This window comes from Magnolia sinica, chromosome 1, assembly GCF_029962835.1.
Source record: "Magnolia sinica isolate HGM2019 chromosome 1, MsV1, whole genome shotgun sequence".
NCBI classification, from domain to species: Eukaryota; Viridiplantae; Streptophyta; class Magnoliopsida; order Magnoliales; family Magnoliaceae; genus Magnolia; species Magnolia sinica.
The window spans coordinates 141440781-141548863 of NC_080573.1; the positions used below are offsets into that span (position 1 = coordinate 141440781).

Here is a 108083-nt window from a genome sequence, read left to right on the forward strand (position 1 = left end):
CGACCCCGATCCAGCTAAGTGGGTGCAACCCTGACCATGGGGCCCACCTAGATGTATTCGTTGTATATCCACGCCGTCCATCCATTTGCTAGCTTATTTTAGGGCATGATCTAAAAACCGAAGCATATATAAATCTCAAGTGGACCATACAGAAAGTCCCACAATTAAAAGTTTACGAGGGCCATGAATGATTTGAATCAAGCTGTTATTTGTGTTTTACCTTCATCCAGGTCTGCCTGACCTTATTAACAGATTAGATGACAAATAAACATCTTATTACCTTATAAAGTTTTTTAATGACATCTGTTCAATTAATTTAATTAACATTGTTTCCTATAGTGTGATTTACATCACATTTGTATTTGAAATTAAGCCAGCAAAATAGGTTAATGGTTTGAGTACATAATGCCTACATCGAGCTATGCACCAAAGTCAGGGTCTCACAAGGAGGCAGATTGCATCCTACCCTCATGAGTCTCTACCCATGAACGGGCAATTCTGTGAGCAAGCTCACCTTGATTTATCTATTTATCCATGTTATCCATACCTTCTCTCAAATCATTTTAAGGAATATGGACAAAATTGAGGCAATCCAAATGCTCAAATGGGCCACACCAAATAATAAGCTTGGCTATATTAAATGCACAAAGCATGAAATGTAAATTGCATTAAATATAAAAGTCATTTGTGGTGTGGTTCGCTTGAGCGTTAGATTCATGCCTTTAAATAATATAAGAAAAGAGATGAACAACATAAATAAACAGGTACATCACGGTGGGCTTGCCCACAGAACTGGCCGTTCGTGGTTAGGGGGTAGAACAGAAGATGTTTTACCTTCATCCAGGTCTACTTGACCTTATTAACAGATTAGATGACAAATAGACATCTTATTACCTTATAAAGTTTTTTAATGACATCTGTTCAATTAATTTAATTACTATTGTTTTCTATAGTGTGATTTACATCACATTTGTATTTGAAATTAAGCCAGCAAAATAGATGAATGGTTTGAGTACATAATGCCTATATCGGGTTGTGAACCAAAGTCAGGGTCTCACACGGAGGCAGATTGCATCCTACCCTCGCGAGTCTCTACCCATGAACGGGCAATTCTGTGAGCAAGCTCACCCTGATTTATCTATTTATCCATGTTGTTCATACCTTCTCTCAAATCATTTTAAGGAATATAGACAAAATTGAGGCAATCCAATGCTCAAATGGGCCACACCAAATAATAAGCTTGGCTATATTAAATGCACAAAACATGAAATGTAAATTGCATTAAATATACAAGTCAGTTGTGGTGTGGTTCGCTTGAGCGTTGGATTCATGCCTTAAAATGATATGAGAAGAGAGATGGATAACATAAATAAACAGATACATCACAATGGGCTTGCTCACAAAACTGGCCGTTCATGGTTAGGGAGTAGAACAGAATCTACATCCCCGACACCCACCTTGGTTGATGAGGGTAGTAGCTAGTCCTATCCTCATCCTTCAACCATAGCTCAATGGTGGTCCATAAGCATTTCAACACCGAGGTCATTAATTTTAGTGCCCCATGGATAGATATAAGGTGTGTGAGAGTACTAGGAATTTTTTATTTTTATTTTTTTAATTAAGTTAATCCACGTGCTTTCCAAGGCTTATTTGCTTTTCCAATTATATTAATAAATGAAATAGGCAGTGATAGCGATTTAAAATTTTACAAGGTAAAATTGTGTTAATTATAAATGTATGTACATCTTTCTTACTAGATATGTATTTGATTTTAGTTTCCTGTAAAATAAAAAAATAATAATAACATTAGTCTGCTTATCCTATCAATAAATTCGGAAAAACAGAGTCTAGACAAGGTCTCTATAAGGTCCACTGTCATGTAGGGGTTTAATCCATGCAGTCCATTTATTTTTTTCACATCATTTTAGTGTATGATCTAAAAAATGAAGTAAATACAAGGTTTAAGTGGATCACAAGGTGGTGATTGAACTCCTATCATTAAAAATATCCCAAGGGCTACAAAGGTTTTGGAACAAGTTGAAATTTGGTTTTGCCTCCATCCAGCCAGGTCTATGTGACCTTATGAACAGTGGGCTTTAGGAAAGTTTCAACGGTGGGTGTATGAACGTGTACCATTCCAAAGACGCAAGCCATTCATATTGTCGTGGCCCACACCCGTGCATAAAATGTTGACATCCGTTGACAATGCAACTACACTATGGGCCCACCAAATAAATGGTCCCGATATTTCCTACCGCCTACATTGGGAATAGAGTTTGACAGGAGTGATGCGAGTAGTCGTAGCATTTTCATATGAGATTTTTTTGGTAAGCTTTGCTGCTCAACTTGTGATACACGTACCAACTCATGCACATGTATGAGATTCAAGCAACTCGCCAGGCTCAACTCCACCACTGTTGAATGTCCTATCTGACGATCGAGCCACTTCTCTAATTGGGCGGGCCACGCATGTACCGTAAAACATATCCCTGCCTTTGGGTATCATGGCTAGCCCAAAGCTTGTAAGCCGTTGGATCACACCCAAAGTGAGCCTCAGTATGCTACATGAGAGCTACAAATGAAAATGGGTTTTTAACCCCAAGTAAACTCCAGGTTTGATGGATCTCTAAAATAGACTCTCCTTCTTAAAACCTTACTTTTGTGACTTTTGAACAATTTTTGGCATTTTTTGTGAAGAAAATGTTCATGCCATTGAGCCTTAAGCCTGTAAAGGTTATTGCGTTCAGAGAAGATTTGTAGGGTCCATGATATGATATAAACCATTGAACTGGTCTTTAATTTGGAGCCATCAAATATGTTCGGAAGGTCCCACGAATTTGGATAGAGGGAAAACACAAAATTTAGCTTGATTCAAAGCCTCCATGACTCTTAAGAAATCATCAACGACAATCTATATATGCGCGTGGTATGATCCACTCGTGAGCTAGATATGTCTCTTTTTTCTTTTTCTTTTTTCCTATTTTGTTGCTCATGCATTAACTTTAAAAGTCAAAATGGACAGACAATGTTGATTAGATATATACCTCATGGTGTACCTCACAGACAAACAACCCAACACATTCTAATAAGGCCCCGCGAACACAGTAAACCCCAATATGCTATTTTTGACTTTGGGAGGGAAAAAAGTACGATCTTTATGGAAATTCTCTCAGTAGGTCCCAAGGACAGTTCGGACAACCTTCTATGGCAATCTAACTCTAGCTACTGCCCTCCAGCCAGCCTATTCACACTCGAACGTTCTCTCATATATACGAAGTCATATCCTTCGAAAAAATTACCATTAGACTACTCTAGCTAATCACTGGTCAACATGATTATCCTATCATCATAACAAGTAAGAATATAAATAATTGTAGTTTTGGTTTAATTAATCCTATTAAAAATAATGTAAAAAATATAAAAACATGGTGACATCTTCATTCAACATTGATGGAAGTCATTGAAGCAACAACCGTTGTCTTGATGGTGATCGTTATAATGTACATTACAATCATCACTTTAACAGTAGCTCATTCATACAAAGAAGGATCGCTAAATTGTTGATACAAAGATCATTAATGTCCTGCACAAACAACAAAACGACCGTTGAGTCGCTGAACAATGTGGATTGAGAAGATGCATGCCTCATGTGTTTACATTTTGGCGCTTGTCCAGTAGGATCCCCCATTTTGTACAAAATCATGGTCAGGATTAGTTATTATTGAGAATCCCTGTAGATCCTCCTCCATTGGCTCACGGGATCCTCCTTGATTGTATGAAATGTCACACAAATTTGTTTTGATTATTGCCCTTTATTGTAGATACCATAGCCGTGTAATCAGATTGTACAATTGTACAATATTATAAATAGATATACTCATCCACGTAAAATGGTGTGGTGATTTGCAAACCCTTTCATGGTATCAAAACCCTTCACGAGTTCAACCTCCCATCGATCCCCATGGCTACCGATTCCTCCAAGTCTTTCCTTTCCTTCAACACCATGATTCATATGGTGACCATTAAACTCTCTTCCTCAAACTATCTTCTTTGGTGCAATCAGCTTATTCTGCTTCTTGACTGTCAGGGACTTCTTAATTATGTTGATGGGTCCATCGTTGCTCCACCCACAAACTCCACCTCTGCTACTGAGTCTTCTACAAAAACCCAAAAATACCTGGATTGGAAACTTCAAGATTAGGGCATCCTCAGCTTGCTTCTTTCCTCCCTCACCAAAGAATTATGGCAGAAGTGCTCGGTCTCACCACTGTTAGAGATGTCTGGCTTGCCTTAGAAAACTCTTTCAGCCATCGTTTCAAAACATGTGAACTCCATCTCAAAGATAAGTTGCAACTAATCAAACGAGGAAACCGCAGCGTCTCCGAATACTCTCACTCATTCAAGGCGTTATGTGATCAGCTCTCGGCGATGAGTTGTTCGATTGATGATATAGACAAATCTCATTGGTTTCTTCGGGGGTTAGATGCTAATTACTCCACCTTTTCTACTGCCCAGATGTTGCTCACACCCCTTCCCCTCTTCACCGATTTGGTTTTTAAGGCTGAAAGCTTTGCCATTTTCCAAAATTTTCTTTAGCAATCTCCTGTTGTCCCTATTGCGTTCACTGCCACCCATGGTTCCTCTTATAACTCTCGCGGTGGTGGTCATTTTAAATAGTTTCGTGGCCGTGGAGTACACCATGGAAACAGTGGACGTAAAATGGTGTGGTGATTTGCAAACCCTTTCAGTTATAAATACGGGTACCCCTCAAAAGAAAATTGATTAATAAAAAATGTGAATTATGTACATCTGATGCCAATTTGCTCTATATTTGTCTTGTTAGTAGTTCGGTTAATCTCATACCCTAAGGGGCCATTTGGATACCACTAAATAACTTGCTTTTTAACTTTTGTTAATTAATTAGGTTACTCTTTTAAAAAAAAAAAAAAAAACTTAATTTGGATATGTAATATCACAATAAAAGTAACTTATGTGCCAAAAACTACTTATCTTAATAATTAATTATTTTTAGCTTTTTAACTCATAATGTTTATACTTCTCTCGGTCTATGTGAAAAGAGGCTCTCTCTCACATATCCATATAAAAAAAGGCCTCAAGTGGTGGACTATCCGTATTGAAGGTGGAGCTTACATAATGGATGAGTCCACATAATAGATGGGCGCCACATGATGGATGACTCCATATTGATGTAGGGCCACATATGGATGGTCCACATTAAAGGTTAATTTATAATGATAAAAAGGCCACATCCAAAGCAGGCTGGTATAATGGATGAGCCACTTCAAAGGTGGGGCCTACATGAACCATCCATATCAAAGGTAGGCTCCACATGATGGGCAGTGGACATTGAAGTTAGGCCCCATGTGAAAGATGACCCATATTGAAGTGACCCCACATGATGGATGATTCAATCAAAGGTCGGCCCCTAATGATGAATGACCCACATCCAAGGCAAGCCTTGCATGATGGGCAACCTACATTGAAGGTGCGTGGGGCCCACATGATAGATAATCCACATCAAATGTGGGCTCCACATGATGTTCAATTAATAATGGCGGGCCACACATGATGGATGATCCACAATAAGATGAGCCCCACATGATGGACGGTCCATATCAAAGTTTAGCCCTAATGATGAGTGGCTCATATCCAAGGCGGGCCCTGCATGACGGACAACCGATATCAGAGGTGGGGCCCACATGATGGATGGTCTATATCAAAGGTGGGCTCCACATGATGAGTGGTGTGGATATTGAAGGTGGGCCCCACATGATTGGCAGTAATATTGATAGTGGACCCTGCATAATGAATGTTGCACATTAAAGGTTGAGCCAAAATGATGAATGGCCCCCATTTTAGGTGAACCCCATATGATGGACAGTCCATACCAAAGGCAGGGCCTACACAATGAAAGATCCACATCAAAGGTTGGCCCGACATGATGGATAGTGGATGTGAGGAATAATTACAATGAAGTTGGAAACTAAACATGCTTTTGTATTTTTTGGTTGATAAGTATGTTGGCATTACCAAACACACTTATTGGCTAAGTATAAATCAAGATTGGCTACTTATGGCGTAAATAGTTTATCCAAATTAACTTAGGCTCCAAGCGTCCCAAGCGTCCCTAAATAGCTAGAGCAAGACTATTGTGATGATGATTTAATTTTGTGGATGATTGATTCAAAGGAGTCTGGCGGGAAGTCGAATTCACCTATCAACCTGAGAACTTCTTCATCAATGTTGTGGATATGCCCCATAAGAACATGGCGCTTGTGCCTGTCCTTAACGACTACGCATTCATTTTTTCGCATATGAACGATGGATTAGATGCTGGTCGGCATTTTGTTGCTGTTGTCCATGTTCATCGATCAAACGTCCCGTGAGTCCGTCTTGGTGCCAAGGCAACAATACTAGACTATGAATGAATTTAATTTCTCCAGGCTACCTGCAATTAGATGGTTGAAACATAAAATAGGAATTGATCGACAGTTAAAACTTCCTCTTGTCTTGGGTCATTCCATTGGTATGATTTTTGGGCCCACAAGCCATCGACGGTGGGGTCCACTGGATGAGCTGCCCTGCCCAATTTATGTGGTTCATGCATGCGTGATAAGAGTTGTGCTGCTCTATTGAAGAGGCCCCAATATCCTAAAATCATTCCATTCATAAGAGCTTTGAGAAGGGAACAAAAACTTCTACAGCCGTTTGATCATATGGTGGGCCACCATCAATAAGAAACTCCTTGATTATCACCATCTGATCATGATTTGATGGTCATCTAGAGGTGCATGTATATGCTTATTCTGGGTCATTAATTCCTCATTAAGTAATGATAAGAAAATTGCATCAGAAGGTTTAGAAGGTGATGGATATTGTATTGGCAAACATAAAGAACATGGATGGGCTTTTATAAGATTATATATGAACACAAAACACTGAAATTACAACAGAAGAAGTTTTAAAAAAGAAAAAAGAAAAAAGAAAAAAGAAGCTCAGTTCATGTTACTGAGAACTCGTCATCCAATTCGTCTTCCTCTTCTTTTGTTGGATTATGTTGTTTGATTATCAAGACAGAAGCTGTAACCGAAAAATCAGATGCAGCGAGAGTGTCACCAACAGGTCCTAGCTCTGGACATTCTACCCATTCGCCCATCCCAGCCGTTAATGCGGACCCATCCTTCCCACCACGTCCCACAATGAAGAGGGAGTAGAGCCCCTCCAATGCTCGTAGGGTAGCTACCGTCTCCGCACCGTTAACCACATACTTCTCTACATACCCCGCTCGCCCATCAGCCACATTTCTCTCATAGAAGTTGGCAAAGCACTCATCGTCAATACTCATCTCCTTCTCTAGTTCTTGAATGTCAGTCAGGATTCGACCACTAGTCCCAACGGTCGAGCTTTCCGCCCCTGCTTCAGTCAGGAACCTGATGACCGTGAGCTTCACCCCAGGGTGGTCTGCCAACCGGCTCGCATAGGCCAGGGCTTCGCGGTCGTCGCATCCACCAATGAATATGACAGCTACTTGGTGCGTTGCGGAAGCTGCTGATAAATGGTTGTTCCCACCAAGACCCCGGTCTACAAGTATCCCCACCGAGCATGGGGCACGTCGAAGCACCTGTGTTTACCATGGAAAGAACTAGGATTATGTGATTCATGTGTCTTATACTGTGGGATGATCGGATCGATCAACTATACCATCAATACCTCTGATATCCCTTACCAACTACAATATACATTCCATATTATCTCAAATTTCTCAACTGCACAAATAGTGAGAGATCCTCTCAACTAGTATAGACCCAAGGCCAACCATGGTGGACCCATCATGTACTGATTCTAACCATCGAATTCTGGTTTAGGATGGTCCAGATATAGTTTACCAGGGAGGTCAAATTGATGTGGACCGTCCATCAATATGGAGCCCACCTTTGACTGGAAGAGTTACCTACACGGTGGTAACGTACCCTTTTGTTGACATGCCTGAACTTATGGTGTGTTGCCTCCAAAGATCCATCAATCCTCTGTTTTTTGTGAAAGGGCAATATGATGAGCATGGCAAGTGCATCTGCAGCCGCGTTGCACACGTCTTCGTGCATGTTCTCGAACAGCGACACGGCGAGGAGTCGTCGCACAGTCAGCCCCTCACCACCTTGCTGCACATAAGCTTCGATAGCGTTCGTGATATCCTCCCTCATCTTGACAACCGACTCGTCCGTCACGGCCACCGCGTCTAAGCCTTCCCCATGTGTGAGGGTGGCTGCAGTACGGTGGGTGAGCTGTACCAAGTCCATGGCGTATATCATGAGAGGCGACAACTCAGGCTCTCCTCCTCGGGAAGCCTCAATGATGTTGATAGCCGCAGGGATGTTGTGGATCCCATGGAGGCAAACCATGATCCGGAGCTCCGTCATTGAATCATGCAACTGCAGCGTCATTACCTGGTTCGCAGCCTTCTTCCTCGCCCGGTGGATGATGTTCTTCACAACTAGAGGTATGTAGGTGACCGTGAATAAGATGGAGAAGTATCTCACCGGGAAGGCGGAAAGGCTTAGGTTCCCCTCCTGCAATTTAATAACAGGAAAAAAAGAAAAAAAAAAGAAAAAAAAAAAAAAAAAGAAGCTAGAGGTTATTAGTTAGATTGAAATCAAAATCTATCTATTCCTCCTCTATCATGATTTCGAAGACTTATACCTTCTTCCCAACAGCGGCAGCGTAAATGTGTAAATGACCCTTGATGTTGAGGAGCAATCCAATAGCTATGGCCTCCGGCAATTGGAAGTTGAACAAGTTAGCAGCAATGACAGTTCCTGAGACTTTCCCGATTGTCCCAATGGCTGCCACATAAAGAAACTGAAGAAAAACCTTGCCAAAATTGACACGAGCATCCCATATCTTGAATAATGACGAAGCTGTTTCCAATCCAATCCAACAGAAGAAAAGTGGGGAAACCAGCAAACTGAGGATGATGTTTATCTTATGCACCATTTGTCTCGAAAGTCTTCCTTCTCTAGGGAAGATGAGTCCAACAAGGAAAGCGCTCATAACAGCATTGTAGCCTACAGTGACGGGCATGACACTTAAGACGAAGACGATCAGGAACACAAGAAAAATGTGTGAAGGCTTCATTGGCCGTCCTTCTGGGTTCTTTTTATTTACCCATTTCGTTAGCTTTGGTATGACCTTTATTATAAATACTGCTTCTGCTACCAACAACAGGGTCATGTATATGGGTGTAGCGTAAATAAACTCCGGATTAGTTATACTTGGATCTTCTTGGACTCTCATTAAAGGATCGAATACGGACAAGATCACCATAAGCAGCATCGTTACCATGTCATTCATGATACCCGCACTCACAACGATCCTACCCACCTCAGTCTTTCCGATCTTAAGCTCCGTTATAAGGCGAGTCAGTATCGGAGAGGCAGTGTTTGTTCCCATCACTATGTTTACGATATTCTTGTCGAATCGATTCCCCTCTTTTAATAGTTTCGAATCGCTTTTATCTATGATACTTCTCATGGTCACAGTCACAATCAAGTTGGAGAGGATACCAGCGTAAGCGATAATAGCCGCACGGTTGGGCCACCTGAAGATGGACACTGGGTCCATCTCAATGCCTACCGACAGCATATAGGCCATCATTCCCGCTTCGCCCGACGTCCGAAGCAGCCGTCCCAATTTTCCTATTACGCTTTCTCTATCAGAATGTTTAAATATCCTATCTTTCCTAACTTCGTAATACCCCATGCCTACTCCAACCTGCCAACACCACATTTCTATCAATGTTACTCTTCACAACTCACAAACAAAAACTAGTATTAATTCCGGACGTCCCCACGCCGTCCATGTGGTTTTGTCACCTCAGCTAAATAAATAATAATTTGACGCAGCTTAGGAATGGGAATAGTGGCGTCCACCGTTGAAACCCGTGATGTTCATTTGGGAAGCGGATTGGCTGCTGTAGGTACGTGTCGTGCGAAGACGAGCGCTGACGCTTATCCAGCTCTGAGTTGTACGAACGGTTCAAAGGAGATCAAAGTTACATGGCCCCTACAATGACGTATTTATTATATCCACACCGTTCATCCATTTTTCGAGATCATTTTAGAGTATTATCCAAAAAATGAATCATATCCAAAGATCAAATCGACCACACCATAAATAGCAGCGGAGATAATGATTCTCACAATTAAAAAATTCGTATGGCCCACCATTACGTTTATTTCCCATCCAATATGTTAATAAGGTCAAGGAGACCTGGATGAAGGGGAAAAACAAATTTCATATTGATCCAAAACTTCTGTGACCCACAAAAGGGTTTCAATGGTAGACGTTCAATCCCCCACTGCTTTTTTCAGTGTGGTCCATTTGATTGTTAGATATGTCTTATTTTTCATCTCAAGCCTTAATATGAGCTCGAAAAATGGATGGAGGGTTTGGATATAACACATACCTTATGATGGGACCCACAGAACTTGCCGACGTCAATACACCAGCTATATAGGTGGTGTGTGGTACACCAGCCAATCCGCTTCCGTTCATTTGCCAGTTCAACCTCATCACGGGCACACAAATATCATCTTGTTCCAATCTTTTTATGTAGGTTTTTAATAGTTTTTTGTTCAATCCCCAATACTATATCATGTGGTGTGGTCTACTTAATCAAAATGAATCAGGGAGTGGATAAAACACATAGACAAATCAACCATGGTCTTGATGACCAGCACAGTTGGGCAATCCGTTGGTTATTCTGAATTTGACAATGAAAAAAACTATTATATGAGTTGGACCCAATTCAGGAATCCTTAGTTTTTATAAAAGCTAAGGATGGAGTATAAAAGCTTTAGAATTTTCAAAAAAGCAATTTACGTAATAGAACCCATCCGACTTCAATTGATTGATAGAATGGTTCGATCGATCAAAAATGATCGATTTTTATCCAATGACCAAATTTCAAAATTCATAACTTGTTTCGACTAATCGAACTCAAGATTCAATCAATTGAGAGGATCCTCGAGCAATCCCGACCAATCAAACTCATTTAGTCATGACATTTCTACATCCATGCCTATACTGCACACATACCATTTCAATTTGATTATGATATCTTATATTGTGCTATGTATTGTTGTGTTCACTCACTAGTCTAGCCAGCTAACGTTATGGATTAACAACCATATAGAGACGGATCTTGTTGGATGACCTAATTCAGTACCAAAAAATGAAGCCAGGTTGGTGGATGAAACTCAAGACTAATAGCCATATTTGGCAGAAGATAGGCTTGTTGTATTAGACTAATGACCGTATTTGAATTTTTTTTAGTAGTTTTAGTTTCCATTTATTGTAATTGTTGCTAATTTGATTATATTTAAAAATATTTGTAGTTATAACTTTGTCAGACAAATGCTTGATTATTTTAATTGAATAAAGTCCCAAATGGGTGGACTTAGACCGGTTTTAAGACTTTAATTTCTGGATAAGAATATTATGAATGGAGTATTATTAAATAGAGTGAAACAATTGGGTGTATGAGTGATACTGTGATGACAATCTATAATACATGTAGTTGTGCCTATTAATAATTATACGATGGGTGGATTTGTGTACACTATGAATTTGTGTATACTTAGTGTCTGAGTCATAGGCCATAACTTGGATCTAAAGGTGCATACTCTCTATCTGAAGTGCGAGGCATGACATAAACTGAATCGTGTTAAACAATTAACCAATACTCACAAACCCACTACTCTATGCTTGTTGGAGTTGGACACAATGACTTCCAACACTCGCCGTCATTGTCAAGTCTTAATTACATACGACATCCCCAAGATCTGCTTGAATAACTAAAACATATATGCTGGCATTTAGTATTTTGGTATATCTATGGTCACTTATTCAAACAACATAAACTCAACCTTTAATTTTTCTTACGACCTTTAAAATGAAATGGTAGCACATCTCTACATGTTTTCATTCAAATATGAATCATCAAATTCGATGACAGTACGATTGAACTAACATTGTCAACTCGTGATAAAAGCATGATAATCAACTTATTCTCCAAAGTTCGTAAATAATAAAGTCAAATATACAATTTCACATATATATCACAACTCAATATTTAACTTTTGTTGCAAACAATGCTACAATGTTTTTTTTTTTTTTTTTTTCTTTCCTATTACATGCTTCTCAAATCAAGACTAGAATTAAAAATCCAATATTGAGCCATATGTAAATGGGTCCCCTCCCAATCAACATTAAAATAGCCCACATATTTTGTCAATACACTCTACTTCTAATATATGATTTTGTTGATGGTTGTTGTCACATATTTGAAGATCTGCTCTATTGTATTTATATGTGGTGTCCTCAGGTCTTACATGAACTAATTGATGACTTCAATTGGACATGCCAAATTTAGATGATTAATAATTAATATACTAGCCTATCAACCATTTCTCAATGCACTTGCATCCATGAGTAGCTATCTATCATCCTTATCTTTTGAGCCTTACCAGTGGGGTCGCAATTGGTTTTGTTTCACAATAAACCAAATGTACAACTAGGCTAATATTGAGGTTCTTTCAAAGGATGAAAATTGATTGCACTCTTACCTAAAAAGTATTGAAGGTCTTTAAAGTCATTTATCTTAAAATTTTCATTTATATATTTCTTCACAAAAGTGCATGTATTAGTAAAATGAAAAATAAAATCACTTGAAGAAAGTATTCTCTAACCTTTATAACCAAGCTTTAGATGCTTGTTTTAGATTATGGAGTGCCTTTTTGGGTTTGCATGCATGCCTCGGCTTCATATGATCATAAAATTCCACAGGTTGATTAATATATATTGCTTTATCAATTTACCATTTAAGAATAATTTTTTTTCCACATCCATCTATATGCATACAATAATCTGCTGCCACCAAAGCCATAATAAAGTATACACTTAAGATTTTAGTTATAGCATTAAACTTTTTCATTATAATTTTCTCCATAGCTTTAAGATTTAGCAATCAAATCGTATCTTGTAAAGCTCCACTTTGATAGTAACATTTTACTTTATCTTGTATATCCACTTGTAATTAATAACTTTCTTTTCTTTAATTAGTAAGTTAGATAAGTTTAATGTTATTTTTTAGTGCAATCATCTTTTCATCTATGACTTATTGCTAATTAATTCCCTCCACCTGATTACATAACTATTAAGAAAACTCTAGCATAGTGGCATTACCTTAATTGAGTATAATTCTGCTATAAAAAATGACTTCTACAGTCTTTGTCACATTCTTCCTCCAATTTGCAAGCATTTTTTGGTTAAAGTGGACTCATGCCACATCAATGTCATTGATCAAAGAAATTTACAGGATTTCGGGAGGGTCCCAACAAAAAGACTACGGACCTCTCCTATCATATAGCTCCTTAAAAGATTAAAGTAAAAACAAAATTAATTGGATCTAGATGGACCTCTGTGCAGACGAAGAAAAGAAAAACCGAGATCTCCTGGTCTTGAGCTCCTTAAAGAACCTAGGCCTGATTTGTCCAAGACAAGCGCTCCTCGGACACTACATGGAAGGTCAGAAATGGTTCGAAAAAATCTGTCTAGGCAACCTTCACTGGCCATTCGAGCTAGCTCATTTGCAACTGTATTTCCTTCTCGGAAAATTTGATTAAAGATTGTTTATATCCCAAAGGCTTTGGCCTATAAAAATAGTTTCATGGCTACGCTTCTTGTTTTCTATAGTTTCTACATCATCAAAACTTCAGGAGTAAGCGCCCGATGTAATTAACACTATTGACCCCCACCAATGTTTAAAAAAAAAAAAAAAAAAATCGCCAAGGGGGAGAATTAACACAAAGTGAAAGAGAGAGGAAAAGAAAAAAAAGAAAAAAAAAATTTGTATGATCTACCCACTAACAAGACTTTGATATCATGTAGAAATCAACATTAATTGGGAGGTATGGAGAGATCATTGGCATCAAAGTAATTAAGGAAGAAATAAGAGAAGAGTCTGCAGAGGTGTTTCACAAAGTGAAAGTATTACAGAAAAAATTCTGCAGAGGTGGTTAAGAACCTCCTATTATATTTATATTAATAGCTATTATTCCCTTATTGTAGCTCAATATAAATTCCCAACAAGGGACCTACTTGTAGCCCAACAAGCACCCTACCTAAACCAAATCACATTACATGCATGTGTTTGCTAGTACTAGTTGGAGTTGGAGGATGAATGCCAACGGTTAGCAAGGTCCCTAGAGCTTTTAAATGGAATGTGGGACAGCTGATCATTGGTTGGGATTGTATATCCATTTCATACTATTCACTAATCTAATAAACCTAATCAGCTGGTTCATAGAATTAAAAATGGACAGTCAAAATTGAGGAAATAAAATGTAGCATGAATCATCATATTGAAGCATCTACTAGCTCATGAATCTCAAGAAGCAATTTCGTCAACAATCTACGGCCCGTAATAAAGGATGACCAACATTTCAATGGGTTAGGATCACCATCGTTAAGTTGGTATCATGGCCTAAGAAATGGACAGTCTAGATCGATGTCATGTAAATTGTGGGCCCCACCATGAAGATAAGACTAGCGAAAAAAAAGAAGAAAAAGAGCTGAGACAACCGACGGTCTGACTCAAGACAAAAGGCATGGCCCACCTAACGGGTGGATCGGGCTGAAGGGTGACCCTAGCCATGGGGCCTATTGTTTTAATGGTACAGATTTCCTGCACGACTGGCACGTTGGCCCTAACGGGTGGATCGGGCTGATTTTCGAGACGGGTCCTATTACTATTTGCATGTAGAGAGAGAAAGAGAGAGAGAGAGAGAGAGAGAGAGAGAGAGAGAGAGAGCATACAATGGATTCAGCGATGATACTGGGCTGGCCTAAAAACCTGAAGATAGCGCTTAAGATTCTGCCGCCGACGAGGATCAAAGCGAAGTCGGACACTAGCAGTGGCGTGGTTTTGTCGGGAGTACATGTTGAGTTACCCGTCTCGTTTCCACTAATTTTTTCCATTCTATCTTATTTCCTTTCTTCTTCTTCTTCTTCCTTGTCTCATCTAAAACCTCCTCATGCTATTCTCTCTCTCACACACACTCACCGAGACATAGGAAAAGGACTGCAGGTTTTAAGGAAACCTTGCCATCTTCTTCGTATTCTTCTTACATACTCATGCACCTATTTCCATACATGTGGCTCTCATATTCCCCTCCATCCAAACCGTTCAAAAAATGAAAGTAACTGTTTAAATGGATCACATAAATACTTTTACTAAATCCATGATTTTTATTTGCCAATTTATGAAGTCGCACCGGATGGTTTGGATGGTACACAGAAGATTGTCTGTGAATCATTTTTTTTCGATGATTCTATCACTCAAAATTTTGTTTTTCTATTGTACACACTGAGACTCGCTATTTTGACGGTTTGGATTTATTTATTTATGTCCGATGTGTGTGAAGGCGCAGTGCATGTGCATGGATTTGGTGCTCTGGATGAGTATATATTTTGTGGAGGAGAGGGTTTGGCGTTCTTTTTTTAAGGAACTGGTAATTAGTTTTGACGGAAGTTGCTGATTCCACACGCGCGATCACCACGTGGCGTGTAGCCCCGCACGCTCCAGCCAGCGGGTCGAGGACGTGGTGCAGATACTTACGCTACTCTTTTGCTAAACACCACGTGCGTGTGGTGACATGCCCTCTGCACGCAGCCGCACGTGCTACCATGGGACACGGTGTGCGGGATCCGAGCTTTCTGGACACGCTGCTTCAAGGTGAGAGACCGGATAAAGTGAGAACCCGGACTCAGCCCTTACCGTGGGCCACCTTGATGCATGTATTCTGTATTCACACCGTCTATCCGTTTTTCTATATCATTTTAATTCATTATTCTAAAAATAAAGTAGATTAAGTGAAACATTCAATCTTCTTTGGGGCAGTCATCTTTTATATATTTAATTCACTCGGCCTATCACATGCATTACTTGATTATAAGCCTCAGAACAAACCTTCAGCCAGATTCACAACTTAGGTGGACCTCACGAAACTACCAGAGCAATGGAGATGGGATACCGTCCATAGTAAAGAGGATTACCCACCAAAGGAAATCCCTGTGGCATGACGTGGCCCAAGCTCAATACCGTCCACAGAATAACAATACAAATGGCCCACTTCTCAGATTTCCAGGCAATTCATATGGACTATCCTATCATGGATACTTCATTCCCTTAAGTACCGGCAATTGAGCAATCTCAACTGTTGGATTGATTCCTACGTATTAACAGTTAGCCAATGACTAATCAACCAATCATATGACTAACGAATTCTGAAACTGATATTACTCCACCAAAAGTAATATCAATTTCACTATAAACAGCTCACATTGATTCATTTATACAAGAATCAGCTTAAAACAATTCAACCTTCCTATGAAATTGGGGATTTCATAACATAAATAGGATCTAATAGTCACAAAGGAATAGATAGAGTTGATGAAAGAAACTTATTGTTTTCTTTTTAACCTTGGTAGTGGCAAAAATGGGCTGGCGGAGCTCCTTTAAATGCCAGGTCTCTGCAGAAAGACAGGTTCCGTTCTCAGGATCCTTTAAATTAGAGCTAAATTAGGTCAAAGATGCCATGCCAAAGCCATTGAAGAAAAGAGTCAATCCATAAAATTTTCGCCTGTAGTAGAAAGGGGGAGAGAGAGAGAGACTTGTCTTCTTTTTTTCTTCTTTTTTCATTTCAGGTCATTGTAGTTGATCCGCAGCTTTCCGTGCTTTAATATTTCTCAAAAATTATAGCTATTTCTTGAAATCCATTTATCTTAATATGTAACATGACCTTTTCTTATATTTCAAAATAAATGTAAAAGTTGTAATCGGATTATGGCTTAAAATATGTTTACAAACAAATATACACATCCAAAAACCCCCCGTTATCTAAATACCTGTAGACAGGCATCCAAACGACCCCTAAAATTTTAAGAGTTATGTGATACTCAGGTAGGGTCTAAAGGTTGATTCCCAAGTGGGGGCGTGGCTAACAATGGGCTGTGTAACACCATGTTAACTTATATACACACACACACACACACCAGGGAAAAGGTACTATGCGCTCGACCTCACCAGTCCGTCCCATGAGGTCAAGCTGTGTGGGCCCCACCGTGATGCGTTTCGAAAATCTACCTCATCAGTCAGATGCACCATTCCATCGTGGGCCTAGATCTCAAAAATCAAGTCAATCCGTGACTTGTGTGGGCCACACCACATACAGAAGTGGGGAGGGGCCGTGCACCATTAAAACATTCATAATCATTTTTTGGGCCCACCGAGATGTGGTTTGCAAATCCAGCCCATCCATTATCTGTGTCCCACTTGGATGAGGATTCAGACCAAGTTTCAGCAGCATTCAAAACTCAGGTGGGCCCCACCAAGTGCTTTTATATGTTTTAACGGTGTCTTCACATGATTTTAGATGGTATGGCCCACCTGAGTTCCGTATGTGGATGATTTTTGGGATATCCAATAATTTAGAGGGACCCATCAAATGCACGGTGTTGATGGTCAACACGCATCACGGTGGGGCCCACACAATTCGACCTCACGGGAGCTTATCATGAGGTCGAGCGCATACCTTTTCCTACACACACACACACACACACATATATATATATATATATAAAATTATTAAAAAAATAAAGGGCCCAACAGTTGATAAGCAAGAAGTTATGAGTTGTATGCATGGCATCCATTATCTTTAGACACAGCCACTAAATGGTAGAGTTACAATTTTAACCGTCCAATAAATGTAAACTTGAACAAGTCGAGTGCCTGGTTGGAAAGCTTCGGCACTTGCATGCATGTGTCATGTTTGGTCATTATTGTGGTGGGACCTACCTGATTATAGGCTACGAGCTGTGCAATTTTGGATAAACCGATCCTTGATCCATGGCAAGGGCCGTGGACCCCAACCACACATGCCAACGTGGCATACTTGTAGTAGATCCAAGCTTTCCATTGGGTGGGACATACAGTTTAGATTTTTTTACTTAAAAATCGATCATGTTCACTCATCACATGGCCATGCATTTGAACTGGCCATGCAGTTGTCAAGTGTAACCCGCTTAAGAAGCGAAGGTGTAACTACTCCAAATTTTGTACACTGTAAAATTCCACAAAATTTTAAAATTCAAATCAATATTCAAATTTTTTTAAAAAAAACATTAAAGCCGTTGCAAAGAGTAAGAGATTCTCTCCATATCCCTTGATAGAGGAACCCTCCTCCCTTCTTAAGGAGGGACGTGCGCTCTCTCGGGATCTTCCAAAGAGAGAAAAGGTAAGGAAGAGAGGGATCAAGAGGAATATGGGCTCACAGGGTTAGTACTTTATTTAATATTATTTTATTTATTTATTTTTAATATTATAATAGAAATTATGTATGGGGCCTATATAACGAACAATGCAAATTTACTGTAAGTCCGACTCATCTTATATCAACAAGTGTGTATATGCATGGTGCACCTTACACATGTAAAATAAAGAATAAAAGTCTTATTTTGCTTTTATTTGAAATGCGTGGTGTGCTCACTGGTACATGTGGGGCTTGATCTATTCAATCCATTAGATTTTGAGAATCAAAATACGGCGAACCTTAAAAAATTAGGCAAAATCAATATTTGGGTAGGCTATACAATCCAAAATAGAATTTAGGGTATATTTGTTATTAGAAGATTTATTGAGCCCACGGAGACTTCCAATGAAGATAATAATTTTTTTGACCATTCAAATACAATTGGGTAAACCAATGAACATTTCGAGCCTTACCTAGATAGTTAGAAGGGCCCCAAATAAGGATGTTATAGGTTTAGAGGGTGAATGTTTTCTTTGAGATGTTGGCCCACTCGAACTTTCGTTTTGTCATATTTTTATAATTAAGTCTTGAATCAATACTACCAATTGAATAATAAACATTCGGGATGTGGCACACACATCATGTGTGGCTCACAAAAATAAAAAATAAAAAATAAAAAAGAGAAGAAAAGGTTAAAAGTCTTCCAACGCTCCAAACTTTGATTTGAATTGGGTTCGGATCTGAAATTTGATCCGAATCATGTGTCTCTGTATAGGGGCCACCGTGATACACATTTAACATTTGTACCATTCACTTATCCCTATATGGTATAAGGAACCTAGGACTGAAAATTCAGTTTGAATTAAAATCTAGGTGGCCCACAACTAAATAAACAGTAAAGATTGAACACCCATTAATGAGCCTTTGTGTGCGCACATAAATTGTGTATTAAGACAAAATTTGAGCCCACTTATCATATGAGTAGAAACCATCATATATATGTGCAGCTCAAATTTCCATAGCGGACCCACTTTTAAAATATATGTGTGTGTCATGTGTAAATAAGTAACGTTAGGTTCCGGCATATGAACCAAAATTGTTCCAAACGCAAGAATGGTCCATGTTTTTATTATTATTATTATGGTCGTGGCCCCAATATAGTGTATATGTTACATCTACTCCGTCCAATGTATTTGGAAGGTCATGTAAGGTCTGTGATGAAATTTTGTGATGGATCTGAGATTTGTGTGGTCCCCGTTGAAGTAAAATAGTGGCCCCATATGTTAGGTTCTTTTGATCACTGTGAACTCCACAAATCTTGTTTGGGGCCAAGATTTTTACCCAATGGTTACCATGAGGGTAACAATTATATGGACGGTTAAAATATTACATAAATACCTAGAGTGGATCCATTTCAAAAAGAGGAGAAATGAGAAAAAAAAAAAAAAAAAAAAACTTCCAATATTTGAAGGGTTCCAACACTTAAGTTGGGTAACACTTTAGGTTTTAGAATTGTGGACACCACATTGACATATATGTGAGATCTACACCATTCACTTGAATGGTCATCTTTTGTTAGGGCCCAAACTTAGAAATGAATTCAATCTAAAGATCAAGTGGGTCATGCTTGCTGGTTCAAAATTGTTAAAAATCATGCAGTAAAAGATAAAATGAAAGAAAAGTTAAAAATTTTATTTTTTCCTTATTCTTTTCAAAATAACTTTTGAGTCATAAATAATTTTTAGTTATGCTTTTAATCTTATTTACACTTATGTCATCACCAGTTTATAACCATAATGTTCAACATATTTACACTCATACCATAACCCTTGTTAAGAATACAATAAAAACATGTTTATTGTCATAAATTAAATTATACTTTAAATAATAATGCTCGGGCTATGTTTAAATTAAGTGCAAGTTTAGCAAAGTACCCAATATAGCCTTCACATATATACCAACTATTTATATGGTCTAATTAATTATTGCACTTCGTGATCATAAAAGTATCAAGCATGTGTGTTCATTGAGACATGTGAGTGGTCCCAACATGTTTCATCTCGTTATGATTAAAGTAGATTTGATGGGATTGCTCTAGTTGTTATGCTATGGTTATGTTAAATAAATGATTATTTTGAATTGCTATTAATGTGAATTGCTTTTGTATTAAGATGTTATATAATTGAAATCATGAAATCAGAGTTTCCTCTCATATGGAGAGATGTATGTAGCAACTTCTTAATGTTGATGCATTGATGATTATGCATTCATACTTTGCATTGCATAGCACTACTGTACTAATTTCTAGGGGACCATCCCTAAATGCCTACTACATATATAAGCTTGCCCAAGGGGCGAATGCGGGCCTTGCGGCCTACCCAATATGGTAGAAGCCCACTAAGCGCAAATGCGGGTTGACGGAGATCCAACCCAAGCAAGTATACGATTTTCCCACTTGATTCATCATCTACATCATTTATGATTACATTGCACAACATTCTTGCATTCATACTTGTTACCTCTCAATTTATAATTCTTGCCACGTGTAAAATGTATGGGCATGTCAAAATCGATTGTGCAGTTCAATTCCATCCAAACAACCTTGACCCCGAGCACTAAGATAGGCAGATACATCATAATTGAGCGTATATGATCAAGATTTGAGAAGAATGGTCACCTATTTAGCCACTCGCAAGATGTTATTTAAGATAATCAGACGATTATCGAAGGGTAGGGTTTCTCCTTCGAAAATAGGTTGCGCATGGTCTTCCGTACGAAATGACTTTTAAAACACAAAAGCAGAACGAACATAAATACTTATAGTTGGTTGTTGGGAGCAACTGCAAAGCACCTTTTCAAAAGAAGAATTGCTTGCAGTGAGATAAAACTAGTCCAACATATGGACATAGACTTGGATTACAACTATTGGATTACCGCTACTCCTATTATAGGGCTAAGCCAATAATTATGCTAAGGAACATAAAGGATAATTGATTGATAAGATAATTAGTTTAATTGATTTGGTTGGTGTGAGACCATTTGTTTCATTGAAATCAATTTTCTATTTATATATCTTATTGCGATAACCATCTAGATGCTTCTTCCCCACGTTCAATTGATAGCACTCGCTTCGGCACCACTTTGGACTTCCAGAGTCTTCTTGGACATCTGTCCCAGTAGCTGCTATAACACCATATTTCTCTCGACTGCATTCTCCCTTCGAGCCTCTCGGTCACGCTATGTCTACGAATGACGTGTATTACCCAATCAACGCCAGTTGCCACTTCCTCAAAATGCTCTCCACATATACTAGCAAATCTCTGTGCATTGTATAATTTTCATGCAATAACACGTATCCTATTTTTATTGGTTCTTCCTGGAATGGTAAAAAAATTGGGTGCAACAATACCCATTTTAACATTATTGCATTATTGGTTATTTTATATTGTGTTGTGCTATTTTAAATGTGACATACACAAACCATAATAAATTCACTCACTGGGCCTAGACAGCTGATGATTATTGATGGAAAAATCATATAGATGGAATTGAATTTGAAACTGTAAGTCAAGCACAAAAGAATTAGGCCGAGCCGATGGATAATCCACAATTGGCCGAAGAAGAAATACCTGGATCAAATTGACCATGAGTTGCAGGAAATGTAGGCCGAGGAGCTGAGAGAGGCCCGAGCTAAAAAAATTCTCAAAATAGTTGGATAAGTTGTAGGTGTTGGGGTTGAATCAATTACCCGAACCACCTTAGTTGGACCTGGAATTGTCGTCTTCTGACACTTTAGATCAAGTTGAGCTGGCTCGACTATTCTTATTAATGCGAAATAATGTTCGACTGTCTTTATTAGTGTTAGAGATGGGACGATCAATGCGACTGAAGTCGTTTTCCTTGATCGCGTCTTCCTCTAGACATAAGACACGGTTGATTAAGAAGCAGTTGATTTTTTTGTGCCTTCCTTCGTCATCTTCTTCTTCTCAGCCATGGGTTTCTCCACTTTGTATGAAGGAGAAAGTTGGATGGTGATAAATTCATGGGATCCACTAATCAAAGTTCTATAATAGTTTTCCCACCATGAGTGAAATGACTCTAGCTGTTTAGGATAATTGGTAAAGAGAAGAAGCATGAAAAAAGAACTTATATAATCAAACCCACCGCGGAAAGTCTGAAAGGTGATGATCGAGTCCGCAACTGGTCGATGAGTTGGAAGTTGGTTACGAGTTCAGTGAATAAATGAAAAGGGAATGCCTTGGACCAAATCAAATTGACGAGTAAGAAGATTAGGGTAGTATTGTTCGATTCCACCCTTGGCATCGTATATATTTTGCTTCCATATGGTAGGTCTTTGCATATCAAACAACTTTTCTAAGCTGCATCTCTAAGGCTTGTCATCTCAGTATCAGTCGGTCCGTAGTCTTCAATGAACCATGTCAGGCCGAATTCTTTATTTTTAAATGGACAGAAGGAATGATTGGACTTATCAAGGGTTTTAAAAAAAAAAGTGAAAAAAAAAACTCATACACTCGGCGAATGAATAGTTGATTTTGGGGCAGAGGATATTGCGGTGGCCGAAAGAGATGAATTCTACATTTGTTGGAGCAAATTTGATGAATTTTTGTCACGCCCCAGACTCGATAACCGGACTTACAAGGAACCCGATGGCCGGTTCTGGTCGCAACAGCCTCCGTAATACCCCATTCTCGGCTCCTGAGGTAGGTTCCGATCCTGGGATCCTACAAGGAGGATTTTCATAACAGTATAATCACTTCCAATAAGAGCATACCCAAGATCACAGCAAGTACATCTGAGAATAACAAAGGCACACATCACAAAATTTACTAAAAATTTGAACTTTTACAATCATCCAAAAGGTCCAAAAGGACATACATGAGAATAAAAGGAAAAGAGAGAGAAATTAGCAACACTGGAGTTCTCATTGCTCAACTCTACTCCACGCTCTGCTGCTACGGCGCCTACCTAGAGTCTCCTGCACGCATCAATCGTGCATAAGCTTATAGAAGCTTAGAGGGTGGCGTAAGTGTGTGACAGTTGTACACAAAAGAATAGTAGGAGGTATAAGGAGAGAAGCATGATCAATGAACATACCACTAGTCTTACTAAGGCTTACCATGAATGCGATGCAATAAGTAATGGGTGTCATACCAAGGCAATGTATGAAGGGGGGCTTGTACAGCCAATGCTAATGCGATGCAAGTAATGTCAGTGCTCATATCCAAACCATAAGTCAAGTACATTTTCAATCATAAGGAAATCACCGGGGTCCATTACACTGCTGAATGACTGCCGCTCTGCAGACCCCGCACAGTCAAACGAGCGTAAGAGACCTCACTACCCGCCTGTGGACAACCAATCACCAACAAGGCCTGAAGGTAGCGGACCCATTTACGAGCTGGTCAGACTCAGCCTAGCAATGCCTCCTCACACTAGGCAGGTAAGGCCACACCCCTATCCAACCGACTACACGATAGTGGGAGTCGCGGCCTAACGGTACAAGGCCCTCGTGCGCTCATGTATTCCACCCAGTCATGGCGTTGGAGCAGATCCTTGGTACCATAGAAGTTTTGAGAATTTCACCCATGGGCTTCCTATGCACCCGGTATGCTCAACTAATATTTTCGGTGTCCAGACATACGGCCATCCACGAATACCCCTGTGGAGGTAAGGCCCTGATGAAGTAAGGGCGGATATCCACAAGTTATGCAATGCCAGATGCATGAATCACACAATCACCCATGCATCAATTCCAAGCATTCATCTCTTGGGGAGATAGCAACATGTCCTACACAATGACACAGCCATGGCCAATCATACCTCAACCAAGCATGCATATGATGCGTATGGGAGTGGCCCATGAAGATGAATAGGGGTGGCGATGAGGTGAAGATGAACTCTCTACCTAACTATGAAGGGTCTAGGTACTTAACCAATTCCTCATAAGGAATACAACCTCTAGTGGGGGCCCATATACCTGGGGTAGCCCACGAGACTAAGGACCTAGAGTAAGGACCACGAGACTAATAGTATAGGTCTAAATAGATGAAACGGGCCTAGCAAGGGTCTATGGTGGGCCTTTAACCACCTATAGAAGCCCATGGGCCTACCTTAGGGCCACCAATGTGGACATCCAACCATAATTGGTCCCCAAGAGTTAGCCCATCTCTAATTGATCATGGATCAAGGCCCAAGGCCCACGCAACATCAGAAATAAGAAACGAGCAGCCATAATCATATCACAAATACTCATGTTGGGCTTCAGAAAGGCGGCCTAAGGCTTATCTACAACATGGGTCCAAGGGAAACACACATCGCCCAACCTATATATACCGCTATGGGCCCATAGGGGAAAGGTTAGGGCCCAACATAAAGGCCACTAATTCCATATATTGTGGTGGCCTAGTGGGCAGCCCATTGCTCAAACCACATGGGCAAATGTCATGCTCTTAGTCAAGTAAGTTGGGCCTACAACCCGGCCCAAGTATTAAAGTTGATTTGGTGGGCAACCAAGAGCCCATCTACTGGTGTAATCCGGCCTACTAACCCAACACAATAGTATGGTAAAAATGGCCCAAGAGTTCCATGGGCTTATCTGGAAAGTTCTATCCCAATTGGGCCTAAAGAGTTCAACAACCAGCTACATTCATGGACCCGATTAAATTCAACTGTGGTGAGCCTCAAAAGTGCATTTATCAAGCCCAATATTTAAGGAACCAAAGGTATAAATTATTCTCTCTAAGATCTTCACAATGTGGTGGGCCCCACTCCTCAAAATTTCAGCCCAAAGGCCAATCATAATTATAACAAGTTGCTGGATTTTTTTTAACCCAACAGGTTTATGGGCTTATTGGAGTCCAGTAATTGTTTCATTTGATTAGGACATCAGCCCAAGTGGTCCAGCTATCAAGTCAGAGGGCCCCACCACATAGGGTTACATCATACTACAGAAGAGAGTAGGTGGGCCACACTGCTAGACCAAAGTCCAGCAGGTAGCCCACATGGGGCGTCCCATATGGGCCTGGGTATTTAGCCCAAACTGACCCAAATTTGCAGGCCGCACCACAGTCATCTCGATTGTCCGTTGGGCCTAAAATTTTGCAGAGTGACACTTATATAGGTGGGTCACACCCCCACAAAATTTCAAAATTTTTGAACACTTAAAAATATTTTAATTTATTTAAATGAAACAGACTGTCCAGAAAATCGGACTGATCTGAACACCATATTGTAATGGGTCGGTCCAGCCACCACCATGGTATGTACAGGTGTCCATTGGACTCAAAATTTTGTAGGTGGGTCCTACCATGAGTGAACCACCTCTTTACAAAATTTTATAATTTTTGGATACTCATAAATATTTTAATTAAATTAGGAATTTCAATCTGTCCAAGAAGAGATGTTGCTGTCCATGCATTGTTTACCCAATAAGGTGGGCCCAACCTTCATCCAAGAGGGAGAAAATGAAGGTTTAGTATTTTCTTCATAAAATAAAGTAAGGTGGGGTCCATAAAAGTGACCCATCCCTAAGAGAAATCAAGCTGAAGTGTATGTTTTCCCTCCATACATGTGGGCTGGACAGCCCAACAAAGTGGACCGCCCACTCCTATGGGCCTCCTTTTTGGGTACCATTTCATGGGCCATCTGAGGTATGAACCATCACACCTCACGGTGGGGTCTACACCTTCTCATTACACCTCATAATTATAAAGAAAATAATGGCAATCATGATCTAAAAATCCATGCCAAAGATTGAACATAACAGTCCATGCAATAGTCCAGGTTTTTGGACAGCAATACATGGCTGGACACATCAGCCTATATCTCAATAATCTCAGCCATAAAAAGGGTGTGTGGCCTCCTTCAGTGGGCCCCACATAAGTCCAGATCATATACTAGGACTAGGACACTTGCATGTATTGATTAAGGTGTCCAATGATCATGGAGTTGGGTGGTAAGAGCATCCCACCTTGCTGGATTTTTATTTTTATTTATTTTGAGACATCCAAGGCCCACTATAAATGGGCCACACACACATTATCATCCATACATCAGAGAAAAGAGAAGAAAGAAAGAGAGTAATCCGGCCATGGGGGTAGGGCCCCGCCACTAGTGGGCCCTCCCAAGAGTGAATCATACCCATACAACTACATTAATGTACATGCAACATAAAATCACTACATGTATGATCTATAATTGCTATGGATGGTTGGGATGCCATCCCAACATGATCCTTAGGGTCTAGATGACCTTAAGATGGAGTGGATCATTAAATACATCATGATGGGGTCCATAGAGAATGGCCCCATCATGGATCATGACATGCATGTAGGATGGGCCAAAGGGCCACATCCATGGGATCAAATAGGATCCCCACCATGTATTGGTAGGTCCCATATGATCCATCTAGAAAGAAAAATAAGATCAAAGGGTAGAAAAGAAGATCAGCAATTATAATCACCCACCTTAATGGATCCCACTCCAAAGTTACATCAATCTTCTCTTTATGCTCCAAGGGACATGTTTCAATGAGTGAGATGGATTATTGAAGGTTAGATGGGAGGGAATTTGAGGGAGAAGGGGCTGGAGAAGAGGAAAAATGGGGCTGAAATTTTTTTCTAAGAAAGAAAGAAAGAGAGAAGAGAGTAGAGAGAAAATGAGAGGGAGAGTATGGAAATTTGCTAGAAAAGAGAGAGAGGAAAAGTAATCATCACTCTCTCTCCTAGATAAGAGAAAAATCATCATAGCCTATGGTGATATAAACTATGTTGCTAGGCTAGAGTAGGGATGGGTAGTGTGTGGGTGGTGGGTGGTGTAGGATTTGGGGGTTTAAGTAGTGTATGGGTAGTGTGTGTTGGAATTTGTACAAAAGAGGGTGGCCACCTTGAAAAATGTGCCCTCCACACTAGGTGGGTCACATGATCATGCTCAAAGGCTACAAATGAGATACACATAACTTATGATCCACACATCGGATGGACACACAAGACGCATTGTTGGAACCGCGGCGACGATGCGGTCACAATGGCATAGATCTCAACTCGATCCGAGTCAGGTCTTTACGACTAGGCTCACGGATGACCGCAAACACTATCCAAGGGTTACGGGTCGTCTGGATTCAACCGGTAGGATCGCGGGATCAAGATGGACGGAATGCATACTCACACACACATATGCACACCTGCGAACTCGGGTCGGGTCTCACAATTTTTCTCCAAAATATTCATAAAACCACATATGTATAAGCTAGATAGGCTTGCAAATGTGGTAAAAACCCTTCATAATTACTTCATATATGCTCAGTAAGTGTGGCTAAGCACGAAAGGGGTGAGAACAAGTTGACATCCTTGAGCGAGCGCCTCACCCATATGGATATATTCCTTGGTGATTTGAAAAGCATTCACACATAGTAGAAATTGGCAAATTCATATCAAAAGGAAAGCCGAGTGTTCTTGCTCATCAACTTCATCTCGAGATTTGCATTGTAGAGCCATGAAAGTGAAATAGCTTTGTTGGTCTTGTTCAGAAGGGTGAAAAGATGTTGATTCTTTAAAGTAAAACCCAAATAAACAGTCTCACCAAAGGGCAACAGGTGGGTAAAGGCACATACGTCCATGATTGTTGGACCATGGGGCTGCATCTAAATGAAATGTATTAGTTGACCAATTTCAGAAAGTTGAAACTGTTACAAGGAGGAAGGTATCAGCTGGATATCCATGCAAATAAGTTTTGATGCATTCACGGATTCCAATATGCTTTCATGTGTCGCCAGGTTGTGCTTCAACATGAGTGAACCATTCTGACCAACCATTTATCAATTTCAGATATGATCTTAGAGACTTAAAGGCATTAGAAGGATCTGAAAAATGATTAGATTGGACAAATAGAACTTCATCATGAAACTTTGGAAAACATGGTTTGATTTCATAAAGTTGTTCTTGAATAACCACAGGGTGAAAGGTTAGACCGAGTGTCAACATGCCTTGTTTGGTTCAATGGGAGTATTGAAAAGAAGGTCATTGACCACTCCTGACGACATAAAATCCAAATCTTTGATAAACGATTATAGTTGGAAGGCTCTAACGGAAGAGGAGGAAGATGCAACTATTATAATCAAAAGGAAGAAAACTGGAAAGGGAGTTTCAAAACAAGAGAGAAGAAGCAAAGGATGAATAAATGTAAGTACCGACTTAGAGTTGGGTTTATGAATCAGCTATGATATGTGCGCATTAGTGAAATGGCAATTATGACTCATCGTACGATACAATTCTATGCGACGTGTCGCATGGAAAGCCTAGAAGGAAGAGGCGAATGATATCTTTTGGTACGACCTTCGTTAAATAGAGTCAATGGGGAGACAACACATGGACCAATGACCGATTGCATTGCATTAGGCAACAGAATGATGTCACTTTCACTTTGTTCCTAAAGTCAAAGCAGCGTGGGGGGCAATATTATACCATATTTCTAGTCATTATAGAAAAGGCTAATAAGAGAGCGACGTGTGGCATCTCACGAGAAGTTTTTAACAGATATTAGCTTATCTAAAACTTTTATGCCCATAAAGAAGTTTTTAACAGATAATAGCCGTTGTTTCCTTTGGTGTGGTCGGCTTGAGATTTTGGATCTGCTTCAATTTTACGTCCCATGTCGAGCTGGAAAAACAAATGGACGGTGTAGATATATAACACATACATCATGGTTGGCCACGGTCACAGTCTGATCGATCTCGGTGGCTAACAAGGCACGCTCGCAAGATCAGGGACGTTTTTCGAGTGCTCCACACAGTGAATGTTGCCTAGCCCCACAGATGAAGATTGTCGTATCAGGATATACGTTGCGAACCAACGTCGGGCCAATTAGATCAACGGTCTAGATAATCTGAGCTAAATCAACGTCGGGCCAATTAGATCAGTGGGCTACATCCACTACAACATCTACTATCATCCCAAACAACATCTGAAGATGTCCTCCCTAATTTTTTAGGCAAAGCACATGAACGGCAGCGATTTACTTGAGCGGCTCCGCTCTTTCACATGTGTTGATGATTTTGACTTCCGCGGAGGATGCACTTCGACGTGCATTGGAGCGAGCATTTCTAAAAAAAGAGAAACTTTGATACTCCGGCATAATGTGATGGATGGTACGCACGCAGATAGAAATTACCTATAAATTGCACACGTGTCATATAAATAGTTCATTAAACTGTCCAAATCATGCTTTACGGTCTATATGCATCATGAATTAAATACTATACTTATTCGATTATCTACCTATCGAATTTTTGGACATTTATTTAATGGTTAAAATGGAAAAATATCCAATGGTCCTATTTCTACAAGAAAGTGTCCAAAATCAAAGGTTAGAATTCATAAAACAATATCAATTTTAAAATTTTAAAATTTAAACAATGATTTAGACAACTTAGTCGGTTTATTTTGATTAAGTATATTCCCTGTGTACAAGTTCTTAGTGCCTGTGTATCAGGCGTCCAACTCTGCCCGTGTATCAAATAACTTCCTTATTCAAAGAACTCACGGGAGACCAAATGCTATAAAATAAAATAGGGTGAGAGCGAGAGAGTTTCAAACGTTTCGCGGTGGAGGATGTTGGAGATCCAGTGCCTTCTTGGGTAGCCTTTGAAGGATTTCCAGCCTCCCGTCTGCGACCGTTCCAGGTTAAAAAAAGAAAAAAAGAGAGAAGAAAATTCATCTCAAATCTCGATCGATTCCTCCATTTTCTTTCAAGATCCACTCATTTGATATGCTTCCGCGTGGCATTTCAACCAATCTCCTGAAAATTAGATCCTGATTCGTCGAATTAGGATTCTTAGATCGAAATTTGGAGATTTTTTTTTTTAATTTACTCATGGGGATCGATCGGAGGATTTGAGGAAGGCGCAGAAAAGAGAAGGAAATTAGTTTTCCATTTTCTTTTATTTTTGTATTTGAATTTCTATTTCCTGTGGGAAAAGATGGGGGTGATGTCGAGGAAGGTTATGCCAATCTGTGGGAGCCTGTGTTTCTTCTGCCCTTCAATGCGTGCGAGATCAAGGCAGCCTGTGAAGCGGTACAAGAAACTTCTTAGGGAGATTTTTCCTCGATCACAGGTTAGATTTTCTATTAATTTACCATTATCAATCTGGTTTTGCTTATGCCCTTCTTTCCCTCACATATATGTCTTTTAATAGACGGTATAAAACAAAGAGACCTTTTTTCTTTTCTTTTTTTTAATTTTAAGATAACAATAACACCCAAAATCATTAAGCAAATATCACAATACCGATATTAAGACAGAAAAATCAAACATAAAATAAGGAGACCTTAATTATGTGATGAAGTTCGATTTGAAAAAAAAAATAAAATCAAATGGTTGCATCTTTTGCGATATATGATTGCTTTTATAGAGTAAGACTGATTGGCCTGTGCTTTCAGAAAAATAATAAGGCTTTTGGGATTTCTAATTTTTGTAGAATATCAGAAAAAAATCATGAAAAGATGATCACGTGGATACAAAAGAGTTCTTAATTTTCAATGCACTATGAAAGAACCCATTTTTCAAAATTTGAAAATTCTAATAAGTACTAAAAATTTCAAAATGACAATTTATTCTTCTCTACTCTTAAAAGTGGTTAAAAGCTAAATGTAGCTAACATTGCCTTTGATGCATGTGACTTAGCTGGGGAAGGGGGCTCACCACTGACGAGATTATGCCAGATAAATTTGAGGAAGACTTAATTTGAATAATAGATTAAGTTAGAGTTTAATATATGAAAATCTATTATAATATATATTAATACATGTATATAATTAATACATTTATATATTATATACAAAATAATTTGTTTTATATATATTACTGAAAAACGTATATATAAATTAAGTTCATATTAATAATAGATTATATAGTTAGTCTAATTATAGATTAGTCTGTAATGTATATATAAATATATTATATATATTATACATTTATTATACATTATACGTTAATGTAATATAGATAATGTATATATAATATATTATAAATATATATTATAGTAATTAATAAATTAACATATATAAATATATATTATAATTTGTATATTTATAATTTGTAATTATATTATATATATATATATAATTAATATAAATATACTATATTATAATATATTAATATATATAATGTATATAATATATTTATAATTTATAATATATATAATTAAGGTCTTCATCAACACGTATATACATTATATTAATATACTATTAATTATAAATTATATATAATAAATAATTATAATTATAATATATATTTATAATATAATTTATATATGACCTTAATTACTGAAATTAATTATAATGTATATAAAAATTAATATAAATATTTATATTAATTTATAAACATATTTATATATACATATATTTATAATACAAATAATATATATGTATTATAATTACATATAATTATAAATATATATTATAATATATAAATATATGTTATAATTATAATATTTTATATAATTATATATTTATAAATACTATATTTATATAATTATAATTATTATAATTAATAGTATATATTTATATGACCTTAATAGTATATATATATTAATATATATATATATATATACTAAATACATATACTATATTATACATATATGACCTTAATAATGTATACTATTAAGGTCATATAAATAGAGTCAATGGGGAGACAACACATGGACCAACGACCAATTGCATTGCATTAAGCAACAGAATGATGTCACTTTCATTTTTTTTTTTCTAAAGGCAAAGCGGCGTGGGAGGCAATATTATATCATATTTATGGCCATTATAGAAAAAACCAATAGGAGAGCGACTTGTGCCATCTCACGAGAAATACAAGGTGGATAAAAAGATCTTCAAGCTACTTATAGTACCTTTTGTAGAATCATAACTAACGCAAATTCAATTTTATATATCATTGGATGATCGACGAAGTAATACAGCCAAGTTATCCAAAGTTTAATGAGCAAAGAGAGAAATGCGGTTTTGACCATTATAGTAATGGAAGAAACATATATATGGAAGAACAAACTACAAGAAAAATTTATAAATAGCAAAAGAGATTAGTGGACTAGAACTTCCTAACAAATACTCATCCACAAATTTATCAATTTACTTTATCTAAGCTTATCCTATTAGTAGTTGTAATTCTTAACTATAGTCTTTACTTGTAATCTAAATCTATGCTCATACGCCCAATTTGTTCTCTATATAATATCATGCAGTTCTTTCAAGAGATACGTTCTTGCTTTGGATAACCGATTATGAGTTTTCCATTTTCTAATTGCACCAGTGTTTTGAAAAGTCTTTTCTTATGGAAGGTACAAAACAACCTATCTTCAAAGAAAGAATTCCACCATTTTAATCGTATGATTGTTATAAAATTATGTAAGTGGTTAAGTACGTGATGAATTTTTCCAGAATCTAGTCATATATGTTTATATTAGATGTATATGATTATTTTAGCGCTAGGGGTCGAAATTAATCGGTTTAAATCGAGTCGCTTTAGAAATCAAATAGAGCGCTAACCGATTGAATGCCATTAAAAACTTCTCATGCCCACGATAATGTTTATTTGCCATCTAACTATTAATAAGGTCACACTGACCTGGATGAGAGGAAAACACAAATATTAGCTTATCCAAAACTTTTGTGCCCATAAAGAAGTTTTTAACAGATAATCGCCGTTGTTTCCTTTGGTGTGGTCGGCCTGAGATTTGGATCTGCTTCAATTTTACGTCTCATGTCCTAAAATGAGCTGAAAAAATAGATGGACGGTGTAGATATACAACACATACATCATGGTTGGCCACGGTCATGGTCTGATCGATCTCGGTGGCCAACAAGGCATGTCTGCAAGATCAGGGACGTTTTTCGAGTGCTCCATACAGTGAATGCTGCCTAGCCCTACAAATGAATATTGCCGTATCAGGATATACATTGCGAACCAACGTCGGGCTAATTAGATCAACAGTCCAGATAATCCGAACTAGATCAACGTTGGGCCAATTAGATCAGTGGGCCACATCCACTATAACATCTATTATCATCCCAAACAACATTTAAAGACATCTTCCCTAATTGTTGAGGCAAAGCACATGAACGGCGATGATTTACTTGAGCGGCTCCGCTCTCTCACACATGTTGATGATTTTGACGTCCGCAGAGGATACACTTCGACGTCCATTGGAGCGAGCATTTCTCAAAAGAGAGAAACTTTGATACTTCGGCATGGTGTGATGGATGGTACGCACGCAGATAGAAATTACCTATAAATTGCACACGTGTCATATAAATTGTTCATTAAACTGTCCAAATCATGCTTTACAGTCTATATGCATCATGAACAAAATACTATACTTATTCGATTATCTACCTATTAGATTTTTGGACATTTATTTAACGGTTAAAATGGAAAAATATCCAATGGTCCTATTTCTATAAGAAAGTGTTCAAAATCAGAGGTTAAAATTCATAAAACAATATCAATTCTGAAAATTTAAAATTCAAACAATGATTTAGACAACTTAGTCAGTTTATTTTGATTAAGTATATTCCCTGTGTACAATTCTTAGTACCTGTGTATCAGGCGTCCAACTCTGCCCGTGTATCAAATAACTTCCCTATTCAAAGAACCCGAGGGAGACTGAACACTATAAAAGAAAAGAGGGTGAGAGCGAGAGAGCTTCAAACATTTCGCAGTGGAGGATGTTGGAGATCCAGTGCCTTCTTGCGTAGCCTTTGAAGGATTTTCAGCCTCCCGTTTGTGACCGTTCCAGGTTAAAAAAAAGAAAAAGAGAGAGAGAAGAAAATTCATCTCAAATCTCGATCGATTCCTCCATTTTCTTTCAAGGTCCACTCCTTTGATCTATTTCCGTGCGGCATTTCAACCAATCTCCTGAAAATTAGATCCTAATTCATCGAATTAGGGTTCGTAGATCGAAATTTGGGGATTATTTTTTAATTTTTTTAAATTTACTCATTGGGATCGGTCGGAGGATTCGAGGAAGGCGTAGAGAAGAGAAGGAAATTAGTTTTTCATTTTCTTTTATTTTTGTATTTGGTTTTCTATTTTCTGTTGAGAAAGATGGGGGTAATGTCGAGGAGGGTTATGCCGATCCGTGGGAGCCTGTGCTTCTTCTGCCCTTCAATGCGTGCGAGATCAAGGCAGCCTGCAAAGCGGTACAAGAAGCTTCTTAGGAAGATTTTTCCTTGATCACAGGTTAGATTTTCTAGTAATTTACCATTATCAATCTAGTTTTACTTTTGCCCTTCTTTCCTTCACATATATGTCTTTTAATAGACGGTATAAAACAAGGAGACATTTAAAAAAAAAAAGAGATAGTAATAGCACCCAAAATCATTAAGCAAATATCACAATACTGATATTAAGACAGAAAAATCAAACACAAAACAAGGAGACCTTAATTATGTGATAAAGTTCGATCTGAAAAAAAAAACTTAGAATCAAATGGCTGCATCTTTTGCGATATAGGATTACTTTTATAGAGTAAGACTGATTGGCTTGTGTCACGCTCCAAACCCGAAAATCGGACTCACAAGAATCTCGATCACCGAATCCAGTGCCGACAGCCTCCATAGTACCCCAGTCTCGGCTTGTAGCATACATATGCCAGATTCCGATCCTGGGATCCTACAAGGAGGATTTTTTTCTCTTTTTTTTCAATACACATTTAACTCATAATAAGCATAACCACAAGATTACCCAATTCACAAAGGCAACACCATCATCGCATATCCACTAATATAATCATTTGAGTACAATGCTGAAAAGAAAATACATAAATCGAAAATCAAGCTCCAGAAGTCCACTGTACGCTCCAAGCTTCACACTACTGTAACCTAACATCACCTACACGCATCTATCGTGCATAAGCTTATAGAAAGCTTGGAGGGTGGTGGAAGTGTGTGCACAAGGTAAGTGCCAAGTATTCAATACAATGCTGCAGTCATACAATACCAAAAATACTGATAATCCATAAATTGTATAATGTCGGTATAAATAGAAATACTGACAAGATCATGAATTATCAGAGTAAACAGAAATACTGATAAGATCAAGAATTATCAGAGTAAACAGAAATACTGACAAGATCATAAATCATACGATAATAGAGTAAGCGGAAATACTAAGTCATACAATATTAGAATACGCGATACAAATCAACTATGCAAATGAGGAGTCATAGAGGGCCAAATATCAGATGCAGAGGATACAATGCAATATACATTCCTAATGAGTAACACAAATAGCGTCAGCCATACCTAGACCATATAAATGCAGAAACACAATAACCCAAATTGTCATATGCCACGGATGTAATGCAACATGCGGTGCGAATGGAATGACCATACTAGAGTGTGAAGTTGGGATGGTAGTACGTAGTATCACAGGCTATGGGGTCCATCACATTAGACTTCTATCCAAACTAGTCTCATACCTAATTTGGATAGTCAGACTCAATGTGGTAAACTCCTTATCTCAGGTTAGTCGCGCGCCCCAACCGAAATCCCGGCCATTGCGAAGATACACGTAACAAATAGTTGCGCACCACCGGCCCGAGTGGATAGTGAATGAATGAATAAATGAGTATGCAACTCCTGATCAATAAGTCCACATATCAGTATAGTTCCTCTCTGGGATCATCATCGAGGTTTAGTACACTCCAAATGGCACTGCCCCTCTCCTAGTAGCAAAGTCCAAGTAAGCGTAAGAAACCTCACTATCCGCCTGGCCAATAGTCTGCCAATACTTATTCGGCACGTCGATAGCAGACCCATTCACGAGCTGGTCAAACTCAGCCTAGTAATGTCCCTTACTCTCGGGCGGGTAAGGCCACACCCCCTCCCAACCGACCACGATACAGTGGGAGACGCGGCCTCCTGGTATTCGGCACTCGGGAACTCATGTATCCACTCAATCTCGACGTTAGGGCATCCTCTGATACCAAGAGGGTTTAATGATTTTCACCCAGGGCCATCTATGGCAACCCGATGCTAGAACAAATTTTCGGTGTCCCGTCTGGCCATCCACGATATGCTTGTGGAGGCTACGGCCCTAATGTCGCCAAGGCGTACAGTTATCATAATGCAATATGCATGAGTCATACAATCCAGTTATGCATCAATCCTGCGCATACCGTGCACTCATGTGAGATAACTTCCGCCTATCAGGGAGTCTCATAGTAACATGCTCAATGACATATGCAATGATTAACCACATCTCATAACAAACATGTAAATGATGCGTATGGGCATGTATCATGATGCTATGCTATTATGTACTCATAATCGGTATCAATAACCGGCATCAACAATCGGCCTTGATATTGTGGACATTTAACTAACATTGCCCCCAAGGAATGGCTCACATAGAGTGGACCCATGGCCTCATACAAGGGCCAAATATACAACACTATGGGTCTCACTCAAGAGCTTAATACACATCACGATGGGCCTCTCTCACGGGCCTAATCTACATCACAACGGGCTCCATCACCTGACCCTCAAATGCATCATAATGGGCTTCATCACATAGGCCTTATATACATCACATTGGGCCTTAGACACGGGCTGAATACACATCACGTCGGGTCTCAAATATGGGCCGCATATACATCACATTAGGCCCCGACAATCGGAATCGGTAATCGGTCATGACAAATCAGAATTGGTAATCGGCCTCAGTCAATAATCGGCAATCGGTCACGACAAATCAGAATCAGTACTCGGCCTCGATCGATAATTGGCAATCGGCCACGACAAATCAGAATCGGTAATCAGCCTCGATCGATAATTAGCAATCGGCCACGGCAAATCACAATCGGTAATCAGCATCAATAATTGGAATTGGTGAGAATGGGCCTAATAAAGCCTAAGAGAAGGTCATAATGTGGACATCCAACCATCATTGTCCATCAATGTGGACATTTAACCAACATTGCTCCCAAGGAGTGGTCCACATAGAGCTATTCATATAGTGGGCCCATGGCCCCACATAAGGGCCTAACATATATCGTCATGGGCCTCAATTACATCAAATAGGCCTAATCAATCAAATGGGCCAAATCAAATCGGCCGAATCAAATGGGACGGTACAAATGGGCCGAATCAAATGAGCTGGTACAAATGGGCCGATCAAATGGGCTGAATCAAATGGGCCGAATCAAATGGTCCGGAAATACATCAAAATGGACCACGACATATAGGCCCAAAATACATCTCCATGGGCCTTACTAGATGGGCTAGAAATATATCAAAATGGGCCATGACTTATAAGCCTAAAATACATCTCCATGGGCCACGACCCATGGACCTCAGTACATCATGATGGGTCGCAACCCATGGACCTCAAGTACATCAAGTGGGACGCATCGATGGACCGCACCAATGGGCCTCCTATACACAATAGATGGGCCCTATACATGGGCCTTAAATATATAACAAGTGGGCCCTACACATGGGTCTAAATACATCATAGGTGGGCCCTGCACGTGGGCCTCAAATATACACCATGATGGGCCTCGTATACATCACAACGGGCTTCGCCCATGGGCCTCAAATACAACAAGTGGGCCATATCAATGGGCCGAATATACATTACAATGATCCTCAGTGCATGGCCCGAAAATTATATCATGATGGCTGCACAAGTGGATGGCATAGATGAAACACGTACAACATGGTGGACCCACATCTACCCCGTTTGAACGGATGGTGTAAATATATACGACATACTACAAGGTGGGCCCCATCCATCCAGCAAACGGACTATGCGGATAAAAAATACATACATCGTGATGGCCTCACGTCCAGACCCTCAACGGATTTCTTGATTAAAACACATACCCACCATGCATATCTAGACGGTGGAGAGCATGGACAAACACATGCATCATGTGGAGTCCACACATGTGTGGGTCGCACGGCTACTATGCGGCAAGGATACAATACATATATCATGTGTGGCCCACATGAGTTTCGAATCTACTTCAGCTAAGGCCCATGCCCAATGAGTGGGTCCACTAGGAAGGTGAAGCCACATCACAAATGACGTGAAGAGAATGGACATCAGAATGAAGCATGCACCAGGGTGTGGTCCACTTGCTAGTAGATCTGTCTTATTTTTCTTCCCAAGCCTTAGCATGAACTTGCCAAATGGATGGACGGTTCGGATGGAACACATTTATCATGGTGGGGCTGCTGGCCGTCCAACAGATGGACGGCCCTGATATAACACATACTGTGATGGGGCCCACAGAATTTGCCGACGTCGATACCCCAGTGATATAGCTGGTGTGACGTACACCAATCAATCCGTCCAGCAGGTGGGTCCCACATGGGGCCCACCACGTACATACATACATATATATATTATTTTTATCAGTATCATCTTATTATTATTATTATTATTATTATTATTTTGTGACCATCGTCCAGACCACGAGCAGGGTGGACGGTGATAAAACATAGACATTAGGGTGGGCCACTGCACGAACAGTGGAACGACAACACTACGCCATGGTAGGGCCTTATATGGCACCGTCCAGATGGATGGTGCAGATGAATCACATACAATTAAGGTGGGTCCCACCAGGGAGACGGACGGTGTGCATTTTTCCAGCCCACAGCAATGGGTTAGCTGCCAAGGTGGGTGGGTCCCACGTGGTGCCCCACCATAACATTGTTTATTTTAATATATATATATAATTTTATTATTATTATTATTTCTTACAAACCAGCGTCCAGACCAGCGGTCTTCTTAATTTAGACGGACGGTGTGGATAATCCATATCCCTCACGGTGGCAGTGTGCACTGCCCAATCACTCCACCACCGTCTAGATTATCTGGACGGTGTGGATTGAACAAGTACAACATGGTGTGGCCCACATAACGGTGGCATCAATACATCAAAGTGGGCCATGAATGGACGGTGTTGGATATACAACAAATACATCAAGGTGGCCCTGCACGCTGCAAACGAACCAGGCACCATCCAAACAGTTCCATCACCGTCCAGACAATCTGGACGGTGTGGATAAGGCAAATACATCATGTGGACCCACAGAACCTATTGACGTCAGTTAGTAGATGGGCCTCACCAAATGAACGGCTTAGATATCACATACGTCATAGGAGGTGGGCCCCACCCGACCATTAACGTCAGTAGCTGCTGCTGCTGCAGTGGCAAGGAATGCACGGCGTGAATGATGCCCACACCATATGGTGGGGACCCACCGTTTCAAACGAATGGGTGGTTGGGGTGGAAGGTGGGTCCCATGTGTATGGACCATATTCAACCGAGGTGTGTGGACTCACATGCTTAGGAGGAAGCTGATATTTGTGTTTTACCCATGTCCAGCAGCGATTGCTGCTCGACAGTGCACATACCACCCCCATGAACGGTAGGGTCTACATCAATGGATGGCGTGGATAAGGTCACATGCATCAGGTGGGCCGCACGGTCGTCAAGAGAGAGGGAAAGAGAGGGAGAAAGAGAGAGAGAGGGAAGGAGACGTTGGAGATGGGAGGGACCCTGCCACTATGGGTCCCTCAATGCAATGCATACATCAAGTGGGTCCCATCGATTGTAGGCCCACAAATGATCAAATTCATACAAATAAAACAAAAGAAAACACCCACCGTATGATATTCTCTTCTTTCTTCCGCCAACACAATTTAGAGCTCCAAGGGGTAGATTTTAACGGTTGAGATTAATTTTGGAGGTTGGGATCGGGTGGTAGGGAGTGGGCCACATTAAGCTCCTCCATGGAAGCCATGGACGTTGGAGCTCTTAGGATTGTTTTTGGAGAATGAGAGAGATGAGAGAGAGTGATGTAAGAGAAGTGATGTGAGAGAGGGATGGTTAGGTGATATGAAAATTGACTTTTGGGGGTTGCTTTTGTACTTGGGAATGGGAAGAGTAAGGGGTTGAGTGATGGGTGTACTTTTGACAAGTGAGGTGATTGATGTGATGGATTCTCTTGCATTTTGCAATGCGCGGCTTTTTTCTCGAACTGAACGCGGGTCCACATCTCCTGCCCAGGGTACGCATCAGCGTGCAAGACGCTGCATCGGAACCGCGACGACGGCACGGTTGCACTGGTACAAGTCTCGGGTCGAGCCGACTCTGATATACGGGAAATGTCTCAGGGTCGTACGTAAACGCCGATAACCGATCGTGGGTCGCCGAAATTTAACCGGGATGACCGGCGAAGCCTATGGAACAGTACAGGCTAGGATATGGGTCTTACAGCTTGTGCTTCCATAAAAATAATAAGGCTTTTAGGATTTTCAATCTTTGTATAATATCAGAAAAAAATCATGAAAAGATGCTCACGTGGATATAAAAGAGTTCTTATTTTTCAATGTACTATGAAAGAACTCATTTTCTAAAATTTGAAAATTTTATTAGGTACTAGAAATTCTAAAATGACAAATTATTCTTCTCTGCTCTTCAAAGTGGCTAAAAGCTAAATGTAGCTAACATTGCCTTTGATGCATGGGACTTAGCTGGGGAAGGGGTCTCACCACTGACGAGATTATGACAGGAAAATTTGAGGAAGACTTAATTTAAATAATAGATTAAGTTAGAGTTTAATATATGAAAATTTATTATAATATATATTAATACATGTATATAATTAATAGAATTATATATTATATACAAAATAATGTTTTTTTACATATATTACTGAAAAACGTATATATAAATTAAAGTCATATTAATAATAGATTATGTAGTTAGTCAAATTATAGATTAGTCTATAATGTATATATAAATATATTATATACATTATACATTTGTTATACATTATACATTATACATTAATGTATATTAACTATATATAATTTAATGTATAATGTATATATAATATATTATAAATAAATATTATAGTAATTAACAAATTAACATATATAAATATATATTATAACTTGTATATTTATAATTTGTAATTATATATATAATTAATATAAATATATTATATTATAATATATTAATATATAATGTATATAATATATTTATAATATATGTAATTAAGGTCTTCATCAACAAGTATATACATTATATTAATATACTATTAATTATAAATTATATATAATAATGTATATTTATTATATATACATTATAATTATAATATATATTTATAAATACTATATTTATATAATTATAATTATTATAATTAATAGTATATGACCTTAATACTATAATACTATAATACATATATGATCTTAATATTTATATATTAATAGTATATATTAAGGTCATATACTATTAAGGTCATAAATAGTATATGATCTTAATAGTATTATAGTATTATAATACTATAATACTAGGCCTTAATAGTATATGACCTTACTAGTATACTATTAAGGTCATATACTATAATACATATGTGATTTATATTATATACTAGTAAGGTCAAAAATAATTATAATTATTATAATTAATAATATATATTTATATGACTTTAATAGTATATATATTAATATATATACTAAATACATATACTATATTATATATATATATATATATGACCTTAATAATATATACTATTAAGGTCATATAAATAGAGTTAATGGGGAGACAACACATGTACCAACGACCGATTGCTTTGCATTAGGCAACATAATGATATCACTTTCACTTTTTTCTAAAGGCAAAGCGGCGTGGGAAGCAATATCATACTATATTTCTGGCTATTATAGAAAAAATCAATAGAAGAAAGACATGTGACATCTCACGAGAAATACGAGGTGGATAAAAAGATTTTTAAGATACTTGTAATATCTTTTGCGGAATCATAACCAACATATATCCAATTTTACATTTCATTGGATGATCGACGAAGTAATGCAGCCGAGTTATCCAAAGTTTAATGAGCAAAGAGAGAAATGCGGTTTTGACCATTATAATAATGGAAGAAACATATATATGGAAGAATAAACTACAAGAGAAATATATAAATAGCAAAAGAGATTAGTAAATCAGAACTTCCTAACAAACAATCATTCACAAATTTATCAATTTACTTTATCTAAGCTTATCTTATGAGTAGTTGTAATTCTTAGCTATAGTCTTTACTTGTAATCTAAATCTATGCTCATACACCTAATTTGTTCTCTATATAATATCATGTAGTTCTTTCGAGAGATACGTTCTTGTTTCGGGTGACCGATTGTAAGTTTTCCTTTTTTCTAATTGCACCAGTGTTTTGAAAAGTCTTTTCTTATGTAAGGTACAAAACAACCTATCTTTAGAGAAAGAATTCCACCATTTTAATCGTATGAATGTTATAAAATTATGTAAGTGGTTAAGTAAGCGACGAATTTTTTCAGAATCTAGTCATACATGTTTATATTAGATGTATATGATTATTTTAGCACTAGGGGTCGAAGTTAATCGGTTTGAATCAAGTCGCTTTAGAAATCAAACAAAGCAACAACCGATTGAATGCCATTAAAAACTTTCTAGGCCCACGGTAATGTTTATTTGCCATCTAAGTATTAATAAGGTCACACTGACCTAGATAAGAGGAAAACACAAATATTAGCTTATCCAAAACTTTTGTGCCCATGAAAAAGTTTTTAACAGATAATTGCCGTTATTTCCTTTAGTGTGGTCGGTCTGAGATTTGGATCTGCTTCAATTTTACGTCACATGTCCTAAAACGAGCTGAAAAAATGGATGGACGGTGTAGATATACAACACATACATCATGGTTGGCCATGGTCACGGTCTGATAGATCTCGGTGGCCAATAAGGCACGTCCGCAAGATCATGGATGTTTTTTGAGTGCTCCACACAACGAATGCTGCTTAGCCCCACAGATGAAGATTTCTGTATCAGGATATACATTGCGAACCAATGTCGGGTTAATTAGATCAACGGTCCAGATAATCTGAGCTAAATCAATGTCGGCCCAATTAGATCAGTGGGCCACATCCACCATAACATTTACTATCATCTGAAACAACATTTGAAGATGTCCACCCTGATTTTTTATGTAAAGCACATGAACGGCGGCGATTTACTTGAGCGGCTCTACTCTCTCACGCGTGTTAATGATTTTGATGACCGCGGAGGATGCACTTCGACGTCCATTGGAGCGAGCATTTCTCAAAAGAGAGAAACTTTGATACTCCGGCATAGTGTGATGGATGGTATGCACGCAGATAGAAATTACCTATAAATTGCACATGTGTCATATAAATAGTTTATTAAACTGTTCAAATCATGCTTTACAATATATATGCATCATGAACGAAATACTATACTTATTCAATTATCTACCTATCAGATTTTTAGACATTTATTTAAAGGTTAAAATAGAAAAATACCCAATAGTCGTATTTCTACAAGAAAGTGTCTAAAATCAGAGGTTAGAATTCATAAAACAATATTAATTCTGAAAATTTAAAATTTAAATAATGATTTAGACAACTTAGTCAGTCTATTTTGATTAAGTATATTCCTCGTGTACAAGTTCTTAGTGCCTGTGCATCAGGCATCCAACTCTGCCCATGTATTAAATAACTTCCCTATTCAAAGAATCCGCGGGAGACCGAACGTTATAAAAGAAAAGAGGGTGAGAGCGAGAGAGCTTCAAACGTTTCGCGGTGGAGGATGTTGGAGATCTAGTGCCTTCTTGCGTAGCCTTTGAAAGATTTTCAGCCTCCCGTCTGCGACCGTTCCAAGTGAAAAAAAGAAAGAAAAAAAAAAGAGATAAGAAAATCCATCTCAAATCTCGATTGATTCCTCCATTTTCTTTCAAGATCCAGTACTCATTTGATTTACTTCCCCGCGGCATTTTAACCAATCTCCTAAAAATTAGATCCTGATTTGTCGAATTAAGATCCTTAGATCAAAATTCTGGGATTATTTTTTATTTTTTATTTATTTTTACCCATTGGGATCGGTCAGAGGATTTGAGGAAGGCGCAGAGAAGAGAAGGAAATTAGTTTTTCATATTTTTTTATTTTTGTATTTGGATTTTTGTTTCCTTCGAGAAAAGATGGGGGTGATGTCGAGGAAGGTTATGCCGATCTATGGGAGCCTGTGCTTCTTCTGCCCTTCAATGCGTGCGAGATCAAGGCAGCCTGTAAAGCGGTACAAGAAGCTTCTTAGAGAGATTTTTCCTCGATCATAGGTTAGATTTTCTATTAATTTACCATTATCAATTTGGTTTTGCTTATGCTCTTCTTTCCCTCACGTATATCTTTTAATAGACGGTATAAAACAAGAAGACTTTTTTTTATTTAAAAAAGATAGCAATAACACCCAAAATCATTAAGCAAATATCACAATACTGATATTAAGACAAAAATCATACATAAAACAAAGAAACTTTAATTATGTGATGAAGTTCGATCTGAAAAAAAGAAAGAAAAAATAATCAAATGGCTGCATCTTTTGTGATATAAGATTACTTTTATAGAGTAAAACTGATTGGCTTATGCTTCCAAAAAAATAATAAGGTTTTTGAAATTTCTAATCTTTGTAGAATTAAAAAAAAAAAAAAATCATGAAAAAATGCTCATGTGGATACAAAAGAGTCCTTACTTTTCAATATACTATGAAAGAATCTATTTTTCAAAATTTGAAAATTCTAGTAAATACTATAAATTTCAAAATGACAAATTATTCTTCTCTGCTCTTAAAAGTGACCAAAAGCTAAATTTAGCTAACATTGCCTTTGATACATGGGACTTAGTTGGGGAAGGGGGCTCACCACTAATGAGATTATGGCAGGGGAATTTGAGGAAGACTTAATTTGAATAATATATTAAGTTAGAGTTTAATATATGAAAATCTATTATAATATATATTAATACATGTATATAATTAATAGATTTATATATTATATACAAAATAATTTGTTTTATATATATATTATTGAAAAACGTATATATAAATTAAGGTCATATTAATAATAGAATATATAGTTAGTCTAATTATAGATTAGTCTATAATGTATATATAAATATATTATATACATTATACATTTGTTATACATTATACATTAATGTAATATAGATAATGTATAATGTATATATAATATATTATAAATAAATATTATAGTAAATAACAAATTAACATATATAAATATGTATAATAATTTGTATATTTATAATTTGTAATTATACTATACATATATAATTAATATAAATATATTATATTATAATATATTAATATATATAATGTATATAATATATTTATATATAATATTTATAATTTATAATTTATAATATAATATATTTATAATATATATATATATAATTAAGGCCTTTTTTTTTTGGGTTAGCTTGTTGGTACATACCCATGTCAGTACACACACTCCATGTTAGCCACCCCCACTAGGGATCGATACCAAGACCTCAAGTGTTGAAACGAGGTATCTTCACTCAGTCTGTCAATTGAACTATGGATCTGGGTGTTATGTATATAATTAAGGTCTTCATCAACATGTATATACGTTATATTAATATACTATTAATTATAAATTATATATAATAATGTATATTTATTATATATACATTATTATATATAATAATTTATATATAATAAATTATTATAATTATAATATAATTTTTCTATACGACCTTAATTACTGAAATTAATTATAATGTATATAAATATTTATATTAATTTATAAACATATTTATATATACATATAATTATAATATATGAATATATATATATATATATAATTATAATTATAATAATAAATATATTTATAATACATATAATATATATTTATTATAATTACATATATTTATAATTACATATAATTATAAATATATATTTATAATTATAATATATTATATAAAATTATAATATATTTATAAATACTATATTTGTGTAATTATAATTATTATAATTAATAGTATATATTTATATGACCTTAATAGTATATATTAAGGTCATATAATATTCAGGTCATAAATAGTATATGACCTTAATAGTATTATAGTATTACAATAATATAATACTATATGCCCTCAATGGTATATGGCTTTAATAGTATATTACCTTAATACATATAATACTAAGGTCATATATTAATAGTATATGACCTTACTAGTATACTATTAAGGTCATATACTATAATACATATATGATTTATATTATATACTATTAAAGTCATATACTAGTAGGGTCAAAAATAATTATAATTATTATAATTAATAGTATATATTTATATGATCTTAATAGTATATATATTAATATATATACTAAATACATATAATATATTATACATATATAACCTTAATAATATATACTATTAAGATCATATAAATAGAGTTAATGGGGAGACAACACATGGACCAACGACTGATTGCATTGCATTAGGCAACAGAATGATGTTACTTTCACTTTTTTCCTAAAGGCAAAGCGGCGTGGGGGGCAATATTATACTATATTTATAGCCATTATAGAAAAAGCCAATAGGAGAGCGACATGTGGTATCTCACGAGAAATACGAGGTGGATAAAAAGATCTTTAAGATACTTGTAGTACCTTCTGCAGAATCATAACTAGCGCAAATCCAATTTTACATGTCATTGGATGATTGACGAAGTAATGCGGTCGAGTTATCTAAAGTTTAATGAGCAAAGAGAGAAATGCGGTTTTGACCATTATAGTAATGGAAGAAACATACATATGGAAGAACAAACTACAAGAGAAATCTATAAATAACAAAAGAGATTAGTGGACTAGAACTTCCTAACAAACAATCATTCACAAATTTATCAATTTACTTTATCTAAGCTTATCCTATGAGTAGTTGTAATTCTTAACTATAGTCTTTATTTGTAATTTAAATCTATGCTTATACGTAGAGCCGGGCATCGGACCGAGTCGGATCGGATTGGGTTCAACTCGACTCAGTCCGGAATCTACATGGGCTAACTCGAATTCGGACCAATTCAGGATCGAGTCCAGGTCATCTGACTCGGACCAACCCGAACCCCTGCTTTCCTGAGCCGATCGGAGTCCGACTCGATCATGAAAACCGAGTCGGATCGGATTTGGTAAAGTTCGGATCAATTCTTTTCACACTGAATTTGTTTATTAGCAATAATAGAAGCATTGCTTGAGAGATTGGAATTTACTGCCATTGCTCGAGCATCCTCTGCTTGGGAGGAAGAAGCAACCTTATTAAACTCATCACTAGGTTTTCTAGCTCTCTTATGGGGAAGGGTGTCTCCATCAGGCGACACTTGATCAAGGACAGGGGAGGAGGATGCAGGCGTTGTTGCTGTTGAGTTGCTAACCTTCTTGTTTTGAGGAAGAAAATCAGTGGGATGGTAGGAAAGCTTTTGGATGCGGCCCTCGATCTTACCAAGGAAACGGGGCCCAAGAAAGGAAGGGATGGAGGATGGAAATGTTTTTTTATTTTTTTGGACCCTCCATTTTAATGCACTATACTAAAATGCATAAGATCTGCTCTATCCATCAGGTATGAACCCACGTTTCCACTGAGGATCCCAGAACCCAAGCCGATCCAAAACACAGGTGGGCCACACCACAAAGAACAATTCAAAATTACACCTAGAACCACTAAATTCAAGTGGCATGCCACACATGAGTTCGTGGCCATCCTTCCATCCACACAACGGAGAGTCGCGAGAATGAATGGATGGGATGGCATATACACACAACAACATGGATTCCAAGCGTAGTTTCCAAGGTTCTAATGGAGAGCTAAAGGCAAAACAAAGCGTAACCTACGTGATGGACGGTGCAGATCTCACACGCGCTCAATCTTTCCATCCACGTTGGTAAAATCTACGCCCACTATACTCGTATGCCAACACACGTGCAGTTCACAACCATTTTTATTATGCTTAAAAAAACAAAAGGTGCACTCATCTCACCTGACGAAAGGCGCGCAGCCACCGGACTCGCGCTCTTTCTCAGGTAAATGCGTCAAATAGGGAAGCAGGTTGGATGGTGTATGTGCTGTGCCAAGATGAGCACGGATGCTCCTCGAGCTCCGAGTTGTAAGAACGATTCAAAAGAGATCGAAGTTTTATAGGCCCCATAGTGTTGTATTTATTATATCTACACCGTTCATCTAATTTTAGAGATCATTTTAGAGTATTATCCAAAAAACGAATTATGTCCAAAGATCATGTGGACCACACCATAAATAGCAGAGGAGATAATGATTTTTACCGTTAAACAATTTGTAGGGCCCTCGTACTGTTTATTTTCCATCCAATTTATTTATAAGGTGACAAAGACCTGAACTAAGAGGAAAAACAAATTTAATATTGATCCAAAACTTCTTTGAACCCATAAAGAGTTTCAATGGTAGACGTTCAATCTCCCACTGCTGTCCGTAGTGTGGCTACTTAATAGTTAGATCCCTCTTTTTTTTTGCCTAAGCCTTAATACGATATTGCGAAATGGATGGACGGTTTTGACATAACACATACCGCGTGATCAGACCCACAACACGCACTGACGTTACACTAGTCAATCCGCTTCATACACCACCCAATCCGCTTCCGCCAACTTGGGTCTGGCGGACAAGACTACAGCCTGCAAACAGCTGCTTCCGCCAACCATTCCGATTGCGTACTCAGTTAAACTCTGTTGGGCCCACCGTGAATATATATGATCTATCCACGCCGTCCATCCGTTTTTCCATCTTATTTTAACAGTTGAGGCCAAAATTTAATTATACCAAAAGATCAAATGGACCATACCATAGGAAACAGTTGAAATAATGATTTCCACCGTTGAAACCTTTTTAGGGGCCATAATGATGTTTATTTCTCGTCAAACCTGTTCATACGATCACACAGACATGGATGAAGGGAAAAAAAACAAATACAAGATTGATCCAACACTTCTGTGGCCCCCGAGAAAATTTCAACAGTAGATATTCAATTCACACTATTTCCTGAGGTGTGGCGCATTTGAGGTTTATATATACTTCATTGTTTTGCTAAAGCCCTAAAATTATCTTGTAAAATGGATGGATGGAGTGGATAAAATACATAAATCATGGTGGACGCCACGGAATTTACTCAGTACGCCATCCGCTTCCATTCTTCAATCAATGCTGCTACGACTCTCTCGCTCTCTTTTTCTCTTCCGTACACAGCTATACACCATTTCTCCATCCATATATATATATATATATACCTCTCTCCAACAGGTAAATCGCATAAAGCTTCAGAAACCGACGACAGAAAATGAGAGATTTGATCTACCAGAAGACATCCAGCTAGCCTTCTTCTTCAACAGAAAGGGAGAGACATATACAGAGAGAGATAAACAGATATAGAGAGAGATATAAACAGATATAAAGAGAGAGCTGGGTTTTTTGGCGCCAAACGAAAAGGCTGGGCGGTAAAACTTTTGTTTTTCGAAAATATGCGTGGGCGGTAAATCTTTATAGAGAGAGAATTCTGCAAAAATAAAGAGCTATTTATATCCTGGGTCGGGTCGGGTCAGTTCGGACCCTTTCGGTCCGGGTTTTCGGATCGGTTCTGTTCGGATACACCACTATCCGAACCCGACCCGAAAAAGATCGGATCTGGATTGACAGACTCGATCAGGGCCGATCTAGGCCGTTGGTTCTGTTCGGAACGATACCGAGTCGGGTCGGATCCACCGGATCGGGTCCGACATGCCCACCTCTACTCATACGCCCAATTTGTTCTCTATATAATATCATGCAGTTCTTTCAAGAGATACGTTCTTGCTTCGGGTGACCAATTGTGAGTTTTCCTTTTTTCTAATTGCACCGGTGTTTTGAAAAATCTTTTCTTATGGAAGGTACAAAACAACCTATCTTCAGAGAAAGAATTCCACCATTTTAATCGTATGATTGTTATAAAATTATGTAAGTGGTTAAGTAAGCGACGAATTTTCCTAGAATCTAGTCATATATGTTTATATTAGATGTATATGATTATTTTAGCGCTAGGGGTCGAAGTTGATCGGTTTGAATCGAGTCGCTTTAGAAATCAAACAGAGCGCCAACCGATTGAATGCCATTAAAAACTTCCTAGGCCCACGGTAATGTTTATTTGCCATCTAACTGTTAATAAGGTCACATTGACCTAGATGAGAGGAAAACACAAATATTAGCTTATCCAAAACTTTTGTGCCCATAAAAAAGTTTTTAATAGATAATCGCTGTTGTTTCCTTTGGTGTGGTCGGCCTGAGATTTGGATCTGCTTCAATTTTATGTCCCATGTCCTAAAATGAGCTGGAAAAACGGATGGACGGTGTAGATATACAACACATACATCATGGTTGGCCACGGTTACGGTCTGATCAATCTCGATGGCCAACAAGGCACGTTCGCAGGATTAGGGACGTTTTTCGAGTGCTCCACACAGTGAATGATGCCTAGCCCCACAGATGAAGATTGTCGTATCAGGATATACATTGCGAACCAGCGTCGGACTAATTAGATCAACGGTCCAGATAATTTGAGCTAGATCAACGTCGGGCTAATTAGATCAGTGGGCCACATCCACCATAACATCTACTATCATACCAAACAACATCTGAAGACGTCCTCCCTGATTTTTTAGGCAAAGCACATGAACGGCGATTTACTTGAGCGGCTCCGCTCTCTCACACGTGTTGATGATTTTGACGTCCGCGGAGGATGCATTTCGACGTGCATTGGAGCGAGCATTTCTCAAAAAAGAGAAACTTTGATACTCCGGCATAGTGTGATGGATGGTACGCACGTAGATAGAAATTACCTATAAATTGCACACGTGTCATATAAATTGTTCATTAAACTGTCCAAATCATGCTTTACAGTCTATATGCATCATGAATGAAATACTATATTTATTCGATTATCTACCTATCGGATTTTTGGACATTTATTTAACGGTTAAAATGGAAAAAATATCCAATGGTCCTATTTCTACAAGAAAGTGTCCAAAATTAGAGGTTAGAATTCATAAAACAATATCAATTTTGAAAATTTAAAATTTAAACAATGATTTAGACAACTTAGTCGGTTTATTTTGATTAAGTATATTCCCTGTGTACAAGTTCTTAGTGCCTGTGTATTAGGCGTCCAACTCTGCCCGTGTATCAAATAACTTCCCTATTCAAAGAACCTACGGGAGACCGAATGCTATAAAAGAAAAGAGGGTGAGAACGAGAGAGCTTCAAACGTTTCGCGATAGAGGATGTTGGAGATCCAGTGCCTTCTTGCGTAGCTTTTGAAGGATTTCATCAATAACGAAGAGACCATGCTGTCCACGTATTGCAGCAATACGGCCCATCCAAAATTTCTTAGTCAAACCTCCCACGATCCAATCCAATCACCTCATTGGAACATGATACGATAAGATGGCGTGTGAGACCCACAAGAATATCATATCTTGGCCATGATCAAATCTAAGGATCTGAAATTGAGGACAAGGTGCGCGAACACGAACGGAGTAGATGGATGAGATGTCTTGGATCATGTTCTTGAATTTGGTAGAATGCTCAATCTTCCATCCACGACAATCGCTGTCAAGATCAAGAGCCCAAAAGCTGTGATCACCTGTTACACCGTGGCAACATCAAAGAAGCCAATCATCTGAGGAAATCCAAAGATTTCTACCCATTGGCACATATGGGACATTGATCAACTAGGGACGATCTTCTTTGATGCTGCAGACGAGAATGTAGCTCTCCAAGCAACTCCAAAAGAGTGTGCTGATGGGCTCTCATACTATTAACTTGAACTTCGATCCTCTAATGCAAGTGTTCAAAGGTCCAATACTAGGATCCCATATCCATGGCACGCTTACTCCTGTGTAGGAAAGGGGCGAAGCATAATCGACACCAAGTTGGCTCCTAATGGTGGAGACCATCCATCGTAAGTCAGTCCCCTCACACAGGATGACCCTACGTCTCATAATATGATGTCCACAAATGTGTAGTAAGCATATTTGACTATCAATGCACATCAGGATACCAAGGTCTATGGATCACAATTCTCCCCTGTCAATGACCACTATATCCAATCTCAAGTTTCCAAGGACTGGAGGAATCAATTCTCACACAACCCATGTTACTATGAGTTTAAGGCAACATTACATATTGGTAAGAGCATATCATACATGTCCTAAAAGACCCATAGCCATCAAGATCAACGGTTGAAGTCGGCCCTTCTACATCACAAAGCCAATGCATCAGGGCACTGATTGGTTTTCTAGGGCATTACTCCAACAATTTCTCACTTGCCCTAAAATCAATTTTTTTTTTTATCAAATCCATTAAGCACGCATGTCGAATGTGATTAATTATCCTAGAGAATTAAGGAGTTATATTGATCCTCTTATAGTTCACATATCATCCCTCTAATGATAACTCTCACTGTCTAGCATACTCAACCACGTTCTATACCGGTACCTTAGTCATCGTATAAAGCCATCACGCCTTTTTAACCTTGTGATCACAACCTGATCACCCAATAACTATAGTTCCCATAAGAACCGTTTTATCCAACAAGAGATTATATAATTGGGCACATGGCACATTATAATCAATTTGGAACCACCTAGCATATCACATGATAAACCAATAGTGCCACCATAAGAGTGACATAACCAACTCAGCATTTTGATACATCATCATGAGAAGTATACAAGTTCAGACAACTGAACAATCCCAAAGTTGTTCTAACATGAACGTCCTCCAATATACACAAGGGTAATTATAATGTCAATTTTCCTCCCACTGACCAAGACATACGTCTAAAGTCACATTCAGTGCGCACGTGGACTAAAGGGATCCTTGTGAGCAGACTGATCATGCCTTTCCGCATATGTCCTTTAGTAATACTTGTTGGTTAGCATTATTTTAGTAACACCTTAGATCCAACCTTCTAGTAGGAAAATAAAGACACTAGTAATTTATACCCTCATCACATCCAATGTGATTAACATCTCATCTAAGTGCTCATGATTAGGTGAGATAAAATACTTGTGATTCATCATGTATCATTGAGAGATACAACTAGGCTACTTCTCTCATCACATCTCTCTAGTACATGGGTAGTGATAGACATCTTTTCCAAAGATCAAGATATGCGAGTGACGATCAACTTACTATGCTTGTCCACATAATTCCAACTACCTAGACATCCCAATGAGGCACTCAAATAGGTTTGATTTTGGATGTTGTTAGTGGAATTCATGTGACTAATCGCACGTATCTCTCTTAGGTCTATGGATGGAATCTAGTACTACAATCCCTAACACAGACACCTTAGAGAGTGGAGAGAATCAATTACATAACTTCGCATCATGAATCATACACACATAGGACATTAGTAGACCACAAAATAGTGCTAATTAGGAGGAATGATAAGCACATATAAATGATTAAGCTTTCGTTTCTCAAACTAATAGATGATAATAACCAGGTTTAACAAAAACTTATCTTGGGTTGTTGCCCCTAAGCACCTCCACTAGTACTATTCTACTACTAAACTTTTGCACTCCTAGCTGATGTACGCTCATCCTCGACTTCACTTTCCATCCTATCCAATCTAACTCTCTGTACGGGTATAGATCAACAGTCTGTCAGATGATATGTAAAGTATTAGTTCTTGGGATCCATGGAAGGTGAGAGGAGAGAGTTGTTCCATGAATTGACTTTTGGAGCGAGTTGCCACACATTTATTCTCAAAGTGGTCTTGCTTCCCATAGTGCTAGCATGCCTTCTTTCCCTTACCCTTGCCTTCATATAATGAACAAGGTAATCTGCCCTCTTAAAGTAACCATTCCTGCTACCAAGATCGTCGTCCCATCTTGTGCTTCTGATTATTGGGTTTGCTACCGGAGGAGCCATAGTTGTACAACACTCCCCTTTTGACATCTCATATTGTTGGCTTTATACAGGACCATTTATGTGTGCATATTGTCCTCATCATATTTGAGTTTGCTTATATTGCAGTTATCAATGAACCTACCGTATATAGGTGTTAATTACTTGAGGATAACATTTACTATGACACCCGCTCTTTTGGAATGCCCAATAATCTTCAACTCATTAGCTACCTCATTGTCTCTTTCCCATTTAGTGTTTTTAGCAGAGACAGTTAGGGTTTCATCGTTAAATCTAGGGTTAGGCTTGAGAGGAGGCAACTCATGAACAATATACACTACTTGCTTTAAGGTGAGTACCAATTTGAGCTACTGGGATCAATTTATGAATTTCTTTCTCATCAACTTCTCAGAACAAATGACATCGGATACCACGTTAAGTTTTGACATTTTGCATGACTGGCTAATTCTTAAGCCAATATTTAAAGTGTCCCTTTTGTCTTGTTTTGGGCTATACATTTCAGATACAAAGATGTAGAGTTTATTCAGTCGTATCCCTGGCATAACCAATGACTCCCATTGCACCAAGGCTGAGATTTCATGTCGAGCATGCATCAGAGCTATGTGCCAATACAACACCTTTCATGCAATTCCGCATAACCATGACACGGAATACAACTGACATGTAGCATAATCATATGCACGATCTGCAAGGTGTCTGTTTGGACTATCTTGTCCTCCCTTGTGCATTGCATTGTATATCTAGGAATGTGACCAAGGCACCTTCAGCATTTGTGAGGGCTTAGGATACAATTCACATCAACATTTGTGGGATTACCATGCCTGGGTCATGAAGACCTGCGAACAACACGGTGTGCACAATTAAGGGGCTGACCTAAAAAAAGCACATGATTAGGCCTCCCACTGTTCAATCTGAACGACACATCATCATTGGGCTACATGTCAAGCTTCGGCCCAATCCGATCTCAAATGAGTGAGATCCATCCAAAATGGATCCAATGCTCTAGATTCAATCCTGGACAGATCTGATCATCATAGGTTAGATCTATTCCATCCAATGGCTTCCTTATGTGGAATAACGCTTCCACATAAATTTTCATGTCAATTGAACCTTCAACAAGTGAGATCCAATCCAATCAAGTGCAAGAGAAGATAGATCTAATGACAGTACACCAGTAGTTCAATGAGCATTACAACCCCACAACAACCCATTGCAGGTTCTGTTAAAAAAAAAAAAAAAAGGTTTTAACCATCAAAATAATCATGTTTATAGGTGGAGACACATGGCTTGAATTCATAGACCTTTCTGTCCAAAACAATAGAATGATGTCTTTAATTAGGTTATGGATATAATTTTTTTTTTTTAAAAAAAAAAACAAAAAAACAAAAAAAACTGAAGGCCTACCAAACTAGAATTTTTATTTTTTATTTACCTTGACTTGTTGCAAAGTCACTAAAAAGGGAGTAAACACAAGGACTCCATACTTATAGATTGTATACACAACGCATGTGTAAAGGAAGAGGATATGTATGTATTAGTGGAGTCTGCAATGCAATTGGACTGCATATCAGGCCCATCAGAACATGGTTTGGGCGCTGGTATTCAATTGAAACACTATTTGGGTCTTGATTTTTTAGTTGGATGGGCTAAAGCATTTTCTGGGCCCTCATCCTTCAATCAGATACACAGGAATGCTCTGTTGTAGATGCATATCTCCAGGACTATGCATCGTTCTTTATTATTTTTAGAGGGTATGTCAATTTTTTAGTGTATTCCTTGTGTTTTGACAGATGTTGTACTTATTCCTTATCAGTTCAACACTGCCAGCTTTTAGGTTACATCTTGTACCAAAATTTAAGCAACTTCCACACCAGTCCTGTCATATTAGCCCTTTGAAGGATTCTGTTTTTTAATACCTGCATTAACTTACCTCTAACAATCCTTCCAAAAAAATAAAAAATAAGAAAAAAGAAAAGAAAAGAAAAGAAAAGAAAGAAAGAAAGAAACAAACAAAAACTTACCTCTAATGCCATTGTTTGGCTCTGAAAATTATGTAGAAATTTCTGCAGGCAACAACTGGTAATGGGTTTTAGTTTCATGCTTGTTCAAAACTTACCATTAGAAATATATTGTATCTATGCAAGTCATTAGATTTACTTACTGTCTGTTAGATTATGTGATTTGATGGTCTTCAGCATTAGGTCATTTTGATCTCTGTTCATAGTTGCAAAGTTAATGGATCAGTGCCACACATGATTAGATGGTTGTTTTTAGTGCTCTTTTCTCATGATTCTCTTATGATTACTGGTCTCATATGTATATATATTTGATGAGTATTACTGGTCTCATATGTATATATATTTGATGAATATTACCGGTCTCATATTTTTGTAGGATGAACAACCAAATGATCGGAAAATTGGCAAACTGTGTGAATATGCTTCAAAAAACCCCATGCGCATCCCGAGGGTATTTCTATTTCTTTTCTTAATTCAGACACTTGAGGCAGATTGGATGTATCTTGCATTTGCGTTGAAGTGCTCAACTGAGCACTTTGAGAAGTCGTCTGTTTTGGCACCTGGTTTTTACAAGATGGTTTTGAAGTTATTGGAATTGTGATCTTATGCCATGAGAAAATTCCCTTTGTTTGAACCAATCTCTTTTGTCATCTTTTCTTGCTTTTGGCACTCATATAATTCATTTGTTACTTCCTATATACTGTGAGATGCATTTGATGCCAGCGAGAAAGCTCATATAGTTGCAGATAATGTTAGTATACATGTTTGCAGAAGGTGATACAGATGTTAGGATCAGTCTTTTTAGCCTATTTCTATACACATGCCTGGATTTATCGTATGTTGTTTCTGCTTTATTGCCATGGTTTCAAGACTCGTCCGAGTCAGAAATGACTCATCCGACTCGACTTGTATTTGGTACTACCCAATCCATTTGATACAATGAGTCGCACTGCCAAGTCCCCCTGACTCGGGCAAGTCGGGCCTGTACACCTCCTGACTCGGGTGAGTCACAACTCAACTCGAGACTGAACGAGTCAATCCGAGCCGCAGAGTCTAAAAACCATGTTTGTTGCTTTTCTCTTTTATTTCCTGTCAAAAAGTTGAGACAGACTTGTTGTCATTAGTTTGCACATTTATTCACATTGGCAAGGTTTTTGGAATCCTTGAGGGTTAACAATTAATGATTATCCCTTACGGTAATGCCATATCAGATGTGCTGGAATCCTTGAGGGTTAACATGTATGCTGTGTATTCTCTGTTAGATTGAGTAACACCAACTTTTGGTATCTCTGGACGGTGCCAAAGACTTGCCCATTCATTTGCATTATCCTCAGTTTTGTTTAGTTTGTATCTGTTCTTTTCCAACACAGTCTTCAATCTCCCTCCCTTACCTCCCTCTATAAAATTGCAAGTATAAGCATTACATAAGAGGAAGCTCCTAGACAATGGTGATGGTCTAGAACCTCCCTTTTTAGTAATCCTGCCTCTGGGTTAGTTTCATGATGAACACAGTGGAAAACATCTTGAACTCTCACATAGATAATTTGGATCCAAATTGTAAGGACATAAATTATCTCATGAGCAGTTTATTTGGCATCCTGATTTAGAATATTAGGCTGAGCATGTTTCTTTCTCACGTTTGGTTCATCTTCACTGAAGTCATGGAAGTTTTTGAATTCTTGATCATGTGTCTCTATTAAATAAGGATGATTAATGAGAGAAATAATCATAAAAGATAACGTGGAAACAATTGAACTGATGATGGGGCATTCTCTGCCTGCTTCAATCATTAAAAAAAAGAGTGTGGAAACAATTAAAGTGATGATGGAGGCATTCTCTGCCTGCTTCAATCATAAAAGAAAGTGTGGAAACAATTAAAGTGATGGTGGAGGCATTCTCTGCCTGCTTCAATAAATTAATGGAAACAATTGGAGGCATTCTCTGCCTGCTTCAACAAATTAACTGTCTTGTTTTGTTGAATGTCAATTAGTTTTTTTTTTTTTTTTTTTAAAAATTCATGGTGTAATTTGTATTCTGTGTTTATTCACAAATTTGTGAACTCGAGCTTTTGTTGAATTATGTCATTTCCTTAGTAATGGAAGTTACCTTGCTGATTATCAGATCACCAACTAACGGAAGTTACCTTGCTGATTATCAGATCACCAATTATCTCGAGCAGAGATGTTATAAGGAATTGAGAAGCGAGCGCTTTGGTTCAGCAAAAGTGGTCATGTGTATTTATGGGAAATTATTAATTTCATGTAAGGAGCAAATGTGAGTCCTCTTACTATGGCTGTTATTTTTAACTTTTATTTTATATGTTGTTGGGATTATTTGGAGTTACGTATGCACAGTTGGATGCCCAAGTGGCTTAAAGGCATCTGTTATGTGTTATATTTTGAAATTTATACCTATTGCGAATATCTTCCAGAAGAAATAGTTTCCAAGCCACAAAGGGTTGGACTTCAGAGACAAGACAACACACACACACACACACACTCACTCTCTCTCTCTCTCTCTCTCTCTCTCTACACACACACGTATAGGGAGGGAGGTCTCAAGTCCAACCAATTGGACTATAAGATATGGTCCACCTAGTAGATAACTTCCCAACCTTTCATGTTCTTGCGACATCCAACCTGTCCAATATGTCGGCCCCATCATGGTATTATCTTGCGTAAAAATCAGCTACTTCCACTCATCGAGTCGACCACAATTGTATTTTGTTGTTTATCAATAGCTAGACATTGTTTTCTATGGTGCGGCCCATGTGATGAGTAGCTGGGGCTAATTTTTGCACTAGGCAATTGATGCAGGACAATTAACCACTTGCTCTAAAAGCTCGAACTAATAGAACATGACGAATTAATCCCTTTATCTCATAGCTCCAGCCCCAAATCCATGGGTTTTGTGGGCCGCCCACCCCGTGTGTGCCCCTGCATCCCACAGGCCACCCCACTCGAGCCCGGTGTGAAAATGTCCCTGCATTAATCACCCCCGGTGAGGAGTCTCAAACATGAGACCTCCCGCTTTGATACTAATTTGATGCAGAACAATTAACCACTTGCTCTAAAAGCTCGAATTGATAGAGCATGGCGAATTAATCCCTTTATCTCATAGCTCAGGCCCCAAATCCATGGGTTCCGTGAGCCACCCACCTCGAGTCTGCCCCTGCATCCCACAGGCCACCCCACTCGAGCCCGGTGTGAAAATTCCCCCGCATTAGCAATCCTCGTGGTGGGGCCCACCACCAACCTATTGGAAGGGTCGATTGTCAGATGCACTCAATAGGTTAGAAGTTAACTGTTGGGTAGACTGTAACTTGTTGTCTAACTAGTTGGTAATGTAGAACCGATGCATGAACTCAAATATTGTGTGAGATCAACCAACAAAATTAAATTAGTTAATAAAAATCATAAAACTTGCTACCATCATTACAAATACCAAAATTCCAAAAAGAGATCATGCATAATTCAAGCCTATATTACCAAGCATCATCTTACAAGACTATTAAATAAGGAAAACTAGGATCTAATGGATGTAGGGACATCCAAATAGCATAGGGTAAGCCTATTTTCAAAAGTGAAGGTCTAATACTACCTAGGGTGAAATTAGGGTTTAGGGGAATTGGGGAAAAACTTGGAACTAGGAATAATGGGATAAATTAGGTAAGGATTTGAGGAGTTTAGGTACCCGGATAAGAGAATTAGGGTATTAGATGGAGGGAATGTAGGGATTTGGGTTCAATTGAAGGTCATCAAGAACTAGGGTTTGGTAATTTGGGGAAATATGAAGATTTGAGATTTCTAGGTTTAGGGTTAGGGTTTGGATGTATAAGGGTTGAAGATCGGGAGGATGTTGATGGCTTGGGATGATGGAGAACGAAAATCGTAGAACATGGAAGAATACCTTGCTTGTTGATGAAGAGATGAGAGTGCGGGGGATAGGAGGCCTCACACTTCTGTTGATGAAGATAAGCTTCGCACTGATCTTCCTTCCAATTGACATGGAAGTCACCCTCACATCACATGAAGATGGAAGAAGAAAACAAGGAGCTCTCTCTCTCTCTCTCTCTCTCAAAACCAAAGTAATGAGAGGTCATACGTCGTCCCCCCCCCTCTTTTATAGCCTCAAGGACTTTTCAAAATTACAATTTAAACCATGTCTCATGAATTTTGACCAAAACAACCCTAGTCTAATGAAAAATAAAATAAAATTACTCATAAGGTGTCCAAAATATAAATCAATCATAAACTAAATCCTAAAAGATAATAATGTCCAATAATAATGAAAACGATCCATGATTAATGGCCCGATCATGTGATCCATGCGATCCAACTGTTTGATCGTCACATCCCTCGAATTTGATGGTCCAAATCACTCCCTAAAGCAATGCATATTCATCTTCTCAGTGTGGGTTCTTCTGGATGCTCGCACATGCACATGGGCTCTTCAACATGATCATGGGTACTCTCCTAGCCATAGAAAAATCGGTGTGTCTATAGGCATCCATTTTGCGATAGATGGGACAGTTAGGATTGTTTGATAGAATTATTTCTTTAGGAACATAAGTAATCCATGATGGGCCCCAACAAATACATGGCTCAAATGATTGATGGGGCCTATTTTGTATACAAATAATCTTGGCCATCCATTTTATAAGCTATTGTTTGGATGGTTAGAACGGTCCCTTGAAATCTATGCTAGACCTAATGGATGGTCCAGATCAGTCGATGGACTGTCTAAGACTGCCAGTGGAGTTTCATTAGTACCACTGTTGTGGGTATCATTACATTCATACATAGGCTTGGAGGGCTATGTATGTCCATATATGTACACACACGTGCACATACTTAGCCCTTCTCGCTGACCACAAGTTATCTGGGACAAGGCTATGATATGATGATGATGATGACTTACTGAGGTGGCCTTCAGACTTATGTGAGAAATAACTGAGGAATTTTACTAGTGATGTTCTTTTGGGAACTTGGATGATCTCTTTGTGATGGCTTATTGGCTGCAGATGGTTCTAGAGGTTCCTGGTTATCATCATGAAGATTCTTTTGTATGTAGAATCTGGACAGTTGCTCCTTTTTGTCTTATAATTGCCTATTTGTGGCCAACTGGTTGGATGGCTAGCATTATCTAGTTGGAGCTATTTATAGGCTATGGGTGACATCTTGATGGAGAGCCATTAGATGAATAGTCTGCTCTTGTACACAACGCAACATATACCGTTTAGACTGGGGTATCCCATCCTTTTGTGTTCCTCAAGGATGAATAAATTTCCCAAACTGTTCTTTCTTTTGGGTGGAAGTGGACAGTACCACGAAGCTTTAGTAAATAATAAAAAAGTATTTAGACCTGGAACAATTAAACCCTAATATACAGTAAACCTGTCAAAGAAACAATGAACTCAAAGCAACCATCAGAGAGAATCACAGCTCCAATTTTCTAATGCATCAGCAACTTTGCAAACATGATCGAAAGAGACCAATAATTCCGAAAAGAAGTCACTTCTTTAGTTCCATTCACCAATACCAGATCTTTAGATGAAGGGTATTCCCCTTTGATCTCTCATATTTGCAATGGGATTATGGTATAGAATAAAACTTTTATTTATTGGTGGTTGCTTTATGTTAATATTGAGATATTCTTGCACTTAATCCTTGTTTCTGGGTTGAAAATGCAAATATTAGTGCACATATATTCCCACCTTTAATTTGATCATCCCTTGAGTGAACGTAGCTTTTCTTTTCTGACTTGCCGGTAATTTGATGGTGGTTGCTAAATCTTTGTTAGATTTATTCCAATTTTTTAAATACACTACAGGCCACTGTTTGCAAGTAGCTTACTGAGCATCATTTACACTCTTCTCGATCAAACACGGCAGACCGAAATGCGCATTATAGGATGTCAGACTCTCTTCGACTTTGTAAATAGTCAGGTGGGATGATATCTTGGCTTATTGTTGGGCTTCTTCTTTCTTATCTTGAAAGTCATATTTATTCTCTAGAATTTATCCATCAGGATTTCCTGTGTTTTTTCTAAATGGTCATAGTTCTGGTTAAGCTCTGTAGTTCTTTTCTCTGGGAAACCTTGGAGTCATGTTATACTGCTGAATTGTTACAGATGGATGGTACTTACATGTTCAACTTAGAAGGTTTGATTCGGAAACTCTGTCAGCTAGCACAGGAAATGGGGGAGGATGAGAGCGAATATCATTTGCGGGCAGCAGCACTACAAGCCCTTTCTTCTATGGTAGTTGTTTTTTAAAATCTCACACTAGTCTGATTGTATACGTTATGTATGATTGCAGTCAAATGCCCATTTCACATGTTGAGCTTTATGTCTGTGGAAAATTATTGCTAAACTCTTCAGGTAAGGTGAAGCACAATATTTTTGTAAAATCATCTATTTCTCTTTAATGAATCCCATCCGTTCCTACCATAAATGCTAGTTGCAAAACATACTTGATGCAGGACATGAAATTAAACATGATGTTAAAATCACCTTAGTTCAGAAACAATTACACAAATTACATATCCCACATAAAAAGTCCAAACATTCAAGTAAAGGGGAATCTATGCGGGTCCAAGCCTACACAGGCTAAGACTGGACTAATAAAAATTATAAATCAAACGATACTTAAAGGGAAATAGAAATCAACCACACATGTATAGCAAACAGTCCCTAATTCAAGGGATTCCCCAATTTCAATTCAAGGAACCCTAGGGTGAAAAAAGGGGCAAATAAATTAGGGCTAATGCAAACTAAGGCCAGGGTTTAGGAAATAGGAATGAAAAGAGGAAAACCTGACCCAGAGAAAGTTCCTGCGTGCAGATGGTGGCCCGGGGCTGACGCACGTGCGCGGGTGGGTTGGTTGCACGTGTGATGGAAGCCCACCTCCCCAAAGTGATACCTAGGCCTTAGTCGGCTAGGGGAGACCTCTAATCCCTCCAAGTTTGACGACGATCCGATGTAAGGTCGAGGTGTAGTGCTCCGCCGAAGTTTCAACCCTCCTACAGGTCCAGATTCTAGAAACTGGCTGTAGGGGGATGAATAGCTACAAAAGTTAGGAAATTCAAAGCAATAATGATGATAGAAGATGAGAGATATGGATGGAAGAGGGTATGGGCGGATGAGGATAGATGTGGCTTCGCACAACGGTAGTTAGCCCTTCGAAAAGAGAAGGCTTCGCACCCACTTTTGAATTCTTGCACAACTCACTAGGAGAGCAGAAAAATAAATTGGGAATTTTTGTTAAGCTTCAATGAATGAAAAGAACTATAAGGGGTGCCTATTTATAGGGAAAACCTTATACCCCAAAAACTCGCACTATGTGCACAACCTATTACTTGGCGATGAAGTAAACTTAAATAAAAACCAAACAAAGAAATCTAAAACGTTCACGATGTTCTAAATAATAACAATAAGCAAAACCTAAAATATGAAATCAATCCGACGAGTGGGCCACGATCATGAGATCCCATTATGGGCTTTTCTTGACTATCGGGCCCACCATTTTGAACCAAAATTTCGTCTTCTAGCTAGGAGGCCCTTCCTAGATGTCGTCATCGAGCCAGATTGATGGTGGGGACCTCCTTCTGTGTACGTACGTGCGTAGGGGAGTGGTGTGCGCGCGTGTGTGTGCATGATGTCCCCATCAATACTTTCTATGGTTGTGTAAAATTTAGGAATTTTAATCATGATGTCGTCTTATCATTGGCTTGACATTGGGAATTTCTAAAATCCTCCATGGTGAGTGGAAACCGCTTGCTCATCTAGTATGTCTTCAACTTGTTTACTTCGAGTAGGCAAGGAGGGTAAGGCCAGTAAGGGTTAGGATGATGGGTCAGGTAGATGCCACGGCTAGAGACTAAGTCATGGTCTATGTGAGGGTTTGAAAATGGGTCAAAAGTTGAAGTATCAGAACCCTTATATCGTAATAGATCTTCCACATTAAAAGTAGAGCTAATTCCCTTGGTGGGTGGAATGTCTACTGTATACTACGCATTAGGATTCAATTTCTTCAATATTTTGTATGGCCTTGCACTACGCGCTTGCAATTTCTTAATGACTCCCTATAGAAACCGTTCAGGCCTCATATGAACCATAACAGTCTCCTACTTGGAATTCCTGAAATATGCGATGAAAATCAAAAAGTGCTTTGTACTTTTCGTTACTTAAATTAATTCGCTTCTTGATCTCACTATGCAAATCATGTATGTGATGTGCAAACTCATGTACAAACTCTGAGGGCCTATGGGACACTGACATAGGTATGAGATCTACATACTTCCTAGGTTTATTCACAACTTTAAATTGACTCATGCCTATGGACCTATTGATGGAACTGTTATATGCTAACTCGGCTATAGGCAAAACGGTATCCCATTTCCTAACGTGATCCCCCATGAGGCATTTAAGCAGATTTCCAAGACTCCTATTCACGACCTCAGTCTGTCCATCTATATGAGGATGATAGGCTTATGAGAATTGATGCCTTATTAGCGTCTTCCAAAAATAGCTCATAAAGCGCACATCACGATTAGACACTATGGTCTTAGCGTAAACCATGTAAGCGCACTGCCTCCCCTAAGAAGAGTTTAGCAATATTGGAGGCGTCCGACTTTTTTAGCACAAAATGAAATGGGCCATTTTGGAAAAATGGTCCACAATCACAAGGAATCGTGTTTCTTGATATTCTTCGGTAAGCCTAACACGAAATCCATATTGATATACTGTCGTGGAGCATGTGGCACTGGCAAAGGCATATACAATCCTGTATTTTGCCTCTTCTGTTTCGCTAGTTGACAAGTCCTGCATTGTTCAATGATCTTAGCTACATCTCGCTTGAGACTTGGCCAGTAGAATCTATCTTCCACTAGGGCAATGGTCTTGTCCCTCCCTAAGTGACCAACTACTCCTCCAGTATGAAGTTTCCAAACTAGGAAATCACAGAGAGAAGTACGAGGAATGCAGAGTCTATCACCCTTGAACAAGAAATCATCAATGATGACAAACCCGCAACTGTCTCTTGGCTAATCATTTCCCAGTGACGCATACAACTCTTTAAAATATGGATACATAGTATACTCTCCTTTGAGCTGCTCAAACACAATTACCTCCACACTCATACTCTGAAGTAGCGTCACACGATGACTAAGGGCGTCAGCAGGTTTGTTCTCGACCCCTGCCTTGTGTTTGAGAACGAAAGAGTATTCCTGAAGAAATTAAACCCATTTTGCATGCCTATGGTCTAGTTTCTTTTGTGAATTGATGTAACGCAAGGCCGCATGATCATAGAATAAGACGAATTCTTGCGGTAACAAATATGACGCCAATGGTGCAAGGATTGAATGACTGCATAGAACTCTTTGTCATAAGTAGAGTACCGTTGTTTAGCTTCATTTAGCTTGTCACTAAAGTAAGCTATCGGATGCCATTTTTTGGCTCAGTGCTCCACTGATACCTACTCCAAAGGCGTCACGAGCAACCTCAAAGACTTTAGAAAAGTCAATCAGGCGCATGAAAGGAGCCTCCATCATCTTTCCCTTAATTTCCTTAAATGCTTTTGATGCGAATTTAGTCCATTTGCATTCTTTTTTTCTTTTTTATACAATTTGTGATGGGAGCCATAACGGAACTAAAGCCTCTTATGAACCGCCTATAGAAGGTAACTAAGCTGTGAAAGCTATGTACCTCATGAATGTTCTGCAGTTCAAGCCAACTCACAATGGCTTTATAACCTTCTCGAGATTTGCATACATTCCCTCGGACGACACAACAAACCCTAAGAAGATAACTCTATCTGTCATGAATGAACATTTCTTAAGGTTGGCATATAGCTTTTCGGTCTTAAGGATCCTAAGGATCCCACAAACTAGTCTCAAGTGGTTGAGATGCTGCTCCTTAGAGGTACTATAGATAAGAATATCGTCAAAATATACCACTAGGAACTTCCTGACGAAAGGTCTCAACACTTGGGTCACTTGGGTCATCACCCTTATGAATGTGCTTGGATCGTTGGTTAAGCCGAAGGGCATGACTAACCACTCGTAAAGCCCATCTTTTATTTTAAACGTTTTTTAACACTCATCTCCTGGGCGTATACGGATTTGGTAATTGCCACTCTTGATATCAATCTTTGAAAAGATGGTTGCACCCGCCATTATGTCTAACATGTCATGAAGACGCGGTATAGGGAATCGGTACGTGATTGTGATTTTGTTGATGACTCTATTATCCACACACATGCACCAGGTGCTATCTTTTTTAGGCGTAAGAAGGGCGGGCACGACGCATGGGCTCTTGCTTTCCTGAATGAATCCTTTCCTCATAAGCTCGTCAATTTGTTTCTTTAACTCCACATGCTCTGTAGGATTCATTTAGTAATGCGTAGGGGTGTACACGAACCGAGCTCGCTCGACTCGACTCGAAAATGCTTGATTCGACTGGGTTCGAAGCTGAGTTTGAGCTGATTTTTTGAGCTCGAAAATGAGTTCGAGCCGAGTTCGAGTAGGCCTCGGCCCGGCTCGACTCGGATCGAATCCAGCTCGAATCGAACTAGTTCGGTGACTCGGTTACTTTGCCAGTGATGTTGCTCACCAACTGTTTGATAAAATGACTCAACGAAATGTGGCTGGTGGCAAGGAATGTTTGGTTGGTGGCAAGGAAGGTTTGGCTGGTGGCAAGGAAGGTTTGTACATGAAACAAATACCTTTTTTCTCTTTGTTTTTTTTTTTTTTTTTGGTTTTTATGTTACTTAGAAGGTGTTTGAGAAAATACCTGTAAAACCATTGCCTCTGTTTGTAAAACAGTGAGTTTTTGAAGTTGCAGTTTAGGTGTTTGTGGAAATGCCTCAATGGCGAACTCAGCTCGATCTTGGCTCAAACTCGGCCCGAGCTAGCTCGAGTTGCTGACCGAACCGAGCCGAGCTGGCTAGTCAGGCTCGAGGACCGAGCCGAGTCGAGTTCAAGATGAGGTCAGCCACTGTTCGAGCCAAGCCAAGCTGTGGCCAACTCGACTCGGTTCGACTCGATGTACACCCTAGTAATGCGGGAGGTTAGGTAGAGTTGACCCGGGACAAGATCTTTGGCATGTTGTATATCCCGCATAAGTGGGAGCTCATTTGGAAAAACATCCTTGAATTCCTCCATCACCGGAATCACTTCACGTGGCAACTCTACCTCAACCTGGGGTGTAACTTCCCTAGCTACAAGGGCATACACCTTGGAGTCAATCTTAGCCTCTTTCTCAAATTCTTTTTCATTGATAATATGCAGAGACTTAGACTATGGTTTCTTCACATCCTTCTGTGACCCCTCTTAACATCTTCTTTCTTCTCTAGTGTGCACTTGGGTGGGAGAGGATTTGAGATAATCCTTTTACCTTCGTACATAAATGAACACGTATTCGAGCGACCGAATACCGTTGCATCCCTATTGTACAACCAAGGCCTACCCAAGATGATGTGGCCAAGATCCACAGGTAGCACATCATATCACATCACATCGTGTCTTTATAAGATCCAAACTAGATAGGGATGAGACATTGGAATGGAGGATGCGTCAACCCAAGCAACACGATAAGGTTGAGGATGGTAAACGGGTGTCAAACTAAGCCGAGCCACTGTGCTTGCTGAGACCACGTTGGTGTAACTGTCGTTATCTATAATCACTTTGCAACTCTTATCCCCACACTCGACATAAGTATATGGAAGATGGAAGTTCTACACCAATCGCCGTTCTCTTTAGCCTATGCTAAGGCGTATCTCACTACTGCAATTGATGTGGTTTCAGTCTCCTTAGCATCTTCATCTCTAGCACCAGTCATGTCAGGCTGATAGACTTCTTCATAGTCGCTCTGTTTGTTTTTTTCTTCCTCACATTTGCCAATCATGAGGAACTTGTTCCTCTCATTTGAGTGACACTAATGCGCATAATGACTGACCCCTTAGCAATTAAAGCACCGCGCTGACTCGCCTCCCCTAGAGCTAACACTTGCTATCCCTTTTCCCTCAACATCTTTAGGGTTAGAATGAGAACCGATTTGGGACTTGGTGATGGGGACATCATGTGCACACGCACGCCCCCCTATGCATGTACGCAAGGAGGAGGAGGGCCCCACCATCGATCTGGATTGATGACGACGTCCAAGGAGGGCCTCCTAGTTAGAGGACTGCGTTTTAGTTCCTTGGAGTGGACCCAATTGTCATGTGAATCCTACCATGGGTTCTCATGATCGTGGCCCACTGCTCTAAACGATCTAGTACTTTGAGTTTTTGTTATTTTTGTTATTAGGAACATCATGGACGGTTTAGATTGCTTTGATTAGTTATTATTTGTGGTTATTTCATCTCTAAGTAATAGGTTGTGCACATGGCTCAAGTTTTAGGGTATAGGATTTTATTATAAATAGGCACCCCTTGTAATCTTTTTTCTCATTGAAGATTGAATAAAATTTCTGCGTTTTCCTGCTCCTTTTTGAGTTGTGAAAATCCAATTGGGTGCAAAACCCTCTCTTCTTCGAAGGGCTAACTATAGTGGTGCGAAGCCACACCTATCCCGATTCGCTTCCATCTTCTACCATCCGTATTCCTCTTCTCCTACAATCATTCCACCTGCAAGCTCATTGTTATTTTGTAGTCATTCCTTCTCTACTGCAGTTTTCTGGAATCTGGCCTTGTAGGGTTCCCCAAATTGAAACCCATGAATCCTTTGGATTGGGGAAATATTATGTGCATGTGTGGATGAATTTACTCTCCTTTGAGCATTGTTTGGTCTATAACTTTAATTGATCCAGCCCTAGCATGTGTAGGCCTGGACCCCAATAGATTCCCCTTTGTTGAATGCTTGATTTTTTTTTGTGGTATGTGGAATTTTGTTTGATTGTTTCTGAACTAGTATAATCTAAAGCCTGAACTCTTGCATAGCATATTTAAATTTTCATGTCCTGCATCACTTGGATTGACTCCCAATGTTAGACTTAGTCCCCTGAGGAATAGTCTTAACATTTGAATTCCAAGAGTCAAAATGCCTCACAACTTGTGGTTTGAGGTAGTACTCAAGGTCTTGCACCACTTGGTACGTGTGCTCTAGGGTGCCGATGTCACGAGAGAAGATTTCTCGTTGGATCTCGAATCGGAGGCCCATCCTAAATCTGGGCCGCATGATCATCGAGTCCTCATCAATGTCACATCACATCATGTATTCCTCGAATTCGGTGATGTAATCTGACATGGTCATGGATCCTTCTTCGAACCTTTTGATATGTATTGCCCCTTAACTATAGATCAGATCCACCAGATGAGAAACTCAATTCCGCTCAAAATAGTGGTCCATGTCCACCATCTAGTCAAGGAATGCCTTGGGATCCAGGCAACCATCAAAATTGGGAGCCTCCACTTTCACACTCTTCATGGCTTGTGCATCTTGGTCATGACGCTCCTCACGACATGGTTGCACATGTGCTCTACCACGTCCTCTCCCAACAACTTGATCCCCAACTTGAGATTGAACATCTTCTCTAGTGTCAGGGTTCGCCTGAAAGGAGGACTCAAGCTAATTTACATGCGCATTGGTTGCGGTCAATTGAGTAGCGGTGGTCCTATTGTGCGCTTCAATGGCCGTCAAATGGTTGTTGATAGCGTTAAGGGCCTCAACAACTTGTTCTGGATTCATAGTGGGATGTAGGCCAAAACCATGTCCAGAACGAGTGAGCATACACAAGGAAACTCTGAAGGGGAAACTTAGACCCTAAAGTAATGTTATGACAAAGACAATGACTAACCTAGATGTCGAATTGGACACAATGACGATACTATCCTGAAAATTCAGCAAGCCGCTAATCTGAAAATTCAGCAGGATGACAATTTGAGATTACCAAACTGAAAATTCAGCTATAGTATAATCTGAAAACACTAACTGAAAATTCAGCAATGGGACACACTCCAAACTAGAAAAATCACAATATGATCCTAGACTCTATATGCAATAGATGCGCTAACAACCCTAAATGTAAAGTTCCAACCTAGTTGCAACACAAATAACCTATGCTAAACCTATGTCTTTGATACCAAAATTGATGCAAGACATATGCATGTGGCTAAATAATGAGGTGAGATCATTTAACAAATTAAATTAATTAATCAAAATAACAAAACATGCTAAAATCATCAAACATCTCAAGATTCCAACAAGAAACTATGAAGAGTCTAGCCACAATCAATAGGCTATGCCATGCATGATCATTAAATACTTGAAACTACGATGTAGTGAATGTAAGAACATGCAAATAGCATAGGAACATGTCTATTTCAAAAGGGAAGGTCAAATACTACCTAGGGCTTGTTCAATTAGGTTGTAGGTAAACCTAGGGTTTAGAGAATTTAAGGAAAGGTTGAAATTAGGGTTCAATCAACTCAATTGGCTATGGGGTTTTGGGGCTTTAGGCCTTAATTGAAGGGTATCAAGGTTTTGGGTGGTAGGATGTCAGGGATTTTCGGTTAATTAGGGAAATTAAGAATTTAGGGTTTGGGAGATTTGGGGAAAATAGGAAATTAGGGAATCTAGGGTTAGGGCTAGGGTTTAGGGTAGGAAATGAAGGGTTTTTTATGAGATAGCAAAAGGGAATTAAAGGGAGAAAGAAGGGGCCGTATGAACCAACCTTGGGTTTCACATGTGTGGTCATACAATCACACGTGTGGGGTTTGGGGCTAGGTTTTGGGTTCCCTAGGGTGGGGTTTTGATGAGTTAATGAAAAGAATGGGGAAGTATTCTAGAAGGGTTTGGAGGTTTGGAAAGGTAGAAGATGAAAAGCTCAAAGGAATACCTTGGATGGAGAAGATGAACTATGTAAGATAGTTGGAAGCTTTGCACTTCAAAGATTGAAGAAGGGCTTCGCACCAATCTTTGTTCCAAATCACTTGGAATAGGTCTTCACATCGCATGAAGGGGGGAAACAAAGAGTTTTTTTATAAAGAAAAATAATCCACCATCAGAGGTCACACGAATCCCCCCCCCCCCCAACATAGTCTCAGCAAAGATTACAAAAACATCCATATGTAATGTACTTTTACTAAATTGCCCATATAATATTCTAAAAAAACATAATACATCTCTCATAAATGGTCCAAAACATGAATCAAAGTATAAAATAAATAATAAGATAATCTTATGCCCTATGTATCATCCATCGAGCCCCACAAGTGGTCACAATCACGATCTGACAGTGATGATGGTCCTGATGGCAATCCAACTGTCAGAATGATACGTCGATGAAACGACCCGATGCTCCTTATGAGGATGCTCATGAAGATTTAGGCCCAGTGGGCCCCATGTATGACTCATCCAGCCATAAGGACACTAGTGCTCTCCTCCTCGCATACACTCGAACGGGTGGCGTGCATATTTCCTCATCACTAGGTAATTGAGTCGTGAATGCTCGGGTGCCAAAATCCGAGGTGTGACACTAGGGAGGCCAGAGTAAGTATGTAGTGATTCAAAGTTGCCTAGGCAGAGTCCCAATAAGAGATAGAAGGATAGACAACATATTGAGATGGTTGGATCATGTGTAATGAAGACTACTGACGAGGAAGGTAACATTGATCGAGGATGAAGGCCTTGAAAATAGGACGAAGAGGACCTGGAAGTACTTGGATTGAAGTGGTGAGAAGGGATTGGAAGTCTTGTTAACATATTAAGGATAGGGCCTTAAAAGAGGCAACATGATCCGTTAAGCGATCTCCAAATAGCTAGACAAGAGTAAGATGATGATGATATTAGTTATGCATCGGCTTGACATCCAAAATCTAATCTCTCCTTTTAGTATTTTAAATTGTAAAACTGCTTAGTAAAGTTTTAGTAAATCCCAAATAGTAGAGGCAAGGATGAAGAATTAACATGGTCCAATTTTATCTATTACTAGACACCAAGGAATTCAATAACGGAAATGGTGGCCATAACGGCCAGTCTTATGGCCATTAAGATATAGGCCGTTGTGGCCATTACGGCCTTGTGACGGTCAAAATTTTTTTCAAAGAAAGGAAATGTATCAGCCTGTCACCACCATTACAGGTTATTACGTGCCAATGGCCATTACAGCCCCTAGTGTTACCATTATGGCCATTGCGCAACAATTTTTTAATGCCATGCTAGAAACATATTGGTCACTGGATTTCCATTTAACTTGGTTTTGTTTACATTGCTTAGAATTTGATTACCGTTGTCTCTCCATTGATATCATCACACGAATATCTCTTTTCATTCATTCTAATGCCTGCTTCACTTTTCATGTGCAGGTTTGGTTCATGGGTGAACACTCTCATATTTCAGCAGAATTTGATAATGTAAGCCAACTCGGACATTTTTTTTGTTAAGTTTTTCATGTCAGAGTTCAGTTGTTGCATTTTACTTTATCGTAGATCTTTGATCCCTTTTTTTAGCATTATTGATGATATGGTCCAACTGAAGTTATGGCCCTTCATAGAGTGTAATGGTGTAACGAGATCCATGGAGCCAACCCAATTAGTTGGGATAGGTCTCACATCATGATGATGATGATCATCTTCCTGTTACCCTCTGACCGACAACTGAAACATCTTGCAGTAGCTACGATGGTTCATTATCTGGACGCGCTATAAATCTTGGATTGCAAAATATACTTACATACTGTGTTATTACTTATTAATGATATGAGCAACAGTTTCTTTCTGAGCTATGAATTGCCTTGCTTTTGTTGCATAAGTTTAATGCTTATTCTTTTTCAAAATTTTGGTTGACAACCATCACTGTAATAACCTTTATTAACTACTTCATTGCATGTTCTTTTATCAGATTAGAACTTATTTATTCCACATTTTTAACCTTTTTCCGAGTTCAGTATATGGCCTATGCTGTACAGAGGCAAACCCTGTAACTCCAAGCTCTGTCACTCACTTTTGTGATTGACATTCTTAGCCCAAAAATGCATTATCTTCCATGTTTCCAAGATAGTTTGATAACTTTTCAATACAATTAGCACTCCAATTTAATGTTTTTGGCCATTAAAAGACTTTGTGCAGTTCACCATCCGACTTTCTTTACTGCAACAGGTTGTCTCAGCAGTCTTGGATAATTATGAAAGTCCTGGAAAAAATGTAGACAATCTAAACCAGGATCAACCAAGCCCCCAAACTGGGTGGGTGCAAGAAGCGCACAAAGTCGAGGACCTTCCCTCTCCTTCACCAGCTGTCATGACAAGAGTTCCCTCTTTGAAGAGTATTGTAAATGACAGAGGCGAAATAAATGTAGCTGTGTAAGGCTGCAAGCCCATCCCCTCCCACCCAATTTTAGGAGTGGCATCTATATTTTTCTTTATTGCAGTTTATATCATGCCTTCTATCTTCTTTGTTCAACAGTGAATATGCCAAGAACCCCAACTTTTGGTCTAGGGTATGCGTGCATAACATGGCCAAGCTTGCGAAGGAGGCTACAACCGTGCGGCGTGTCTTGGAATCTTTGTTCCGCTATTTTGATAATGGAAACCTCTGGTTGCCTCAACATGGGTTTGCACTTCCTGTCTTGTTGCATATGCAGTCGGTGATGGAAAAATCTGGTAGGACTATTGAATTTTCACTTTGGTGTATTATTTATCCCACTTACAAGGACCTAATACATGTGAGAATGATTTATGCTATCTGATTCTTGCTTTTTCTTCATTTGATCAGGCTTTTATTTTACTTGCAGGTCAGAACACACACTTGTTGTTATCCATCTTAGTCAAGCATCTTGACCACAAGAGTGTTGTTAAGGAACCTGACATGCAGCTAAATATTGTGGAAGTTGCCACTTCTCTGGCTCAACACACAAAGCTTCAGCCTTCTCTAGCAATAATTGGCTCAATAAGTGACCTAATGAGGCATTTGAGGAAAAGCATACATTGCTCACTTGATGACTCAAACCTGGGAGGTGACATAATCAAATGGAACATAAAATTTCGAAAATCAGTAGATGAGTGCCTTGTGCAGTTAGCAAATAAGGTCACATCTTTCTCCTTGATACTTCTAGATAATGTCACATTAACATTTGAACACAAATCTACAAAGATTTCTTTGTTATTTTTAACTGTTACTAGAAACTACTTATGGTGTTAATGTGCAATTCCAGTTTTTAATTAACATGTTTTGAGTAATTTAACAGATAACAATCTTCAGTTTAAACTAGGATCTGAGATCTCATAGGCCACTTGGTTTGCAAGTCCACTGTTTATGGCATTATGAAAGAATATAAAATGGTGATGCCTTTGGTGAACAGGTTGGGGATGCTGGGCCTGTTCTTGACCTGATGGCTGTTTTGTTGGAGAACATCTCGACTATTTCAGTTATAGCTAGAACAACAATTTCAGCTGTTTATCGTCTTGCACAAATAATAGCATCAGTACCAAATTTGACATATCATAATAAGGCAAGTTAATCAAGCACATATTCTGTTGTTTCAGTGTTCTTAACGATATATTTGGATGTTTCACGAGTTGCAGGTTGCACATATCCTGGTGGAAATGATGGGTGTCCATTCCACTCTGCATTTGGGATGATGCCAAAACATGAACAGTTACTGGGAATACATTTTCCACCTTTTTCTACCCCAAATTAATATTCAAAACGTTTTTGGTCTGATCTGAAATGTTCCAGATGTTGACTTGGGCAGAAAAACTCCTTTTCTGTGGTCCTTGGAACATCCAAACGCAGCCCAAATATTTGATTTGTTTTTTGGGCTAAGTTTCAGAAACTGCATCAATATTTATATCATTTGCACTTTTGCAGGCATTTCCCGAGGCATTATTCCATCACTTACTCTTAGCAATGGTCTACCCAGATCATGAAACACGTGTGGGGGCTCATCGCATCTTCTCTGTTGTTCTTGTTCCCTCTTCTGTTTGCCCCCGTCCTTGCTCATCTGCTTCAGACCGCCCTCCAAAGGCATATGATCTCCGAAGGACACTTACAAGAACTGTATCGGTCTTTTCATCTTCAGCCGCTCTCTTTGAGAGGCTTAGAAGGGAGAAAAGTTCCTTGCGAGAAAGTCTCTGTCAAGACAGTGTGGACAAACTACTTGATAATGATGATGGACAACAAAAATCCAACAATGATGCAAAACTATTCACATTAAAGTCATCTAAAAGTCGACTTCGCAGCTTCAGAGGTTCCACTTTACCTTCATCCACAGATGGGAAATCTTCAAGCATTTTGAGCAAGGAACTGGTATGTATCAATGAAGTGTGATCCTTTAGCTGTCCATTATGCTAGTCAAATTGATGTCCTAAATCTCTAAAAGATTCACTTCAAGTATGACCTGGCCTGACTGATCCTCCCATGTACCAAACTTCAGGACCCAATTTCTCTTAGATTAAACAGTCGCCAGATTATGCTTCTGCTTTCATCCTTATGGGCTCAAGCCATCTCCTCGCAAAATACTCCTGGAAACTATGAAGCAATTGCTCACACATACAGTCTGGTATTATTGTTTTCACGAACAAAGGTAAGAGATGTTGGTATTTATGCTGAATGGATGTTGATTGTGTTGGCTTCAAAGGCAATGTTTGTAATCATCGTCACAGCCTGGTCCCAGTTATTTGGTGTCGGCATGATCCTTTCTAACCATGTGTTGCTCCCACTCCTGCTTCCTTGTCATCTATCCTAGATAACATTTTGGAACGGATGCTTCCACGGACCACCCGAATCCATTTGCCTTCTTCTTCACACTTTGTGCAAGTTTAGGTCAGCTTTATGAATCCTATTTTGCCAATCTACATAAGGCCATATCCTTGTTAACGAACATGCCTTCATATCTCTTCCTGCCACCTCAATCCGAGTTCTTTTAGGTCTTCATGTCACCTCTTTTAGGCCCTTCAACCTGATTATGTTCCCCTCCTTAACAGAGCCATCTCCAGCCTTTTTGCGTGTCAGAGAACTATCTCAATCTGCTCCATTATTTATCTTTTTATTTATTTATTTATTATTTTTATTATTATTTGTTGTTATTGTTGTTGTTGTTATTATTATTATTGTTGTTGTTGTTGTTGTTGTTATCATCATCATCATCATTATTATTATCACTTGTGTTATTATTATTTGCACCGGTGCTTCCTATTATGATACCTCTCTTTAATATGACACTTACTATTTTCCTTCAAGAATCTTCAAGCTGAAAGGGAAATGTTATAGGATAGCCATAAGACCAGCCATGCTTTATGGGACAACATGTTGGGCAGTTCAGAAACGTAGGATGAGTGTAGCTGAAATGAGGATGTTGAGATGGATGAGTGGCAAGATGAGGAAGGATGGAATTAGAAATGAATTCATATGAGGGAACTTAGGAGTAACACCAATGGACAATAAGATGAGAGAAAGTAAACTTTTGGTATGGTCATGTGCAACTGAGACCAAGAACTGCGCTGGTTAGGAGTGACTTGGTGCAACTTGAAGGCCCTAAAAGGGCAAGGGGAAGGCCCAAAAGGATGTGGGTGGAGGTAGTAAGAAAAGACTTGATGACCTATAGTCGTCTAACTGAAGTCATGGCCCTTGATAGAGCGGAATGGCGGAATAGGATTCACGTAGCCAACCCCAATTAGTTGGCATAAGGCTTGGATGACAATCATGAATCTTCATGTTGAAAGCATGCTTTGGTTGCAATCGTTTCTTCAGCTGTTTTCACAGTGAAATTGCTAGAGGAAGCCATGGGTGTATTTGTCCTATTGAATTGCTGCATCTTATGCAATGAATTAATATATAAAGCGATGAATGCATTTTCTTAGTTATGTTGCAGATAACCAAATGCATCTGAAACACCATTTTATGTCGATTAATAATTGATTTTACTACACCGATCAAAAGAAAAATCATTTTCACTATAGCAGAGGAGATAATATTATCATGCTGAAAATTTTCTGCCCAGTCAAATTCTTCATGATGCATTATGATATTAACTACATCCAGATTTGCTCATTGTTTAACGGAAATTTTTTGACGGCCTTTGTGAGTGTCTTTGCCTAGGGTCCTCATAATATACAGAAGATCTAGAACAAAGTTATTAACTTTTTATGGCAATATATGCAACCCATGATTAGCTAACATAATAATTATTCACCTTCTGGAAAGGGAAGAGACACTTCATCCTAGAATGTGAAGATAGGCACAGGATATTATCGAGTCTTCAATCCATTTAAAGGTCCTAGCTCCATCTTCTGATACTCATTCATGTCACGATCTCCTACTATTACTATTAGGTGATGGAAGTGAACCAGGCAAATCTTCAGTTCATGTATTAACACCTTTAGCACTATGATTATTTTCAAAGGAAACTGCTAACTGCTTCCCCACCTGAAAAGACCCTTCAACAAATTGGATCATATTGCACCAAATTATCGATTGGAGGTGGTGGGTTCTCCAAATGGATGGTAGGTCAGATTGTAGTCTGCAACAGCCCCCATGCCAATTTAACTTGAAATTCCTAATTTAGACACAAGATGGATATGAGCCTTTATGCTATATCAGTCATGATTCACTCCATTTATAATCAAATTTAGCTACTTAACTACGACCCATAATACCTTTTTCTTTAGTATCGCTATAGGACTGTATAACCATCTCTTATTGGTTTGACATCAGTCATTTCCAGTGAGATTCCAGCAATTTGAAATCTTTGGAATCTAGAGCAGCCTATTACACCCTGGATAAATTCATGAATCCAATCATAAAAAGCCATTTAGGAGTGTGGCAACACAATGTAGGTATCGTGATCCTTAGCAGATGATGCATTTGTTGAAGAATTAAACGCCTTGGATCATCAACCACTTTCAAGAACTTTGCCTCCAAGGGCTGTCACTAAGGATGACATGCAGAAGTCTTCTTCTTCTTTTTTTTGAAGCAATGAGCACTTTATTAATAAAGGGCTGAAGCCAAAGAATACAAAGAAAAGAAAAGAAAAGAAAAAAGCAATTACAATCTAGCCACAAGACAGTAAACTGATTGATGCCTAAAACATTAGATACACTCCCCCATTCCATGACATTCGATTTCACCTGTTGAAGACTTTCGAAAGACACCCCTTTCTATTCTCGAAGCAACAGTTGTTTCTTTCCAACCAAATGCTCCAAATCCCAGCCAGTAGACAAACTTGCGGAAGTCATTGACATGTTGGGTCAAGGATAAGACAAAATCCTACTCTATAAAATGTTTTCCTATAAGGAAGATAGAGTGATTCCGATTATGCATTCAAGACATCCCAGCTTAATGATTTTCCATTAAGGTAGTAGTTGGAGGATCCTTGAATGCGGAAGTTCATTCCCCAATCCACTCTATTGAATATCAAGGATGAGGGTGGATTGGAGGATGAACTTCCCTGAGAAAAAGGGCTTTGGGTATATGATATAAGGTAAAACACTCAAAAACACTCTCTTCTTTCTCTGCCAGCAACAATAGATAAGCTCTCTTTATATAGGCAAAAGGTTTCAACGGATATCAAACGGTTACATTTATGACAGAGTTCGATATCATCGAGTGTATACTCCCGATAGCATCGACGGTCCACTCGATGACACAAACTCAAATGTCATACGCTTTTGAAACCAATTGTCAGCTGGTCAAGGGAATCGAAACACGTATCGATGTCATCGGAATTCGAACTCTGATTCTATCAATGCGAGGTTTGATTCCTTGACATTTGAAAATGAGAGAGACTTGCATTGAAGTATTTCAGGTTTACAAGAATGATCGTGGGACCTTCGAGATTATCGGAATTTGAATGTCAATAATATCGATAGCTGTGTCGAGGCATCGATAAATCCAAGGGATTTTCGTTTAAGCTTGCTGGACAGTTTCTGTCCCTGTTCGATGCCATCAAAACCGTACCGATATCATCGACATTTGAATATCGATTCTATCAAGTGACCCTCGATCACAGATAAACAACCCTGAAATAATTGCTGGAAGACTAGGCGCCCATGACCGATAATATTGAGAGCCCTCCGATGTCATTGAGATTTGAACTTCAATGGTATCGAGAACGGCTTCGATATATTGATGCACATGTGATTTTCTTAAGTAAAAACAGGGGCGCCGGATATCTGTCTGTTGATATTATCGAGTCAACTTCGATGGACTCGACATTAGGAAATTGTGGAAAATGATAAGGTTTCCTTTTCTTTAGGTCTGAGAGTGGAAAGGAAATTCCCTTTTAATGTGGAAATCTGAGGAAAAGGATATTGATATCCTCAATCCTCTTGTCTTTTGCAAACAAGGGAAACTGTCACATCACATCTAAGGAAATCTATTTCCTTTCCTCTGTTAGTTTTTTATTTCCACCAATCCAAACGGCCCCAAGATGATACTCAGTGTCGTAGACACGTTCTGACTTCCTAAGGAGTGCTGATAAATGTTTTTGTGCCCCTTCTTCTTGAAACCTTTGGAAGAGGAGGATAGGAGGCAAGGATTCAGAGGATGTTGGTCGTAAATCATTTTAAGGTAACATCTTGCAGGATTCAGAATCGCACTGATGAAGGGAATGAGGATCTAGAAGCTAATAGCTTTAGTAATACACTCAATATTTAACTTGGAGCTATGCAATTGACTCCTTACACTGAATAGAAAACACCTTGAGTTCTTTTTTTTTTTTTTTTTTTTTTTTGGATTTCTTACTGGAGCTAGATACTCATTTTAAATATGCATATTCTTCTCATCATTATTCACATAGAACCTTGGCACTTCAGGAATTAAAAACTTTATTCTCAGAAGTATCTCTGTCTATGATAAATTGTTCATGATAGATCCTTTATAATACAAATATGATACTTTTGGTTTTGTAATCTTGACCATGCTTTGCCAACCATGTTTCATCTATAAATTCTTCAGTGCTCACTGTTTTTATGTCTTACATTTCTTAACATCTTGTTAGAATTTCATTGCACAGTGGCTCTAGATGAAATGACAAGTGCTTGCCTTGCTACTTGTTCTGATAAATTGATTCAGATGCCATCTTGTATCGATATTTTGACAAGTCTCTGTTGTCTTTGTATGGAAACTCTATCTTATAATACACTGGGTTTTGCAGACGTCGAGCCATGAGGCTTTAGTTCGGAGTTTTCAGCTAGCATTTTCTTTAAGGAGCATTTCTCTCAGAAAAGGAGGTTAGCTCCCAAACTTTTTCATTTAATTGGAAAGTTGCTTGCCAAGGAGTCCTCCACTATCATTTTGATATTTTATAGCATCAAACTGGATACTTGTTCCATGATAATACTATGTAAACTACGCCTCTGCCTCAATCACATACTCCCATCTCCCTTTGTTACTTTATTTCATTATGTTTATTGATGTTTCAGAAAACGGTAGTTTAGTAAGGACGCGGTATGTTCTATATTTCGGGACTGGGGCCTGAGTCTTCCCAAATGGTGAGTGGTGTCAGACTTTTAGTTGGTTTTATAAATATGGAACATCAGCTATGGACATGTCACTCAAGATTGAGCTGAGAATTAGTTTTTGAGGTCAAGCAAACCTAAGGAATGACTGCTAAGTAGGATCAAAGAGATATGCATGTTTAGTTCTACATTTACTTGAGAAGAAAAATTGAAAAATGATGGAGATGTTTGAAACACAAAACTGTTGTCTTATTCTGGAAAAAACGTGAACACACGGCAATGGTATTCAACTAATACAGAGGACTGGTATTTAAACATACAAAAACAGAGTAGCAAATTGCATGAAATCTGGGGAGAAATTGCATGAAATCTGTGCCATGAAATCTGGGGAGAAATTGCATGAAATCTGGGCTCTGCATCTTGTCTGATTTCAAATTTCAAACGTGGAAATTGCATGAAATCTGGGCTCTGCATCTTGTCTGATTTCAAATTTCAAACGTGGATTGAAGTTTCCTTATCTTGTCGATCCTCCAACGTAGATTGGACGCCATCCAACGTAGATTTGTCCTGCCGGGTCTGAGTTGTGCTAATAACTTGAACTTGAGTGGCAAGCAGCAGTGAGCAAAGAGATGCATGGTCAGTTATATATTCTCTTTACCTTCTGCTATTGGATGTCCATCAATCTTTTGATCGCTCCATAGTTCTCAAGGCCTTTATAAGATCTTTTGTGTATCTAGACACTGACTTGAAAAAAATTGGAGACATTGAGTAAGTATTTAGCAAATACCTTTCTTGGTTTTTTGGCTCAGATCAAGTGTAGAACATATTTAGCAACTTTAACTGTGTTACAGAATATACCTTGCTGTGCTAGAGACACAGTGATATTAACATCAAGAATGAACTTCTATTCTCCTCACTTCTGTTTTGGTGTATATATATATATATATATATATATATATATATATATCATATTTAATGTAGGTTAACATATATGTATTCATATGGAATCGCTTTTCTTATATCTTATGCTTTATGAACGGTTAAGATGGTAGTTGTCATTGTTCTGGGTGATGGATGTAATGGTACTGCGTCAGACCCATCGTGATTGTATTCTCGTTTTGGGTGGTGGATGATGGGTCCTCCCATACACCAAAAGTAGTTAATATTCCTTAAATCATGCACAACTGTTTGTAGCTGACATTAGATGTGACATTTATTGCATTCATGCAATAATGAATACAAAATCGGTAATCACAGTGATAATTTTCATGTCTTACTGGTTATTGACTTGATTTTATGCCTTAAGTGCACAAGTAGGGATATTGCTTCAGGAAATGTTGTATTGACGATTTTGTCCCTTCAATGTATGCATTGATTTCTTTTCACCCATTCAGTACCTCAGTTGCTTGGGTGATGAGGTTCAATTGTATGTAACATATTGAACTCCAGTTTTTCCTCTGTAACTTCTTCATTGGTATGCAGTGTTGTTATTGACATGTAGAGTCATAATACAAGAAGCATAGATTAAGGTCCACAAGTTTTCCTTTAGAATCTTATTTTTCATCATCAGCGTCATATTCTTTCTGCTTCATATTTTCAGCGTGGTTTCTAATTGCAATGCCTTCTCTTATCTTTACTAGTGGAACTTGTGTGTTCCCTAGAGCCAACTTGGGTGCCTATGTTTTTAACCCAATGCAAGGTAACTCCATGTGTATGTGCCTCGTGCTTAGCAGCATGTTTGGCAACTGCCTCTTCATGACCCTCCATTTCTTGCTTGCCCTTTGGGATGCACATGTATTTAGTTGGGAACAGTGTTCAGAGTATCGGTATCATCAAATGTATCGATGACCGGGGATACGGAAACGTCTATGATATCGCGGATACATATACATATATGTGTGTGTGTGTGTGTGTGTGTGTGGGAAATGGTTCAATGCAGTCGAGCTCATGGGAACTTCCCATGAGGTCGAGCTGTGTGGGCCCCACCGTGATGTGTGCCGAACATCAACACCGTGCATTTGATGGGTCCCATTTAAATGATGGGATATCCCAAAAATCAGCCATATAAGAAACTCAGGTGGGTCATACAATCTAAAATAATGTGAAGATATGCCTAAAACATATAAAAGCACTTGGTGGGGCCCACTTAAAATTTGGATGCGTCTGACACTTGGTCTGACCCCTCGTCCAAGTGGGACACGCATAATGGATGGGCTGGATTTGTGAATCACACCTCGGTGGTCCCAACAAATGATTATGAATGTTTTAATGGGAGGATAACCCCTCTCAACTTTTGTATGTGGTGTGGCCCACACAAGTTATGGATTGACTTGACTTTTAAGCACGAGGCCCACCATGGAATGTTGTATCTGACTAATGGGGTAGATGTTCGGCACACATCATAGTGGGGCCCACACAGCTCGACCTCATGGGAAGTTCCATGAGCTCGACCGCATAGAACCATTTCCATATATATATATATCACTGAGGGAAACATTGGGAAAAGGGTAGAAATTCTCAGTGGAACTTCAAGAGATGTTAAAAGGCAAATTTTTACTCATTTAGGAAACAAAATATTGTAAAAAACAAAAATTACTTTACATAATAAATTTCCATTTGATAGGGGCCTAAACCATGTGCTGTCATAAAAAAGCAATGCAATTATATCCAAAAATTAGTTCATATTATTTAAATACAATACAATGCAAGTAATAAAACATTTGTTCTCAATTTGAGGGGTAAAAATTGAGGAAATTAGGGTTCTTCCTAATTTCACTCATTCACCAACTCAAATATTGATTTATTCATCATAAATCCATGTCAATGCAAGAGAATCATGCATAGACATTTCAATCCATGCAAATATCTGAAAACAATGAAGTTTCTACAGAGTTTTTGACACCTTTTAGTTCCAGCCTGTCTCCGCTGCGAGTTGAGATTTCTTCCCCAAATCCAAGTTTTAATTTAACAAAAACCCAGGTGTGGTAGAAATCACCCAAGGAACAAAATCCTTAGAACAAAAATCCACAAAAGAATGATGTTTTTTTTTTTTTTGGGGGGGGGGGGGGGGGGGGTGGGGTATTTTTCCCAATCTTCTAGCCAATTTTCTGGGCTTTTACATAAGTACCCCTGATACAGGAGATATTAGTGGTATCACTGCCAGGGAACTTTTATACTGTCTAAAGACCAAAATATCATTAGTATTGTTGGTATAGCCAACTTATCAGCTATATTTGGAAATTTCTGTATTACCTGGGATTTCAGAATCGTTGACCCGACAATTCCGATAATATCGGCAATATTATCGATAAGGTTGAGTCAAATCAAGTTCGTTCTGAATTGTTTGAGTTTTTGAACTACCACATACCCTCTATTTATTTCGTAATTACGTTTAGACTCCATAATTAGAAATTCATTTTAATTATATTTGGAATCCATGTAAATATTTGCGGCCTACTAAGATTGGCCAGCTAAGGATTGGCAACTATCGCCTAATACCATGGATTATTTTGACTTTCAAATTCTTAGAAATGTAAGTAAGCTGTTTATGTGATTGGGTTTTAACTAATGGGTGGTTTAATTGGTTAATTTCATTTATTATCATTTAGATTAGAAATTTGTGGTTTGAAATTCAATCAAGGTTTTGACTTGGGCAAATTGAATATTTGCATTTTCAAATGTTTTTAAGTTTAATTAATACTTATGATTAGCAAGCTTGTTTGGCATTGCATGTTTCGGACCTGACTGTTTGCATTTGGGCAGTGTTCCTAATGCAGGGGCATTTTCATACCGGGCTCAAGTGGGGTCGCCTGTGAGATGTAGGGGCACACTCGAGGTAGGTGGGGTCAACGGGGGAGGTCTCGTGTTTGAGACTCCTCACCGGGGGTGATTAATACGCATTTCACACCGGGTTCGAGTGGGGTAGCCTGTGGGATGTGGGGACACACTCGGGGTGGGCGGCCCGTGTGAGGCGGTACCCATGTGATTTGGGGCCCACGAGAGGGGTTCGGCCGAGGTCCTAACCCATGAGATGTGGGGCCTATGCTATAAGACAAAGGGATTAATTCGCCATACTCTAACAGTTTGAGCTTTTAGAGCAAGTGGTTAATTGTCATGCATCAAATTGGTATAAGAGCGGGAGGTCTCGTGTTCGAGACTCCTTACCGGGGGTGATTAATATAGAGGCATTTTCACACCGGGCTCGAGTGGGACTCCTCACTAAGGGTGATTAATACAGGGGCATTTTCACACCGGGCTCGAGTGGGACTCCTCACCGGGGGTGATTAATACAAGGGCATTTTCACACCGGGCTTGGGCCCTTAGAAAGGTTGCAACGGTGGGTGTCATTATCAGTGTAGCTTCCTTTGGTGCGGTCCACTTAAGCCTTGGACATGCCTCATTTTTTGGCGCACGTATTAAAATTATTGGAAAAAAGCTTTTAACGGCGTGGGTAAAACACTTACAACACGGTGGGCCCCACAGAGCCCTGCCCGGACGGATTACCATTTGGGCGGGGGTTAGGACGCAATTCGCATCAATTCCATGTGTGTGCCTTGTAGTCAACATTGTCTTGCAATTGCTCCATGACTTTCCACTTGCTTGGCCTTTGCCCATTCCTTTATTATTTGGGCAGGGGGCTGGGTGGGGCCATGTTGGCATGCGAGTGTTATCGATGTGAGCCTCTAGATTCCAGGTAAAAGAAGTAGGTTGATGTCAAGTTGGAATCGTATTGTAAAACTTTTGCTGAGCTACCATTTAAAAGCCGACCCCAGATTGTTGGTAAAAAAAAAAAAAAAAAAACAGCTAACATGGCGATGATGATATACACTTGATTCGATTACACGCATTGATGCTTTTAGTGTGTTGGCACTTGTAGAGTAGCAGATGGACAAATCAATGATCTGGGCCATCCATTAGGTTCCACACACTTCTCATGGCCAACATGAAAAATTGACCTGGAACAGAGGAGCCTTTCCATCCAACCAATGCCCAAAAAAATTTCTTGGATTGACCTATTTTTTGGGGAGTCCTCTCATCAAGGCGGCTGCACCTTATGGATGGTTGGATTTCATATACATACTATGTGGGCCCCGCAGCAGCCTCATACCACCATCACTTATGGTGGTACCAGTACGCCTAGAGCACGCCTCTTATATATTGGTAATGCTAACATCTCTAGTGCTTTTAAGTGACACATGAGACAACCAATAATCAATATGGAATGTCCATTCTCTCCATACCACTATTGGTAGGCCATGTTGCAAAAATCACATTAACCATCCTATCAATAACCTAAAAGTAAACAGCCAATACTGAATGGCAAAACAGAATAGCTCCAATACTCCAATCATCATCTACAAACACCTATCTAATAGGCCCCACCATGGATTGCTTATGATCCCAAAGAAGCACTTTGGTTGGATGATGTAAACCATCCATCTCTTAAAAAAGGACAGTAGTAACAAAATGGTCCACATTCAAAGGGTTGGGATCATTCTATTGGCTCGATTTTTGCGTCACAGCCTTCCCCTAGTTTTATTGAATGAACGGACAGTTCAGGTCCATGCGCAATGTGTGGTAAGATTCCAAAAATTGAATCTCTGAGGATTTTAAAATTTATGGGGATGAAATATGGAACCTCTAAGATTCCAATATATGTTGTGAGCTGAGTGTGCATGGAGAGTCAGTTCACACATATCTCCTACCATCCAACAATTGTCGGTGGTAAAATTTTGCATGCATTAGCTTGGCATGGAGTCTCCATTGGTAAACAAAAGACCATCCTTTGGAGAATGGCCCTCTTGGCTGTCTGGTGGGCGGTGTGGAAAGAAAGAAATGAGAGGTGCTTCAAGGGAGTTTCTAATTTGGTGGAATCCATAGTGTCTAGAATTCACTATTACATCACCGAATGGGCCGTTTTTATTTTCCATCCTTCAGATTGTATTCTGTTTTTAGAGGGAGTCTAATCCCCCGCTACCTCAGCGGCTTCTCCCTTTTTGTACTTTTCAGTTTTTTAATGAAAGCGACTGTTACTTGTCAAAAAGAAAAAATTTTGCACACATTCTCTACTGGAGTTCTGAATTTTCAATTTTTGAAATACTTACAGATTATTATGAGCTGTCTTTAAATGGTAGGAAATAATGTGCTCACCTACTCTCTGTTCCCTGGTTGCATTAAAATAGTTCACAAGATATTTATGTATTTTTGCAATTTCATTTCTTCTCTCATTTCTATCAATTTCAATTATTGCTTTGTTTCAGTTCACATCTCTTTAGGTATGTCGGTACCTGAACCTACAGATACACACACTGATAACGGGGACAACCAATGGAAATGCCTCGGACTGATACTTAGACCTTGTTTTTGACAAACACACCCCTTTGGAAACTCCTAGAAGTGGGATTCCGTGCAAACCTAATATAAGGTGTAGGGTTGATGTCAGGTGGGCAGCTGGTCACAGAACCTTTGCTTTGTTCTTGATCATTCCTGTTTCGAATATGATTGGTAGCATCTGTAATGCTGACTTCAAATAGCTGGGAAAAGGCTATGCTGATGATGATATTTGGCTTCCCTAATATTGAATATACAGCTTCCTATTGCATGCATACTTTTATATCATTTTGATAAATGTTTATACTTGGGTGTTGTTATCTTTGGCACATCTCATTATATCATGAATACATTGAATAAATAACACATTAGATATTTGAGTTTGTGTAGTGTATGTAAGAAATCGAGGAGCAGTATATGCTCAACTAGATCAGTTGCACACGAAGTAGTATAGATGAAGTTCTGTCTAAATCGCAGCTCAGGTTTCACCTGCAAAAATCAAACACAATGTCCTGAACTTGTTCAATGGTGTTCTTAGATCACGGTGATTTATTGAGTGCACTTGATATTCCATTTACTAGTATTTAAGAACTCTCCCTTGAAATGTTTTATGTGTCAGACTAAATAAATATGGCACTCAGTCGACAACTAGGTGTCACAAGGCTATTTGGACAAGTAAATAATGGTTCAATGCAGCATATTACCCCTAATGGAACTACCCTTTAACCTTTTTCTTTTAGCTTGTTTTCAAGATCACTTTTGTGATTGTTTTCTTTGCACCATTTTATTGGATTGTAACCATTCGCCCCTCCCAACTTCTGTAGATCAGTTGCAGCCATCACGTCGCCGGTCACTCTTTACAGTGGCAACATCTATGATCGTGTTTTCGTCAAAAGCGTACAACATTCTACCTCTTATCCCTATCGTCAAAGCATTGCTTACAGATAAAACAGTACGTGGTTCAATGTTGGTTATATCTTGTTTTGGTTGGTTTACATTCTGCATTAGGGCCGTCTGCCTGCAGTGTGTTTGTGTCATTGCATTCGATGCTTATGCATATCGATATTTCGAATAAATGGGCCTATCCTTTGGGCTTCTCTACAATGTAAGCATGATGAGTATTGCATATAATAATTGAACTTCTTCATACTCTAAACTTAGGATTGACTGCCAGTTATGCTTGTATCAGGTTGATCCTTTTCTTCATTTGGTTGAAGATTCCAAAGTACAGGCTGTGAACACTGCATTTGACCATCAGATAAAAGTCTATGGATCAAAAGAAGATGATAATGATGCTTTGATATCACTTTCCTCCGTGGCGATGACAGAGGACCAATCAATAGAATCCTTGGCTTCTGTGATTGTGAAGAGCTTGGGGAATTTATCAGATGTAACTCCTTAAATGAGTTGCTTTAAGCATCTTCGATGCTTTTTGTGGTTCATAAAAAGCATCAAAGATACTAAAATAGTTCATTCCTTCTGACTCATTCATCTTTCTGCAGCAAGAGTCAAACATTATGAGGCAGCAGTTGTTAAGTGATTTTCTGCCTGATGATATATGTCCTTTGGGAGCTCAGTTCTTGTCAGACACACGGTGTCAAATCTCCCAGATAACAGCAAAAGACTACAATTCTTTTGACAAGGTGATTATTTAGTGCTTCCTAATTTTCCTGTCAAAAACTTACATGACCTAAATATGTTCTATGGCTAATGTTCAGGCCATGCCTTCGGCTTCCTTAATAGATGAGGATGTTTTTCCTGAAGCATTCGAAAGTCAAGCAGAACCGCAATCGCAGTTTTCTGTGAATGCCGATCTTTTGAGCGTCAATCAACTCTTAGATTCGGTATGCTTGCTATTTCACCTGTATTCTATATCTATCTATACTATAATGGTAAAGGGACCACTGATTCTGCAATGGAAAAGAGACAGTGCATGTGTCGTTAATCCTCTTCAAAGACTTTTGTCTGTCACAGAGAGCCAAGTGGTATCTTTCCAGATGATGAACAATCACATGGTACCGGTTCCACCACTACCAGTACCATTGGGTTGCAAGTGGTCAGATTGGATTGGGTTGAGGGGAATCCCAGAGCTGGCACATTTTACTAACAGAGTCTGTAATTTGGCGCCAGACCCATCCCATTAGAATTTGGGTCGGCTCTTGGCTGGGTCATCTAGGTATAGGAGGATCCAAACCCAATCCATTGTCCCATGGATCATGTTTGGGGCAGGTATCAGTCCAGTACAAAAGAAAGTATTGTTGCTTTTCACACAAATAATGCCCAAAAAAGAGGAGGCGGAGGAGGTGATGATGATGATGATACCAGTCTACAAAGCTGAAGAGATTCAACGAGAAGAGGAGGCCAAACAGGAGTGGATTGGACAATTGGTATTTGCTGTGATAATGGTAACATAGAAGAAGAGGAAGAAAATTTGGTTTACAAAATTTCTTTTATAAATTAAGAAGCCATAACAGAAATTAATAGTTCACAAGATGATAGTTTCCCAATTCTTACTTTCCTCGGGTAGTGTATTAGTTACCTAAATAGGCTTAGTAGTTATAGACCATTTCCCAATTCTCACTTACCGTAGACTTTGTAATTTACCACTTTCTTTGGTCTGGTTTGGTTCAGGCCTCAAGCGGGTACAATTTAGATGGGGGGGGGTGTCAAGTTGATTTTAAGAGGTACTAGACCTGGCCCTGACCCATTTAGAAACCCAGTCAACCCACCTTGGGTACCATGCGATCATTCCCCATACGCATGGTATCATATCAACTCCATTAGGACAATTGGAAGGTCCAATCGAAATTGTTCATTAGATCGGTATACATTTCTTGGATTACGAGTCAGAGTGGGTCAAGTTGATATGATACCATGCTGCGAAAGCAGTCAAATCAATATTGATCATGTAGATGGGTTGGAAGAAGATCGTAAATAACCACACAATTGTGATGATGCGCAGGATTTGAATGGATGGTCCGATTTTATTGCAAACAGTTTTGAAAAAATATTTATATTATTATATTAATATTTTAATTGGTTTTAATCCATCACGTTTGCAAAGGTAAAATATGTTCGATCTCAAAAGTAAATAAGTGGGCGTCATGATTGGAGCATTGGGATTTGTGCGCATGTACTTGTGGAATCAACATGCTCAATTGAGTGTGCTTAAATCAACGGTCTAGGACAAGCAGTTGAAGATTGGGACAATCGTTTTTTATCCACTTATGGATTTAGTACATTGTCATCCCCTAGGGAGTAATAGTCTTAGAAATTTCACACTGGATCTGCCTGATTGGAGGGCACATATTGGGTTTCCTATTATAAGGGAGCGAGGTAATTCAGTAGACCTCATTACCACCATAATAAAGAGATATTATAGTTTGTCTCTAATTAGGATTTCTCCAGGATGGATGCCTATAAAGATAGTTATAGAGTTTTGGTTAGAAATACTTCGCTCTCCTCTCAAACTCTAGCCCTAGAGAAATCCCTCCCCTCCTTTTTTGAACAATGATAATATCATTTCTAAAAAGTTGAGGCCCAAACTTTACAAATATACAAAATTTAAAAAAATAAAATTAACAACTCCCCCCAACAATCCGATAAAGAAACAATGAGCTTTGAAGATAATGCCCATTCTATTACAAGAGCTATAGCCCTGCTAAAAACCTCAAAAGCCTGCCTCTTGCAATTTTTGAAACATCAATCGTTCATTTCTAGCCATAGAACCCATACGCTTGCTAACAAATATAATTGCCAAACTTTTCTCCCAGTTTTCCCTGTGCCCCCTCCATACCACATAAAAAAGAAGTTATCAACGGATTTTGGCAAGACCCATAAAACTCCAAACAAAGCGAAAAAATTATTCCACAACCCTTTTGCAAAAGAGCAGTGAAGGAAGAGATGATCCACCTATTCCTCATCTTGTAGGTACATTAGACAAACATTCGGAAGAATAAAGCTTCTTCTGCAAAGATTATCTATTCAAAGCACCTTCTTCTTCTGAACTAGCCATGCAAGCACCTCCACCTTTGGAGGAGCGCCATAGCGCCAAATGAACGTTGTCAAACAAACCCTGCCACTAGAAGTGACCCCACTTATGGGCATGTAGAGGATTTCACTGAAAATTGTCAAACTTGTATTTGAGCCATTTCATAGAATCCGACTTTGAGATTACCGAAGACATCTTTGATAGCAACTCCAACAAGCTGATAAATTCTGCAATCTCTTCATCCTCCAAATTGCACCTACATGGTGGGGCCCATACTACCTCCTCTCGTACTATCGAGAAACATGGAACTACCCTCAACTCTACCTCGTTTGAGATCCCCGCCAATCACGGAAAAAGATTGCTCATCTCTAATCTACCAAATTCAGAGATCCCATAGTTCTCTTACCTACTACCATTGAGAATTACCATCTCTTGTGGTTTTTCTGAATTTGGTAGATTAGAGATGAGCAATCTTTTTGGAAAATATTTTAATCGGTGTACTTTACAATGCTTCTGCTTTCAATCCCTTAGAAATATAAGTGCTCCATGATGAGCCCCAATCAATAAATAGCCAAATTATTGATTGGACCTTTTTTTATATTAATGATCTTGTCCATCTATTTTATCAGCTATTGACCTGATGATTACAATGGTCAAATCGAGGTTATTTTTACATGGCAGCTGATGAACGTATTCTGGGCCTAATGGACAGTTTGTATTGGTTGGACTGTCCAAGATCCCAATAGGGTCTTGATATGTCATGTGACTATTTCCCATATATACACATATAGACACACACATGTATGTATGCATTTATATGTGCTTTGTTGTTCTAATAGTTGTAGCCTTGATTTTCTTCATTTGGTATCAGCACCATGTCGTGCACCCTATCTTTGTAATTGACAATCATTAGTTATTCTTAAGCAGTTAAGGCTCAACTATAAATACTGACAAGTGCATAACCAACCTATTGGGACCATTAACAGCGTCCAAGCTCCTCTCCTGATGCGTCTCATTATACTTATGTGCAGGTCGTTGAGACAGCACGGCAAGTCGGAAGATATTCTGTTTCAACCACACCTGACATGCCATTCAAAGAAATGGCCAGCCAATGTGAGGCCCTCCTTGTGGGAAAAGAGCAGAAAATGTCTGCTTTCATGAGCATAAAACAAAAACAGGAAACCTCGCTGAGCGGCCATCCACAAGATCTCATTGAAGTGAAGCCACAATCTCACTTGCATGTGGATCCGGGCTTCCAAATGGTATGTAAATTCTTATGCAGCATACATGTAGGATGCATAGGTATATCTGCATAAATACATATGCACATGCATGCGTTGTACGAAGGTTTTAAATAGGTCCATTGGGTATTGTATTATCCACCACCGACGCTGCCCTGTATTGCCCATGTCGGGCTGTTTCAGCCCAATATGGGCCGATATCCATATCATTCAAGGTTGATACCGGTGTGTAGGTTTCAGACGTTCTTTAAGCCTATCTAATACTGGAAAAGCATTTGAAGTTGCAGGGTGGCAATCCTTTCCTTGATCTGAGCTTCGACATGAACCCAGTCAAACCATCTAATGGCAACGTTTCTTCATTGTGTGGGACTGAGTACCAGCATCAGCCCCCGTTATTCAGGTTGCCAGCATCAAGTCCGTTCGACAACTTTCTGAAAGCAGCTGGTTGCTGACACGAGAAACATGGGAGTTAATTTTTGTTAGCCCTGAACCCTCAAAAGTCGGTGTTGGGGCTAAAGGCTTGAAAGTTTTGTGGTGTAACAATGCTCATGGGCTCCTACCCTCTACTGGCAGTCATTTTTATTGCGGGACCCCAAACAGCCTCCTTTTAGTCTTCATTTGCAGAAGACAGCGGGAAGAACGGCAGGCAGTATAGTGTTTCTGGGCTGAGTGTGTGTAGAATTTCAGAGCATTATTCTTTCATTCTTTTTTTCTTACTTGGGAAGTCTCTGATGTTGAAATGAGAGATGTGGCTCCAAGTCTCGCTGGATGCTGCTTGGATGGATGAAAATTCATTGTTCAGAGGTGGTTCAGCTGATTTAAATCATTGGTATGTATAACCTCGTTATTTTTATAATATTCCACCTTTGAAATGAAGGTCATTTAACACTTGAGATCTGTAGTGAGAGTAGCCCCACCGTAGATGAGTCTCGTCAGATCGGTGTGTTTGACTGGTATGCTGCAATTTAACCTTTGTTTCAAACATGTGGGTTACCTGAGGAAACCCCGATAGTGGGATATGAAGTCTGCCATCCACAATCAAGCACGCTTGCCAATACGGAACAAGTGTGGGAGACATGAGCTTTCCATCTGGTTGTTAGGGTAAAAATATCCGGCAGTTTCACTCTTTAGGTGGGCCAAAATGTACCACGTAGACTGATTGTTGAAACCATATTTTCAAGCCAGCCATTTGTTTTCTATGATGTGATCAACGCTGAGGTATGAAATGGTCTGATTAATAGGCCAGAAGATCTAAACCTCTGTTGGCCCCACCCAATGGAAAGATCCGATCAAGCATGTGTTACGTATTGTACGATCTAAAGGCCCGAGGATCTAAACACTGCCGCCCCACCTGATAGAAAGATCTGATCAAGCACACGGGTGCATTGAGCATGATTTTGTACATGGGTGGGCCACACGTGCATTGAATATCAAAGAACATTTATAACTGTCCATAGTTTTTCTTGCACGTGTGGAGTAGCCCTGTTTTAAGACCAGGGCACACACGGGTGGCAGCTCCCACCAACGGCCTAGATCAACACGTGTGCCACGTTTGTGTGAATCACGAGAGTCTGTTTGGCACGGTTCATTTCCCAAAAATGCCTATTTGTGAGCCGGCAGTAAGTTCCTGCCCATCGGATGTTTGTGAACATCCGTTTTTGCCGGCTCACCAAAAATGAGGCGGATCCAAGACAAACAGTGGGGATTGAACGCCCACCGTTGAATTTCGTGGGGCCACAGAAGTTTTGTATCAGGTTAATATTTTTGTGTTTTCAGTTCATCTCAGTGGGAATGACCTTATGAACAGTTTGGATGGCAAATAAACATCAAAGTGGACCACAGGAAGGATTCAATGGCGGGCATTTCCCTCTGTACTTTTTCCAATCTTAAGGTCTACTTGAGTTTTGGATGCACCTCATGAGGTAGCAAACGGATGGACGGGGTGGATTTCTCACAGAGTTCACAGTAGGCCCAACTAGATTCGGACTGCGGTGGAGGCTGGCAGGCAATCCCCGTCCAATGTCTGGTGGATGAAATCATAACAGAAGATGATCCTAGCTATTGGTTTCTGTTGAATTTCTGGCCATTGAGGGACGCCAGGCTCACCACAGACAGGAATCATTTGATGGGCGGTACGGATCCGCGACCCGCCCTGCCATGTATCATGGTGCAACTGCTATCTGATAGCTTCGTTGGTTGGATACCAGCTGCGCCCTGAAATTAAAAACCGTCGATCTGACAAGATAAATAGTTTATGGTTGCTGCGGCCAGAATAATCAACTTTGTGTCAGTGGCCCGCAAAACAACAGTTAAAGAGACGTACAATGGTTGAAATGTTTCATTCTTCATGATGATTATGTGGCCCACCCTATCATACAAACAGGTTTGACTCATTTAATCCTATCCGCTTATAGAGTTGGGGCTTGTTTGGCAAATGGTATTAAGTTGTATTAAATAGGATTGTATTATTAATCCTATTTTGAAATTAGAGATGGCATGTTTGGAAGGAGTGGTATTAAGTTGATACATTTGTTGGGAATTGAAGCAGAGAAAAGGTAAAAAGGAGGAACCGTGGCAAATTTCTCTGATTAAGGCCGTTGATGTGGTGGTGCACCACATGGATATACGACAAATCCCACAAGCAAGGTACCGGTCTGTCGTAGCCCTTTGATTCATGGCCAGTTCAAATTAAACCAATAAAACTCACAACAAGATGAAGATGATTACGGCTGTTAACGGGCCGAGCCCACCCTATACAATATTTTTTTTTGCTAGGCCTGGGTTAGGCCCACTTCCGGTCCTTTTTAGGTGGCCAAATCACTGCCATTTTTGGTCCATGTGGTGGCCTACTAAATCAACAGCCCTAACCGCCACGCACACGTTTGTCAGTTTTAGTTCTGCCATCACAGCTGCATAAATGGGTCTATCTGAATACCATCAGGAAATATGCTCATTGATCCAAACCATCCAATCAATGGCCCACCTCTTGAATGGACCCGTGTCCAAAAAATTCGGAGCCATCCAAGGTCGGTTTGGTAGATCACCTTCATTTGGTTGCTCCAAACTCGTGGGGATTCATATATTCCATCCAACCCGTCGTTCATGAGAGGCCAAAAAACATCTCGATCGGGCTGGCAATGCCGTGTGAACTTAAAAGAGGTTTTGGGAGCCGTTGTGTGGTCCACCTGAATTTTGGGAGTAGATGGTCAAATATAGAGTAGTATGAACCCCACATTAGTCAGGTATTTTATCCTCGGCATGAAACAAACAGGTGTTGTAGAGGATTCAGTTCATTTGTTGGTCAGGTGTTTTATCCTCAGCATCAAACAAACAGGTGTGGTAGAGGATTCAATTCATTTGTTGGTCAGGTGTTTTATCCTCGGCATCAATTCATTTGTTTAAGATATTTGATCAACCCAAACGGATGTTGAACCCCGTCCCCATCATCTACATACATATATTTCCATAAGGTGGGCCAAACTGTTATCTTGTGGGCCAATTTGTACAAACTCCAAAGCTAACCCAAGGCTAAAACGTTTTTGTCTCCTACTCTGCTCCAGACGTCAAACTACCTGAATTTTAGCACAGAAGATCTGTAATATGTGGCCCAACTGATGGAAAGCTCGGATCTCTTACACATGTGCCAAATTGGTATGTGATCCAGCGTACGGATGATGGGGGCGGGCTCTATGTGAGCACGATGCCATATCTTTCTCCGCTTGTAGTCATTTGATGCGTCATTCCTCCTTAAACTACAGCTTTACCCGTTGCTCACCAGCAAAGTGCATGATTCCGTACTCGTGGGGCCCTGGTTCAGATATGCAAAGCGCATGATTCCGTACTCGTAGGAACCTGGCTCAGATATCCAAACCGTTGATCTGTCGAAATATACATTTGATGAATTGAGCTCCTATCATTGAAAGTTTTTTAAAGGCCCTAGAAGTTTTGGATCAAGCTTATATTTTTGTTTTCCCTTTATCAATGACTCTTTGATCTCATGAACAGGTTGGATGAAAAATAAAATTCAATGTGAGCCGTAGGGAGAAAATAGCTTTCAATGATTGATGTCTTTACAATAATTGTTTTTTAAAGTGTGGCCCATTCCACCTTGAGATTTGCCTCATTTTTGAACTAATCCTCTAAAATTTGTCCTTAAAATGGTTGGATGGTGTGGATAAGACACATACATCACTATGGGACCCACATGTTTAAATATGTAACAACATAGTTTTTGTGGACCCATTTTGGAGAGGTAAGGTAAAGTTAGCCATAATTACTTTTTTTACGCGTAATTATTAGAAAAATTAAAAATCAAACCGCCCCTAAATGTTTCCAGGGCAGAGGATGGTTGAAATCCAGCTGTAGCAAAATAGAACCATCAGTTGGAAAGAAGATCCAGTAGATCCGGAAGAACCGGCACTTTTTTTATTATTTATTTATTTACTTATTTATTTTTTTCAGTTTGTTAGGACACTTCACTGTGTTGAAACGAGGTATCTTTCACTCCGTCTACCACTTGAGCTATGGATTAGAGCCATCTCTTCACGTACACGTGTCGGGGCAGTGATTCAATCTTCTTCGTTCTTCAGGTGATACATATCATAGATGGTAGATTTTTTTTTAAAGTTAACCATGTTAAATAATTCCCTATTGTTTACTACCGTCCATTAGAAGTTAAAGATAGATCATATGCCTAGGATCACGTGATGGGTGCGTATTTCTATAAATATCCATCGAGAGTATAGGAAGCTATATGGACAGTCCCGATAGGTCAAAATCTCTGCTACTTGTCCTGTGAAGGAACGGCTCTACCATACTCCGGTTCTACAGCTTGTACCGTGTTCAGGTCGCGTACGTAAACCCACACGCCGAAAGAGCGATGGTTGTGTCATCCATTAGTAAACATAATAACGTACTTCGCGCAATGGAAACACTGAAGTCTGAAGAGGGGCACACGTGCCAATATGGCACGTGTATCGAGATCCAGGCAATTCATCAAATGGGCCAGTTAACATACCCTGTACCAAAAATCAGACCAGCCCATTGACCATCTGGACCAGATGATGATCCCATAATAATCATTTTAAAAAAAGGTTCTATTTATTTTGAAGTGATAAAATTGTGGTCCACCTGATCATTAAACCTAACCGATTTTTATAATAGGAGTATTTCATTGTGGGCCCTACTTGATGAACGGCTGGATCTTTCCATATATTCCACCAACGTCTCAAATAGTTACCGCACTTCCGTTCACATGGCACGGTCGCAGGACGTACGTCGTCTACAAGTGGGTCGTATGCTTGGCATGAAATTAATGGATGTTTCTGTCAAGGAGCGTTCATTGTTGTCGAATGTCGACTGTCGGAGCCCTTTACAAATCATATACGAATGCAGAAGCGTGTGTCACAGTTTGACATGTGTGAGATCTGAGCTTTTCATCAGGTGTATTACGCTGTTTAAGATCTTCCATCATAAGAATCAGGCCATTTCATACCTTCGGTTGCCAAAGCATATCAAAATTTAATAAATGGCTAGAAAGGAAATTTTCAACCATCAATTTATTTTATGCGTTATGGCCTATCTAAAGAATAAAATTCTCCAATTTTTTAGGCAGACGATCTAATTATTATTTAAAATCTTATGAAAAGCTCAGATCTCATACATGTGTTTCATATTTTTATATGTTCTCGCGTGTGGATGTGTATAGATCCACACAGTGTAGGATTAGCAAATAGCAAACACATACTATAGTGGGAAAACATCTGATACTCTGGCAGAGTGCGGTAGTTGATACGCCGACGCCAGGAAAATGATCACGTGCTGTCATATTAACTCAATCTAGTACCAGTTTAGATCTATTGGAAAAAAGCTAGACTAATTTCACTTTTTAGCTGTAGAATTTGTTGGACACCTAATGGACGGTTGAAAAGTAAAAGAGTGAACGATGAAATTTCAGAAATATTTGCCTATTAATAGACTAAGTGGTAATCCGTACATGATGGTTTTTCAGAATATGGATGGTTTTATTTGACTCGATGCAATCCACGTGTGAATATCAAGTATCACAGCCGGGCTGACAGAGTATCAAATAACTCTTCGTGAAGAATCTCGGCCAGCTTGTATGGAGAGGAATATTTCAGAAGAGGTATGATTATGATTCCTAATCCTGGTTAGCATCTTTGCACAGAATAGTCGGTAAATCCAGGCAATTGGCCTGTTTTGCTGCCTAAGGTGAGGATTATAGCTATAAATACCCTTCACTAGAAGAATCTAACCGGTCAATTTCTGGCTTAAGTTTAAACGAAAGAATAGGCATATGCAACTGTGGTTGGGTTAATAGAGTTTCAACCAGTACTACCCCCACTACAAGAAGACGCAGTAGTCATTTGAAAGGAAACACACCCAACCTAGAAAGACTTGCTAGCTTTTTCTTGGCGAAAAACTGCAAAAGAAGAACATCTAACCAAGGCCTCACCAGCTGTGAATACCACTCTTTAGCTTATTTACTGAAGGCCCCACTTGCAAGCTATTATGATGTACACTACGACTATTGGAGGGGCAATGTCGCAATTTGACTAGCTAAAACCATCATTGACTACTCTTTGGGACATCAGGTGGATAAGTATGAATTTTCCCCCACAAATGCCAAGTTACTTTTGGCTTCCATCCTTGTGCACTCAACCGTCTCGCCTCACCTGCCCGTTTGCTATTAACTTCAACAGTGTCACTTGCAGCCTGAACAACTTGGGCGCTTCCTCGCACTTTAGAAAGATTGAGCAATATTTTCTATGATGACCTGGTCAAGAAAGTAAGGGATATCCATGTAAAAACCAAGTGATCAGTGGGGTTAATTGGTTATAGTGATGGCGTATCCTGTTGTTCTTTTTCAATTGAGAATCTCCTTTGGTAGTCAAATTGGCATTGTCTAGCCGTCTCTTGGAGATCCAAAATGGTTAAATGCAAAGGAGCTTGCTTTCTTTAGTTCTCCACTTGGATGGATCAGGCTGTGGAGCATGATGTGAAACCGTCTCATCATAAAGTAAAGCATACTCTCTTTCTTCAATAGCTGCAATATCATTTTCTAAATTATCATCATTTTCTAATAATCCTCCCTGTATCATGTTAATGACTGATGGTTATAATGGATATAAACCAAAGACTTTGGCCCGCCCTTCTATAAGGACCGGAGTAAATAAGGTAAAAAATAAGCCTTGGTTCGCATGGTTCACAGACTGCACTTCCACTATTTATCAACCCTGATTTGCAAACAATTCTGCGCCTGAACGGATTCATTGCAGTTCTAACGTGAATATTTTATATGTTTGGACTGTTCTAATTTTTAAGGTGCAGCACATCAATTTGACTTTCACAAAGGTCATACGTCATCGAGCATTGCACAGTCTACACAGTCCTGTTCTCACCTTCTCCCTTGTCTGTCTTTTCTGTCGGGTGTCGACTTCTTGGCAGAGGATGATGGTTTGTACATGTGCAGATGGAACCGATCAGGTGGTGTGTCTACATGTTGGGTTTTGTAAGACCCAATGTAATGTATGTGTTTTATATCCAACTCATCAATCCGTTTTTCTACTCAATGCAGCGCATGAACAAAAAAATGAAACAAATCCGAAGATCAAGTGAGTGAGACAATGGTGATTGAATGATGAATATTAAAAACTTTTATGGAAAACTTTTATTGGGCTATAAAAGTTTTAAATCAGACTGATATTTATGTTTTCTTTTCATTTAGGTTTGAGTAACCTTATAAATAAGTTGGCTGACAAATAAACATTATATTGAGCCCTAGAAAACTTTATTGGTGAATATCATTATCCATACGGTCTCCTGCGGTGTGGTCCACTTGAACTTTGGATATGCTTTAATTTTGATTTCATACACTAAAGTCAGCTAGAAAAATAGATAGCAGGCATTAATACGAAATAAACACATCATCTTGGACCCACGACACCCAACACAGCATGAGATCGCGCCCTAAAATGAGCTGGAAAAATGGATAGATGGCATAGATATAAAATAAACACGTTATGTTGGCTCCACACCACCGCTGGGGGTAGTGTTGGCAACACCACCTAATCTGCGTCCATTCAAATCAGCCATTCAACTGCTGGGGCCCACCGTAGACAGGTATAACCCAAAATCAGATTTACTGAAGGGTAATAACTTTTGGATAATGTAAGCTACCTTTGTCGGATCCGGACCTATGAATAGTGTTTAGCTTTGCCCTCCACCATATATAAACCAATCTGTCAAATGAGCACGTTTCAGGTGGAGCCCACCATTTGGTGGGTTTTAGTTGCACGTGAGCTACTTGGGAAATTTCCTAGTGCAGGCGCACGGAGCATCACGCTAATATAATCAATGTTTGTCTCTTTACCGTCAGTTACGTTGGAATGAACAGCCAGTCAGCCAACCATATTTCATTCCTCACATAAGGCTAAGCTTATCGAGATCATGACCGTTCATGTGGTAGGCCACATCCTGAAAGTGTCACGTCCTGGCTGGTGGATAATATAGATTCTACAAACGCCAACTGAAAAGTAAATCTTGCCAGCGGATTGACAACTGTCCACATTTAGCGGACAGATTTCCATTAATATGATCAGTAAGATTTTGAGACTAAGTCCTTACTCCTCCGAGTACAGGATGGACGTTCCAGATCAATGTAAAGAAGGCAGAGTACGATCAAATCGATTGCATACCAATAGACTGTTAAAATTAAAGCAAAGAAGATCTACAGGCAATGACCGAGATTTAAGGGCAAAAGAGCCATCGGGTGTGAGCTCAGGCTCCTTGGTCGAGACCCTTGATCTGATGACCCCCACTGATATAGCCCACCACTCATTTATCAATGGTTGGGTCCAAATGATGAACCATGCCTAAGTGCACCTTACCTAAAAGCCGCATCAGGGAGGTTTGGTTTTTCCACGCGCACTTACAGCCTTCGCCTTCACGCGCAGGGAACACCTGCAATACGAAATAAGTGCGGCTTTGGCTTAGGCGCTTAGGGCCTCTTTTGGCAAAAAGAACGATGAAAACAACAACAACAACAGCAACAGTAACATTCTTCCTTAAATTAATTTTCTATCATTAACAATGGATGTGTTTGGTATATCTATCAATAAAAGCTTATTTACTTATTTAAAAATAAATAAACTCTTACCTTAAAAATAAATTGTCCGGAAAAAATTTAATTTTACCACTTAATTTTTTAAAAAAATTAAGATTATTAATGTTTAAAAACTTATTTACTTTAAATGGGTATACATTTTTGAATAAGCTTGTCTTTTAAATATTTTGAATAATTCTCGTCTTATTGTCTTTTCTTCCCTTTTCAATGTCTCTGAATTAGGCTCACGTGATGAATGATCCAATGTTGAAGGCAAGGCCTACGTGATATATGGTCTACAATGGACCTATATAATGCACGGTCACACCATAAGGTGGCCGCCACGTGAGGGATAATATAGATCAAGTAGGCCCCACCTTATAGAGGATCCACATTAAAGAAGAGACCTACGTGATGGATGGTGGACATTGAATGTGAGAGAACATGATGGAAGGTTGACATTAATGTTGGGCCCACATGATGAATGACGTATATTGAAGTTTGGGCCCCACATAATGGACTATCCATAGCAAAGGTGGGACCTACATGATGGATGGTGGACATCAAAGGTGGGTCCCACATAATGGATGACCAACATCAAAATGTGGCCCCACATGATGGATGATCCACATCAAGTCGGCCCTACATGATGGATGTTCCACAACAAATGTGAGACCCACATGATGGATGGTGGACATCAAAAGTGGGTCCCACGTGATGGATGGTCCGGATCAAAATGTGGCCATGCACGATGGACTCCACATCAAGTGGGCCCCGTATGATAGATGGTCCACAATAAATATGGGACTCATATGATGGATGATAAACTTCAAAGGTAGGCCCGCATGATGAATGACCCATATTTAAGGTGGTGCCTCACATGATGAGTGGTCCACATAATGCACGGTTCACATCAAAGGTGCATCCCAGATGATGGGCCTTCCACATCAAGTGGGCCCCACTTAATGGGCCGTCCACATCAAAGGTAGGACCCATATGATGTATGATGGATATTGAAGGTGGACCCACATGATAGTCGATCAACATCAAAGGTCGACCCACATGATATGGCCCATATTGAAGGTGGGGCATTGTACAATGAATGATCCACATCAAGGTGGGCCCAAATAATGGACAGAGTGGGCTTCACATGATGGATGGCCTACATTAAAATGTGACCCCTCGTGATGGATAGTCCACATCCAAAGTCTCACATATGGATGGCCCATATCCAAAATGGCCCACATGATGGATGAACCACATAGAAGGTGTGCCCCACACGATGGATGGTGGATATCTAAAGTGGGCCCCACATAATGGACAATCCACTTTGAAGGTAAGATTCACATGATGGACACATCAAATGTGGACTACACATGATGATGATGGGTGGTGGCCATTAAGGGGCCCCACATAAAGACAATTAACAATGATTGTGGGCCCCACATGATTGAGGACCTACATCAAAGTGGGCCCCTAATAATGAATGGTCCATATTCAAGACGAGCCTTACATGATGGACTACCGACTTTGAAGGTTTGGCTCACACAATGGATGATCCACATCAAAAGTGAGATCCATATGATGGACTATCTACTTTGTATCTAATATATGGATTACTCAAATGTCTTAAAACATAAATATTGTAGCCATCCATTCTTTTGCCATTTGGGGCACAATTCATCCATGTTAGATTCGCCAAAACAACTATTTGGATTGCTTTAAGGATGAAATTTTTGTAATCTTTGAAAATGACATTAATTATTTCTTAAAAGGCTCTTATTTGAACATTTTGCCCAATGTACATATTTCAAGTAATAACTTTTTGCCCTTTTGAAAAAGTAATTTTATTGAGCAAGCTTATTTACAACAAGAGCTTTAAAAATAAAAGAATTTATTAAAGTAGCTCTCAATTAAAAAGCTCTCATTGAATTAGAGCGGAGGTGCCATACAAGCTCGAAGACTCTTTTTAATTTCTTTGAAGAAGTTGGATCACTATTTCTCATTTTTTACTTTCATTGGAAAATTAATTAATGTATTTTCCCACCTTTATTCCTATGAAAAGCATTTTGCTACAATGAAGGAAAATAAATTTCTTAAGATTTAAACACACTTGTACTAGAACCATATCGAATTGCATCATACGTGTCATATGTGTGAATGCTCTACCATCCTTCTTCTATTGCGCCACACAAATGTCGTTATCTCACATGTGCCATCATTCATCTTTATTTAAGTCTCAGCTTTCCGTTTTTCATTTTCTATTGTATTGCACATATGTCATCATCCATCTTCACTTGGGCTCCACATGTACATGGTACCTTACATGTGCCAACTTTCCATTGTCTACGTTCTACCATGTTATACACATGCTACCATACTACATGTATTGCCATGCATCTTTGGCTTGTACCCCACATATGTCATTGTTGATCTTCTATGGCTCCGTGCATGCATACCATATGTGACGACATGCCATATGTACCAACATGTTTATGTGCACACATGCCACCATCTACCCTGGATGTGGATTGACTATGGAAGCCTTCCGTGGTAACTTCTCGAGGGTGGGTGGGTGAGAAAATGCTTATCGTTGAAACCTCTTTGGGTCCACCATGATGTTTATATTTCATTTATACAGTTAATTAGGTCATTTTTATTGGGATGAATTGAAAATGCAAATTATTAGCTTGGTTCAAAACTTTCGTGGCCTCATAAATGTTTCAACAGTGGATGCTCAATTCTCACTTTTTCTTATCATGTGGTATAATTGAGTTTTAGATTTGCTTTATTTTTTAGCCTATGTCCTAACATGATTTGCTAAAATGGATAGACAAAGTGAATTTCTCATAAACATTGTGGTGGGCCCCACCTAGCTTCTTGTTGCAAGTTCGTGTAAAAGCCTTTCAATGGCAATCCACGACATCTACCTCTAAGTGCCCACATGTATCAAATGTGCTAATTTGTTATTTGTGTCACACATGCGCTCCCTCATGTGTCAAGTGTATGCCATCATCTATTTTCAAGCATTCCATATGTGTCCCATGTTAATATGACGCATATCAATAATTAATAGGAAATGTTTATTTTATCAAATTTTCTAAAAAGATTTTCTTTAAAATCAAATATGAAAATAAAATTTCATTTTTCACAATTTCTTGAAAATAATGTTTAGCAAGAAACAATGTTTCCTTTTATTCCCTTTTCACATATCTAAATGTGCAAAGTAAATTAACAGCTAAAATGTTTAAACAGCTATTCATTTATTTAATGTACTCTGTCACACCTGATCTGCCAAATGGCCTGATTTTATGTCAGAATATTTAAAATGTGCAGCTCCCGTGATGAAAAGCTTGTCACACATGACACAAGATCTGACGTCAGATGCACATGCTCCCACATGCATATAGAAAAAGGCCTTAGTTTGTTTTCCAATTCAACCGGCCGGTAAATAGTTATAATCACTTACCAAGATGATAACCATGCACTTTTCCACGTTGATGCTGATGTTAGCCGGTTACTTTATTAACACTAAAATTGAAGAACAACTGAATTTTGTATGAGCCCTGCTGTGATGTTTGTGGCTTATCCACACTGTCCATCCATTTTGTGGGCTGATTTTATAGCATGAACCCAAAATAGAGGCAGATCCGGAGGTCAAGTGGACCCACCACAAGAAATATACAGTGGGTTGAATGCATGCCGTTAAAAACCTTTTACAACCACGATTTCTTACAGTGAGAGCCAATTCAACTTCTGAACTACCTCATTTTTAGGCTCATGTCTTAAAATATTCTGGTAAAATAGATGCACGGCGTGAATATCTCACGGACATCATAGTAAAGGCCCACCAATGGACGTCAATCGTTTTCATATGACTTTTGCTGGGAGGAAAGTAGCCCGTATTTATATCTTCCATCAAACAGGTACCATTTACAAAAAGGAAGGAGCCCAATTCCGTTTGTTGAGCCATTGATCCGGTGGGAACCATCATGGTAGCCATGGCCAATACTCCCCCATCATATGATTGTAATAGTAGGATTAAAGTGGATAATACAATCACCCATGTTTAACTCATATCGAAGGGCTGAGATTATCAATTCTAATAGTTTGGGGCATCTACTGTTGGCCCCACATCTAAAGTTGGTTGGGCCAAACAGAAGCTGGTGGGATGTGCAGGTTCCATCAAACCAAAAAGTACAGTAGCAGTTGAGCTGGTAAAGTTGTTGGGCCGCCTTGTATTCGGTCTTATTACCTTTGTGAGAAGAAATTAGCCACGTGTCAACGTATCACAAATTTTAAAGATCCTGGCACCGCGCATATTGTGTGGCCAACTCTGTGTCCCACCATCATGCCATTCCACAGAAAATGCTCTCAGGCTTGCTGATTTCACACGCTTATGGAGCAATACACATCCACACGCGCAGGAGCACGTCTTATATGAAATCTGAGCTTTTCATGCGGTTGGAAATAATGCCTGGAGTTGGATATGCAAAAATAATAATAATTTAAAAATATATATATACCATTTCTCTCTTCAAGTGAGCAACAACATTCAGGAAAAACTTGCATCTTTCAAAAAAAGATTTTTTTTAAAAAAAAACCTAAAAAATGTTAGGAATTGTGAAAGAAAATTCTAAATTCTAATCGCACAATAACAAACAAGTACAAATAAAGTATGTACAAAAATACACGATTTTACATGGAAGTCCGTGAAAAAACAATAGCACAAAGCCACAAACAAATTCATTATGAAAATGAAAGTACAAAAGATGTAATTACTTTAAAAAAACAAAAAGTCTTATTTTCTCCCTTCCAAACCTTATTATAGCAAAGAAGAAAATACACAAGGATTTATGTGCTTCAGCCACCAATGTAGCGATCCTACGTGCATAGGAGAAGAGGATGGGAGATATTCTTATTCATGGTGACAATGGAGATTATAGCAACAATATATAATTACAATTGACATAGGATGCTAATAATGGAGCAACATATTTTAGCAAAATTATAATTGCAGATAATCAAATCAATCCATAAATAATAAAAAAATCCACCATAAATCTCTCTTCTCCACCAACACTCCTCAAGTTGGTGCGAAAATATCGATAGAGCTCAACTTGGATAATATCTCTTGAAACTTGGCATCAGGTAGTCCCTTAGTGAAAATATCTGCTAATTGTTGGTCGCCACGACCAAAAAGATGACAAATAACATTAGCTTGTACATTTTCTCGAACAAAGTGACAATCCACCTTAATATGCTTAATCCGCCCGTGATAAACTGGATTTGAAGCAATGAGCATTGCAGCCTGATTGTCACAAAATATTTTTGTTGGTTGGGATGAACCAAAACCCAAATCCTGCAATAAGGCCCGGAGTCAAATAACTTCACTAGTGGTTGAAGCCATTGCTCGATATTATGCTTCTACACTTTATTGTGCAACAGCATTTTGTTTCTTACTCTTTCATTTTACCAAATTACCTCCAACAAATGTACAATATCTTATTGTAAATCTTCGATCAACTGGATACCCAGCCCAATCAGCATCAGTATAAGCAGTAATGAAACTGTGTCCATTTTTACGCATCCATATACCTCTTCCTGGAGAACCCTTCAAATACTGCAAAATTCTTTTAATAGCGTACGTTCATGTGATTAACTCTCGATGCATGTATAAATCTACTGACCAAACTAACTACATATGAGATATCTGGCCAAGTAATAGTTAAATAAATTAATCTACCAACTAATCTTTGAAATTGTCCAATATCAAAAAATAATTCACCATCTTCACCAAACTTACTGCCACTATTAGTAGGAGTGTCTGACGGTCTTACTTTTAATTTTCCAGTTTCTTGCGACAAATCCAACACATATTTTCATTGATTAAGAAATATGGCATTTTTTAAGTAGGCAATTTCTAATCCAAGAAAATATTTTAAAACTCTCAAGTCTTTGATAGCAAATTGCTTATGTAAAAGAGTCTTGAGCTTTGATATTTCATCTTGATTATCGCCTGTAATCACTATATCATCAACATACACCAGAACAATAATAGTACCTAAAATACCTTTTTTAACAAATAGAGAAGGATCTGCAGCACTCCTTTGTAGGCCATTAATCATGAGGACGGAACCGAGCTTAGCATACCAAGCTCGTGGTGACTGTTTAAGCCTATATATAGCCTTTTTTAGTTTGCACACTAAACCAAGTTTAGATTCTTGTGGATGACCAGGTGGTACACTCATATAAATTTCTTCTTCTATATCACCATGCCGGAATGCATTTTTTACATCTATTTGGAATAATTTTCAATCTTGATTAACTGGCAGGGATCTAAGAACTCGAAATGTGTTTGTCTTCGCAATGGGTGCAAATGTTTCTTTATAATCTTCTCCATAAGTTTGAGTAAATCCTTTAGCAACCAATCTCGCCTTATGTCGTTCCATGGTTCCATCACTCTTATATTTTATTTTATACATCCAACGACACCCAACTGTTTTTTTTCATGGAGGCAATTTAACAATGTCCTATGTTTTATTCTCATCAAGTGCCTGCAATTCTTCTTTCATAGCATTTTTCCAAACTTGATTGGAATTAGCTTCTCAAAAAGTCTTTGGTTTTTTCTTACTAGATACTGCACTCAAGAAAGCAGAACAAGGCTGAGTAATATTATCATATGTCAAATAAG

The 108083-nt window shown here is 38.9% G+C and overlaps 2 protein-coding genes across 3 annotated transcripts; one reads left to right on the plus strand and one right to left on the minus strand.

Annotated features, from left to right (window-relative positions):
• Window positions 1-7021: 7021 nt before the first annotated feature.
• Window positions 7022-15091, minus strand: LOC131222578 (cation/H(+) antiporter 28). The gene is made up of 4 exons (XM_058217742.1): window positions 14896-15091; window positions 8719-9789; window positions 7992-8588; window positions 7022-7642 (listed from the first exon to the last, which is right to left on the minus strand). Exons 1-4 carry the CDS (start codon window positions 15055-15057, stop codon window positions 7022-7024), a joined length of 2451 nt encoding a protein of 816 aa, XP_058073725.1. The 5' UTR covers window positions 15058-15091.
• Window positions 15092-29989: 14898 nt separating this feature from the next.
• On the plus strand, window positions 29990-93158 carry LOC131221589 (protein SEMI-ROLLED LEAF 2-like). Of its 2 annotated transcripts, XM_058216872.1 has the most exons (19): window positions 29990-30519; window positions 56687-56761; window positions 58469-58584; window positions 62143-62257; window positions 62443-62571; window positions 72614-72661; window positions 73406-73608; window positions 73712-73908; window positions 74040-74332; window positions 74607-74756; window positions 75116-75553; window positions 75681-75830; window positions 80400-80475; window positions 87858-87985; window positions 88223-88423; window positions 88536-88676; window positions 88752-88877; window positions 92056-92286; window positions 92538-93158. In XM_058216872.1, the coding sequence occupies exons 1-19, from the start codon at window positions 30385-30387 to the stop codon at window positions 92715-92717; spliced, it is 3132 nt and encodes a 1043-aa protein (XP_058072855.1). In that variant the 5' UTR covers window positions 29990-30384; the 3' UTR covers window positions 92718-93158. The 2 variants fall into 2 exon arrangements, with proteins under 2 accessions (XP_058072855.1, XP_058072858.1); XM_058216875.1 differs by lacking the exon at window positions 88223-88423.
• Window positions 93159-108083: the final 14925 nt, after the last annotated feature.

Excerpts from the sequence above, each read along its gene's own strand:
- LOC131222578 (XM_058217742.1), bottom strand. The coding sequence starts at position 15,057 with ATGGAAAAAATTAGTGGAAACGAGACGGGTAACTCAACATGTACTCCC. Across the intron at positions 8,589-8,718 it reads CTGCCGCTGTTGGGAAGAAG|GAGGGGAACCTAAGCCTTTC; the intron begins GTATAAGTCTTC and ends ATTAAATTGCAG. Across the intron at positions 7,643-7,991 it reads TCAGGCATGTCAACAAAAGG|GTGCTTCGACGTGCCCCATG; the intron begins GTACGTTACCAC and ends TGGTAAACACAG.
- LOC131221589 (XM_058216872.1), top strand. The coding sequence starts at position 30,385 with ATGGGGGTGATGTCGAGGAAGGTTATGCCAATCTGTGGGAGCCTGTGT. Across the intron at positions 72,662-73,405 it reads TTTCAGCAGAATTTGATAAT|GTTGTCTCAGCAGTCTTGGA; the intron begins GTAAGCCAACTC and ends TTACTGCAACAG. Across the intron at positions 74,333-74,606 it reads TTGTGCAGTTAGCAAATAAG|GTTGGGGATGCTGGGCCTGT; the intron begins GTCACATCTTTC and ends TTTGGTGAACAG.